This window comes from Magnolia sinica, chromosome 14 (assembly GCF_029962835.1).
Source record: "Magnolia sinica isolate HGM2019 chromosome 14, MsV1, whole genome shotgun sequence".
Taxonomy (NCBI): domain Eukaryota; kingdom Viridiplantae; phylum Streptophyta; class Magnoliopsida; order Magnoliales; family Magnoliaceae; genus Magnolia; species Magnolia sinica.
The window spans coordinates 82,269,398-82,413,576 of NC_080586.1; the positions used below are offsets into that span (position 1 = coordinate 82,269,398).

General features: G+C 40.2%; 8 protein-coding genes across 25 annotated transcripts; 3 read left to right on the forward strand and 5 right to left on the reverse strand.

Moving 5' to 3' along the window:
- Positions 1-673: 673 nt before the first annotated feature.
- Positions 674-4,258, forward strand: LOC131224748 (receptor-like protein EIX2). 2 transcript variants are annotated; one of them, XM_058220075.1, is made up of 4 exons: positions 674-958; positions 998-3,183; positions 3,279-3,761; positions 3,924-4,258. In XM_058220075.1, the coding sequence occupies exons 1-4, from the start codon at positions 702-704 to the stop codon at positions 4,163-4,165; spliced, it is 3,168 nt and encodes a 1,055-aa protein (XP_058076058.1). In that variant the 5' UTR covers positions 674-701; the 3' UTR covers positions 4,166-4,258. The 2 variants fall into 2 exon arrangements, with proteins under 2 accessions (XP_058076058.1, XP_058076057.1); XM_058220074.1 differs by having other exon boundaries at positions 3,279-4,258.
- Positions 4,259-5,899: 1,641 nt separating this feature from the next.
- LOC131224754 (mitogen-activated protein kinase kinase kinase YODA-like) lies at positions 5,900-19,009 on the reverse strand. Of its 6 annotated transcripts, none has more exons than XM_058220096.1 (3): positions 8,468-9,108; positions 7,912-8,043; positions 5,900-6,318 (listed from the first exon to the last, which is right to left on the reverse strand). In XM_058220096.1, the coding sequence occupies exons 1-3, from the start codon at positions 8,656-8,658 to the stop codon at positions 6,300-6,302; spliced, it is 342 nt and encodes a 113-aa protein (XP_058076079.1). In that variant the 5' UTR covers positions 8,659-9,108; the 3' UTR covers positions 5,900-6,299. The 6 variants fall into 6 exon arrangements, with proteins under 6 accessions (XP_058076079.1, XP_058076078.1, XP_058076077.1 ...); XM_058220095.1 differs by having other exon boundaries at positions 8,429-9,108; XM_058220094.1 differs by lacking the exons at positions 5,900-6,318; positions 7,912-8,043 and adding an exon at positions 18,921-19,009 and having other exon boundaries at positions 8,059-8,647.
- LOC131224750 (mitogen-activated protein kinase kinase kinase YODA-like) lies at positions 5,900-104,055 on the reverse strand. 9 transcript variants are annotated; one of them, XM_058220082.1, is made up of 14 exons: positions 103,653-104,053; positions 98,210-98,967; positions 96,970-97,701; positions 95,461-95,548; positions 95,221-95,283; positions 92,171-92,331; positions 91,963-92,038; positions 80,479-80,538; positions 80,285-80,392; positions 79,812-80,051; positions 69,675-69,802; positions 68,152-68,906; positions 67,355-67,545; positions 5,900-6,968 (listed from the first exon to the last, which is right to left on the reverse strand). In XM_058220082.1, exons 2-12 carry the CDS (start codon positions 98,764-98,766, stop codon positions 68,378-68,380), a joined length of 2,742 nt encoding a protein of 913 aa, XP_058076065.1. In that variant the 5' UTR covers positions 98,767-98,967; positions 103,653-104,053; the 3' UTR covers positions 5,900-6,968; positions 67,355-67,545; positions 68,152-68,377. The 9 variants fall into 9 exon arrangements, with proteins under 9 accessions (XP_058076065.1, XP_058076067.1, XP_058076066.1 ...); XM_058220084.1 differs by lacking the exons at positions 5,900-6,968; positions 67,355-67,545 and adding exons at positions 66,251-66,713; positions 67,276-67,318; XM_058220083.1 differs by lacking the exons at positions 5,900-6,968; positions 67,355-67,545 and adding exons at positions 66,251-66,713; positions 67,215-67,318.
- LOC131225091 (uncharacterized) lies at positions 10,598-11,120 on the reverse strand. Its single transcript, XM_058220511.1, has 2 exons — positions 10,991-11,120; positions 10,598-10,908 (listed from the first exon to the last, which is right to left on the reverse strand). Exons 1-2 carry the CDS (start codon positions 11,118-11,120, stop codon positions 10,598-10,600), a joined length of 441 nt encoding a protein of 146 aa, XP_058076494.1.
- On the reverse strand, positions 12,105-13,043 carry LOC131225092 (uncharacterized). Its single transcript, XM_058220512.1, has 2 exons — positions 12,726-13,043; positions 12,105-12,641 (listed from the first exon to the last, which is right to left on the reverse strand). The coding sequence occupies exons 1-2, from the start codon at positions 13,041-13,043 to the stop codon at positions 12,105-12,107; spliced, it is 855 nt and encodes a 284-aa protein (XP_058076495.1).
- Positions 60,794-61,946, forward strand: LOC131225093 (receptor-like protein EIX1). The gene is made up of 2 exons (XM_058220514.1): positions 60,794-61,116; positions 61,150-61,946. Exons 1-2 carry the CDS (start codon positions 60,858-60,860, stop codon positions 61,944-61,946), a joined length of 1,056 nt encoding a protein of 351 aa, XP_058076497.1. The 5' UTR covers positions 60,794-60,857.
- On the forward strand, positions 61,946-64,267 carry LOC131224751 (receptor-like protein EIX2). The gene has a single exon (XM_058220087.1). The coding sequence runs from the start codon at positions 61,954-61,956 to the stop codon at positions 64,207-64,209; it is 2,256 nt and encodes a 751-aa protein (XP_058076070.1). The 5' UTR covers positions 61,946-61,953; the 3' UTR covers positions 64,210-64,267.
- Positions 104,056-136,669: 32,614 nt separating the features above from the next.
- Positions 136,670-139,936, reverse strand: LOC131224760 (cytochrome P450 86A8-like). Of its 4 annotated transcripts, none has more exons than XM_058220102.1 (2): positions 139,684-139,936; positions 136,670-138,579 (listed from the first exon to the last, which is right to left on the reverse strand). In XM_058220102.1, the coding sequence occupies exon 2, from the start codon at positions 138,493-138,495 to the stop codon at positions 136,843-136,845; it is 1,653 nt and encodes a 550-aa protein (XP_058076085.1). In that variant the 5' UTR covers positions 138,496-138,579; positions 139,684-139,936; the 3' UTR covers positions 136,670-136,842. The 4 variants fall into 4 exon arrangements, with proteins under 4 accessions (XP_058076085.1, XP_058076083.1, XP_058076084.1 ...); XM_058220100.1 differs by having other exon boundaries at positions 136,670-138,574; positions 139,678-139,936; XM_058220101.1 differs by having other exon boundaries at positions 139,678-139,936.
- Positions 139,937-144,179: the final 4,243 nt, after the last annotated feature.

The following is a 144,179-nucleotide window of genomic DNA, read 5'->3' on the forward strand; positions in this document are numbered from 1 at the left end:
GTATTACCATATCAACACCGTTCATTCAATTTTCGAGATCATTTTAGCTAGGGATCCAAAAAATGAATCATATCAACAGCTAAAATGACCACACCACTAATAGCAGCAGGATAGTGATTTTCACCGTTAAAACATTCGTAGGCCCACCATAACGTTTATTTTCCATCCAATCTGTTCATGAGTTCAAAAAAACCTGGATGAATAGGAAAAACAAAAATTATATTGATCCAAAATTTCTGTTACCCCAAAAGGGTTTCAATGGTAGACGTTCAATCCCCAACTGCTTTTTGCAGTGTGATCCACTTGATACTTAAATTTATCTTATTTTTATTGTAAATCCTTAAGAAGACCTCGAAAATTAGATGGACGGTTTGGATATAACACATACCTCATGATGGGACCCGTAGAACTCTCTGACGTCAATACATCAGCTATATCGCTGGTGTGGGGTAAACCAGCCAATCCGCTTCCGGCATCCGGAAAAGCTATACACTCCTTTGATGGTTCACCACCATTAAAACTATTCAACCATTTGAAGTGGATGGTTAGGATTGCTTGATCAGCGTTTGGAGAAATGGTGGTTAACTAGCATGATGGGTGGATTTGGGCTTCGCAGCTTATAAATCAAGGACGGCAGAGAAAGATATGAGCAAAGAAGTTATTTTACTTCCATTTCTACATCAGAGAAAGAGAGAAAAGGAATGGAGAGAAGAGGCTTTCTTTTTTACCTCTTTCTTTTAAATATTGTAATATATTGCGGAAGATATTGGGAGGTGAGTGGTTGCTTGGACAGGGAGAGAAAAGCTCTCACCACTTTTCGAAAGGCTCTCAACGATCCTTTCAATATTCTCTCTTCATGGGATGATGAAGCCTCAGACTGCTGCAAATGGAGAGGAATTACCTGCCACAACATAACTGGGTATGTTCTTAAACTCGACCTCAACACTTACAATGACAGGTATTGGGTTGACGGAGGCCGATTACATCCAGCTTTGAGTCTAAGTGGCAGAATTGATCCAGCTTTGGTTGAACTGAAGCATCTTCAGTTGTTGGACTTGAGCGACAATGCTTTTCATGGTATCCCAATTCCACAGTTTTTGGGCTCCATGAAAGAGTTGAGGCATTTGAACTTGTCAGAAGCAGGGTTCAGTGGGAGAATCCCTCATCAGCTTGGAAACCTCTCTAAACTCATTTCCTTGCAGCTTTCTTCATATCCCTTCTCCGACTCCCTGAGTGCCAAAAACCTGTGGTGGTTGACAAACCTAACTTCTCTAAAGTACCTCGAATTGTCTTATGTGAACCTTTCCATGGCAAGCCATGATTGGGTCCACGTAATGAACAAGTGTCCTTCCCTCGTTGAGCTACGCTTATTCGAATGTCATCTTTCATATATTTCTCCAACTCTTGCTTCTGTTAATTTCACATCTCTCCGTGTCCTTGATCTCACTTTAAACCACTTCAACTCTACAATTCCAAAGTGGATAGCTAACATCAGCAGCCTTGTGTCTTTATATCTCTCATTTAGTAATTTTGATGGTCCAGTTCCTTACCAATTTTCACAACTTCCCAACTTGGAAGAGTTGCAGCTGGGAGGATCTCTCTGTCCTAATTGTTCACGACTCCCTGAAGGCAGTTGGAGTAAACTGAAGATACTTCATCTATATTTCAGTGAGCTGCATGGAGGAATCCCCAATTCTGTTTGGAATATGACATCACTGAAGTCTCTCTCTTTCTCATTCCGTGAGAATATAAGAGGTTGCATTCCAAGAGCTATAACTAAGCTTGTCAATTTAGAGAGCCTGTCTTTGTATGGAGGCCAAATGAATGCGCCCATTCCTGAATGGTTCAATGAACTAAAAAATCTAAAGAACCTTTTTCTCAAAGGTTGCATGCTGGGCCCAATCCCTGCATCTCTTGGAAGATTGTCTTCCTTGCAATCTTTAGATCTCAGTTGGAATCAGTTGAATGGGAGTATCCCTGCAGCTCTTGGAGGATTGTCTTCATTGCAATCTTTAGATCTCTCACGGAATCAGTTGAATGGGAATATTCCAGCAGCTCTTGGAGGATTGTCTTCCTTGCAATCTATAGATCTCTCACGGATTCAGTTGAATGGGAATATTCCAGCAGCTCTTGGAAGATTGTCTTCCTTGCAATCTTTAGATTTCAGTGGCAATCAGTTGATTGGGAGTATCCCTGCAGCCCTTGGAGGATTGTCCTCCTTGCAATTTTTTGATCTCAGTGGTAATCAGTTGAATGGGAGTATCCCTCCAGCTGTTGGAGGATTGTCTTCCTTGCAATTTTTAGATCTCAATGGAAATCAGTTGAATGAGAATATCCCAACAACTTTAGGACAACTTTCTACCTTGTCTTTGCTTGACCTCTCTAACAACTCCTTGACAGGAAACGTGTCTGAAACTCATTTTGAATACCTCAAAAAGTTGGACTACTTGGATTTGTCTTTCAATTGTTTGGTTTTTGATATACACTCTGATTGGGTCCCTCCATTTCAGCTTTCTAGAATTTCACTAAGATCATCTTGTTTAGGTCTTCCTCCCTGGATACGAACACAAAAATACATACAGGAGTTGAATCTCTATAACACAACCATCTCTGGCGTCATCCCCACCTGGTTTTGGGATTTTACAACCCAACTTTCTTCACTGGACCTTTCAAATAACCAGATTTCTGGCCAATTGCCCAACCCATTAAAAATGCTGCCTGCTAACTACATTGATTTGAGTTTGAACAATTTCAGTGGTCCCATACCTTGCATATTGAATGGAGTTGTAGTACTTGATCTCTCCAACAATCACTTTTCCGGGCCAATCCCACCCAATTTTACATCCACAATGTACAATTTACAAGTTTTTTCTGCCAGAGGTAACCAAATCAGTGGCATAATTCCCTCATCCATAGGCAAAATGAAGTCTCTTCTTATCCTTGATCTTTCCCAGAACAATATAAGTGGCACCATCCCACTAAGATTGGGTGACTGTGTAGACCTCCGGGCACTTGATTTGAGCAAGAACCGTTTATCAGGAAGAATTCCCACATCTTTGGGTCTGTTACATCAACTTCAATCAATGCACTTGAGCGACAATAGCCTTTCAGGAAAAGTCCTTTCATCTTTGAAGAATTGTACTCTTTTGGAGACTCTTGACCTTGGACAGAACAATTTTTCAGGTCATATTCCCACTTGGATTGGCAAAAGTTTTCTGGTTTTAAGAATTTTGAGTTTATGATCCAATATGTTTATTGGTAACATTTTTTTTTCTCAGGTCATATTCCCACTTGGATTGGCAAAAGTTTTCTGGTTTTAAGAATTTTGAGTTTACGATCCAATATGTTTACTGGTAACATACCACCACAATTGTTAAACATAACTTCGCTTCAGGTCCTTGATGTGGGACAAAATTGTTTATCCGGTTCAATTCCTCAAACTCTTCAAAATCTCACGGCCATGAAGATTGAGCAGAATACTGACCACTTTCCTGTGAATGGAACAAAATCTTACTATGAGGAAAACTTGGTTGTGTCGATGAAGGGGCTAATGCTTGAATACACTAGAACACTTTCACTGGTTACATGCATGGACCTTTCAAGTAATAACTTATCTGGAGAGGTCCCTGAAGAACTCACAAGTCTTTTTGGATTGCGTGTCTTGAACTTATCTGGTAACCATTTGACCGGAAAGATCCCAGACAAGATCGGTAATTTGGCATTGCTAGAGTCTCTTGATTTCTCCAAAAATCAGCTTTCAGGTATAATTCCTACAAGCATGTCAAGATTAACTTTTCTAAGTTACTTGAACTTGTCGAATAACAACTTGTCGGGGAAAATTCCATCGGGAAATCAGCTCCAGACACTTCAAGATCCTTCTATTTATATGGGCAACAATGATCTCTGTGGACCTCCTCTTTCAGATAAGTGTGATACTGATGAGACTTCTCAAAGACCAATGCCGGTTGGTGGTGATGTAAAAAAAGATGATGGAGCGCATGAAATGGTTTGGTTTTACTCTGCATTGACACCAGGATTTGCAGTGGGATTTTCGGCCTTCTGTGGCGTTTTAGTGCTAAAGAGAGCTTGGAGGATTGCCTATTACCATTTCATTGATGAGATGAAAGAAAGACTTCTTTACAGCTGTCGCTTTGCAAGATGTTAGATTGAAGAAGTTACTTGCAAACGAAGGTCATGAATAATGAATAATTGTTTGCTACCTAGTTATGAAAGCTTTACAGTGGTGATCTTTTTTTTCTTTTTTTTTTTTGGTTAGTACTTTTTATAAGAGTTGTAATAGAAAGTTTAGTAACTAGAATTTAGGGAGGGAATTAGCCAGTATTTTCCCCTTTTATGTATATAATTGTCAAGTATCAATAAAATTATAGGTGGTGTGCTCCCACCTTTCTGCAAAAATATAATAACAATAATAATAAATATTTCTATTTTATACGTGTTAGCTGCTCTACTCATTAATCAGAACACACGCCTGTCAAAAAAAACATATGATTAGTAAGATCGGTCGATGGTCTATATTCAATTTAAGAAACCACCTAATGAGTGACGGTCCATATTCAATGTACGGAAGTGACCCACCTAAAAATTCCGTTGGCTTAATTTTTTGGGCAAAGCCAATCTATGCGACGCTTCCCAACGTTTGGCAAGTTGAACTATTATTTGTAGAGTTGCATATCTGAATTCAGTTGAATACTGCACCAAACTATATTTCATGACAGGGCCCACCTTTTCCACGGCTAAAATGATGAGAATCATCCTGAAGATCTCTTTGTCAATCCACTCATCCGGTGGAGTCACACCTGGTGTGTGAGATTGTTGGCCACCCATTGCTTTAAGTGGTCCTGCACACCTGCATTTGGCTTGAATTTTGAGCCAGATAACATTTCATGATGGGCCCACTTTGGCACTTGTTTAGTGGACTGACTTGATTGTCAAATAATCTGTAACGAAACCCACCTATACATGTGTCCATCACCTTATGACTGTAAGGGCCTGATCAAGACCCCTGACTCGTTCGGTCTTGATTTTAGCAGAAACTGGCAGTGTCAGGGGTCCATTGACATGGCTTGAGGGTGAGTCGGTACTTGGTAGGGTGGGTTGGGTTGGGGTATCAAATGGATTGAGTCTTTATTTGGATCGACCCAGGAGAGACTAAAAACCTTTTAGTTATGATAGCGTACGTTGCCACCTTACCATATTACCGTGTGGTGGCGGGTTTCCCCTCAGGGGGTGCATCCTTCAAAAGATTTGAACTATTGATCTCAGACCTACACACCACGATGGCCGTGTGATGTATGGTGGTGCACCCATGTGCAATTAACAAACCCTTCAACAAAAGATCTTCAATTTTATGTGTGCCACAAATTATTATTATTTTTTTAAAAAATAAAGTGGCTAATCAAACACAATTGAAGCCAAACAAGCCTAAGTACAAGTGGTCCTGGTTTAAGGACCCTTCGACAGATCCAGACTGCTCATTAGGTCCACTGCACATTTCATGGTTTACAATGCAAGCATCACACTTATTCAACAAATATAACAATTTGATCAGTAGCTTCAGTATGGATAGTCAAAGACCATTCACACGAAAAATGGGTCTAGTAACCAACTTGATGCATCTATTTGCTAGGATCATATGATCAAACCAATTACAGATTTGATCATATGATCAATGAGATTTTTGCATTGGAATGTGTTCTGGCCTAGATGGAAAGTTCAGATCAATCGATCAGACTGCCCAAGTAAACCGATGCAACTAGGAGCACAGGAGCATTCTGAAACAAACATAAAAATTAAATAAAAATGAGGATAATATAGAAAGCTGAAACAACCGGTTTTATTCTCAATCAAATGAATAAATTAGCAGAAGAGGTGGTGAAGATGAGGAAGAAAAAGAAACTGTAATTGGATTTTTCTTCAAATTGATGCAGATGTGATTGATGTTGCATACGACAACATATTAGGTAGAAGAACAGCCAGTAACAGCAGCTAAAACCTAGGCCGAACGCAGCAGCCTCAACCAGCCCACCTTAGAAATATCCCCGCAGTGCGAAATCTGGACCCTTAAATGCAATTCCCCAGCATCTGTACAGTGGCCATAGCCCAAAAAAAAAAAGGGTACTCCAAATTCCCTATTTAAGACTCTCTTTTTTCTTTTCTTTTTTCCTTTTTTTTTCATTTTCCTCTGTGATGATTGATGAATATAACAATATACAGTTCTTTCCCAATGGTGTTGAAACTTCATTGCTGTTAGGAACTGCTGAATCTGATCCTGATACACATCATTGGAAGCTATCCCTCCTGCAGAATATCATAATTTCAAAAATACCAACATCAGTTGCTGTGTCGGAGGATGATTAAAAGCTCCCGATGAAACTAAAGCTACAAACATAACAGTAAAATGCAAGTCGTCTTTCAACTCCATGGAGTCCAACTTCAACTAATGCCACATCATAAATCAGTCAATGGGGTGGAGTAGGACACTCATCAAAGCTTGGATTCAGATGAAAATCCCAAATTCTTTAGAGATTGCCACGGACCGACCCCAAATCATTACTAGGATAGCAGACGGCAGATGCAAAGTTATGAAACTTGGGAGTGGTTCTTTCGTCACAATGCTCAGGAAGAACACAAAATTGCACCCTTGCAATCTTGGGGCATGTGTACGGTATAGGAAGCAGTCGAGAAATGCACCACCATCGGCAACCAGCTAAAATTCAGCCTATTTTGACAACTTTTCCAATGGACAAACAGAAGTTAAAAACAGATGGCCATCCAGCAGGGGAAAGTCCTCTGATTGAGCTGTTATGATCATTCGAACAGTGCAAGCTTTTTAGTCACAGCCGATCCATGATGGGCCCACCTCTTGACCAATTCCAATTGTCGGTCATGACCTGACCAACTTCCTAAATGCAGATACCAACACAAGTACCATTCAAAACAATGCAATGCTGAAACCAAACAGAAAAAAATGGTGGAAAATATTCACAATCTGACTCAACTCACGCAGAAATGGAAAAGTTTATCAGTAATCTTGAGGTCTGTTGTTCGAATGCTGGCATAGCGCAACAATACATAAGCATGCACAAAGCCACCATAAACATAACATGTGTACCACAGTACACTTTGTAGTTCCTAAAATGGATGTAGCACAGTATAAAAGTAAGGCTGAACTTATCGTCCTGTCTGATTCACGGCCATCAAAGGATGGTTAAAATGAACATTGGCAAATGGTGAAAACCCAACAAACAAGTGTCCATCAATCAGGGAAAAGAATCATTCCATCATTCTGAAGTTCGGCCTTGGCCCCATCTGACATGGATTGCTGTTCTCGACCAGCATATATCTTTCCCCGCTTTTGATTGGAATAGAATCCTCAACAACACCTGTTTTATACAGTGCGTGCAACAATCTTAAGTCCTCTGGCTCACCATGATGTCATCCATCAGGAACACTCCATGATGCCAGGCCTCAGGCCAAAAATCAGCCAGATACACAACCCAGGTGGGCCAAACTATCAGAAGAGGAGATGCCAACCATAGGTCTATGTGGTGCCACCATGGTGTTTATCTTTCATCAAAACACATTCATCAGGAGTAAATCACAAGGACAATGTGAATATACAAAAACCAATCTGATCCAAAACTCATGAGGGCCACTTTGCATGAACTTAGGAGTTTTAGGCAGAGTGTTTGTGGTGAAAATAAGCGCCCTAACCTAATGCTCAGCAAGGACTTCACATATACACCATGGTTGGTCCCAAAAAGCTTGGGTGTTTTACATGCTGTATAAAACAGGTGTTGTAGACGACTCTGGTCCCTTTGATTGACTACCAATTCTAGTCATTGACATGGTCTATAGGGAAATGAGCAATGAAAGAAATAGCAAGCTTACCATAAGGAGGACGTGAATGCCCTCCTCAGCCTCAGATGAGAACCGTGTGCCTCCATTGCTTCCAACAATCTTATTCTCCACACGCTTCCAATTGGATCCCTTATCTTTGCTGCTGTTATGATGATAAACCAACTGTGCCAGAATCCAAAAATAAAAAATAAAAATCCAAGATGATCAATACAGGCATGCTCTGATCATCTGCCCATGTCAAATCAGATGCCATTGGCTCAGCCAAGCATTGGCAACGTTGGACTGATGAGGTCCAAGTGCAGGGTTTGACTTCGCATGATCCCTCACGTGCTACTGAGGCACATGATCAGTCAACACTGGCTGCTCATCATACAGTTCCCAGGGATCACCACCACGGGCCGGCCTTCCAAATGGCTTTCCAAGGATGTCATTTTCAGAGGCAATTAGTTCCCGGAAGGCATGAGGGCCACCCAGTTGCATTGCTCGGAAGAAGTCGGGCTTTGGGTCATGATAGGTGGAGCCATTAGGGTACAAGCTGTTCAGAGACCTCAGCGTGCTTCCAAAGCCATCATGATAGAAGGCGTACTGCTGGAGGTGATGAAAGGGGACGGCACCGTTGCTGAGAGGCGTCAACAACCCAGAAGTAGTTCTAGGACTGGATATGGAAGAAGAGGACATCTTTCCATTCATATGCTGAGGAGATCTTGGGAGGAGGAGAGGGCTTCCAATGGGAGATATTGGACATGTCCTCGGCATACGGCTATCACTGAAAACCATAACCGTGGAATTAGAATGATATTCAATTCAGGAAACTTAATGTACAGCAAAGGTAAAACTCAACTTGAAGACTGTAGAGGCTTTGTAAGACTGAACTCGGTAAACTAGCTGTTTAGATATTAAAGAAACAAGAAATGCTCCAGTGCTCCCAAAGCACTAAAAATTATAGTGCTCCTAGTTGCAACGGTTCAGTTAGACAATCCAATAGATTGTTTTGAATTTCCATCAAGTCCAGAACACATTCTCTCAAGCTACCATATAAATATCATACTGATCCGACAATGCAATCCATCCTTTATTTTTCCTTATTCTCTATAGCCATCTTATTCCTATAATTGCCACAAAAGTGGTTCTTTAGAATCAGAAGCAATCTAGCAAATAAATGGATCAAAACTTCCAGAAGCGCTATGTGATGGACTGCTGAGATACTTCTGAGGTTTCTGAGAGAGTTCAGAGAGAGAGAGAGAGAGAGAGCATTGATTGGGTCCGTTGATATCACAGATAAGCCATAGCCCAAAAAATTTAGACACCCTTGACAATCCAGTTGGTGTGAATATGTACTGTCACTCTGTTTTGAGACGCCCATTCCTTTTTTAGACAACTGATTGAATAGCTACCACAGTCCAAACCCATTGCTTTGGGGATATGTGCTATCCACATGATACCAGTAACCAGATCAACAGTCCTAATCACCATATATGCATGCCATGTTACCATAAGGGTGCAGTTGTATAGAATTGTGATTCAAGCCACGAAATAACATTTTTTAACCCTACATGTATGAGAATCTTTATGGTGCATACGTCTCCTAATCATATTGATGGTAGAGCTTCCAGTATCTACTAAATACCAGCACAAACAACTAAATGCCATGCAAGACCTTTCTCTGCAAGTTTGAAACAAGTCTGCTCAGTACAAAGGTGGCATCATTGCAGTCACATGACACACTGTTGCTATTGAGTTGCTTGGACAAAAGGAAAATAATGCTCTTAGATCTTTAATTATGCCCTTCCATGGAGAAATCATGATGAAAACAACTCGTGCAAACACATAACTTCCATGAGAACTCCCACAGGGCTGTGCAAAACCCTCTTTTTCTTTTTTTCTTTTTTCTTTTTCTTCTCCTTTTTTTTTCCTTCTTCTTGTGAAAGGGTAATGAGATTCATTAAAAGTAAAGGATGGTAAGGGAATTCCCAATACAAAGAAAGGGGTGCAAAGCCCCTCTAATGGCAAGCTCGACCACCAAAGGGTCAGATACGATGACTGAGGGGTTCCCATGGTCAGGAATGTAATCTCTTTATGAATACAATCCAGAATCCTGAGGAAAAGGCCCATCCCCCCTTGACCCCAGAAGAAATCTCCCTGCAAGGTACCTCCACCATCATGCGGAGATTAAGTCTAGAATTCACAGCTTGATTTTTATCCATGAAGCCAAGAAAATTCACTTAGGCCCCGTTTGTTAAATCTGAAGTCTAAAGCCTGAATCTGAAATCTGAAGCCTGAATCTGAAATCTGAAGTCAAAAAACTTGTTTGATAACTATGGCTGAAGTCTGAAAATTAAGTACTGAATTTGAAACAATCTGTTTGTTAACAAACATCTGAAATGTCTGAAATATGTTAATTTGACACATTTACCCCTATCTATCTCCTGTTTTGAAGTACTTTATATTATAAAGAAATTATTTTTTATTAAATGAAAATAAAATTATTCTATTGAATTCAAATAAACTATAAAGTACTTAATAGAAAATTAAAATATCATTATTCATAAAAACAGATAAAAAATTAATGATTTGCATGTATAAGTGTGGCGGCAATTTCTTCTCGCATATTGGACATAATAGTTTGTTCAAAGTTTCCAAATACTCCTTCCACTTCAGGCATATCATTCTCTGATTCGATATTCATCTCTGAAAGAACATTTTCATCATTGTATTGTTAGAAGAGTGGATCGGAGATGGATTCTTTTCTGATGTAGTTGTGTAGTGTCATGCATGCAATAACTATGTCTCTTTGCGTCGGGAAGGAATATGGTGTCATCCGCTTCAAAATTGCAAAACGCGCCTTCAACACGCCAAAAGACCTTTCGATTACATTCTGTAACTTTGCATGCATATGATTAAAAACTTCTTCTTTACTAGTAGGCCGCCCAGCACTACGAAAGTCACCCAACCAATACCGAACATTACGGTATGGTGCCATAAATCCTCTTGTGTGAGTATAAGCAGCATCAACAAGATAATATTTATCTACATAAAAACAAATGACAGTTTAGCAAAATTTCAAGTTATAATTTTACCAAGTTATATGAAAAAGTATATTAAATATTACCAGGAGGGGGCAACGGAAATTTCTTTGTTGGATCAAGTACAGCATCCATAAGTACCCTTGAATCATGTGCCACCCCTTCCCATCCAGCTATGACATATGTAAAAATCATATTAAAGTCACAAATGGCCATAACGTTCTAAGCACATTCACCCCTTCCTCTTCATCTGTAAGGTATTTGTTTATCTATCGGGATACATGCAGGAATGAGGGTTCCATCTAACACACCAACGGCACCCTAAACATTAAAGGTAAATTGTTAACCCTTAAGTAGGATGATTCAATTATAAGTAAATATATTTATATTTTTTTATATGAAGTTTTACCTTAAATATTTGCCGAAGATGTCTGTATGTTCTGATTTCTTGGACATTTTGATCAAATGATGGAGTGACAATCATTTCTTTGGCAAATTTTAGCATAGCAAATAATACCTTATGAAAGTACTTATGCACCATTTGTGTTGAATGTACAAATTGATTTCTTACCAATCTATTCCGAAGGTTATGACTAATTGTCATTATAAACATGGCAATCTTTTCCTCGAGTGATACATATCTACTATCAAATAACCACCTTCGAATGTGAAACAAGTTACACAAAATATTGAATGTATCTTTCTCCATTCTAAATAATTCGTAGCAAACTGAAGATGGACCATCTAGCAATTCTTTCACAAAATATGATCCAGGTAATGCAGGAGAACTTGATTGTATTCTGTTGGTAAACGTCTCTAAATAATTAGATAGCAGCTTTAATATAACAATCTTCAATAATTTCTTCTGTTCATTTGTTAATGCCATAATTCTGTCAACATCGAAAGTAAAGACTTCAATTAGATGTTTAAACAATTAACTAGTTAAGATTAACAAATCTCTTAAATATCTTATATCGATAAAAATCGATATGCTCTATATAATAATCTTCAGCATATCGATAAATCAAGAGTTACAGTGGAATTAAAGACATGTGAAAGAAATAAAACTATTAAACTAATATTAAAATTATTCAAACTGAACAGTATACTAATATAAAGTCTATAAGCAAAGCTAATGTCAAAACATTAAAGAAAAAGAAATAAAACTAATGTAAAAAATGTGAAAAAATAAACCACACACTAATCTAAAGTCTCTATCCAAAGCTTCATATCCTCTTCTTCTTCTAGAAGCATCCACACTTCTCTGTTCTCCTTCTTCTGGGTAAACGATTTTAGAGCTTTAAAGTATAATGGATCTGGTCTTCTTGTTGATAACATGCTGTTTAATTTCATTAAACATTCTTTGATAGTGGGTCCTTCTGCATCTGTCTTTTCCAACTGATATATGAGTGCATCTACGCTGCTTTGGATATCATTCTTCCTATTTGATTTGTGCCGTTTGCGTTGATGAGCTTCTAAATCGACAAGCGGTGCCTGTTGGCATTCTTTAGTAGCTGAATTTATGTTAACATCGAGACTGCCTAAATTGATTTCATTTTCACTCATAGGTGTATTTGAAGGTATTTGAGATGACGACCCAAAATACTCCTCGGGAAGATTGTCGCTATGTGTTGTGTAGGCTTCAGCACCAGTTGCAACAAAACCTTCAAATAAGGCCCTCAATTCGTTCTCAAATGCTAGTGGTCTATTTCGGAATTGAGCTGCATTCTTATTTGCCTACAAAAAAAAATCATAAAATCATGTCTTAATTTGATGAAAGGCAAATTCTTATTTAACTATATAACAAAATTTCATAATTACCTTTATGTACTCATCCCATCTTTCTTCAAGCCAATCGAATTGGCCCGTCAATGCATTGTACCCATGTCCCGTAATGCTTATCAATTTTATCCACGCAGTATATTGTACTTTCAGATAATCCCATAAATTCTTCAATTGCTTTTGGTTAAATTCTTTTCCTGTACGCTTTTTCAACTCAATTATTAATTTGTTCCATGCTTGTTTGGTCAAGCTTGAACCTGACCTACCACCCTTATGTGCTTCTTCAAGACAACAATTAATAAATATTTTTTTCTCCAAATTACTCCATCTTGCCCTGCCACTATCCCTTGAAGTCATCGCTACAATAGTCTACTATAAACTGAGAATTGTTTAACGAAGAACAATTGAGTAAAAATCTTTTAATAAATTTACTTGATTAAAATAAATAGAAAAGACAAAAACTCATGAAAATCAAGTCAATTTTGAAAGATAAAGAGACTGTAATACCTGTCGAAGAGAAATATTTATAATCCTGTTGTATTTTAGAAAAAAATAAACGTGAATTAGTACTACACCAGATTATTTCCCGCCAACTTTGATCTCCTTAAAACTGTTTGTACAACTTGAGCTCGATGAGCCCCATATAGGCTTCCAATGCAGGAACTTCATGCGAAGAGGAGCAGACGCGGATTTCCTGCTAAAGCCTTTCGTAGGAACTTTGTGCTCTGTTAGCCCCTCCATGATGTATATGTTTCATCCATTCCGTTCATCCATTTTTACAAATCATTCTAGTGCATCACCCCAAAAATTAGAGGGATATAAATCTCAGGTGGACCACACCATAGGAAAATAATAATAATTGGATAAGCATCATTAAAATCCTCCTAAGGCCCACTGTACTATTTATTTGACATCCAATCTTTTAATTAGGTCATATAGGCCCAGATGAAGGGAAAAAACAAAGATCAGCTTGATCCAAAGCTTTTATGGTCCCCAAAAGTTTTTTCATGGTCGACGCTATTCAACACTGTTTCCTGTAATGTGGCCCACTTGAGATTTTGATATACCTAATTTTTTGTCCCATTCCACGAAATGATCTGAAAAAATAGATGAATGGCATGGATGCAACACATACATCATGGTAGGGCCCACAGAGCACCGACCATCAGCCACTGGCCGGTGGCAGTGGAGTAACCAGTCCGTTCCCATCTTCGAGCTGGACGGGGATTTCTTTCCCAGGAAGTTCCCACGTTGGGATGCATGGTGGGGGCCACCTTGATGTTTATATTCCATCCAAGCCGTTTAAAAGGTCATTTTCACTGGGATGAAGTGAAAATACCAAAAATTAGACCCCTTCGTGGCCATATAAATGTTTCAATGGTGGTCACTAAATCTCCACTGTTTCCTCTCGTGTGGTCGATTCAAGTTTTGAATATACCTTATTTTTGGCTGCATAACCTAAAATGATCTGTAAAATCGGATGGACGGTGTGGCTTTCACACAAACATCTCAGTGGGGCCCACCCAGATTCCATGCGCTGGAACTTCCTGCGTAAGGCTTTTGAGGGAAATCTGCGTCCCTTTTTAAGGAGGACACGGATTGCGTACTAACCCCGCCCGTCCCTGGCTCCGAACGGGCAGTTCTGTGGACGGGCCCACCGTGATGTATATGTACATCCAAACCGTCAATCCCCTTTCTCAGATTATTTTAAGGCACGGATGCATAAATGAGGCAGATCCAGCGCTCAAGTGGACCACACCAAATAATAATTTTGGTTGCATTAAAATGCACCGGTTGCATTAAATGCAAGAGTCATCTGTGATGTGGTCCATTTGATTGTTGGATCTAACTCATTTTTTCCTTGATGCCTTAAAATAATATGAGAAAAGGGATAGAAGGTTTGGATGTACAGATACATAACGGTGGGCCTGCCCACAGAACAGCCCGTTCAGAGCTAGGGACGGGCGGGGGTAGTACGCGTGATAATGACATCCACCATTAAAACCTTTCTAAGAGCCACTGTGATTTTTTTTACCATCCAACCTATTCATTAGGTCATGTAGACGTGGATGAAGTGAAAACACAAAGATCAGCTTGATCTGAAACTTCTCAAGCTCTCAAGAAGTTTTTAACGGTGGACGTTCAATCCCCACCTTATAGTCCAATTAATCATTGGACTTGTTTCTTTTATTGGATCACACCTTAAATTATCTAAAAAGATTGATGGACGATGTGGATCAAACACATAAATCATGGTGAGGCATAAAGAAATTCTGCAGGTCAAAGGTTGATTTTGTATTGCGCAAGCAATTGAAAAGAAAAACTTTCCGTAATAACTTGAAAAGGGGTACTTTTGGAAGCAAAAAATTTTTGTTTAATGAAAAATCACAGAGCGCATTCTGCGTTCACCATTAAGCCAGACTCCTATCACTGAAAAAATTTAGTGAAAAACCACTTAGCGCTTTCCATCTTTCGCGTTAACAACGCATTAACAAACACCACTAAACACGGAAAATTTTCCACATTCCGCGTTAAGTGCAAAAATTCAGCGTTAACAAACACGGCCTTAGTAGAAGAATGAGATCTAGCCCAATTGATGTAAGTACCAAAAGTGCAAGGATTTCTGTGATGAGTGCTAGCATCAACATTATGCATTTATGTAACTCAAATGCCTAAGGGAGTCTTATAATATAAATGGACATTCAGAAAAAAAAAATCAGAGAGAAATGTTGAGATTAAATTCTTAACTTGCAGCTTGATTTTATCCATGAAGCCAAGAAAAATCACTTAGTGGAAGAAGCAAAACTAACTGAGTTAATGTAAGTACAAAAAAGACATGAATTTTTGTGTTAAGTTCTAGCATCTACATTATGCATTTACAAAAGCCAAATGCCTAAGAGAAACTTATCAGAAAAGAATAAATGGATATTCGAAAAAAAAAAATTACATTTCCAACAAATATTTCAATAAATATTTTAGGAATCATTAGCCACAGGGTTGGTTTACCACTGTCAGAGTAGCACTTCATCAATGAAGCACTAACTCTAACAGAAGCATCTTTTTTGTTTGATTGGTAATAAAAGCATGCTAACATCATCAACAGAATTATTCAAAAGCATTGTCAACAAAATTTTCAAATGGCAAAGCACTTCATCAATGCATCACTAACTCTAACTAAGCTTCTTTGTGTTTGATTGGTAATAAAAGGATGCTAACATCATGACCAGAATTATTCAAAGCCTATGCAGCAAAAATTCAAATAGCAAAAGATTAAAGAAGAAATTAATAATTTTATAAAAATTCAAGAATAATCATAAGGAGAATACAAAAATATACAAAAGGCTACAGCCATCTACAAAAGAAAAACTCAGTGATTCTCATAAACCAGCACAACTATGCATACTGTGTCTGACCCATAATATTACACTATATTTTGATGCCTCGAGCAACTCAAGAGAGCTATTTCCTATCAGAACAAGCAGAGTAGAATAATAAAACTTATCAAAAAATGAAAATAAAAAATTGCATATGTAAGTAATAAAGAAGTCAAAGTAGAAGAAGTTGCAAAGGTGAGAATATCACACAACTTGAACTGTAAGCTTCGGATGACAAGTTCCAAATAATTCTGTTAGAAAAAGAACTTACCCGCATCAATTGCTTTGCACTTTCTTTTGACTTGGCATCATAAGAGAAGAGTGTAACCTTCTTCATTGCACATATTTTCCCACTTTCACTAAAACCAAAACAACAGAATAAGAAAAGAAATACACAACATAGCAACAACTTTAGGAGCATAGGCAATAGCACTCAAGGACAACATGGTTTCTTGACTTTATTCTACTCCCACATGGGAAATACTTGAATAATTTGGAAATGGCTTCTCTGAAGATAAATTATTTAGCATGGACACAGACATTGTCTAGGCCTTGGATGCAGATATGGGGCCAAATCTAAGGCGGCATTGAAAATTAAGACTCCCCAGCTCGACTGCAAAATATTTGGATAATAATATTATTTTTATTTATATGTAAAGATTACAAGTGAAGAATAGCGTGATAATAACCCAAAAGATCAATTGTCGATAGATGAAAAAGGAAACCAAAATGAAACGTGTTAAACAATTAAAAAGAAGAAAAAAATCATATTTATATGAGCTGTATACAGGATTGTTGGGTGCACATAAATGGACAAGCATTCTGCAGCAAAATTTAAAGAAGTGAAGTCCCCTGTTACATAGGAAAAACCATAAATGAGCAGATCCAATCATAACAGTCATAACTGAGCACATGACTTCTCCTCAGCCAAGCTTTCAGGAAATAAAGGTAAAGAGACCACACACATCGGCTAAATCTCCACATTGATGGTGAGATTATATATATATATATATATGACCGGCAATTGAAAGTATTTGACAGGGTTAAACATTTAGGGCATGCCTAGATGCATTATCAAATTGAATAACCACTATAAGTCTAATAAATTGGGAATGTACAAAAACAAAATTTATTAGTAATAACCAAATTGTAATATTATTTTTTTTTATCAGTGCCAAGTTGTAATTTAACAGCAACAAAAAACGAATTATAATTTCCTTTACCAGCCAATTTGAGTGTCCCAATTCCAAATTGCAATAACATTAATTGGGATGTGAAAAAAGGGAGGAAAAAAATAAATTCAGAGTTGCTTGCCTTATTGTGAATGCTATGAAACCTCCATATATTTTCTCGATTCCTCTTGCTTAAACTTGATGTTTGCAACTCAATCGCTTGTACAGCCAAACGCCATGTTTGGAAACCATGGATTCCATGCCTAACAATGGAAAAGGAAAAGGGTCCGTGACAATTTGTGTTGATTGGATGGAAAAGAAAATGACGGACCCCACCAAACAATCATTACAATTTTCCATATTTTGGATTATTGGCAAAAGAAATTAGGTGAATCATGTTAGAATAATATGAGATTTCTACTTACTATCCAAACAAGAACTCAAATTAGATTCTATCTTTCAATAGTTCTCATGTAAATCATCATTGCATAATTATTATTTTTCCTTTCTTTTCCCTTGGATTCCATATATCAAAACATGCCCAAAGTACAATCAAGTAGCACTGTTCTGCATGTTGCTTTTTTGTGGTTTAAAAAAATAATTAAAAAATGAAAATTCAAAATTTTCAAAATTTCAGGATTTTCCCGCCAAAATACATTTTTGAATTTTTTAAATTAAAAAGTGCGGTGTGTGTGCTTTGTCTCACATCGGAAATATAGAGAAAAGTTTTGTGGTTTATATGAGATGTTGAGAAGGGTATTCTTACTAGGAGCTTTTTTGGAAGAGATGAAACACGGGTTACGTATTCCAGTGCGAGCACGCACGCGCGCGCTCGCACTCGGGCTCGGGCACCGGCGTGGGCAGTGAGGCTGTAGTGGCGCTAGATGACGCACTTTGCACTTCGCACGTGCGCATCGTGTCACAGAGTGGTCGCTCCCTCGCGACCTTACGCGAACTCGGTGTGATGGGTCTGGTCAGAGCCTTAGGGCGGTGTGGATCTGAAATGTTGGAAATGAGCCTGGATTTTATAGGTGACTGAGAACGGTCGGATCTTAAATCCGAAACGTCCAGCCGTTTCTTAAATGGATAGCTACCTTAAAAGCCACAACGGTCCGAAAACGGACAGGCCAGGATGATCCAACGGTCAGATTTACAGATCTAATTACTAGAAACGTCTGCGATTAATGGACAACAGCCAGAAACGTTTTTCAAACGTTCTAGACCATTGAATACCACATAGCAACGGGTCTACACCTGAGGCCTATATAAACTGGACCATTCCAGTCCGATTTCATCATCTCAACACACCATCTCCCCATCAAATTAAATACAGTCCATAGCTTCATATTAGAATACTTTGTCATCTCTATAGTCTAAGTCTACCAGAATAAATCTACTGCGTTAAAATTGTTCCATAGTGGACCTATGGTGATTGCTGCACGCTGGATCCAGATAAGGCTTATCTTATCCTGGAAGCAATTCGCCTGTAACCCATCAGCAGTTGATAAGGGGGCGAATCACGCTTTAAGGACAGCGTATTTTATACATGATTCAGCCTGGTGATAATTTTATTTTATTATTTATTTTTCGGTGTATCCAAAATTAGTTTCTATAACACTGCAATGCTGACATGAGATTTATTTTGCATGCATCAAATGCCTTAAATGAGATACAAGGTTGAGACGCACCTGTTAAAACCAACCTAAACATGCCCGAATGTACCCCTGCCTATGAGCTTTCCCTTCATCTTCAGCGAACGAGGGCTAGTGGGACTCTCTACCCTTACAGGAATACGTGAAATTTGATGGAGAAAAAGGAGCGGAATTGCAGATTGTTAAAAGGGGGAAGCAGCTACCGGTGGTTTTGTTGTTTCCCATCAACGGGCCACCTTGTGAAATATTCTGGAGCTGCCCCTCTGGCCCTGGATTGGAAGCGGATTGGCTGGTGTACCACACACCACCGATGTGGCTGTGTTGACGTCACCAAATTCTGTGGGTCCCATCATGAGGTATGACCGTATGAGTTATATCCGAACCGCCTGTACACTTGTTGAGCTCGTCATGAGGCTTGAACCGAAAAATAAAACAGATCCAAAATTTAAGTGGACCACACTGTAAAAATAAAAAATAAAATAAAATAAAGCAATGAAGGATTGAAAGCCTGCCATCCAAACCCTTTTGGGGTCAAAGAAATTTTTGGATCATGTGATATTTATTTTTTCTTTTCATCTAAATATGTGTGACCTTAAGAACAGAGTGGATGGAAAGTAAACGTTATGACGGGTCCTCCAAATGTTTTAACGGTGAGAATCATTGTCACCACTGCTATTTGGTGGTGTGGTCCACTTGGTGATGGGTCCCACTGCTATATATATATATATATATATATATATATATATATATATATATATATATATATATATATATATATAGGGAAAAGGTACTATGCGCTGGGCCTCACGAGTCTGTCCCATGAGGTCAAGCTGTGTGGGCCCCACCGCGATGCATTTTGAACATCTTAGGGTTGTAAACAGGTTATGCCCAACTCTACCGAAAGGTGGAAGCCTGCACAACGTGTGGATGTGGGTTAATGGTCTCTAACCCAAGCAGATGGACGATCATCTCATCTGATACATCCATACATCATTTGCATTAAATCATTATGCATACTCTATTTCTATTATATCTTAATTTTAATAAGCATGAACCATGCTGAATTTTCTCACTAAGCCTGGACAACTAACATTTTTATTGATGGAAAAATCATATAAATGAGCAATTAACTGATGATTTAGCGCAAAAACAAGAAGTTGTGACTGAACTGATGCATGACACACATGCAACGTGACTGTATCTATCAGAAGAGGAACTGGCTGCATTTAGACCATTCCTAATTATTTAATTAGAATTTTATTTGTTAAAATAATTTGATTTATATATAATGAATGATTGTATTAGTTATAAGATTTTCAGCATTTGATTGGTTTTATTTTATTGAATTGTTTTAGGTATGTAGCAAGTATTCATTAGTAAACTGTATTGACTGATGAATAATGACTAATTTACGTTGATTGAATGTTGAGAATGGATGGATATTGGTGCTTAAATCATTTTATGGGAATAATTGTGAATGGAACTAGTTAGAATATAAAAATGAATATTACTTTTGATTCTAAATAATTATATAATAGAATGAAGTTAGTATACTTTGTGTATGAGTCACGATTTGAAACACGGTCTGAGGGCACCCACTCTATATTTAAAATTTGGAGCACGACACAAACATTATGATGGGCCCAACAGAGCTTGGTTTACAGGGGATTCATGTGATTGAGCTAGGTGGGCCTACAAAGACACCCATCACATCCACTCTCCATTAGTTTCTCAAGCTCACATTAGGACAAAAGCCAAAAAAAAAAAAAAAAAAAGGTAGATCCAAAACTTAGACCGACAATGTCGCACCGTCTCGACAGGGAGCGGATGCCTATTACCACAATATGACAGGGTTGTAAAAATTAGGCAGATCCAAAACTCAGGTGGGCCATACCATGTAAAACAATGAGAATAAAAATATCTGCCCTTGAAACCTATTTGGAGGTGAACATAATATTTATTTGTTATCCAAACCATTGGTAAAATTATTACCACTGTCATAAACGGCAGAAACAAATATCATTACAAAACTTTTGTCACCACCAAGCGTTCAATCTCCATTGTTTAGTGTGATATAACCCACATGAGTTTGGATCTTCTATATTTGTAAAATTCTATCTTGCTGTGGTCTTTGAAAGTATCTGGGTGGAGTGAATTTGTCACTGACATCTATTTGTACACTTGCGGCTCTGGGTATATAGATATTTATATGTGTTCTTGTTCAAAGCAATCCGCTACCATCTCAATAAGCCTATGAACGGTTTAGATGTGCACTTTATTGTGTGACACGGATTGAGTACTGCCTTCACCTGTACCAAACTTGGTACAGGCACGACATAAAAACCATGTATCAGGATCAATATGATTTTGTAACCACATATATGCGCTTGGCATCTCATCCTTACTATTCCCTTTGGTGTGCCTACATGAGTATTAAATCAATCTCTATTTCTTTTTTATGATCTGGAATAAGGATATAATAAAATGGATGGAGAGGATTTTACATATAATGGTGGGTCCCATAGATATTGGGTGTCAGGTGTTACATAGAATTCTAGTCGGCACCCTAACAAGCAGTTTTTCTTCATGGACAACACCACCGGCGCTCCTCCTACCGCACAGACGCAGATTAGATAGTGACAAGTTAAGCAGCGAGACTTGCTACTGAAGTGACGTCACCAAGTTCCGTGGACCCCACTATGATGTATGTGTTGTATCCACAATGTCCATTCATTTGGAGATATTATTTGAAGGCATGACCCAGAGAATGAGGCATATCCAAATCTTTAGTGGACCCTGCCACAGTGGGAAGATTGATACCCACCGTTGAAACCTTCCTAAGGCCCACCATGATGTTTTTTTGAAATCCAACCAGTTCAAAAGTCAAAAAAGACATTAAAGAAGGGAAAACACAAATATCAGCTTGATCGAAAACTTTTGTGCCCTTTAGAAGTTTTTAATGGTGGTGTCACTCTCCCCACTGTTTTCTTTGGTGGGATCCACTGGAGCTTTGGATAGGACTCAGTCTGTGGATTTTACCCTAAAATGATGTCTCCAGATGAATGGATGGCGTGGATACAAAACATACATAATGGTGGGGCCCACGGAACTTGGTGACGTCACTTCAGTGGCGGTCTCGCTACTTAACTTGTCAGTAGCTAGAGCTGGGCATCGGTCTGAGTCGGATCGGATTGGGACCAATCCGATCTGATCCGAAATTTGAATACCATGACCCGAATTCGATCCGATCCGGGACCGAGTCCGGGTCACCTGACCCAGACCGATCCGAACTTTACATTGCATGATCCGATTCGAGTTCAACTCGGTCAAGGAAACTGAGTCGGATTGGATTTGGCCCAGTTCGGATCGGTCCAGATTTAATTTTTAATTTTTCAAAAAACATATGAAGGGAGTGGATTTGTCACAAATATCATGGTGGGCTCCACCTAAGGTGGGCACCATGGCAAGGGCCGCACCATCTTGGGTGAGCCCAAGGCCTAACCTAATCCCCTCCCTGGTGGATCACATTCCCAGGTCAGAGAAGAGAAACTGGAAGGTGTTGATATGTAGAACTTTTGTGGGACGTATCATGGTATATGTATTAGATCCACAACATCCATTCATTTTTCCGTACCATTTCAGGGATGATACATAAATGGAGGCTGATCTGATGCTCATGTAAGCTAGGGGGGAATGAACGTTCACTGTTGAAAACTTCTCAGGGCTACATCTGAGGCACTGTTTTCATCTGATTTCTTCAAATCTGAAGATTACAGATGATGATCATGGGTGGCCGGACCACCAGCGGGCAGAGGCCATGGCTGGCCAGCGATCCTGGGTAGCCGGACCACCAACGGGCAGCCGCTATGGCTGGCCAACGAGCGAGCCATCTCTTACAAAAAAATAAATAAATAAACAGTGGCCGAGTGATGTAGAGCGGGTCGCAGACAGTTTCATGGCCAAGATGGATCAGAAAAGGCCCGGTCGACGACAGAAGTGATCCGGACCATCGGACCTTAGATCGGGCGTATCTCTCAATCCGGAAGGAGTTAGCTGACGTAAAATATATGATTTTGGGGTAGAACGAGCTACTTTAGCCAACCAACCCCGCTACGCCGGGTTGCGCCGCCCGGAATTGCGAAAAACCCCTTGATTGACGGTCGTTTCCCTGTTTTAATTTCGTTTTTACTATAAATAGTAAGTTTTAGTTTGATTGTAACTCTTCATCCGTTGGGCTTTAGGAGTTGCGCCCAACGTGAAAAGAGCTTAGAATAATTAGGGGAACGGTTTGGTGAAGCCAAATAGGACACTTACTATTTTTGGCCGAAAACCTTGCGCACTAGTAGACATCACGACCGTCTATAAATAGTAAGTTTACTATTTATAGTAAGTCGCGGATTCTAGGAGTTTGAGTTGTAGTTTGATTATGATTTCTTTCCCATTGCTTGATACCCTTATTTAAAGGGTTGTAAACTCGATTTTAATCATTCATCAATCAATTTCGAATTTATTAGAATTTATTTCTATTTTCTGCTTTCTTTCCTCGTGGATTCGAGAAGTCTCTATGAGGAGTCCAGAAAAGTTTCGTGGATTCGGAATAGTTATCCTCTTGAGGAAGACGGTGCTCGACCTCACGTCCTCCCCTGCGTCAGTTTGGTATCAAAGCGAGGTTTCTCCTCGGATTGATGGCTTCTAACGACGGGTCGGGCAACAATCCCATGGGCGGTGCTCCAGGGAATTTACCTTTAACGGCGGCAGCTTTCGAAGTAGCGCAACGAGAGAATCAGCAAGCCATGCAAGGGCTGCAGGCTTCCATCGACCGCATAGCGGATCTCTTGGCGGAAAACCTAAGGCAACTCCGTGTTCTTGGTGGCAATCCTCCACCCCCAATTAATCGCCCTGATCGCAGGATAGTACCGGCAGTGCATCCAAGGGTCATTCCTGAGGAAGGGGGCTCCAGTGAGGAGGAAATCGACGACATAATCTTCCAACACCCCAGACATGGCGGCGATCGAGTAGATCGAACGGATCGAGAATTCAAGATGAGGGTTGATATTCCTAGCTTCAATGGCCAACTACACATTGAGGATTTCCTCGATTGGCTTTCTGAAGTTGAGCGATTTTTTGACTACATGGACATCCCTGAAGTAAAGAAGGTCAAGCTTGTGGCCTACAAGTTGAAAGGAGGAGCTTCGGCTTGGTGGGAACAACTGCAACTCGCGCGAACCAGGCAGACGAAAGCACCAATCCGCACCTGGCAGCGGATGAAGCAGCTACTACGTGCCCGATTCCTCCCTAGCGATTACGATCAGGTATTATTCCAACAATACCAAAATTGTCGACAGGGTAGTCGGTCGGTGAGAGAATACGCAGAAGAATTTTACCGCCTGGCGGCGCGTAACGATTTGGTCGAGACTGAATCACAGCAAGTCGCCCGATTCAACGGTGGATTGCGTATGGCTATCCAGGATCGGGTCCAGATGCAGTCCGTCTGGACGATGAATGATGCGATCAAGTTGGCTACTCGGGCAGAAATGCAACTTGAACGTCCTAACACACGGACCTATCCTACTGCAAGGATTCCTGTGGCAGGGCTGCCCCAGGGAACTGCACAGCCTAAGGGGAAGGAGCCCGTAGGAGCACGCACTCAACCTCCTACGTTTGAGAACCGAGATCAGGGAAGTGGGCAAGCTAGACCCCAAAGGGGCGTATCGACTGCTGCTGGTCCAAGTAGAATCCCGAACCCCTATGCTTGGCCAAGGCCCGACAACTGCTATCGTTGTGGCCAACCGGGTCATCTATTCAGCGAAAAGTGGCAAACCTCGCCATCAATGATGGTAGTGCTGATAACGCTTATGAAGATCCAGATATTGAAGAACAGGAGCATACCACCGAGGACGAGGTAGATGATTCAGGTTGGGTTCAGCGAGATCACGGCGAGTCGTTCGTCGTGAGGCGAATATTATATGCACCAAGAAAACAAGTGCATTCACAGCGGCATAACATCTTCTGCACTAGGTGTACTGTGAATTGAAAGGTTTGTAACGTGATCATTGACAGTGGAAGAGCGAAAATATCGTCTCCAAAGTCATGGTGGAAAAATTGTAATTGAAAATGGAGCGTCATCCCTCTCCATATACAATCGGTTGGATCAAGAAGGTTAGCGAAACAAAGGTAACTAAATGGTGCACCATATCATTTTCAATTAGCAAACATTATAAGGATGAAGTAGTATGCGATGTGGTTGACATGAAAGCATGTCACATACTACTCAGTCGACCCTGGCAATCTGACCGTGACGCCACTCATAAAGGGTGAGATAACATATATATCTTCATCGAGGACGGCCGTAAGACCATATTGGCCCCTATGGATCCAGAGGGACCACCTGAAACTTCTAAAGTGGAGGGCCGTTTTCTCTTAACCATACGGGACTTCGTGGAAGAATCAAAGGAAACAGGACAGACTTATGCATTAATTGTAAAAGGGGAAGAACTCGAGCCTACCAACATCCCTGAAATACTAAGGCCCCTGCTACATGAATTCAAAGAAATCTGGCCCGATGACCTTCCCGATGGGTTACCCCCCATGCGGGATATCCAACACCATATCGACTTTGTCCCTGGGTCCAGTTTACCGAATCGTCCCCATTATCGAATGAGTCTGAATGAGTGCGAGATTCTGCAGGGACAAGTAGAGGAGTTGATCCGTAAGGGTCTTATTCGGGAGAGCATGAGTCCATGTGCTGTACCAGCTCTATTAACTCCAAAGAAAGATGGGAGTTGGCGCATGTGTGTTGACAGCCGAGCCATCAATAAAATCACCATAAAATACAGGTTTCCTATACCACGGTTGGACGATATGCTGGACATGCTAGAGGGTGCAAAAATATTCTCTAAATTGGACCTAAGGAGCGGCTACCATCAGATTCGAATACGGTCGGGTGATGAGTGGAAAACAGCCTTTAAGACCAAGGAAAGATTATACGAATGGATGGTCATGCCCTTCGGGCTTTCGAATGCGCCTAGCACATTTATGAGATTGATGAACCAAGTTCTGAAACCTTTCATTGGGCGGTTCGTTGTGGTTTACTTCGATGATATTTTGATATACAGTCAAAATGAAACCACTCATATGGAACACCTCAAGAAGGTCCTTGAAGTGCTCACTAAAAATAAAGTGTACCTCAATTTAAAAAAGTGCAGCTTCATGACTGATAGCCTATTGTTTCTGTGTTTTGTCGTCACATCCACGGGCATTCGGGTGGATGAGGAAAAGGTGAAGGCAATCAGAGAATGGCCGGTTCCTACAAATATTCACGAAGTGCGAAGTTTTCATGGACTGGCGACATTATATCGTCGGTTCGTGAAAAATTTCAGTACCATTGTGTCACCAATCACAGATTGCATGAAGAAAGGGCAGTTTTAGTGGACTAATGAAGCCGACAGGAGCTTTGCCGAAATCAAGTGCAGACTATCCACGACCCCGGTTCTTGTACTTCCCAACTTCGACAAACTGTTTGAAGTCGAATGTGATGCCTCATATGTCGGAATTGGGAGAGTTTTGTCTCAAGAAGGTAGGCCAGTAGCCTTCTACAGCGAGAAACTTAGCGATGCACGTAAGAAGTGGTCTACATATGAGATCGAGTTATACGCGGTGGTCCAGGCACTGCAGCACTGGCGACATTATTTGATTCAAAGGGAATTCATACTTTACACGGACCATCAAGCTCTCAAATTCATTAATAGTCAAGCTAACATTAACCGTGTGCATGCTAGATGGATCTCGTTTTTGCAGGAATTTACGTTCGTACTAAAATATAAGTCAGGGCAACAGAACAAGGTAGCTGATGCACTGAGTCACTGTGCAACTTTGTTAGTCACTATGAGCAATGAGGTTGTCGGGTTCGAGCGCCTCAAAGACATATATGCCGATGATGACGACTTCAAGGACGCATGGGTTAGATGCCAAGAAGGTCACCCCGATGACTTACATATGCAAGACGGGTTCCTTTTCAAGGGAAATCGATTGTGCATCCCAAACAGTTCGCTAAGGGAACAGATAATCCAAGAGCTACATGGAGGTGGCCTCAGTGGACACCTTGGGCGAGACAAGACGCGAGCTCTTGTGGAAGAACGGTATTACTGGCCGCAATTGGTACGTGATGTGGGAAAGACAGTCCAACGTTGTTATATTTGTCAGACCTCTAAGGGGCAATCTCATAATACAGGCCTTTACACTCCGTTACCCGTGCCTGACGGCCCTTGGGAGGATTTATCTATGGACTTCGTGCTTGGTCTCCCACGAACACAACGTGGCATGGATTCGGTGTTCGTGGTAGTAGATCGTTTCTCCAAGATGGCGCACTTTATTCCATGCAAGAAGACTCTCGATGCAACACACGTGGCGAACCTATTCTTCAGAGAAATTGTGCGGCTACATGGGGTTCACAGGACTATTACTTTCGACCGTGACACGAAGTTCATAAGCCACTTTTGGCGGACTTTGTGGACTCGATTCGATACACGACTTGATTCGGCGGCGCTACCACCTGGTGGCGGTGGCGAGGTTGTGAATCGCACGTTGGGAAACCTCCTTCGATGTATTTCGGGAGAAAAAGCAATGGGATTTGGCTTTGTCTCAGCGGAGTTTGCATTCAACAACATGGTGAACCGCTCGGCAGGGAGAATTCCCGTTCCAAGTTATTTATGGGACGAGTCCCTCGCCACACACTAGACTTGGTCCCTCCGCCCAAGCTCCCAGGCATGAGCATTGCGGCGGAACATATGGTGACAAGATCATGGGCATTCATGTGGAAGTACAAACCAAGTTACATGCCTCGAACGAAAAATACAAGGAGCAAGCCGACAAGCATCGGCGACAAAAAGTGTTCGAAGTGGGTGACCAAGTAATGGTCCATCTGCGCAAAGAACGATTTCCGACCGGAACGTACAACAAGTTGAAGAATAAAAAGATTGGACCGGTACCAATCATCCGAAAGATCAATGACAACGCTTATGTTGTTGATCTTCCAGATGACATGGCGATCTCACGGACTTTTAACGTCGCGGACTTGTTCGAGTATCATGAACCAGCGCATGATGAGAACTCGAGGACGAGTTCTTTTGAAGTAGAGGGGACTGATGTAGAGCGGGTCGCGGACAGTTTCATGGCCAAGATGGATCAGAAAAGGCCCGGTCGACGACAGAAGTGATCCGGACCATCAAACCTTAGATCGGGTGTATCTCACAATCCGGAATAAGTTATGTGAAGTAAAATATATGATTTTGGGGTAGAACGAGCTACTTTAGCCAACCAACCCGCTACGCCGGGTTACGCAACCCGAAATTGCGAAAAACCCCTGGATCGACGGTCGTTTTCCTGTTTTAATTTCGTTTTTACTATAAATAGTAAGTTTTAGTTTGATTGTAACTCTTCATCCGTTGGGCTTTAGGAGTTGCGCCCAACGTGAAAAGAGCTTAGAATAATTAGGGGAACGGTTTGGTGAAGCCAAATAGGACACTTACTATTTTTGGCCGAAAACCTTGCGCACTAGTAGACATCACGACCGTCTATAAATAGTAAGTTTACTATTTATAGTAAGTCGCGGATTCTAGGAGTTTGAGTTGTAGTTTGATTATGATTTCTTTCCCATTGCTTGATACCCTTATTTAAAGGGTTGTAAGCTCGATTTTAATCATTCATCAATCAATTTCGAATTTATTAGAATTTATTTCTATTTTCTGCTTTCTTTCCTCGTGGATTCGAGAAGTCTCTGTGAGGAGTCCAGAGAAGTTCCGTGGATTCGGAATAGTTATCCTCTTGAGGAAGACGGTGCTCGACCTCACGTCCTCCCCTGCGTCACCGAGTGGGTCCACCTACCTAATGAACGATTGTGAATGGCCGGATGAGGATTGTGAGTCGACGACGTTCGAGTAAGGATGATTGATATATATATATATATATATATATATATATATAATGATCTGTCCAAATGGATGAACAGTAGAAATTTAATAATTGCTTCATTGTAGGCACATGTAACTTTGACACTTTGAATGGTTCGTGCAACTCAGAGCTGGTCCGCTGCCGGAATGTGGAGGAAAACGGATTGGCTACTCCCCCTGCCACCGGCCCCTCAGCTGGTGGTCGGTGCTTTGTGGGCTCCACCATGATGTATGTGTTTCATCAATTTCGTTCATCCATTTTTACAGTTAATTTTGGGGCTTGATCACAAAAATGAGAGGATATAAATCTCAGGTTAACCACACCACAGAAAAACAATATTGATTGGATATCCATCATTAAAATCCTCATATGGCCCAATGTACTGTTTAGTTGACATCTAATCTGTTGATTAGCTCATACAGGCCTAGATGATGGGAAAAAACAAAAATCAGCTAGATCCAAAACTTTTACGGCCCCCAAAAGGTTTTTAATGGTCGACGCTCATTCAACACTTTTATGTGGTCCACTTGAGTTTGGGATACATCTCGTTTTTTACTTTAGATCATAAAATGATCTGAAAAAATAGATGGACAGCATGGATGAAACACATACATCATGCTGGAGCCCATAGATCACCGACCACCAGCCCCTCAGCTGGAGGTCGGTGCTCTGTGGGCTCCACCATGATGTATGTGTTTCATCAATTCCGTTCATCCATTTTTACAGTTCATTTTAGCGCTTGACCACAAAAATGAGAGGGATATAAATCTCAGGTTAACCACACCACATAAAAACAATATCAATTGGATATCCATCATTAAAATCCTCATATGGCCCACTGTACTGTTTAGTTGACATATAATCTGTTGATTAGCTCATACAGGCCTAGATGATGGGAAAAAACAAAAATCAGCTTGATCCAAAACTTTTATGGCCCCCAAAAGGTTTTTAATGGTCGACACTCATTTAACAATTTTCCTATAATGTGGTCCACTTGAGATTGGGATACACCACATTTTTTACTTTAGATCATAAAATGATCTGAAAAAATAGATGGACAGCATGGATGAAACACATACATCATGGTGGGGCCCATAGATCACCAACCACCAGCCATTGGCTGTGACAGGGGGAGTAGCCAATCCGTTATGTGAAGGAGTGACTGAAATCGGACTATGCACTGAGTTAATAGGCTTTTATGGTATTGAGTAAACTCTGGTAGACCTTAGGCCCACCGTGAATGTATGTGTTTCATCCAAGCTGTCCATCTGTTTTTCCATGTCTTTTGAGGGTTGAAGTCAAAATTGAAGTAAATTCAAAGTTCAAGTGGACTGCACACATCACGGTGTGGCCCACAGAACTTGTAGACGTCACTTCATAAGGTTGGGCGTGCGTCCGAAAAAACAGCCGTGGCGAGTCTTCTCCACGGAGAGTCTCCTGCTGCACGGCTGCTTCATCCCACCAAATATAATCGGTAGATCACTCGACCAAAATCTCAGTTGGAGAACAATCAGGCAGGAGGACTCTATATATATATATATATATATATATATATATATATATATATATATATATATATATATATATATAGAGAGAGAGAGAGAGAGAGAGAGAGTCATGCTCCCCTGCGCACCTATGCACGTGCGCACCTTTGTACACATGTCATGGGTGTCTAATCAGAACGGTCCATGTGATGCGGAATCCCATGAAAACCCCTGTGACAAATTTTCACCTGATCTAAAATTCTGGTGGGCCATAGCAAAGAGAAATGCGAATCAAGGGAGGAAACGATTTTCATTTTTCATGGCCCATCAAAGTTTTAGATCAAAGAAAAACTTGGTCCCAAGGGATTTCACGAGGTGCTGCTTCACATGAACGGTTCAGATTTTGGATTCACATCACATATGATGGGTTCTCAAAAAAGTTTATATGCAGTATGTACGAACTGGATCGCAGGTGAGCGTTTCTGTGTGTGTGTGTGTGTGTGTATATATATATATATATATATATATATATATATATATATATATATATATAGGGAAAAGGTACTATGCGCACGACCTCATGAGTCTGTCTGATGAGGTCAAGCTGTGTGGGTCGCACCGCGATGCATTTCAAACATCTACCCCATCAGTCAGATGCACCATTCCATCGTGGGCCTAGGTCTCAAAAATCAAGTCAATCCATGACTTGTGTAGGCCACACCACATACAGAAGTGGAGACGGGCCGTGCACCATTAAAATATTCATAATCATTTTTTGTGCCCACCGAGATGTGGTTTGCAAATCCAGCCCATCCATTATGTGTGTCCCACTTGGATGAGGGCTCAGACCAAGTTTCAGATGCATGAAAATTTCAGGTTGGCCCCACCAAGTGCTTTTATATGTTTTAATGATGTCTTCACATGATTTTAGATGGTATGACCCACCTGAGTTCCGTATACAGCTGATTTTTGGGATATCCCATAATTTAAAGGGGACCCATCAAATGCACGGTGTTGATGGTCGACACGCATCACAGTGGGGCCCACACAGCTCGACCTCATGGGAGCTTATGGTGAGGTCGTGCGCATAGTACCTTTTCCCATATATATATATGTGTGTGTGTGTGTGTGTGTGTGTGTGTGTGTGTGTGCTCCCGTGAGGTCGAGCTGTGTGGGCCCCATCGTGATGCGTGTCGACCATCAACACCGTGCATTTGATGGGTCCCCTTTAAATTATCTACGGAACTCAGGTGGGCCATACCATCTAAAATCATGTGAAGACACTGTTAAAACATATAAAAGCACTTGGTGGGGCCCACTTGAGTTTTGAATGCTGCTGAAACTTGGTCCGAACCTTCATTCAAGTGGGACACACATAATGGATGGGCTAGATTTGCAAACCACATCTCGGTGGGCCCAAAAAATGATTATGAATGTTTTAATGGTGCACAGCCCCTCCCCACGTCTGTATGTGGTGTGGCCCACCCAAGTCACGGATTGACTTGATTTTTGAGACCTAGGCCCACAATGGAATGGTCATATGCACGATGTTGATGGTCTACACGCATCACGATGGGGCACACAAAGTTTGACCTCACGGGAGCTTATCGTGAGGCTGAGCGCATTGTACCTTTTCCATATATATATATATATATATATATATATATATATATATATATATATATATATATATATATATGTGTGTGTGTGTGTGTGTGTGTGTGTGTGTGTGTGTGTCCAAATGGATGAACAGTAAAAATTTAATAATTGCTTCATTGTAGGCCCATGTAACTTTGACACTTTGAATGGTTCGTGCAACTCAGAGCTGGTCCGCTTCCGGAATGTGGAGGAAAACGGATTGGCTACTCCCCCTGCCACCGGCCCCTCGGCTGGTGGTCGGTGCTTTGTGGGCTCCACCATGATATATGTGTTTCATCAATTTCGTTCATCCATTTATACAGTTCATTTTGGGGCTTGATCACAAAAATGAGAGGATATAAATCTCAGGTTAACCACACCACAGAAAAACAATATTGATTGGATATCCATCATTAAAATCCTCATATGGCCCAATGTACTGTTTAGTTGACATCTAATCTGTTGATTAGCTCATACAGGACTAGATTATGGGAAAAAACAAAAGTCAGCTAGATCCAAAACTTTTACGGCCCCCAAAAGGTTTTTAATGGTCGACGCTCATTCAACACTTTTCTTGTAATGTGGTCGACTTGAGTTTGGGATACATCTCATTTTTTACTTTAGATCATAAAATGATCTGAAAAAATAGATGGACAGCATGGATGAAACACATACATCATGGTGGAGCCCACAGAGCACCGACCGAGGTCGGTGCTCTGTGGGCTCCACCATGATGTATGTGTTTCATCAATTCCGTTCATCCATTTTTACAGTTCATTTTATGGTTTGACCACAAAAATGAGAGGGATATAAATCTCCGGTTAACCACACCACATAAAAACAATATCAATTGGATATCCATCATTAAAATCCTCATATGGCCCACTGTACTGTTTCGTTGACATCTAATCTGTTGATTAGCTCATACAGGTCTAGATGATGGCAAAAAACAAAAATCAGCTTGATCCAAAACTTTTATGGCCCCCAAAAGGTTTTTAATGGTCGACACTCATTCAACACTTTTCATACTATGTGGTCCACTTGAGATTGGGATACACCTCGTTTTTTACTGTAGATCATAAAATGATCTGAAAAAATAAATGGACAGCATGGATGAAACACATACATCATGGTGGGGCCCACAGATCACCAACCATCAGCCATTGGCTGGTGGCAGGGGGAGTAGCCAATCCGTTATGTGAAGGAGTGACTGAAATCGGACTATGTACTAAGTTAATAGGCTTGGTATTGAGTAAACTCTGGTAGACCTTAGGCCCACCGTGAATGTATGTGTTTCATCCAAGCTGTCCATCTGTTTTAACATGTCTTTTGAGCGTTGAAGTCAAAATTGAAGTAAATTCAAAGTTCAAGTGGACCGCATGCAGGAAACAAACAGTGAGAATGATGATATCCGATACTTTCCTATGACCAACAGACCAAAAAAATGAGGAAAATTCAAGTGGACCACACAACGGGATTGAACACTTATCTTTAAAAGAATATTAGGAGGCACACAAGTTTTAAATCAAGCTAAAATTTATGTTTATCAGTCTTTCATGTCTATGTGACCTTATGAAGAGGTTGGATGGTAAATAAAAATTACAGTCCTCCATCAACAAGTTACATCCGTGGGCATCAATTCACTGTTACTTCTTGTGGTGTGGTCTACTTGAGCTTGACTCTACCTTGAAAATTAGATGAATGATGTAAATAAAATTCATACATCATGGTGGGTCCATGGGTTCCTACCTGGACCAATTTCCAATCCAGATGGGGCAGGACCCAATTCCATTTGGCAGAGGAGAAGACTAAAGAGTTACCCTGCTGTGCTATAAAAAGTCTTGAGCATTGGCCAGATCCGAGTAGTGCAACATCTGATATTAGTAATATATAATACATTATAACTTGAATATCTCACTATTAGAATTTAGAAAACATGCAGTCGTCCTTTCAATTAGAGAAACACTTGCGTTGGTAACTAATCGGCCCAATCAAGAAGAAGTTGGGCCCAATCAAGAAGAAACACTTGAATATCTCTTCTGGCAACTCTTGTTGCAGTCCTCTTTGGATAGTACTAATTTTTGTTGGAAAATATTGAAACCAAAAGAGAAAACTAAAATTAACACTAAGGTAAATCATGTATGTAACACGCTTTCTTTAAAGCTTAATTGATCACCCCATTTTCGGTTGAATTGAGATTGCTAATGAGTTACAGGTGAATTACATTCAGTATAAGACAAGCTTTTTTTCTTAAGGTCCTACATGCAACAATCACGAAGGGACTTGGGGATTTGGTTAATGCAATTTGGAACTTTGCAGATTTGTTGAGTGGTCAAACTAAGTGACTCAAACAACATTTGAGTCACTTGGTAAATTCTTAAATAAACTAAAAAGCTAAACTATTTATAGAGATCATATCGGATTCTGATTGAATCGGTTGGACTTGGATCATTCTGGACATGGAGGGTCCAGTTTATATAGCATTTAGGATATGGACTGTTGCTAGGTAGTTATTAATGGTTCAGAACATTTGTAAAACGTTTCTAACCGTTGGCACTAAATTACAAATGTTTTTTATTGTTAGACCAATGATTTGACCATTGGATCATTAAGGGTTGTCCATTTTCAGACTGTTAGAGCCCAAGCGCATTGCGTTCTAGTGCAAACCGAATATCTCTCTATTTCTCTAAGTAAGAATACTCCATACTTAAAAACTTATCAACTAAAAGTTTTCTCCTACTTTATCTAATGTGGAACTAAAGAAAACCCATTTTTTCTTTAGTTTTTACAAAAATGTTTTAGGGGAAAACAAAATTTTCAAACTTCTATTTTTAAACCAAAATTTCAACAATTTTATCATCTGGATAATCATGTTGTAGGTAGAGATAAAGAGGTCGGTTCCTCCACAAGTCCTTGTAGAATAAGTTTATTCTACAAGTTATTCACATGGTTGAAAACATTATTCACCTGCTTGTAAATGCTATTTACCTTATTATAACTTACCTATTTATTTGTTTTTCACCTGGTCATACACTATCGCTTATGAAGGTTCCACAATCACTTGTTATTGTTTGATCTGATTGTTAGATTAGCTCTGAACTTCACACGGTGTGTGTGTGTTTTATGATCTTTGATTTGATGTACATTATGGAGCAGATATTCAGGTGGACAGTACTAACATAGTTTACATGATCTAGTCGCTGGTTTGGCCGCATGACAAATGTAAACTTCAGAGCATCCTTTTGAGAATTCAAATTTAGGTGTTGACATATTAGATAATAATCTGGGATGATTCAAATCTTCTACAGTCTTAATAGCATATATAATTATTTTTGAATTTTTAAGCACCAACACATACTTAGGTGGGGTCACATTTTTTAAAATCTTAATCTAGACCAAAAAATCGAGAACCCACCCCATTGTCATTAGTACTAATTTCTACTATATATACATAACCTGAGTAGCCAGGGGCAACATTTCCTCTCCCTCTCCCTCTCCCACTCGCTCTCTTTTGCAGAAAGGTAGGAGCACATAACCTGTATTTTTGTATCTTATGTGAGTAGGTTTTTTTGGAAACTATTTTGAGCCCTGTTTCGGGCCCTGTTTCACTGCTTGCAATTCCTTCTTTCTTTAATTAGGTGGGGTCCTTGGATTCCAATCTAGTGAGATGTAAATAGTTTGCCCCTACGTTAATAAAATTATAGGTGGTGTGATCCTACCTTTAATGACATAATAATAAGAACAATAATAATAAAGTTTAGACTATCAAAATCATGCAACCCCATTAAGATAAGTTATAAAGTTAGAATGAACTGGATCATTTAAATCTCAGATTTATTAGAATGGAACTATCTATTATTTTTTACTTTTACCGTCCATTAGATGTCTATTGATCCAATATTTAAAGAATTATTTTAGTCCAACTTTTTTTCATAAGCCATGTGGGGCCACAATCTTCTTTGTTTAACTAATGTATATGCCACATGTATTATTCCATGTACCTGCATTTCATCAAGTAGCACATATGCTACGCATATGATTATGAATGCCTGCAGTTCATTCATCATACTAAAATATCAATGTTCTTCTAATTCTTGATTATAATCCATCTACGTTGGAACTCACTATATATATCTACATTTAGATTCGATGTACATACCATGCCTACAGCAGGGAGTCTATTGTTTGTATCGGGTCCCACTGTGCTGTCCGCGTGAAATCCACTCCGTCCATTAATTACGCCTTCTCATGTTCATTTCACAGCCCAAAAATCAGCTCGAATCAAAGGTCAGGTGGGCCAGGGCATGTGGCCATATGTGTGCAAAGAGTTTGTATTGTTGGTTTTATGCTCGTGTTGCCTGATTAGGCCCCATTTTTTATGCATAGCATGTATAAAAACCTGCACTGAGAAGATAATATTACCCATATGATTTTTCCCTTCCAACGTAGACCACTCACTGATTTGTTTTTTAAACATCCATTTGATTACCATTAATTGAACAGGTAGGATCGCCTGATCGCTGTGATTTTAGATATATGTCCTACTTACAATCTGACCCACAAATTAGATGGTCTAGATGGCTTCACATCAGTAAATCATCTGAGGGAAGATGAGGCACATCCATTTTTTAAACCATGTAAAACTAGCATGGGAATCTGTGGTAGAACTAATCAAACATGCCTATGACAGAACCATCTCCCCATAGTGTCTTTGGTATGCTGATGTATCAATCTGAGCCAGGAATTTCATAGAGCCATCTCTCGGTGGCATACTTGGCAGGGTGGTGTATATAAGTGGTCCATGTTTGATAACGTCATAGATGGGCCATGTTTCTGAAATTGCTCTAACTAGTGGATATGGCCCATGCACTGCACTCGTAGAGAGGAAGTGGTTTGAATACATTAAGGGACATGGTCGTGGCATGTGCAACACACATTAGGACATCAACGGTTGGATCTGGGTCCATTGCAATGACCAGAACTGGCTTTGCTGTATTGTATTGGAAAGATCATAGTAAACAGAAAAAACTTCAATACTCTGTGCATAGTCCTTTCAAGAATAACCAATGTGGAGAGAGATTCCTTGAGAACCAAGGTCGAAACTAGGCTGGGCTAACCTGGCCCATCCCAAAACAAGCTCGTATTAATTTCTTGCTGGAACTCAAGGTCAGTGTATTATATCCAGGCCTAACCAGGAGAAGCAGCCCAAGTGAAATAATTTTATATTTTTGGGCTGAGTATATCACTTGAAAGCCCAGCCGGGCCACAGAGAAATTACTGTTCAGCTCACCGACTGGGCTAGAGTATATAGTACGTGGATATGGGCTGGAACCTTCACCTAGCCCACTCCATTTTCAGGTTGAATGGCTTGGAAATGCCTACTCTCATTTCTTCAATTGGAGAGAAATCTTATGTTTCAACGGTATGTGCAACATGTGGGATGAATGGTGTAAGATAATAGTAACAATGATAATTGCACTAGCTCAAGTGCAGTTTGAATGTGCAGTCACCTCTCTAGTTGAAAATGAGGTACATGAGTCCGTGTGAGAATCAGGATATTAATCAGGCAGGCCCATGCGGTGAACATTGATTAGCACACGATCTATTCACTCCACTCGTTCGATGGGCCAATAGGAACAGATTAAGATACAAGTAAAATAAAAGTAGGATTACCAACAGTTCACATTGATGGCAGATTTGTAGTCTCTATAGCCAGTCCACTCACATGATCGTCGGTCCTAGATCTTGCAAATATTTATCCGTGGTACACATAGGAGACTGCGATTCGGTAGTGACCCCTCAAGTATATGCCTCAGAGCTGATTGGTGCTAGAAAAAGCTCTATGAGCGTCACCATGATATATGTATTTTATCCGTGCCTTCCATTAATTTTGCCAGCTTATTTTAGGGTATGATCCAAAAAATGAGGCTGACGCAAATCTTAAGTGGACCACACCATAAGAAACAGTGGTGATCGAACGCACACCCTAAAAATTTCTTAGGGCCACAAAAGTTTTGTATCAAGCAATATTTGTAGTGTTTTCCCTTTATACCGATATGTGTGACCTAATCTGTTGATTGTATTAAAAATATTACACATTACAGCGTTTGATGTGGAGTGGGTTGCTGATAATTTCATGGCCAAGATGGACCAGAAACGGTTCAATCAGAGACGGAGATGATCCGGACCATCAGAACTTAAAATGGATATATCTCGCAAACTAGAATGAGTTGTTGGACATGTCATATATGATTTTAGGGGAGGACGAGCTATACTTTAGCCACCCAACCCTGCTACGCAAGGTTGCCTATACCAAATTTGCGAGATTCCATTATATTGATGGTCGAAAACCCTGTTTATTTTCATTTTTACTATTTTTAGTAAGTTTTTATTTGATTATAACTCTTCCTAGGTTTGGGCTTTAGAAGTTGTGTCCAACACGAAAATTACTTAGGGCCCGTTTGGCCGGGCGGAATGGAAGGGATTGGATGGTATTGAAAGGGATTGAAAGTTAAATCCCGGGATTGGCCGGGCGTGCCAAACAAACTAGGTGATCTGATCCCAATCCCATGGATCTTAAGACAATCCACTGACAACACCATCATTACCTTTAAATCCCATCCAATCCATCCTAATCCGTTCAAATTTGCCTGGGACGTGTTTGGTTTGAGGGATTGGAAGGGATGGGAAGGTTTAATCCTGGGATTGGGCAGGCGTGCCAAACAAACTAGGTGATCTGATCCCAATCCCATGGATCTTAAGACAATCCACTGACAACACCATCATTACCTTTAAATCCCATCCAATCCATCCTAATCCGTTCAAATTTGCCTGGGACGTGTTTGGTTTGAGGGATTGGAAGGGATGGGAAGGTTTAATCCCGGGATTGGCCGGGCGTGCCAAACAGACGCGATATAGCAATCCCATGGATCTTAAGACAATCCACTAACAACACCGTCATTACCTAGAAATCCATGCCATCCACCCTAATACCATTCAATTCCTTCCAATCTACCTGGCCAAACGGGCCCTTAGAAAAATTAGGGAATGTCTTGGTTCAGCCAAATAGGACACTATTTTTAGCTGAAAACCATGCGCACTAGTAGGAATCACGACAGTGTATAAATAGTAAGTTTAATTTCCAGGAGTTTTTGACGTAAGGAAGGACGTGAGGTCGAGCACCGTCTTCCTCAAGGGAATAATTGTTCCAAATCCACGGAACTTCTCTGAACTCCTCACAGAGACTTCTCGAATCTACAAGAAAGAAAACAAGCAAAATAAAAAATAAATTCTATAAAATTCAAAATTGATTGATGAATGAAATATACGAGTTCACAACCCTTTAAATAGGGATACCGAGCAATGAGAGAGAAATCAGAAGCAAACTGACTGCGTATCGTACCATACAGCGCCAATGGACTACCGTGTGCTGCCTACGAAAAGCTCATAGACCCCGCTATGATGCATGTGTTTTATCTATGCTGTTCATTTATTTTGCCTGTGGGCATGAACCTAGATATGAGGCAGATCCAAACCTAAGGTGCACCACACCATTGGTAAAAGTGCTGATTGAATGCCCACCATTAACTTCTAATGACCAACTGCAATGTTATTTGCCATCCAACCTGGTGATTAGGTCACGCAAACTAGCATCAATGAAAACACATGTTATTTGCCATGAACCGTGGATCCGAACCTAGAAATGAACCTAAAACTAAACCAAGAACTGGACTTAAGTTTACCCAACCCAACCCTGCTATGTGCGGCTCTCTCTCTCTCTCTCTCTCTCTCTCTCTCTCTCTCTCTCTCTCTCTCTCTCTCTCTCTCTCTCACTGCACCTCTATCTCTCAATGGGTGGTGTTAGTAGCTGTTGGAATTCATACCAATTGGGTTGGATTTTAAAAAGCCTAGAACCGTGGAACCGGTTTTTATAGTCTGGTTCCGGTTCGGTTCTAGGGTGCTAACGGTTCAATTTCGGTTCCGAAATTCCTAAAACTATATGGAACAGTTCGGTTCCGATTTCACCCCATAACTGAACCGAACCGACCAGTGTACACCCCTAAAAATTAGAATTTTTTATTATATATATACCTGAATTTGACTCAAGTCGGTTTCAATTCAAGTCGAGATTGATTGGATTGAGTTTCGAGTCGAGTCGGGTCGAGTTATTGGGTAACTCGAACTCGACAGTAACTCGAACCGACTCAGTTTAAGTTCGGATTAGGCAAAGCCTACTCGGTTCAGACCCACTCACCCATTTGATCGGATCGAGTCGGGTCCAAATGAGCCGGATGAGTCGAGTCGTCCCAGCTCTACTTTTAATTAGTCAATCTTACTTAGTCATGACGTCAGAAATATATATGCAGGTTGACTTTGGTCACATACGTATTTTTCACGTTTGGTGCATGCCCCTGCTTTTTATCCCTGGCCTGCGATTGCATGGCATGGGAGGAGCCACCGACAGCTCTTGACGCAACGACGGACCCGACCCATTTAATCCTGTGTTAAGATGGTGGACCCGACCCAAAGATGGAATCTCAACCAAGCAAGGGGAAGCTCATAATTTCAGTCCGACCGCGACATGTATTGCCGTGTGAGAGGAGTTACTAACTTGACTGGACTCGAGTAGGCTCAAGTGGCCGTGTGAGTGGAGTCATTGACTTGACCGTACTCGAGTAGCCTCGAATGGCCGTGTGAGCGAGGTCATTGGCTTTACTGGACTCGAGTAGACTTGAGTGGCTGTATGGGTGAAGCCATTGAAAGCCGAATTCGTCCTACCCTGCCCCTCTATTGCCTGGAATGTGCAGATGTGTGGGAGCCCACCATGATGTATGGATTTATCTACATTCTCTACTCCTTTTCTCATGCAACCAGAAATATATTAAGAAAATATGGGATTTATAACCATTTGGGTGGGCCCCAACAAAAAGGATTTGGGCCTTATTTCTAGGTTCATATCTTAAAAATGATTCTAGATAAGGGATGGCTTGGCTAGCTAAACATATTTATCATGGTGGGCTCCACACAAATCTGACCTTCCCAACTAGAGACAGGCAGGGGTAGCGCGCAATCCGCCCTTCTAAAGTCATTGGCTTTACTTGATTGGTGGGTTAGGTGTTATCGGGTAATACTTTATCGGGTTTTACCCTGTAAGTGGGACTCACCTTGATATATATGTTGTATATTCACACCATCCATCACTTTTCCAGCTCATAATTATGAAGCATGATATAAGCCTGATCCAAAATCTTCAGTAAGCTCAGAAAGGTTTTAATGGTGGGTGTCCCCATCCTCGTGGGTCTCTTTGGTGGGGCACACGTGAGTTTAAGATTGGTATGGTTTTTGTCCCAGCAAAAATGGTGGATGGCGTGGATGTCACAAAAACATAACAATGGTCTTATAGAGCTCGTTGTGTGCTCCATTACCGTGTCAATTATTATAGTCTGGCCACATAACAGTGGGCTGCTTCTGCTGGCCATGCATCATTTATAAGTGGTGGTGACTTTTCCAATAGCGTTTGGGTCGCACAGAGTAGAACGAATGAAAACACAAACGTTATTTGCCGTCCAGCATGGTATTTTCATCACACGGATCAGCATGAATAGAAACACAAATATCAACTTGATTTATAACTCTCGTAGCAATCAATAAGATTTTAATGATGAGCATTCAATCACTACTGCTTCTTGTAGGGTTGTCCATTAGGCTTATTTTTGGAGTCACATGCTCTAAAATGAACTGCCGAAATGAATGGATGGTATGTATAAAACACATTGACAACGGTCCACAAATGAATAGATAAAATAAGCTGAAGAATCGTTTCCATGTCTTATAAGTCTTTGTTATCTCAAACTTGACTTGGAATAATTATAGTCCCTTCTACGGTCCACTTAAAAATTTTCTACATATACAAGATTTATCTCAAGAATAGGTAGCCAACTAAAGAAATGTGCTGATAAATATTTCCACTCTACTTTTCTACCTCCACTCAATAGCCATCCAACGACTAGTTCGATTTTCTTTTCTTTCTCAGCTTAATTCTAAAGTTGTGCTTTTATAAACTATGAGGCTTACAAATGCAATTGGGTAAAATACATCAATGCGCCATGTGGTATCACGAGGGCAGTTAGTTGAAACTCTATATTCAATGAAAAAGACAATTAAATTCGTTACTCCAATTGATGGGTTTCATCATTAGGTACTCACCACCAAAGATGAGGGTCATCTTGTGATGCAGGGGAGGACATGTTGACGTAGAGCACTGTCTTCCTCATAGGTATAATTGTTCCTAATCTATGGAACTTTTCTAAACTCCTCACAGAGAAACCTCAAATCTACAAGGAAAAGAAAATAGAAATAATTCTAAAAACTTTGAAAATAATTTGATTGATCGTCTGATATCTATGTATCCATGTTACACCATTAATATAAAAAGAAAAAAAAAAATCAAACTTTGTAACTACCAAAAATAGCAAAATCCTAACTCTAATAAAAATCCTAGTTTTAATAAAACTCTTCCAAAGCCTAATTTTTCTAAAAATAAAATTTTCAAATAAACTTTTGTAAGAAGAGTTCTAACATGATTTACAAGTTATTCCTAACAAAAAAAAATATATAAATTAAACTCTAAAAATAAAAAATATTAAAATATTCAAAATTACTAAAAATAGTAATTTTTCCTTAAAATTTTATTTTTGAGCTGAAAGCGCGCGTTTCCTGATGAAACGGATAGGTTGACCCACTTTGTGGTCAATTCACTTTCAATGGCCCGTTTCAATAAAGATTGATAGATTGTGCATCTCGTGATACCCAGATCAAAAGTTATAATCAATTTACGGTTCACCTTCTTTTGGCCCAACCATGCTAGGAATGTATCCAAGACATGTTCTGCATCATTTTGTAAATGATTTTGAATCAGCTTCCACATATCCAATTATGATGTCAGGATTTATTCTAGCAGACCCCCTGTTGCCTAAGTCACACTCCAAATCACGGGATATACATGCCTATGTTAAGAATTTGCATAGGATCCTCAAGTATTATGTAATCCTCAAGAATTTAAGAATGTGTATAAGATATGCTTCTATTTGTTTTTTTAAACAAAAGATTTCATTCCATGTATAACTTGTACAGAAACCTGGACAATTCGGGCTTTCCTGAGCAAGACTACCTCGGGAAAACCTATCATAAAGCCTAAACTAACACAGCCTATACACGACTCGAACAATTTGAAGCCTTCCTGACTTCCCTGACGGCGCACAACCCCACTTTATCTAGGAAGATGGAGCCCCTAATCTTAGCCGGGAGGTCCAAGACGCACCTGAAGAGGGAAAAAGATTGATTCTCACTACCCAGCCGGGCCAACCCATCTGCCGGAGAGTTCCCTTCTCTGAAGACGTGGCCAACAGAGAACTGCTCTCGTTGCTTTAGCTTAGCAATTTTGTTTATCCAGTGTCTCCAACACCAGGCCAGATGAGCTTTCTCATTGATTAGGTCCACCACTATTTTCAAATCTATCTCCACCTCTACCATGTTCAGCCCTTGACTTAGACACAGAGCAAGGCCATCCCAAAACAAGTAATAAGTCCCACAGTTAAAAGTTAGGCAGGCTCGCAGAATAGGTTGGCACATGCATATATATAGAAGACATGAAATCTTAAGAAGGATTGATCAAAGGCCCACTACTAACTCATCTATTCTCCATGACTTCTGGAGCATGGACCATCTTTTTCAGTTTGTACAAGAAGGGCCCATTTTTCAATGGTCTTTTGGATTGCACCATGTTCCCATGTGCAACCAACTGCAACATTCAACATGGATTTTATTAGTACCTGTATATGTTGTTGATGTCACACCCATATCCATACCTCAAGTGGTAGACTGAGTGAAAGATACCTCGTTTCAGCAATGAGGTCTTGGTATCGATTCCCTAGGGGTGGCTAATAGTGAAGTATGAACTGACAATGGGTGTACTAACAAGCCAACAGAAAAGAAAAAAATATATATGTTGTTGATGTCTTAAATCTTTCTGCAATAGGATCTGTCGATGTCATCAACAAACCATTCGATGCCATTAATAGTTATTTGATGCCATCAAAAAAATTCAGAAATTCTATGTTGGTTGTTGGACACTTTGTAGTGTTCCGCTCGATGACATTGAAGGAGTTCGATGCCATCGAAGCCCCATAAAAAAATGCCATCGGAAAAATTCAGAATATTCATGTTTTGTCGCTGAAATGATTCGGTGTTTCCTTGATGCCATTGAAGGAGGTTGCCATCGAATTGTCATTGAATGTGTCATCGAGCACACGTGTAGAACTGCATAAGTGTGGGATTTGTTTTCGATTTCGATTGCGATTCTTGTAAATGGTATACATATATAAGTGTAATCGGGATTTGGGAATATATAATTGTCTCTTTGTGACATGGTTTTTTCCTGTAACAGTTTTTCCATGTTAAATTCGGAGTCTTTATGATTGGGCTTGAAAGTATGATTGGAATACTTTGTGACTTGAGTTGGGACTCACCGAGTTAGGGCTGATTCGACTAGACTCGCCTGAGTCAGTGATGACGTAGGGTGAGGTGTGGGATCAAACCAATCCAACGCTACTAAATCCATGTCGACTGGGATGAGTCACAAAGGACTCATCCAAGTGTAACGAATGAGTTGCGGGATCAAACCAATCAAACTCTACTGAATCCATGTCGAGATGAGTCACATCAGACTCATCCAAGTCTAAGAATTGTGACAAGGCATGATGTATTATTCTCCACGCATGGAAGGACTTCCCTATTATTTAAGTGGAGAAGATACCAAATGGGGTTTTTCACATCTTATTACCATTTTCTACTTTACTTTTCCAAGATGCAGTAGTTTGCATTTTTTTTTCGTGAGTTTAATTATTGGATTGTGCCTTTTCACTATGGTGGCATCTTGACTTATGACTTAAATCATAGTCGTCTGGCCAACGTGACTTGTAAGATACGCTGATGTTAACATGGATTTATTTATTATGATTTGTAGTGACCTCTACACTAGCTGAGAAATTTCATAAGATCTGATTTTCCATTATGTGCAGCATCTAAATGGTCCAGTTTGCAAAAGTGGGCCCATAATAAAGGTGAACATTGATACTAGCGTAATGGACTCAGGAATACTATGGATGCCTCCCATCTAAGCCCACCATACCTTGAAAGGCATGTACAGCATATGTCCTTCTTGTTACTTTGGTGGCAGACTCATAAAAGTTTCAAGACAAGGTCATGGGTTCGAATCCCCTTTGTAGTGAAATTCCATGAAACTGGAGGAACCACACTACCGGAAGAAGTCAGGTTGAATTCCTGCCAATAAAAACATTTTATGGCGCACTGTAATTTTTATACGACATCTAACCTATTAATAATTAGGTCACACATACTTGCATCCAAGGAAGACTCAAATATCAGCTTCATTAGTGTGATCCACTTGAGATTTAGATATGCCTCCTTTTCATTTTTTCCCACCCCTATACATAGGCTGTAGTGGGATTTAGATCTGCCTCGTTTTTGGCCTTATGCCCTAAAATGAGTTGAAAAAGATGAATGGACAGGGGAGATAAAACACATCCATCATGGTGGACCACCTGATAGAGATCAGCCTAAGTGCCAAGTTGGAGCCCATTACCAACGGAGAGTGGATTAGGTACGCCCCTGGCCTCACCCACGAAGGTGTGGCCCTTGCCATAGGGCCAACCTTGATGTGTGTATTCTAAATCTATGCCATCAATCCGTTTTTCCAAGTCATTTTTGAGCTTATTTCCTAAAATGAAGTTGATCCAAAACTTAGGTGGACCATACCATAAGAAACACTAGTAATTAAAGACCCTACCATTAAAAACTTATAGGACCCTTGGTAATGTTTTCGTAATGTTTATTTGCCACCCAACATGTTGATAAGATATCATGAACATAGATGAAGGGACAGAATAAATATCAGCTCAATCCAAAACTTTAATGACCCATTAATGGACAATCACCACGTAATCCTAAGGTATAGTCCATTAATGTTTTGGATATAGATGATATTTGTGTTTTCTCTCCATCAGCTCTGTTTGACCTTATAAACATGATGGATAGGAAATAAACATTGTGATAGCTAGGCGCATCATTCTCCCAAGTGCTTTATGAGGTCTGGTCAACTTTAGCTTTGGATCTACTTCATTTTGGGCCCATAGAACTTTGCTGAGTCAACACCTCAACACACCACAAGGCCACGCAATCTGTCCAACTAACAACGCTAGCTGCTGCCCGGGAACCAGATGGGTGAGACTCTGGCCGTAGGGCCCACCTTGATGCATGCATGCATTATATATCGATGCCATCCATCTGTTTGCCATAATATTTTAGGGCTGGACCTGAAAATGAAGCCAATACAAATTTAAGGTGGACCACATCTCATGAAACAGTGGTTATTAACCATTAAAAATCTGTTTAATGCCAAAAAAAGGTTTTAGACCAAGATGATATTTGGCTTTTTTCCTTTCATCTAAGGTCGGTGGAACTTTTCTATTGGATGGTCAACAACCATTGCCCACTACGAAGAAGTTTTTAATAACGATAATTCAACAACTGCTATTTCCTGTGGTTTTGTCCATATGAAGTTTTTATTTTCTTCATTTTCCAGCCATGCCATAAAAGTTGTCAAAACAGACGGACCTGCCCATATACAATAAATGCATCAAAGTGGGCCCTACAGTCAGGTTATCACCACATCGCTGGTTTGCCTAGCTCAGAACAGGCTGGGATCTAAGGGGCCCATCATGATGTATGGGTTTTACCCACACGGTCCATCCATTTTTCCACATTATTTTAGGGAGTAGGCCAAAAACTTAGCCGGATCCAAGGCTCAAGTAAACCACACAATAGAAAGTGTAGGTTATAATGATGGCAACCATAGAAACCTTCCTAAGGCCCACCAAGATATTTATTTACCATACAACACAGACCTGCATGAAGGCAAAATGCAAACATCAGCTTGAACCAAAACTTCCATAGCCCTTAAGACATTTTCAACTGTATGCGTTTAATTTCCACCGTGTTTTTCACAAGAGCATTGGATCTATCTCATTTTTAGGCTTATACCTTAAAATAATAGGGTTAAATGGATGAGCAGTGATGATAAAACCCATACATTGCAATGGCCTATCAAAAAATGGCCACCCCATACTGATCAGCCTAGGTGCCTAGGTGGAGACCGTTACCAACCAAGAGCAGATTAGGTATGCCCCCACCCTCACCAACGAAAGTGTGACCCTTGCCGTGAGGCCTACCTTGATGTGTGTATTCTAAATATATCCATGCCATCAATCTGTTTTTCCAGGTCATTTTTGGGCCCATTCCCTAAAATGAAGTGGATCCAAAACTAAAGTGTACCATGCCATAGAAAACACTAGTTATTAAAGACCCTCCCATTAAAAACTTATCAAACCCTTTGTAATGTTTTCATAATGTTTATTTGCCATCCAACCTGTTGATAAGGTATCACGAACATGGATAAAGGGAAAAAAGTAAATATCAGCTCAATCCAAAACTTTAATTGCCCCTTTGTAGACAATCACCACGGTTTCCCTAAGGTATGGTCCACCTTAAAACTAGATCTACTTCATTTTTAGTTCATGCTAGAAAATAATCTTTTAAAAAAAACAAATGAACGGTGCGGATATAGTTACATACATCAAGGTGGGCCCATAGTAAGGCCCGCACTGACTTGGCGAGTCGGATTGCTCCCGTTGTCAACTTTTACGGATGCGGATTGCCTTGATGGCACACTCATGATGTGCTGACGTGGCAACCTTCTGTGGGCCCTACTATAGTGTATGTGTTATATCCACACAATACATCTAATTCGCCCTACCATTTTAGGGCATGAACTCAAAAATGACTGGATCCAAAGTTCCAGGGAACCATACTATGAAAAGCACTGGGGATTGAATGCCTACCATTAAAAGCTTTTTGGGGGCCATTTATGTTTCGGATCAAGATGATATTTGTGCTTTCTCTTCATCAGCTCTGTTTGACCTTATCAACAGAATGGATAGCAAATAAACATTAATGTGGGGCCCATCTTCATGTGTGTATTATATATCTACACCGTTATGATAATCGAATCTGTATTATTTTTCGGATCAAGCCTTGCAACGAGCTGTTCAAATGGAGGGATGGTTTGGAAACGGATTGGCTAGTGTACCACACACCAACTATGTAGATGCTGTAGGTACGTGTCGTGCGAAGACGAGCACTGACGTTCCGCGAGCTCCGAGTTGTACGAACGGTTCAAAGGAGATCAAAGTTATATGGGACCCACAGTGATGTATTTATTATATATATCTACACCGTTCATCTATTTTTAGAGATCATTTTAGAGCATTATCCAAAAAATGAATCATATTCAAAGATCATCTGGACCACACCACAGATAGAAACGGAGATAATGATTTTCACCATTAAAAAATTTATAGAGCCCACCGTAACATTTACTTTCCATCTAATCTGTTCATAAGGTCACAAGGACCTGAGTGAAGAGGAAAAACAAATTTCATATTGATACATGCATGTAAAAGAAATGAAAGCTTAAGATGATTTCACCGAGGGTCCACTAATAGGGCTACTTTAATTTGCATGATTTTTGGAGCAAAGGCCTTTGGATTTTCAGTTTACACGGGCAGAGCCCATTGTTCTATGGTCTAAACCAATGAGATTGCACAGTATTCCCATGCGCAACTGAAACGTGGATTTTATCATATAAGGTGCATAACTAATAATAGAGCATTGTATCAAGTACCATCTATACAAAAATTTCCACCACATATGGTAGAAAAAATTATAATTTATTATTTGTATCACATACTTTATGCGAATGGATGCTTATGAACCATCAAAATTTATTAATATAATTGGTTGTCCATATTTTTCATAATAGTACTAGGATTGAGTCACAACGACTCATTCATTGGACCACCATTCTTTCACTAAAATCTCAACTCATACACAAGGTTCATCTGAACTAGGCATGCATCTTACTTTTTAAGCATTCTTGTAATGGCTAATAAGTGAACGGTCATCATTTGTTTTTTAGTGTGATTGTAGGATATGCCGCTCCATAATTAACTAGTAATTTAGATAGCTTATTACTTGTTACAGTCCCATTCCTTAATTGACAAAATCAATTTGATTTCAGTGCCATTTACACAACCATCTTAGTCACATCCCACCATTGATGTACGTATTGACCAGACTTCATATTTTGCCGTAAAATTTATAGGGTGCAATGTAGACGATCATTTCTGTCACATCCCTCCATTGAGAGACTAACCATGACTTCAGTCTCTGCCATGATGCTTATGAGATATGCCAGTTGGTGGATTTTTATTGGACGGTTTAAAATGAAAAAGAAAAAAAAAAGCCAAATGGTCCAAATCTAATCCTAAAACAAGTGTTCAAAAATCAAAGGTCAGGACTGTTCAAACAATCTGATTTTGGAATTATAATTTTGCCACAGTGGGCTGCAGAATTTAGTCCATTTAATTTGAATTAATGTCTGCTGCATGTACATTTTCTGATCTGTCAGAACTGATGACAGGCATATCGTCTCTCCCCCTAACAGCCACTTGTGCAGGAAATCGATGTAATAGAGATAGTGTGGACTCAAGAGTTGGACGTTTGGATAGTCTTATATGATGACTAAGTGCTTGAAGAAAATGATGGTTAGTATTATGGTAAAATACAAAAAACACTGGGATTTCTTATAAAATCTTTTAGAGAATTTCGTGTGTCTTCGTTTGGAAATGGCGAGGCGATGACAATGATAGCACTAAAGTATTATTGCGTCATTTGGGGCCATGACAATAATAGTGCTAAAGTATTATTGGGCTCATTCAAATGTTGACTGCTTGACTTTGACTTGAAGCACAGCCATTCACGCATCGTGGCTTGTAAGATACACAGTTTTTACTAATATAGACTAGTTTACAAAGATATGTATAAAATTCATACACTCCACAAGAGTAGTGATAAGGTTCTGATGTGTCATGATTTGCATGTCCTAGTGCCCAAGCATGTAAAAATGAGCCCACAGCAGGGATAGATATTGATGCTAGAACAAGGGATCCACTAAGAGTAAATGTTGCCCTATTAGTCCAGTGTAGCTTGACATGCATATATAGTCATTCCCACAGGACTAATCATGGGCATCATTTTAGAGCAGGGTTCAAATTTACTCTAATCATATGATTCTCTCAATGGTTTTAGAATAGGAAGATAATATATAGTTGAGTTGTTGAGATTCAATTGGGTGGATAGGATTATTAAACATTCACCTAAGATTTGTGGCTTGGATATTCTGATGTGGGATATCTAAGGAAGGGGGCATCCAAAGGATATCGACCATACCTATGGCCTAAATCATACAAACCACTATTTAGAACAAAATCACTAGCCTACTAAACAACTGTCTTTAACATTCTGATGTAGAGCGGGTCGCGGACAGTTACATGGCCAAGATGGATCAGAAAAGGCCCGGTCGACGACAGAAGTGATCCAGACCATCGAACCTTAAATCGAGCGTATCTTGCAATCCGGAATGAGTTACCTTACGTAAAATATATGATTTTGGGGTAGAACGAGCTACTGAAGCCAACCAACCCAGCTACGTCAGGTTGCATAGCCTGAAATTACGAAAAACCCCTGGATCGACGGTCGTTTTCCTGTTTTAATTTCGTTTTTACTATAAATAGTAAGTTTTAGTTTGATTATAACTCTTCATCCGTCGGGCTTTAGGAGTTGTGCTCAATGTGAAAAGAGCTTAGAATAATTAGGAGAACGGTTTGGTGAAGCCAAATAGGACACTTACTATTTTTGGCCGAAAACCTCGCGCACTAGTAGACATCACGACCGTCCATAAATAGTAAGTTTACTATTTATAATAAGTCGCAGATTCTAGGAGTTTGAGTTGTAGTTTGATTCTGATTTCTTTCCCATTGCTTGGTACCCCTATTTAAAGGGTTGTGAACTCGTTTTTATGGAGGAATTAATCAATTTCGAATTTATTAGAATTTATTTCTATTTTCTACTTTCTTTCCTCGTGGATTCGAGAAGTCTCTGTGAGGAGTCCAGAGAAGCTCCGTGGATTCGGAGTAGTTATCCTCATCACGTTCATCCCTGTGTCACATTCTCCGTTCCATTTCAATTATAACAGCTGTGGGTATATGGTTAACAAGCTTAGTGACTTGGATTAACCCGTTTGTTCTTGAGTTGAGTTGAGACTCGCTAAGTCAGGGCTGAATCGACTTGACTCACTTAAGTCGGTGGTGACTAGGGGTGTACACGAACCGAGCTAGCTCGGTTAGCTCGCTCGCCTCAACTCGAAAAAGCTCTTTTCAACTCGGTTCGAAGCTGAGTTCGAGCCGAGTCGAGCTGATTTTTTGAACTCGAAAATGAGTTCGAGCCAAGTTCGAGTCGGCCCCAGCTCGACTCGACTTGGATCGAATCCAGCTCAAATCGAACTCGAATCAAACCAGTTCGGTGACTCGGTTACTTTGTCATTGATTTTGCTCACCAAGTGTTTGATCAAATGACTCAATGAAGTGTTCGAGTCGAGTACTTAGGTTGGGCTGCATCTAATGGAATGTTGTGTTCGAGTCGAGTACCTGGGTTGGGATGCATATCATCTGAGAATGGTTTTTACAATGGTGGCCCACCTGTGATGATGGTGGGTGTGGATTAATCAAGCTATTCAGATTCTTCAAACTCTGAAATCTCCATATATACCTGTTGTAATCTCATATATACCTAAAATCTCTATATATACCTGCTGTAATCTCATTTTTTGCATTGAAATGAAAGTGGAGAAGTTGAGTATTGTTGTTTTTTGTTGTGTTCAAGAGCTCTGTTGTAGCAACTTTGTTTTTTGCATTGTTTAGAAGGTGTAGTCCAGGTATTTTGAAGGTGCAGTACTGTAGGTGTTTGAGGAAATGCCTCAATGGCGAACTCGGCTCGATCTTGGCTCGAACTACGCCCAAGCTGGCCCGAGCTGCTAACCAAACCAAGCCAAGTTGGCCAGTCAGGCTTGAGGACCAAGCCGAGCCGAGTTTGAGCTGAGGTCAGCCAGTGGTCGAGCTGAGGCCAGCTCAACTCGGTTTGACTCAATGTCTAGTAGTGACTCAGGGAGTGAGATGTGGGATCAAACCAATCAAACACTACCGAATCCATGTCGACTAGGATAATCGAAGTCTGAGAACCGTAATGAGGCATGATGTATTATTCTCTAAGCATGGAAAGACTTCCCCATGATTAGGAAGTGGAGAAGATACCAAATGGGGATTTCAAATCTAATGACCATTCTCCATGGTACAGTGGTTTGCATTTTTTTTTTCCTAGGTTTGATTATTAGATTGTGCATTATCCACTGTGGGGCCTACAAGTAATTCCATCCACGTTAGGGTGGAATACAAGCTTTCAACTTATTAAAGTGTATGCTATAAGTCTTGGTTTATGCCAAATGGTAGGACCGTCTACAAGATCACAATAAATGGACATGGGCCATTCAAATGGAGGCATCTTGACTTATGACTTAAATCACAATAGTCTGACAACGTAACTTGTAAGATACACTGATGTTACTGATATGGACTCATTCATAAGGTCTGATTTTCCATTACCTGCAATATCTAAATAGTCCAGTCTACATTTACTACGTCATTCCATGTGTCATAAGGTGGTACACTGATTGCCTGCACTTGGGCTTGGGCTGACACTGAGTTTAGGCCTATTTGTAAGTGTGGTTAGGCTCGAGCTGACCCTGACCTAACCCAAAACCAGCTCACTTTTATACTAACAGTAGTCAACTAGACATCTCTGCTGAGGCAAGCCCATTGGACTACTTAGCCTGTTAATTAACACCCCTACAGTGCTCATACCCAAGTTTACAATAATGACTTTCTTTTACACTTCATTAGATGCCCACCAATCCACCAGTTAGGATTCATGTATTTTATTAATGGCAAAACACATTGGAATATCAACGGTTGGATTTGGGTCCTTTGCAATGACCAGAAATTGCTTTGCTGTATTTTATTAGAAAGATCACAGTAAACAGAAAAACTTCAATACTCTGTGCTTGTACCTTTTGAGAAATAACCAACGTGCAGAGATTCCTTGAGAACTAGCGTGGCAACAGGCCCAGGCGCCCATCAAAAATCACATGAGTGTGAAATCGGAGCTATCCACAACTTGGATGCCAGGCCTATGAGCTCTATCCAATAGGCTAGCCGTAAAAATGATAATAATAATAATAATAATAATAATAATAAATGATTAAGAGATTGAAAATTTTATAGATTTATATTATGTCATGTGCTGCCCACCTAGTGAAAATATTTGCCTGATTTTATATGTATGGAATTGATCATATCTTAAACAAGTGTCATAAATGTATAAATATGTCATATGTTTGTGAGAATATGGATATCTGAATTATTGCACACAACATATATAATATCTAAGTGCCCGTGTACAAAGCATCATAGGCAGCCTGAGTATCATATAATTCCACAGTTCATGGATGGGCCACACCTGGCCGAAGAACTTTGGAAGCTATATCTGAACCATAGGTAAATTCGTTCCAACAACTCTATGCTCTTCAAGCTAAATCTTGGATGCGACCTCCGCCTCACCCAACAGGAAATGGATTGGCTTCTCACCCTGCCACCTGCCAATTGCTGATGGTCGGTGTTCTGTGGGCCCCACCATGATGTATGTGTTTCATCTATGCCGTTCATATATTGTTTCAGATCATTTTATGATATGAGACCAAAAACGAGGTATATCCAAATCTCAAGTGGACCACATTACAGGAAATAGTGTTGAATGAAAGTCGACCATTAAAAACTTTTTGGGGCCATGAAAGTTTTGGATCAAGCTGATCTTTGTTTTTCCCTTCATCTCGGTCTGTATGACCTATTCAACAGATTGGATTACAGTAGGCCTTAGGAGTATTTTAATGGTGGATATCCAATCACTATTGTTTTCCTGTGGTGTGGTCCCCCTGAGATTTATATTCCTCTCTTTTTTTTTTAAGTCCTAAAATGATCCGTAAAAATGGAAGAACAGAATGGATGAAACATATACATCATGGTGGGCACACAGAGCACCGACCACCGGCCACCGGGCTGATGCCAGGGTGCGTAGACAATCTGTTTCCCGCCCAACAAGGTGAGGCCCCAGCCACGGCAGCGGATTGGCTGGTGTACTACGGACGGGGATTTCCTGCGAAAGGCTTTCGCAGGAAGTTCCTGCGCTGGGATGCTAAGTGGGGTCCACCGTGATGTTTGTGATAAATCCATCCCGTCCATTCGTTTTAGGAGATCATTATAGGTCATTATATCAAAAATTACATGGATTTAAAACTCAACTGCTGGATTTATCACAAACATCACGGTGGACCCCACTTAACATCCCAGCGCAGGAACTTCCTGCGAAAGCCTTTCGCAGGAAATCCGCGTCCGTGTACTACACACCACCAACCTACCTGTTGTGGGCACGTGTCTTGCGAAAGACAGACTAGCGCTGATGCTAGCTCCTCGAGCTTCGAGTTGCACTAACGGTTAAAAGGAGATCAAAGTTACATGCGCCACAGTGATCTATTTATCGTATCTACACCGTTCATCAATTTTTCGAGATCATCATAGTTCTTCCTTAGAACATGATTCATTTCAAAGGCTCAAGTGCACCACAAATAGTAGTGGATACAATGGCTCTTGCCGCACCATAACGTTTATTTTTCATTCAATTGTTCATGAGGTCACACATGTCTGGATGAAGGTGGAAAACAAATTTCATATTGATCCAAAGTTTCTATGACACCCAAAAAGGTTTCAATGGTAGGCATTCAATCCCCGCTGCTTTTTACAGTGTGGTTCAATTGATTTTTGGATCTATCTTATTTTTTGGATCAAGCCTTACAATGAACTCAAAAATTGGGCAAACAGTTTGGATATAACTCATATCTCATGATGGGACCCACAGAACTTGGTGACGTCAACAAACCAGGTGGTATGTGGTACACCAGCCCATTGGCTTCCCCCAACCACCGAGCCCATTTTGATGCATTTATTGTATACCCACACCATTCATCCGTTTTGATAGGCCATTTTGGACATGAGCCCAAAAATTTTAAAAAAAAAGGTCCAAATCTAGGGTGGGCCATGCCATTGAAAACAACGGTGATTAACCATTAAAAGCTTCCTGTGCATGGACTCAAAAGTTCTGTATCTAGCTGATATTTGTTCTTCTTTCATCAATTTATATGTGACCTTATCAGCAGGTTGGATGGCAAATAAATATTGTGAAAATATTATGGTAAGCCCTGGGGCTTTTTACTTATGGGCATTCAATCACCACACACAATGAGCTGGAAAATGGATGAACCATGTGGATAGACAGTGCATTAATCAAGTTGGGCCCGCATCCACGGGTTGGTTGAGACTTGTGCATCTATTCCCTGCAAGTAGGATTGTTTCGGGGAATCTTCATGCATTACCTTTTTCATTAAGATCAGCGGCTTGGATCATGAAGGCATGCCCCCTAAGTTGTACAGACATGAGGCTTGAGGAGACTGTATGTCTTGGGCCTGAGGACCAGACCGGGATAGCCCATGACTTTTCTAGTCTACATTTACTACGTCATTCCACGCGTCATAAGGTGGTACACTGATTGCTTGATTCCCCAAAATTTGGAGTTCGGATAGTTAATTTTATGTGACTTCTAAGTACTTCAAGAAAATGGTGGTTGCTTAGTATTATGGTAAAATACAAAAGAAAAAACACTGATCAGTTTCCATTGGCTGAAACCAATGGTCTATCTTTAAGGGGAAAAAAAAAGATATAAAGTACAATTTAAGTACTTGGTAGTCCAAATGATAAGTTTCATGATTAGGTATTTACCCAGTCACGCCCCAAATCTGAATAGTATTGAGATTGAGTTACAACAACTCATTCACTGGACCAACATTCTTTAGCTAAAATCTTAACAAGTACGCAAGGTTCCTCTGAACTAGGCATGCATGGATTGCTCTTGCTTACTTTTTAAGCATTAGTCTAATGGCTAATAAACAAACGGTCGTCCTTTGTTTTTTTGGTGTGATTGTGTGATATGCTGCTCCATGATTAGCCAGTAATTTAGACAGCTTATTACTAATTACAGTCCTATCCCTTAATTGACACAACGATTTTGAGTTCAGTGCCATTTACACAGCCATCTTAGTCACATCACCCTCCACTGACGTATTGAGCAGACTTCATTTTTTACTGTGAAGTTCACGGAGTGCAATGTAGACCGTCATTTCAGTAACATCCCTCCTTTAACAAATTGACAATGACTTCAATACCTGCCGTGACGCTTACGATATACACTAGTGTGTAAATTGGCATTGAAGAAAAAATTAAGCTGATTAGATCATCGGATAGTGGATTTTTATTAGACGATTTAAAATGAAAAAAAAAAAAAAAAAAAAAGCCAAAGTGGTCGAAATCTAATCATAAAACAAGTGTTCAGAAATCAACAGTTAGGATTGTCCAAAAAATCTGATTTTAAGATTATAATTTTGCCACGGTGGGCTGCAGAATTTAGTCCGTTTAATTTGAATTAATGTCTGTTTTGTGTACATTTTCTGATGTGTCAGAACTAATGACAAGCATATTGTCTCTCCCTCTAACAGCCACTTGTGCAGGACATCAATGTAAGGGAGACAGTATGGACCCAAGATTTAAACTTTTGGATAGTCTTGTATGATGAGTAAGTGCTTAGAGAAAATGAAAGTTAACTAGTATTATGGTAAAATACAAAAAACACCGGGATCTCATGGAGAATTTCGTGTGTCTTCGTTTGGAAAGGGCATGACCATGACAATGATAACACTAAAGTATTATTGGGTGATTCGGGGCCATGAAAATGATAGTCATTGTCACTAAAGTATTATTGGGCCCATTCAAATGTTGACTGCTTGACTTTTACTTGAATCACAGTCGTTCACACATCGTGGCTTGTAAGATACAGTTTTTACTAATATAGACTATTTTACAAATATATGTATAAAATTCATACACTCTGCAAGAATAGTGATAGGGTCCTGATATGCCACGATTTGCATGTTCTACTGTCCAAGCATGTAAAAATGGGCCCACAGCAGGGATGGGTATTGATGCTAGAACAAGGGATCCACCAAGACTAAATGTTATCCTATTAGTCTAGTATAACTTGACATGCATCTATAGCCATTCCCACAGGACAGATCATGGGCATCATTTTAGAACAGGGATCAAATTTACTTTAATCATATAATTCTCTCAATAGTTTTAAAATAGGAAGATAATAGTTAAGTTGATGAGATTCAATTAGGTGGCTAGGATTATTGAACATTCAGTTAAGATTTGTGGCTTGGATCTTCTGATGAGATATCTAGAAAAATGGGCATCTAAAGGATGCCCACCATACCCATGGCCTAAATCATACCAGCCACTTGGAACAAAATCACTGGCCCTACTAAACAATTGTCTTTAATATTTTCTTTTCCATTTCAATTGTAACATCAGTGGGTATATGGTTAACAAATTTAGGGAATTGGATTAACTCATTTGTTCTTGAGTTGAGTTGGGACTCGCTGAGTTAAGGCTGAATCGACTCGACTCACCTGAGTCGGTGGTGACTCAGGGGATGAGTTGTGAAATTAAACCAATCAAATGCTACTGAATCCATGTCGACTCAGATGAGTCACATCGGAGTCATCCAAGTCTGAGAACCGTCATGAGGCATGATGTATTATTCTCTGTACACGAAAGGACTTCCCTGTGATTAGGGACTTTACTTTTCCACGATGCAGTGGTTTGCATTTTTCCTGGGTTTAATTATTGGATTGTGCCTTATCCACTGTGGGGCCTACAGGGTTTGATTATTGGATTGTGCCTTATCTATTGTAGGACATACAGGATTTGATTATTGGATTGCGCCTTATCAACTGTGGGGCCTACAGGGTTTGATTATTTGATTGTGCCTTATCCAGTGTATAGGGCCTACAAGTAACACCACCGACGTTATAGTGCAATATAAACTTTGAGCTTATTAAAGAGTATGATAATAAGTCTGGGTTTATGCTAAATGGTATGACCGTCTATAAGATCACAATAAATGGGCATAGCCCCATCCAAATGGTGGCATCTTGACTTATGACTTAAATGATAAATCACAGTCGTCTAGACAACTTGGCTTGTAAGATGAGCTGATGTTACTGATGTAGACTCATCTACTATGATTTGTAATAACCTCCTACACAAGCCAAGAAATTTCATAAGGTTTGATTTTCCATTATGTGTAATATCTAAATGGTCCAGTCTGCAAAAGTGGGCCCATAATAAAAGTGGATGTTGAACCAACGGTGGGCATCGAGTCGAGTCGGACTGAGTTAGTTCCAACTTGACTCGACCCGGTATTGTCAAAACCCTGACCCAAACTTGATCCGACTCGAGACCGAGTCCAGCGGGCTTGACTCGATTTGAACCAAATCTTAGTTGGACTGACCCGAACCAAGTCTAACTTGATCAGAGATATCGAGTCGGATCGAGTCAGCCTTTTTTCGGATAGGGTCAAAAACCGTTGAAATTTTTTTGGGCCCCATAGTCTATTCCAACTCGAATCGATGTCCATGGGCCATTTCTCAAACTATTAGGATTTAGGCTGCCAACTAAACGACTCGGATCACCCACACAAAACGCACCAACAGCGGCAGCCAAATGCCAACTCATGTTCCTGCGGTGTACCATACTTTGATGGGGGTAGAGTAGGGCTATTAATTATGAACAATCACCACGGTTTCCCTAAGGTATGGTCCACCTGAGAACTAGATCTACTACATTTTTTAGTTCGTACTAAAAAAAAATAATCTTAAACAACACAAATGAACGGTATGGATATAGTATACATACATCAAGGTGGGCCCATGCTAAGGCCCGCACACTCATGATGTGTTGACGTGGCAACGTTCTGTGGGCCCCACTATAGTGTATGTGTTATATCCACACTGTACATTTAATTTGCCAGATCATTTTAGGGCATGAACACAAAAATGATTGGTTCATAATATGAAAAGCACTGGGAATTGAACACCCACCGTTGAAAGCTTGTTGGGGGTTTGGATCAAGATGATATTTGTATTTTCTCCTCGTCTGTTCGATCTTATAAATAGGATGGATAGGAAATAAACATTAGGTGGGCACATCACTGTCCCAACGGCTTTCTGAGGTCTGGTCTGCTTTAGCTTTGGATCTGCTTCATTTTCAAACTAATTCAGATAAATGATCTTAAAAAATGGATGGACGGTGTGAATATGATACATACATCATGTAGGGTTACAGAACTTTGCTACGTTAACACCTCAACACACCATGAGACCACGGAATCCGTCCAACCCATGAACCAGCTGTGTGGGTGAGACCCTGACCGTAGGGCCACCTTGACGCATGCATGCATTATATATCCACGCCATCCGTTGTTTGCCAGATTATTTTAGAGCCTGAACCTGAAAATGAAGCAGATACAAATTTCTGGTGGACCACACCACATGAATCAGTGGTTACTAACCATTAAAATCTTTTTCAGGCCAAAAAAAAGTTTATATAAAACGGAGATGATATTTATTTTTTAAAAGTTTATATAAAACGGAGATGATATTTATTTTTTCTTTCATCTCTAATGTCAGTGGAACTTTTTAATAGATTGGATGGTAAATTTTTTAATAACGAGCATTCAACCGTAGGAATTAACCTACACACATTTTCCTAACGTACGGCCCACCTGAGTTTTGTATTTAGATCATTTTTGAGCCGATAAAGCTGATGTGGGTACGTGTCGTGCGAAAACGAGCGCTACACTCCTCGTGCTCCGAGTTGTACGAACGGCTCAAAGGAGATCAAAGTTACGTGGGCTCCACAATAATGCATTTACCATATCAACACCGTTCATTCATTTTTCGAGATCATTTTAGATGAGTGCTTAAAAAATGAATTATATCAACAGTTCAAATGGACCACACCACTAATAGCAGTGGGATAGTGATTTTCACCGTCAAAACAATTCATTCATAAGGTCACGAAAACCTAGATGAAGAAGAAAAACAAATATTATATTGATCCAAAATTTCAGTTACCCCAAGAAGGTTTCAATTATAGACATTTAATCCCTTTTGTAAGTGTGATCCACTTGATACTTACATCTATCTTACTTTTCGAATGAAGCCTGAAGAAGACATCTCCAATTATATGGACGGTTTGGATATAACACATAACTCATGATGGACTCACAGAACTTGCTGACGTCAATACACCAGTGGTGTGTGGTACACCAGCCAATCCGCTTCCGGCATTCGCACTCCGTACCTAATACTATAGGCAACACTCATTTGATGGATCACCACCATTATGACTTTTCAACCTTTTAAAATTGGGCCGCACCTAATTGAGCCCCGAGAAAATGGTGGTGAACTCTCATATCATAGTGGTGCAGTATAGCCTCGGATTCCATGGTGACCCGTGGGCCACGTGTCCTGGTTCCGGTTGTGGACGTCACAATCCTATAAATGAAGGATGAGAAGGGAGAAATTAGCAAAGAAGCGAACTTTCATCTGATGGTTCACCACCATTATGACTTTTCAACGATTTGAAGTGGATGGTTAGGATTGCTTGATTAGTGTTTGGAGAAAATGGTGGTTAACTAGCATGATGGGTGGATAGGGTCTTCAAAGCTTATAAATCAAGGAGAGCAGAGAAAGAAGTGAGCAAGGAAGCTAATTTTCATTCCTTTTTCTGCAGCTGAGAGAGAAGGAATGGAGAGAAGTGGGTTTCTTATTTTCCTCTTTCTTTTAAATATGCTGATATACTGTGGAGGATATTGGAAGGTGAGCGGTAGTTGCTTGGATTCCGAGAGAAAAGCTCTTATCACTTTTCGGAAGGCTCTCAACGACCGCCACAATATTCTCTCTTCTTGGGATGATGAAGCCTCAGACTGCTGCAAATGGAGAGGAATTACCTGCCACAACATAACTGGGTTTGTTCTTAAACTCGACCTCCACACTTATAACAACAGTTATTTGGATAATGGAGGTTTTATGGATCCAGCTTTGAGTCTAAGTGGCAGAATTGATCCAGCTGTGGTTGAACTGAAGCATCTTCAGTTGTTGGACTTGAGCTACAATGCTTTTTATGGTATCCCAATTCCAGAGTTTTTGGGTTCCATGAAGGAGTTGAGGCATTTGAACTTGTCATATGCAGGGTTCAGTGGGAGAATCCCTCATCAGCTTGGAAACCTCTCTCACCTCATTTCCTTGAAGCTTTCTTCATATAAGTACCCCGACTACCTACTGAGTGCCAAAAACCTGTGGTGGTTGACAAACCTAACATCTCTCAAGTATCTCGACATGCCTGATGTGAACCTTTCCATGGCAAGCCATGATTGGGTGCACGTAATGAACAAGTGTCCTTCCCTCGTTGAGCTACGCTTACAATTTTGTGGTCTTTCATATATTTCTCCAACTCTTGCTTCTGTTAATTTCACATCTCTCCGTGTCCTTCATCTCTCTTGGAATGACTTCAACTCTAGAATTCCAAAGTGGATAGGTAACATTAGTGCTCTTGTGTCTTTAAATCTCTCATCTAACAATTTTGATGGTCCAGTTCCTTACCAATTTTCACAACTTCCCAACTTGGAAGAGTTGCAGCTGGGAGGATATCTCTGTCCTAACTGTTCACAACTCCCTGAAGGCAGTTGGAGTAAACTGAAGCTACTTGATCTATATTTGAGTGAGCTGCATGGAGGAATCTCCAATTCTATTTGGAATATCACATCACTCAAGTCTCTCTCTTTCTCATTCAATGAGAATATAAGAGGTTGCATTCCAAGAGCCATAACTAAATGAATACCAAATGAATGCGCCCATTCCTGAATGGTTCAATGAACTAAAAAATCTAAAGAACCTTTTACTCAAAGGTTGCATGCTGGGACCAATCCCTGTAGCTCTTGGAGGATTGTCTTCCTTGCAATCTTTAGATCTCAGTGGCAATCAGTTGAATGGGAGTATCCCTGCAGCTCTTGGAGGATTGTCTTCCTTGCAATCTTTAGATCTCAGTGAGAATCAGTTGAATGGGAGTATCCCTGCAGCTCTTGGAGGATTGTCTTCCTTGCAATATTTATATCTCAGTGGCAATCAGTTGAATGGGAGTATCCCTGCAGCTCTTGGAGGATTGTCTTCCTTGCAATCTTTAGATCTCAGTGGCAATCAGTTGAATGGGAGTATCCCTGCAGCTCTTGGAGGATTGTCTTCCTTGCAAGTTCTAGATCTCAATAGCAATCAGTTGAATGGGAATATCCCAACAACTTTAGGACAACTTTCTAACTTGTCTAGTCTTGACCTCTCTTACAACTCCTTGACAGGAAACGTGTCTGAAACTCATTTTGAAAACCTCAAAAAGTTGGACGAGTTAGATTTGTCTTTTAATTCTTTGGCTTTCAATCTACACCCTCATTGGGTCCCTCCATTTCAGCTTTCTATCATTTTTCTACAATCTTGTCATTTAGGTCCTCAATTTCCTCCCTGGCTACAATCACAAAAACATATAGTGCGCTTGGATCTCTCTAACACATCCATCTCTGGCATCATCCCCACCTGGTTTTGGGATTTAACACCCCAACTTTCTTCACTAAACCTCTCAAATAACGAGATTTCTGGCCAATTGCCCAACCCTCTAAAAATGATATTTGATCCCCGCATTGATTTGAATTCGAATCATTTCAGTGGTCCCATACCTTGCATATTGAATGGAGCTGACGTACTTGATCTCTCCAACAATCAATTTTCTGAGCCAATCCCACCCAATTTTACATCCACAATGCACTATTTACAAGTCTTTTCTGCCAGAGGTAACCAAATCAGTGGCATAATTCCCTCATCCATAGGCAAAATGATGTTTCTTTCTATCCTTGATCTTTCCCATAACAAAATAAGTGGCATAATTCCGTCATCCATAGGCAAATTGAAGTCTCTTGTTGTCCTTGATCTTTCCCAAAACAAAATAAGTAGCACCATCCCATTAAGATTGGGTGATTGTGTGGACCTCCAGGTACTTGATTTGAGCAAGAACCATTTATCAGGAAGAATTCCCACATCTTTGGGTCTGCTATATCAACTTCAAACAATGCACTTGAGCAACAATAGCCTATCAGGAAAAGTTCCTTCAACTTTGAAGAATTGTACTCTTTTGGAGACTCTCGACCTCGGACAGAACAATTTCTCAGGTCATATTCCCACTTGGATTGGCAAAAGCTTCCCGATTTTAAGAATTCTGAATTTACGATCCAATATGTTTACTGGCAACATCCCACCACAATTGTTAAACATAACTTCTCTTCAGGTCCTTGATTTGGGACAAAATTGTTTATCTGGTTCAATTCCTCAAAGTCTTCAGAATCTCGCGGCCATGAAGAATGAGCAGAAGACAAACAACTTTCCATTAAATGGAACAGAATCTTATTACGAGGAACACTTGGTTGTGTCGACAAAGGGGCAAACGCTTGAATACACAAGAATAATTTCACTGGTTACATGCATGGACCTTTCAAGCAATAACTTATCTGGAGAGATTCCTGAAGGACTCACAAGTCTTTTGGGACTGCGTTTCTTAAACTTATCTGGAAACCACTTGACCGGAAAGATCCCAGACAAGATTGGTAAATTGGCATTGCTAGAGTCTCTTGATTTATCCAAAAATCAGCTTTCATGTACAATTCCTCCGAGCATGTCAAATTTAACTTTTCTAAGTTACTTGAACTTGTCGAATAACAACTTGTCGGGAAAAATTCCATCCGGAAATCAGCTCCAAACATTTCAAGATCCTTCTATTTATATGGGCAACAACAATCTCTGTGGACCTCCTCTTCCAGATAAGTGTGATAGTGATGAGACATCTCAAAGTCCAATGCCTGTTGGTGGTGATGTAAAAAAAGATGATGGAGCGCATGAAATGGTTTGGTTTTACTCTGCGTTGGGACCAGGATTTGCTGTGGGGTTTTGGGCCTTCTGTGGCGTTTTAGTGCTCAAGAGAGCTTGGAGGATTGCCTATTACTGTTTCGTTGATGAGATGAAAGAAAGACTTCTCGACAGCTGTCGCTTTGCAAGATGTTAGATTGAAGAAGTTACTTGGAAACGAAGGTCATGAATAATGAATAATTGTTTGCTACCTAGTTCTGAAAGCTTTACAGTGGTGGTCCTTTTTTTTTCTTTTTTCTTTTTTTTGTTAGTACTTTTTATAAGAATTGTAATAGAATGCTTAGTAATTAGAATTTAGGGAGGGGATTGGCCAGTATTTTCCCCTCTTATGTATATAATTTTCAAGTATCAATAAAATTACAGGTGGTGTGCTCCCACCTTTCTGCAAAAATATAATAATAATAAATATTTTTATTTTATACGTGTTAGCTGCTCTACTCATTGATCAGAACACACCTGTAAGAAAAACATTTGATTACTAAGATTAGTCGATGGTCTATATTCAATGTAAGAAACCACCTAATGAGTGATGGTCCATATTCAATGTATGGAAGTGACTGATGTAGAGCGGGTCGCGAACACTTTCATGTCCAAGATGGACCAAAGAAGGCCCAATCAGAGGCGGAAGTCATCAAGACCATAAGAACCCTAAAACAGTCATATCTCGCAAACTAGAATGAGTTACTCAATGTACCACATAAGATTTTTGGGTAGGACAATCTACTTTAGCCAACTTACCCAACGGTCATCCCTGCATCAGTGACCCACCTAATAATTCCGTTGGCTTAATTTTTTGGGCAAAGCCACATAGAGAGTGGGACACTTCCCAAAGTTTGGCAAGTTGGAACTATACATTATTATTTGTAGAGTTTGGTTTGCGAGATTGTTCGCCACCCATTACTAATTTTAAGTGGTCTTGCATATCTGAATTCAGTTTATACGACACCAAACGATATTTCATGACGGGGCCCACCTTTTCCACGGCTCAAATGATGAGAACCATCCTGAAGATCTCTTTGTCAATCCACTCATTTGGTGGAGTCACACCTGGTGTGTGAGATTGTTGGCCACCCATCGCTTTAAGTAGTCCTGCACACCTGCATTTGGCTTGAATTTTGAGCCAGATAACATTTCATGGTGGGCCCACTCTGGCACTTGATTAGTGGACTGACTTGATTGTCCAATAATCTGTAACGAGACCCACCTATACATGTGTGGCCATCACCTTATGACTGTTAAGTACCAAATTTTGGCCATAGAATTTAAACCACAAGCTATTTTACTTTCAACGGCCCTTTTCAGAACCACCAAATGGGTTGCGATTGGTTTGTCACAGTGGTTTGCAAGAAATGCTCCATAAAAAATGCGTCCCTATATATGGTCAAAATGTTGGTTGAACCATGGCTCGAGTGTAGACTCCCTACACGGTTCACCATCATTAAGAAGTTAGAATACTTATATGATAGCCCAAGCCCTTTTTGCCAAGTTTGTATTTAGGAAAGATTCTCCATTACTACCAATCTATGGGCTTCTATTAGAGTTTTAAGGCCAACTACTGGGACCAACTGGTTCGGTTTTGATTTTAGCCGAAACTGGCTCGAGTCAGGGGTCCATTGACACGGCTTGGCGGGTTTCCCCTCAGGGGTTGCATCCTTCAAAAGATTTGAACCATTGATCTCAGACCCACACACCACAATGGCCATGTGATGTATGGTAGTGCACCCATGTGCAATTAACAAACCATTCAACAAGAGATCTTCAATTTTTTGTGTGCCACAAATTATTATTATTATTTTAAAAAAATAAATAAAGTGGCTAATCAAACACAATTGAAGCCAAACAAGCCTAAGTACAAGTGGTCCTGGTTTAAGGACCCCCTTCGACAGTCTTAACCCATTCATACAGACTGCTCATTAGGTCCACTGCACATTTCATGGTTTACCATGCAAACATCACACTTATTCAGTAAATATACCCATTTGAACAGTAGCTTCAGTATAGATAGTCAAAGACCATTCACACAAACAATGGGTCCAGTAACCAATTTGATGCATCTATTTGCTAGGATCATATGATCAAACCAATGACAGATTTGATCATATGATCAATGAGATCTTTGCATTGGAATGTGTTCTGAAACAAACATAAAAATAAAATAAAAACAAGGATAATATAGATAGGTGAAACAACCGGTTTTATTCTCAATCAAATGAATAAATTAGCAGAAGAGGTGGTGAAGATGAGGAAGAAAAAGAAACTGTAATTAGATTTTTCTTCAAATTGCTGCAGATGTGATTGATGTTACATACAACAACAGATTAGGTAGAAGAACAGCCAGTAACAGCAGCTAAAACCTAGGCCAAACGCAGCAGCCTCAGCCATCCCACCCCGCAGTGCCAAATCTGTACCCTTAAATGCAATTCCCGAGCATCTGTACAGTGGCCATAGCCCAAAAAAATAGGGGTACTCCAAATTCCCGATTTAAGCTTTTTTTTTTTCTTTTTTTTCTTTTTTTCATTTTCCTCTGTGACTATTGATGAATATAACAATATACAGTTCTTTCCCAATGGTGTTGAAACTTCATTGCTGTTAGGAACTGCTGAATCTGATCTTGATACACATCATTGGAAGCTATCCCTCCTGCAGAAAATCATAATTTCAAAAATACCAACATCAGTTGCCGTGTCGGAGGATGATTAAAAGCTCCCGATGAAACTAAAGCTACAAACATTACAGTAAAATGTAAGTGGTCTTCCAACTCCATGGAGTCCAACTTCAACTAACGCCACATCCGAAATCAGTCAATGGGGTGGAGTAGGACACTTGTCAAAGCTTGGATTCAGATGAAAATCCCAAATTCTTTAGAGATTGCCATGGACTGACCCAAAATCATAATTAGGATAGCAGACGGCAGATGCAAAGTTATGGAACTTTGGTGTGGTTCTTTCGTCACAATGCTCAGGAAGAACACAAAATTGCACCCTTGCAATCTTGGGGCATGTATACAGTATAGGAAGCAGTCAAGAAATGCACCACCATCAGCAACAGGCTAAAATTCGGCCTATTTCGACAACTTTCCCAATGGACAAACAGAAGTTTAAAACAGATGACCATCCAGCAGAGGAAAATCCTCTAATTGACCTGTTATGATCATTCAAACAGTGCAAGCTTTTTAGTCACAGCCGATCCATGATGGGCCGACCTCTTGACCCATTCCAATTGTCGGTCATGACCTCGACAACTTCCTAAATGCAGATACCAACACAAGTACCATTTGAAACAATGCAATGCTGAAACCAAACAGAAAAAATGGTGAAAATATTCACAATCTGACTTAACTCACACGGAAATGGAAAAGTTCCTCAGTTATCTTGAGGTATATTGTTCAAATGCTGGCATAGCATGACAATCCATAAGCATGCACAAAGCCACCATAAACATGGCATGTGTACCACAGTACACTTGGTACTTCCTAAAATGAATGTGGCACAGTATAAAAGTATGGCTCACATAGTTGCTCTCAACCAGCATATCATTCCCCCCTTTTGATTGGAGCAGAATCATCAACAACACCTGCTTTTTTACAGCACGTGCAACAATCTAAGTCCTCTGGCTCACCATGATGTCATCCATCAGGAATATTCACCGATGCCAAGACTCAGGCCAAAAATCAGCCAGATACACAACCCTGGTGGGCCAAACTATCAGAAGAGGAGATGCCAACCATAGGCCTATGTGGTGCCACCATGGTGTTTATCTTTCATCAAACCCATTCATCAGGAGTAAATCACAAGGACGGTGAATATACGAAAACCAGCCTGATCCAAAACTCATGAGGGCCACTCTGCATGAACTTCAGGAGTTTTAGGCACAGTGTTTATGATGAAAATAAGCACCCTAACCTAATGCTCAGCAAGGACTTCACATATGAACCATGGTGGGTCCCAAAAAGCTTGGGTGTTTTACATGCTGTATTAAACAGGTTGTAGACGATTCTGGTCCCTTCGATTAACTACCAATTCTAGCCATTGAGGTGGGAATATAGGGAAATGAGCAATGATATCAATAGCACACTTACCATAAGGAGGATGGGAATGCCCTCCTCCGCCTCGGATGAGAACTGTATGCCTCCACTGCTTCCTACAATCTTATTCTCCACAGGCTTCCATGTTGGATCCCTTACTGTACAAATGAGTCTTCTTTACTGCTGTTACGATGATAAACCAACCGCGCCAGAATCAAGAAAAGAAAATTAACTCAAGATGATCAATACATGCATGCTCTGATAGTCTGCCCATGTCAAATCAGATGCCATTGGATCGGCCAAGCATTGGCAAGGCTGGACTGGTAAGATCAAGTGCAGGGTTCGACTTCACATGATCCCTCAAGAGCTGCTGCGACACACGATCGGCCAACACTGGCTGCCCATCATACAGTTCCAGGGGATCGCTGCCATGCGCCGGCCTTCCGAATGGCTTTCCAAGGATGTCATTTTCAGAAGCAATCAGTTCCCGGAAGGCATGAGGGCCACCAGGCTGCATTGCTCGGAAGAAGTCGGGCTTGGGATCATGATAGGTGGAGCCATTAGGGTACAGGCTGTTCGGAGACCTTGGCGTGCTTCCAAAGCCATCATGGTGGAAGGCGGACTGCTGGAGATGATGAAAGGGGATGGCGCCATTGCCACCGGTGAGAGGCGTCGACGACCCAGAGGTGGTTCTAGGACTGGATATGGGAGAAGGGGACATCCTTCCATTCATATGTTGAGGAGATCTTGGGTGGAGGAGAGGGCTTCCAATGGGAGATACTGGACATGTCCTCGGCATAGGACTATCACTGAAAATCATAACCGCATAATTAGAATGATATTCAATTAAGGGGGAAAAAAAATTTTGAAGGATCACGAGAATTTTATTGAAAAAAGAGAAAAACAGAGGGACGGCCGCCTATGCACCTAAGAAAAGAAGATTACAACCCTTAAGAGAATCTACATTAACGGCCCATTCAATTCAGGAAATTTAATGTCCAGCAGAGGTGAAACTCAACTTGAAGACTATGTAAAGTCTTTGTAAGATGCAAAGTAAAATAGCTGTTTAGATACTAAAGAAATGAGAAATGCTCCAGTGCTTCCAGAGCACTATAAGTTATAGTGCTCCTAGTTGCAAAAGTTAAGTTAGACAATCCAATAGATTGTTCTGAACTCCCATCAAGTCCAGAACACATTCTCTCAGGCTACCATTATAAATAAAATTAAAAAATAAAAAATAAAAATAAAAATAAAAATCGTACTGATCAGACAATCCAATCCAACCTTCATTTTGCCTTATTCTCTATAGCAAACCTATTTCTACAATTGCCATAAAAACGATTCTTTGGAATCATAAGCAATCCATGATGGGCTCTAGCAAATAAACGGATCAAAACTTCCAGAGGCGCTATGTGATGGACTGTTACATAGGTTGATCAGAAGCGCTATGTGATACTCCATTACATAGGTTGATTACAATCAACGAGTTCTGTGCTCACACGAACTCAGAACCTCATTACAACAGGAAATAAGCCACCCCAAACTAACATATGAACATGAGAGACAGAGAGAGAAACCTGGTTGATGAATGAGTTCTTGCCCCTCGAAGCTGATGGATTGCCAGCCCATCCATATCCAAAGACAGCTGATGGAGAGCTAGCCCTTCCATATCCAAAGATGAATGATTTCTCGCGTGCCCGGTACCCTGAGAAGGATTGCAGCAACAGATCCACAATCAAGACAACCAAATACAGCAAATAAAGCTGTCATGTGATGGCATTTTTGTACAATTCCATACAACCTTAAATATCGAATGAACAGACAATTACAAACCAAATGGGCCACCACTAGATTGTCAGCCAATTGTTTAGTACTTAATAAAACACATCCAATTGGGAAATACATGAAAGCATGATTTTGGATTTATTTGAGTCTAGAGAAAATCTACAGCTTTCTTACTTTTGCAGTGGTACGTTGGGGTTGGTAGAATACTGTTTCTCAAATGAAAATGAGTACAACACAAAAACTTCATGAAATAAGCAACTGAAACACCAAGGGGTTTGCCATTCAAATTGAAAAGATCTTGGATAGAAATGCCATGATTGGCTTTCCAATGTGAAAGAAGCTTCCCAATTAGCAAACAGAAAGGAATCTCAGCAATGGTGGGGTAAATGCACTTAGTTTGCATTTGGATGTCACTATGTTTACTTTAAATTATGGTTCATTTACTCAAATCACCACCGATTTACTTCCGGGGAAGAAATCATTTTCATTCGATTGCAGAACTCGGAGATTTATTTCTTCCAAGATTTTTTCTATTGCTTCATTCACTTCATCTATCTTCTTGGAAGATCCATCTTCTTGAAAGGCCCTTCCACCCAGGCTGCATCAACTGCCCTACTTGATCAAAAGTTGGATTAACCTCAAGTGATTCATCCATCACCAAACAGCAAATCAGATTATAACTCTACAACAGATTCACAAATAGCCTCTTTCCTTTGATTCTCTCGTCATTGTCTAAAATAATATCAATTTAGTACTTTTCCTTGCATTGGCTACATCCTGGAAGAACTTCGTTTCTTTTTTTCTTTTTCGCCCCTTCTTTTAGACAAACTTCCTGAATCATTAACACTACTTGATTTCTTCATTTGCATTATTTTTTAAATAGAACTTCAGCAAGCATACTGACCTTTCAGCTTTCGTAATTAGGCATCCTCCTCTATACTAAATAGCTTATAATACGCGAGCTTTTGTTTCTTCCAGTGATCCTCCTTCCACTCCGCAATTCTTACATTTAAGCAACTTAAGCTTTATCACAAGCCTACGACCCGCCTAGACCTCAGCTCTAAAGGAAGACCACCATCCTTCAACATTAGGGATGAAATCATCACCTTCAAGCCACAATAGTTCAAACCAAAATGGTTTGGAGTCCCAACATAGTAACTCAAGACTCCAATCGGAAACCAGATGAGTCATGTTAATCTGATATCCAGAAAGTTTTCCCATTATACCAAAACCAATAATCCAGTGATCCTTGCATTGCTAGTCTTTCTTGTTGATTGGACCATGCGAACTTAGCTCCAATCAATGGAAAATCAATAAGATCATACCTCTACACACCCAATCAGAAAAATCACACATGCTCCTCGTAATTTGTTACCATTCATGAGGAAACCGTCCAACAAGAAAGTCACCTCCAATGCACCATGGAGCGTTCCACCTGCTTTAATTCCAGCTAATTCTGCCCAAATATCTGTTCAGTAGCTAGCATCATTCAGCCCATAGACTGATAGAAAACTGTCAATGATCATTGCTTACATTCTTCAACAGCACCAGCACTTAAATTTGTGCATCAATCCTCGTTTACCAATGGATTGTATTCCCATATCACCACTATGCCACTTGACCACCAACAGCATTCACAGAAACCCAATTGCAATGCTTCCCAAATAGAAGAAATAATTATCCTATCATAACCGAATTTTCATCCCTTTCGAAGGCAGCCAATTGCACATTTTGATTTTTACAAAAATGCATTATTTGGATTATTTTATTCAGGCAACCAATCCTCTTAAATTCCATGATACCATCCTCATTTGGAATTCCTATTATTTTCCTTGCCCTGGTTTTGAACTTTACTTAAAGAACCAGTGAGGAAAAGAAAATTCAGCTGGTCCTGTAACAGCTGATACGAAGTTGTATCAACCAATTGTTTTCCAACGATTTGAAAAGAAAATTAAAAAACCAAAAAAATGTCATTCTTTCTTTTTCTTTTTTAAAAAAGAAGACAATGAAATTTTATTTATATATATATATATATATATATATATATATATATATATATATATATATATATATATATATATATATATATATATATATCTGACGATACAAATGAAAATGGAAAAAAGAAAATCCATTAAAGCAATTGATCAAGTCCCCGATAAGGAAATGGTGTTTTTTCTATAATGTTCAATGGTGCCTCAGACCATTCTATTATAAGAATGTTGTTTGTCAAACTGGTGTGCTAACCTTGTTTGATGTATCGAGAATATATCAGCCGCTATTTTCAGTATTACAGGTCAGCAAATACTAAACCATCTGGGAACACAAAAATTCCAATGTATCAACGATAAGTTGACATATGTTGATGTATCGCAATTTTTGTAATATTTGGCCGACATATCATCAATATTTGGGTGATGTGTGAAATTTCAACTGAAACCAGTGTGAATCAGAAAAAATCAGGGGAAAATATTTTGGGGTTTTCCCCCAAAAAAGGAAAAAAAACCGTTGTCCCAAAAAAAAAAATTCTGGACTCTTTATGTTTGTGTTTTAACAACTCAACCTTGTTTACATCAAAATATGAATTTAGTGGAGAAATCAAGATCAAAACAGGATTCCAGAGCATAGTTGACTTACAGCTTTTTTAAGGTAATGGATATTTATTAAGAACAGTTAATGCAAGGAAGGCTAAAAGAATTACAATTTTAAGAAAGCAAAAACTTCACAAGTGTCCACAGACTTAAAGCCGGACGTCCAACCCACTACATCAATCTTGATTCTCCTCGCAACCACGCTAACTCAACTACGGAGGTTGCAAAAACAACGATTGTTCCTTTTCTCCCAAATAGCCCAAATCGAAGCCATAAAAACTAGCCACCACACAATCTTGCCTTCTTTCCCCACTCCTTCCCCATGCCAACCCCAAAAGAAGTCTTCTATGGACTTTGGCATCACCCACCATGTACCGAATAAAGAAAGGAAGGTAGCCGATAACTCCTTGGCAAAGGCGCAATGAATGACAAAGTGGTTAATTGACTCAACATCTTCCATGCAAATGCAACATATATTGGTGAGCTTCATGGATCTTTTTTTGAAATTGTTAATGGTTAACACTTTCTTCATTCCCACCAGCCAAACAAACACCACAACCTTGGGGGAGCTTCATAGATTCAGGAGAAGGAAGTTGTGGGATGTTGCGCTTGGGATACCGGAATCTTCATTAGCTTATAAATGAATTTGACAAGAACCAACCCAAGGGACCCTAATTCCACACAATCAAGTTTTCCTCTCCCAAAGAAGGATGATAATGCTGCAACTAGCACAAGAGTTGCAAGAGGCCTTCTAATTCTTCCTCCGAGGGATCGCATGGAGGAGACCAAATTGTGGTAGCTCCTTGCTTCAACACGCTGCAAGAAGCGGAAGTGCCCCTTGCTGCAGATAGTAGGATAAATCTTATAAAGAAAACTTGAAGACGTACATCCCCCTTCAATCCTTCCAAAACCAAATGTCATTCCCATCCCCGCACCAAGGTACTTAAATAAAAAGGAACACCTCACAACTGAAAACATTTGCAAACCTCTTCACCTCCGTAACCATCCAAATATCTAACACCTTGCTTTTTCGAAGATTAACCTTTAGCGCAAAAACTGCTTCGAAACACTTGATAATCTTCTGGGCGTTTTCCACTTCTATGTCATCCACTTCACCAAAAAAAAAAAGAAAAAAAAGATGGTATTGTCGGCAAACTAAAGATGGAATTTAGGAATATGCCCATTTGCAAGCTCAAAACCGTGAATTAGGCCCACCTCCCGGCCTTTGGCCAACATCCTACTAAGAGACTCCACCATTATAATAAGCAAAACCGGAGAGAGGAGGTTGCTCGGCCTTCGACCCATCGAGGCCTTAAAAAAGCATTGGGGGATCCATCAACCAGAACTGAGATGGATGCTAAACTAGCACATTCTCTCATCCACCCTCACCATTTTTTCCCAAAGCCCAACTTGCCCAATATATAGTCCAAATCCCGTTCCACGTGATCATAAGCTTTTCCCAAGTCTAACTTACTGAGTAGCCCTTTTCTAACCTTCCCAATGTCAAGAGAAAATGCATTCATGAGCCATTAATGCACCATCTGAAATCTATCTACCCACCACGAACGCACAATTTTCGCTAGGATCTTACAAGGACTACCAAGAGGCTTATTCTAAAATCTTTCAAGTTATAAACACCTTTAATTTTTGAAATGATGATTCATCATTTCAAAGGTGGCTCCAAGCTCCAAAGACAAGTGGCCCCTGTGAAAGAATTTTGAAATGAAAGCCACCTTGTACCCCTTCCACTTTCAAAATTTTCTTCCACTTTCAAAATTTTCTATTAAAAAAAAAAGGCAATTGGAAAACCAACTAGACCTGGAGCTTTATCTCTTCCTGGGGAATCAAGGGCCTGCTTGATTTCTTCCTCAAAAGGAGGATCCCTCAAGATGTGATGCCTCTCTACACTAGATTCGGGGGAGAGCTAAAATTGTCCGACCTAAAATGCCTCCATCCTTCTCTAGGAAGCAAATTCATATAGAACTAGACTAATAGAATTACACACTAGATCCTTCAACTCCACCCTTTGATTGTCCACCATTAAGCTTGCAAACTCGTTAATCCTATTCCCTGCGATGGTAATGTAGAAGAAGCAAGTATTTTTATCGCCTTCCTTTAACCAAATTGTCCTCGATCACTGCCTCAATCTCTTCTCCCTTGCAAAGTATTCCACCAACAGCTTAACCCTAGTGAGCTTCTCCTCGGATGGCTCAACTCCTTGATATCATGGGCTTGAATGCTTTTAGGGATTTGCTCAATTTCAGCTTCTCGATTGCCAAGCATCTCCCATTTCCATTAACTAATATTGCTTAACAAGACTCCCACCATTGCTTAATCAAGTCCTTGAATCCTTCCATTTCCAACCACATAAGTACAAATATACAAGCTTGCGAGCTTCAGTTTTTCTCCTCAACATCAAGCAGAATGGGATGGTGATCTAGAGCTGGCCTGGGAAGGCAGATTTGATGCACCAAGGGAAAATTATTAATCCACCCAAGAGAGAAAAGGAACCTATCAAAACGAGACTTGACAAATTTCCTTCCATTTCAAACCACTTAAGTTCAAATCTAAAAGCTTTCAAAGCCCAGTTTTTCTCCTCCCCATCTAAAAGAACAAGATGGCGATATGGAGTTGGCCTAGGAAGGCATATTTGATGCAGCAAGGGAAAATTAATGATCCACTTAAGAGAGAAACGAGACAATAAAATTCCCTTGCTCATTTGTCCACATAAATTTGCATCCTACCAACTAAAGATCAATTGAGCAATTAGTAAAGATCCAAGTAACAAAATTCTACATACTCCAAGTTAAAGACCACTTTGACTTTTCATACAAACATATGACTATGTTGAAATTGCCTCAAACACACTATGGCAGCTTCCATCTTACCCTAGCAAAATTTAACTCTCCCCAGAAGGTACATCTCCTCTCTAGCCGACAAGCCCATCCATAGCAGTAAGCATCCATCTAAATCCAAATGCCATATCCCGTAAAACTACTAAAACAAACAAACAAAAAAAAAAAGAACCAAACCACCAATCATCGAAGGACCAAATACCACCATCCATACCACAAGAATGTCCACTTATTGTACCATTTGCATCCATACCACAATAATGTCCACCTATTGTACCATTTGCATCAAAAGTCACCCTTCCCTCGCATTTTAGGCCCCTAGATTGAGGCCATCAATTTCCTATCCATATGCTAGAGCCGAGGATTGCATGAACCTTCACCTTACAACACATCTTTTATCGTAATCCCTTTCTCCTAACTCCCTAGGCCTCAAACATTCCAACTAAGGAAATTCATTGGGCAACCTATCTAACCACTCTTCCCATATTCGAGATATCGGATTTGGACCTAGAATTGTAATTGATCGACAACTCCACACCTACTAGCTCCCTCCAGCCTCTAGGGGATCTCCTTGGCTTTCTACGAGATTCTTTATGCATCTTCAACTTTCCTTTCTCCTTGATGAATCTCATCAAAGCGATGACATCCTCATCACTTTCGCCAAGAGTTACTCCCAAGATCTTCCCAATCGGACCAATCACTTCCTTTATACCTCTCAAATCAAAGGGGAGAGGAGGTAAGGCCCTTCCTTTCTTCTAAGGACTCCTTCCCGGCATAGAACAAGGGACCAAGGGCAACCAACCTCTAAAGGAATACCTTTAGAAGCTTGAATTGGCGTTAAATCCAGCATCTCTAAAGAGGATAACTTCTTAGCGTAGCTACCAATGAGAAGAGTCACCACCCTACATTACTCTATATCCAACACATGAAGTGCTTCTAGCCTTCCACCAACACATTATTAGTAATAGTAATAACAGTGTTGGTTGACGAGGTGCTACCCAACTAAAGGTCATGTGAAGGATGAACTACTAAAGAGTAAAGCCTCAATGAGGCTATCATCGTTGCTCAGCTCATCAAGAGGAGGCTCGATCAATGACCAAACTTCCCCTTCGCCTTCTTCACTAACTGGCACCTCAATAATAGAAAACTGAGCGACAAAGCTTGAGCACGCCTCAAAAGAAATGAGAGAGCCCACGCATGAGAGAGATCGCACCAGTAGAGCATTTGCAAAGGAGAGTGCCGGCGAAGACACCCGAATTAAGGGAGAGCCTCGAAGGCCATCTCCAACACATGTCATCATCGAGGAGTTGTGGCAATCAACTGTCGAGATAGGTTCTATCTTGGGAGCAGACATGTTGCCCAACGGAAGCTTGGGAGAACTAGTCCTGCCATCAGGGCCACATATCACCTCAACCTCAAACCATGGTACACCTATATTGCCCTTGATCATTAGCTTCCATGCACCCTAAACGTCTGCAACCTCTCCGTCAAGGCAACCTACCCCCAGGCCGAGCGTCCCCTTAGCCGTCACATTGCCTACAAGAACATCAAATGCCTAACACTCTACGCTGCCCTTTCCACGTTCAACGTCATATTTTTGCAAAACTCATGACGTGTCACTTCCAATGGCTCCAGAGAACCACCTACCCCCTAACAACCAATCAATTGTCACCACCGATGTTGAGTGCTTTGACGAAGTACCGTGACCTTGAGGCAACCTACCCCTAGGCCACAAACCCCCTCAACTGTCACATTGCCTACAAGAACGTCAGACGCCTAACACCCATACATCGCCCTTAGCACCGCCAACACCACATTTTCCCAAGACTCATGGTGTCACTTCCAATGGCTCCAAAGAGCCACCTACACCCTGACAACCAATCTAGTATTGCACCCCTGTCCAGTGCTCTACCGAAGCACCCTGATCATACTCCATCATCTACACTCTCCCTATCTGTGCACCTTCTAGTTAGAACTCCAACAACCCTGTACCTCCAATCTTCCCCCCATCTTCTTGGAAAACCCTAGCAAACCTCCCTCTCTACCCATATCAACAAATGGGTCCCCAACGACAATGGGAATGGAATGTTAATCCTTCACCTCTTTCTTCTTCCGCAAACAGATTCGAGCTACGCTAACCTCCTCCACCCTTCAAACTATGGATCCACTACTACCACTAAGAACGAGCCTAGCCCAAGAAAGGTTCCATGAATCACACCTCCACAAGCACCCCCCGTGACAAGAAGCACACCTCTTCTATGCCAAAGATGGAGTTCTCTTCCCACCTGCAGACTATCAATGAACAGGAGATAGTCATTAGCACTTGGTCTAAAGGGATTTATGGCCTTAAGGAAGATCCAAACTACGCTCTTTCCCCAGGGTTTTGGAACAAAACCCTCCCTCTTCAGCTCGCAATAGGCATCCATCCATACCGAGATCTCCTTCAAAGATGCCTTATCTCATAAGAGCAAGCAAAGACCACTGCAAAACCTCCAAGGAGTTCTCTTCTACTCAAGGGTCTACCTTCGCTGCAGGCCCCAAGTTCGATTCCTCCTTCTAGACCCACTTCATTCCAACCAATTAAATCTCTTCTTCCAACTTTGAGATCTCATCACTAAGCCATGTATTGTATCCAAGTCCTTCCCCAAGACAGCATCTTTAGAGGATCTGCTCCCATCACTGAGTCTCCCTTTCTCGAACTCTTCCTTTTTGGTTCGGTACCTCCCACTCACAACTTCTTCACAACTCTCCTTCATAGATAAATCGTTCTCCTTTGCTGAAAACTTGCTAATCACTTACGGTCCCTCCCTCGATTTCTGGACAAAGAGCTTCCTCCTAAGCCCTTTCCATTTAGCTCCACCACCACACAAGTTTCATCCCCCGCCAATGTCATTTGAACAAAAGCAAAGACCTGATAACCCAAAGATTTTAGATCTCAAGGGAACCTCCTTCACCTCCCCTACTGCTTGAAACACCCTAGAGAAATGGAGGTCGTTTTAGTCCTCTGGAAAGTTCTCTATAAACAAAGTGGGGTACTCCAAAAAAGGGTTAGCCCTTTGCACATAGCTATCTTTCTAAAACAGTGTCTTTTTCATCTCTACCTTAATCCATGGCCCACCTCCTTCCCTTCCCGCCATTGCGCCCTTCTTATGACTTCCCCATCCCTCTCAGACGAATCCCTCTTCTCCCTCACCTCCTTGTCCTTCCAACTTCCCTCTCCCCTAGCTCCTCCTTGCTCCTATTCACTTCTCCTCAACCTATCCCTCCTAGCCCCTTTTCTACTTCATTCCCTCTCCCAATATCTCCCTGTTACCTCCCTCTCCCCTCTGCTCCTTCCTCTCACCCCTTCCTCCCCTGTGCCTAAATCTCCCTCTCCTTACCTCATTTTGATCCAGCTTCCATTCCCCTTCTGCTTGATTCCCTAACCTCAAAGATCCTTCGTCGTCCGTGATTCACCACTAGTTGCCAGAGGATTTTCCCATGCACCTATAGCCTTCCGATCACCCCTACCATTTTATTTTGGTTTGACAACATTGCCTCCTAAACAATGGAAAAACTATCACACAGTTTTTTTGGAAAAAAAAATCAAGTTCAAAGCTTTGTCCATTTCAACTTTATTGAATTGAATTATAAGCATATCCAAGTACAGCATTAAGTATTTGAAAGCTCTAAATTTTCAAGCAAGCGACCCTACTTGGCCTCAATCACCTGTTTGAAATTTCAACTGTAAATAACAAGAAAATTGTCTTCTCTCACAGACTAGTGGATACCTAACTAAAGTTAGCAATATAACTGCATGCTAGCTGTAATAAATGTGCATTCAAGTATAAGAGATGCCGAGAGAGAGAGAGAGAGAGAGAGAGAGAGAGAGAGAGTAGATATTTTCCTGGAATCATTACATACGAATCTAGTTTACATTGTTCCAGCAAGCAGGAAGTAGATATTTTCCTGGAATCATTACATACGAATCTAGTTTACATTGTTCCAGCAAGCAGCAACACCCCATCCACATGCCCATGCACAACCACATAATCAATCCATGCACAGACAAATATCAGAAGGGGGGGAAAAGCATAAAAAGACATAATAAACAAAATAATAAATTAAGACAGCCAATATTTCTAGTGCAAATATCTCCAACTGCTTCATAACCCTTGTGGTCACACATACAGAATTAACAGTATATTTTTCCAATAATTAATCACATCCAGTGCAGCTCATGAAAATGATATATCTTTCAGATGATGATATATTCAAATCCCAATTAACATCTCTTGTAGAGACTCTATAAACAGAATCAGCAAGCCAAGTATGGCTACTTCAAAGCAGCTAATGAAAATGGATTTCAAAATAGCAATCACCAAAAACATCGGACAAATATATACAGCTTACTATAGCAACAAGCTAATGAGCTTGCCAGGTGCCACCTTTTCCATTAAGTTGGAATAGATAGGATGGATGATGAGAAGAGATTTTTCCATACCGTGGATCTCATTATGCCATTTGCAACTCCAGTAGGTGGTTCTAACAGCTGACTGATGATGGGTTTTTCCACAGTTGCTGCATTTTTTACAAAGCGATGCTCCAAAAGCTTAGCCGCTGTAGGACGATGTAGTGGATTACGTTGCAAACACTGCTTTACAAAGTCCTTGCCATCATCTGAGAGATGATCAGGAATTGCGGGAAGTTCCTTACTGTTCCCAATCTTAAACATGGCAGCAACCTTCAGATCAGAACATTCAGAAATCAGTATAAGCTAGGAAAAAGAAAGATCAAGAAATTTACTTCAACTACACAAGCACTCAAGCTGAGATACATGCTTGTGTCTGTGTGCTGTTGCTTAGGCAAGTTTATGAATTTCAGTTATGTGAGGAACAACTCAATTTCAAGTCAATCTATGATACGGTACAGACTTTCTATAATAATAATAATAATAATAATACACAAATAACCGACCCCTTCATACTGGCTCCAAGGTGGTTTCGTTGTAGCCATCTCCAAAACAGTACATCCAAGACTCCATATATCCACCGCAAGATTGCAGCCATTTGAATTTTTTATAACCTGAATAAAATGCACGAGTGAGAAATGCAATTGAGAAGTATGTCATGAACAGAAATGGAAGGGTTTGGCAAGAAAAACAACCCAACCTCGGGGGCCATCCAGTAAGGGCTTCCCTTCAACGATAAAGGACATGATTGACCAGTAATCTGAAAATAAGGAAATGAGTGTTGAGACATGGAATGATCCCAGCCATGGAAATATGGAAAAAGAAGGTCAGGAATCACACATCATGAATGTGGTTATTTAATCAGCACACGACCCAGAAATATCTGTATCTACAGATAGCATGATCAGCAATTTAGCATAGCCACATTATTAATTAGCAAACATCAGTATTTACAGTCATTCACTAAGATTTACATCAATGTCAGCATCTAGCTCACAGCCTCACAGTATTCAAATCATATTTGTAATGAAAATCACTGCTACATGATATGCAAACTTTATTGTCAATCATTTGGCGATGATGAGCTCTCCCACTTCAATTTTTTATTTTTTTTTTTTTTGGCTCTTTGTGAAGTTCCACTGATCTTAGCATTCATTTGGATGCTCAAGGAATTGATTCACAAGAAGAAATGACAAAAACTAATGATGTTTCCTAGCATGCATAATGAAGAAATGGACAAGTTGCACTTACTTTCACTTTGTCTGCAAACAAATATAAAAAAGAAAGATAACACAAAAAAAAAGAGAAGAAGAGAAGGAAGAAGAGAAGAGGAGAGAAAAAGAGGGGTGACGGCTGTTGCATGGAGCCTCCTCACATCCCACCTCGTAAATGCCCCACTTAAGACGCAAGCTATACATTCTAAGCATCACAACCAATCTTTTATCAATGACAAAACAAAGTACAAAGAATGCGTGCGTGTGTGCAAGGGGGGGGGGGGGAGAGCATTCATATTGAGAGACTGGACTAAGATAATAGCAATTTGATTAATTGCAACTCGATCTAACAGTGCAACCAAACACAACCTTAGTAAGGTGTATTCGTGCATGTTAGTGCTTTCTCTGTATTCACAAAAAGCTCATTCATGTCAGAAATCTCAAATCAAGCAAACCATTAGAATTTATTGCAAAAAAAAACAAAAAAACAAAAAAACAAAACAAAACGAAAAAACAAAACGAAACAAAAAAACAAAATCTACATAGATGTTGACGCCTAGTATGCAGCCCGGACCTGGTACATAGCATGGAAAGGAGTTGGGGAATGTTGAAACTATGAAACTAGTGCAATACAGACCCAGAACTGGTGGCATGAATCCAAACTGCAGCCCCCACCAACACCCAAATCATGTAACCTGTTACCCACGGCTGTAATAACACACACAGGAATAAATGCGTTCCCATTCTGGGTTTTTTTTTCAAACTTTTTATTTCTGACAAAAACTTTTTACTGATAATGAAAAATTATTCAAAAAAGGAAAGGAATGAAGGAAGCCATTTGTCAAGGACAGACAAGCAACTAAATCAGAGTCAAATACTAGCCCGAAAAAAGTGTGTATCAAACGTGTTCCTTTGCGAGACAGTCTATCAGTTCATTAGCCTCTCTCCATATATTGTCTAAATGAGATATTTAAGAAAGAAGATGACTGATGATTTCCCTAAAGAAGACGAGGAAGAAGCTCATAGGGTTGGGATGTAAAAAAATAAAGAAAGACAAGGGATAAATAAAGAAAACATAAAAATAAAGATAAAACAGAATAAAGGTTAACACACAAGGCCCAGGTGTATGGGTTGGGATGTAAAAAATAAAAAATAAAAAATAAAGAAAGACAAGGGATAAATAAAGAAAACATAAAAATAAATATAAAACCATGGTGTGCCGTAAAGGCCATTACAGGGCCGTAAAGGCCGTTACGTAAAGGTAACGGTGGCAACCGTTACACATTACGGTTCGTAAAGGCCGTAACAGCCGTTATGGAAAAAAATGACCCGTATTTGCCGTTAACAACACGTTACGTCCCCTATAAAGGCCATAACAACCCTGTAATTGTCTGTTATGGGGAATATACAGGTTTTCCACACTTTTTAATCAACATTGCGGAGCAGATACAGGTTTTTGGGATTTCTTTTCAATTAAAGGTAACGGTGGTGGTCGTTACGGCCACCGTTACCGTTACAGAACACCTTGGATAAAACGGAATAAAGGTTAACACATAAAGCCCAGGTGTATGTAACCTGTGGACGCAATCATAGGCCCACACACATACATGTACAAGATGTAAAGTGGAAAACTTGTATGGTGAAGTAATTAAGGCTACCGCTTGGTGGGAATGCGAATGTTGCATACTTTTGGGATCCTATAGTGGAAAGAATAAAAAAGTTTGGGAAGATGGAAAGTTTCTTACTTATCTTTGGGGGGAAAGAATAATCCTCGGTATATTTCTTATCCTTGTTTAATATGTTAGTGGGTGTACATAATTAAAAAGCTCTAAAGGGATTTCTTGTGTGGGGGTTAGGGAGGACACCCATAAGTTTCACGTTATAGATTGGAAAGAGGTCCAAAAGCTAAAAGCATAAAGTGTCATTGGGATTGGAAGAGTGAAGGATATGAATAGGGCCTTGCTTGGTAAGTGGTGGTCGAGGTATGGGGAGGAACTGGAAGCCTTGTGGAGGGAGGTGATTGCTAGGAAGTACGGCGAAGGGCCATAAGAGGGTTGGCTCCCAAAGAGATGTTCCTCTACTAACAGGATCTTGAAAGCCTGGAAGGCTAGCCAAATTGGAACAGAAGTTTGGTGGAGGGGAGGGACACAGTTCCAGGCAAAGTTGGAAGCTTGACCGAGGAGGGGACTCATTTTGTGGTGAGCACTGGCGAGAGAGTTCGCTTTTGGTAAGATATCTAGATTGGGGATCTTGCATTGGTAAGATCATTCCCTTCTTTTCTCTCACTATAAACAAGGAGGCAACGGTGACGGTGTGGTGCAATGTTATGATGTGGAGTAGGAGAGCCCATTGTTTGGAATATTATTTTCTAGAGAAACCTTTCCAACAAAGAGGTGACAAATTTGTGGCCCTTCAAAGTATGAATTAAGTGTTGAGTAAGATAAACATTGACATGGGGGATAATGATAGAAAAATATGGAAGTGGTGAGCGAATGGATTGTTTACATCCAAATCCCTCGTTGCGAAGATGAGAAATTGGGGCAATCCTTGTTTTTAAGGTGCAAATGTGTAGAAGCTCCATTTCCTCCCAAGGGTCCTAGCTTTTGTCTGGACATCTGCATTAAACAAAATCTTCACAGTTGATACACCTTAAGAAGAGAAATATGTCAAACATGTGTGCCATGTGCAGGTAGGATGGGGAACCTGTTAAACGTGTATTCTTCTATGTGGGGCAGCATGCGGGATTTGGCCTCATTTCTTCAGTTTTTCAAAGTCAGCTAGGTCATAGGTTGTTCAGTGCTTCAAGGGCCGATGGATAGGGAAGCTAGTTCTCAAAGCCACTCATGTAGAAGGCAAAAGTGGGGAATTTTCCAAAACGAGCAAAAACCTGACGGAGCAAGGACGTGCAGCAAGTGCTTATGCCAGTTGATCCCTTATGCTAATTTACAGGATATTTGGAGAAAAGGAATGATAGGATCTTTGAAGCTCAAAATCTTTCTTCTTTTTCTTTTTTTGAAGAGTAGCAAAATTATATTAAAAAGAGAGAGAGAGAGAGAGAGAGAGAGAGAAGGGTGGGGCCGCTGAGGAAGCGAACCAACTAAGCTCCAAGGAAAATAAAATTACAACCCTTATGGTTATCTACATTAGCAGCCCATTCTAATATTAACTGTTTTGCTCTACGCACTAAAGACTCCACCGATTTTGAATCGTTTCTAAAACATCTTCCATTTCTTTCTTCCCAAACAGCCAGAAGGACTATTCTCCAAATTGGAGTTCTTCGCTTTCCTAGGCTGAAACCGTGCCACACCTTTAATAGCCAACATGTTGTGTCGGGAGACCACCATTTGATTCTGAAGGGGCTTAATATTTCTAGCCAAATCTGATTAATATATGAACAATGAACGAACAAATGATCATTCGTCTCTTCTTCAGCAATGCAGCATAGACACACATTAGTAAGGATCATCCCCCTCTTCCTCAAATTGTCGACTGTAAGCACCTTATTCTTTCCAACCAGCCACCCGAAAAAAGCTATCGTAGGAGGAACTAAGTAGTACAAAACTGGTTTGTCAGTGTTTGTTCATCGGGGAAGGGATTGCTATCCAGAGTTTTGTACAAAGACTTAACCGAAAATAAATCAGATTTATCAGCCCTCCATGTTAGCTTATCTTCAAACAAAAGATCTGGCTTACTTTTTGAAATTCGATCAAGGAGGGTCGCATACTCTGCAATCTCCCAGTCCTGTAAATTTCTTCTGCATTCCAGATTCCATTCCAAATTCCCACCAAATAAAGAAAGACACTTTGCTACTGATATGACTTAGTTTGGAGAAATGCGGAATACGTTTGGAAAGTCCACTTTAAGAGCTACTTCTCCCACCCATATATCTTCCCAAAAAGGAACGTTTTCTCCGTTTCCAAAGTCGAAACCGATGCCTTTGAGGACCTCCTTTTTCATGGCTAGGACACCCCTCCAAAGGGACGAGGCCCTATAAGAAGAAGAGTCCTTGGTCCACCACCCTCCCGTTGAGTTACCATACTTGCTTTTCATTAACTTGTTCCATAGACTCCCCTTTTCAGTCCCTAGCCTGCAAACCCGCTTGCCTAAAAGAGCCCTGTTCATTGTCTTGAGAACTTTTATCCCAGCTCCTCCTTGGATGTGCTCGCACACCCCTCCAAATGGACGAGGCCCTCTAAGAAGAAGAGTCCTTGGTCCACCACCCTCCCGTTGAGTTACCATACTTGCTTTTGATTAACTTGTTCCATAGACTCCCCTTTTCAGTCCCTAGCCTCCAAACCCACTTGCCTAAAAGAGCCCTGTTCATTGTCTTGAGAACTTTTATCACAGCTCCTCCTTCTTGGATGTGCTTGCACACCTCCTTCCATTCTACCAAGTGGAATTTCTTTTTCTCCTCTTTCCCATGCCAAAGAAAGTTGTGTGTAGATTTTTCCAGGATAGCCAAGACCGAGGCAGGACATCTGAACAAGGACATAAAGTATAGCGGGAGATTCGATAAAGCTAACTTAATTAGGGTGACACGCCCCCCAAAAGATAGATATCTGCATTTCCATCTAGAAATGTATTTGTCGAATCTGTCTATGACCTTGTCCCAGAGGAATTTTGGAGGCTTTCCAATGCACAACGGAAGGCCCACGAAGGAGGTCAGGAAGCTGCCTGTGGAACAGTTAAAGAACTCTCTGAAAGAACTGATCTCTTCCTGTTCCATGTTCACCCCAAACATCTCAGTTTTTGCCATGTTAACTCTCAAACCGGAAACCGCCTCAAAACATCTGATCGTTGTGGGCAGATTATTCACCCTCTCCTGATTTGCTTCACTGAATAGTAACGTGTCGTCCACGAATTGGATATGAGAGATCGGATTGTCCATACCCTTCACTCTGATACCACTAAGAATATCTTCTTCCTGACCTTTGGTTAACATTCTGGATAGAGCCTCCCTGACTATAAGGAAAAGGAAAGGCGATAACGGGTCCCCTTGTCGTAACCCCTTGGAACTTTTGAAAAAACCTTTTGGGGAGCCGTTTAGAAGAACAGAGAAGTGTGCTAACCCCACGCACTCCCCTATCCACCCTTTCCATTTCTCACCAAAACCCATACGAGATAACATATACTGAAGGAACCCCTAATCCACATGGTTGTATGCCTTCTCAAGGTCAAGCTTGCATAGGATACCCTTTGATCTAGATCTGTGGCTGGAATCTAAACATTCATATGCTATTAAGGCATTGTCGATGATTTGTCTACTCGGAATGAAAGCGCTCTAGTTTCCAGATATCACATTCCCTACCACCTTCTTTAAGCGAGATGTCATAACTTTAGCAAGGATCTTGTATGGTCCTCCAATTAGACTTATCGGTCTAAAGTCTTTGAAGCAAGCCGCACCCAAAATTTTGGGGATTAATGCAATGAAAGAGGCTCCAAGCCCTTTAGAGAGACGCCCTCTTTCGTAGAATTCACTGAAGAATTTGATAACATCACTCTGAAGTTCTTCCCAGAACATCTAAAAGAAAAGGATTGAGAAGCCATCAGGCCCAGGAGCCTTATCTCCTCCCAAGTCGTCCACTGCTGCCTTGACTTCTTCCGACAACAAGGGGACCTCGAGATTTTTTACATCAGCTTTCGGTAACCTGTCTACCTGCAGGAAATCTAGACCAGGCCTATTCCAGTCTTCTCCCTGGAGATCTGAATGAAGTGAGTCCAAATTCTCCTCACAACCGCACATTAAATATAGATATGCTCCCTCATTTCTTTAGCCTCTTCGCACATAAAACATGCTAGGTAATTTGTGCCCAAGCTTCTTCAATTTATCAACCATTGGCCCTGCAACAGTGCAACTCCCATCCAATAGAAGGCCTCCACATATGGAGGCACTCCCTACACTTTGCCAAAAGGAAAAATATCATCAAGCACCATCATAGTCGTACGTTTTGTGGAAGTTTTTGAAGTTGTCAATAGAGCATCTGTCCAAACCAAGGTATTCCATAACGGTAACGGTGGTCGCAACGGTCACCACTGTTACCTTTATGATACAGGGCGTAACAACCGTAACGGGGGAGTCGTTACACTCCGTATTGACCCCGTAATGGACCCTTTTTTTTTTCTTTTTCTTTTTTTGGGGGGGGGGATGGGCCATTATTGGGGTTGTAAGGACCTTTACGGGCCATTTTTTCCATAACAGCCATTACGACCTTTATGACCCCGTAACGTGTAATGGTTGCTACAGTTACCTTTACGTAACGGCCTTTACAGCCCCGTAATAGCCTTTACGGCACACCATGGTCCAAACCTTCCTACCTCCCCTTAGACATGTATGCTTCCAACCCATATATGTTATTTAACTCTTCTATTTAGTTATCCTTCATATCTTGCTAGATTTATTTTTTTGATTCTTGTTTTTTTCCCTTTTTTAATAGATAAGATGGGCTCAAACCTAAGAACACAATGTTGAAACACTGGCTAGCTACCACTGCATCAAAATTTGACATTCCTAACCAATTTACTTGCCAAGAATTCCTAACAATCCTTTACGAGGCTTTTTTTCATGTGTAATGCTACAAAGATTCTCTCGTGCAATTCATCCAAGCAATTCGCCATCTACTTAAGACACATGTCCCTCAAGCATTACGAGGGCACTAAACAAAAAGCTATGGACCCAAAAGGGATGTAGGGCTTATGGGTGACATTCACTCTATCTATCATTTGCAAAGGATCATGTTGGGATGTGAGTTCAAAAGTCATGTTGATCCAAAACTCAAGTGAGACAAAGAACAAAGAACCTAGAGGATTTAGACACACACCATTGAAACCTTTAGACACACACCATTGAAACCTTCCTAAGCCATAGTGTGTCGTAACAGCCGTTACAAGGCTATAAATGTCGTTACATAAAGGTAACAGTGGCAACCGTTACACGTTACGAGGTCGTAAAGGCCGTAATAGTCATTATGAAAAAAATAACGGCTAAAGGTTGTTACAGCCCCTGTAACGGCCCGTTACGTCCCTTGTAATAGCCGCAACGACCCCGTAACGGTCAATTACGAAGCCGATACAGGTTTTTCATTTTTTAATTTTATTTTTTTGAAAAAATACAAAGAGAGACCGTAACAGTCATTACAACCCGTATCGTGAAGGTAACGATGGTGGTCGTTACAACCACCGTTACCATTACGGAATACCATGACCTAGGCCCACCGACATTTCGATCAAGTTGATAGTTGGTTTTAACATTAATCTTTTGTTTTATTCTATGAACATCTCGGATGCCATATAAGCATAACGGTGGGCCCCAGAAAGATTTCAATGGTGGACACTCTCATTCCTACTATTCCTTGTGGTTTAGCATGATTGAATTTTGTATCAACCTGATTTTTGTGATGACATCCTAAAATGGAATGGTGCAACCAATGGAGTGGATGTCACATAAACATCACGGTGGGCCCCAACAAAGCCTTTGGTTGTATAAGAGAATCTCTGTGGCATTATTCGGATTTACAGGAATAGCACCAAAATCTCGCTTACAATTCTCAGACGACAACTTAATATTTTTCTATGCAAATCCAAATATGGTGGACCGGCTTCACATGGTCATCACATGCTAGAAGACAATGCTGAGGTTAAAGGTTAACTTAGCCAAGAGTGAAATGTTAGGAATCAAGATGCAGAATGAGGAGTTGGAACCGCTAACAGGAGTGTTTGGTTGTAAGATGAGATTGTTTCCCTCGACATATTTGGGCTTTGCCTTTGTGTATCGATAGACCTCCTAAGCATTTGTGAGACAAAGTTGTCGAAAGATTTGAAAGGAACCTATTGAGGTGGAAAAGTTTATATTTGTCGTTGGGAGGCTGGATAACACTTGTTAAATCTGTGTTATCTAATATGCCCTTATACTTCATATCCCTTTAAAAATGTCCAAAATCAGTTCTAGCTTAGTTGGAGAGACTTAGAAGGGACTTTCTATAGCAAAGCTCGAAAGGCAAGGTTAAGTTTCATCTTTTGGTTTGGGAGGAGGTGTGCATGCTTAGTGTGCGTGTTCATGAATACAAGGATGGAGATGGGTGGATTAGAGACTCCTCTTTATAGAGCGTCTGGTTTGTGGCGAGGGGTGTTTGGTGTGAAAGCGAAACTAAGGACATAAGCTTCGTATTTGGTAACAAAGATCATATCAGGTCCTAGAAGGATGATTGGTCGATGGAGGTCCCCTTGATGGTTGAATTCCCAAGTTTGGCGAGGCTAGCAATAGATGTGGACATATCAGTTGTGAATTATTGGGTAGCTAGTGGATCCTGGGGGATGTGGTCGCCTCCGCGTCGACGTAATTTGTCAAACGATGAGTATGAAGATTTTGTTTCTCCCCTTCAAAGAATTCACTTCTTTAGCCCGTCGAGTGGGTAACGAGATAGGATGGTGTGGCGTAAGGAAAGCTCAAGTTGTTTTATGGTTAGCTCCTTCTATAAGTTGCTCTGTAACCATTCAAGCAAGGGTTTTGAGTCCCAACAGCTATATTATGGCATTATCAGGCCCATCCAAAAGTAGCGTTCTTTCCATGGTTAATTGTAAGGAAAAGGGTATTGACCATCAACAATCTGCACAAAAGGAGAATGATGATCCCAAACATCTGCATTGTATGTACGCGTGAGCAACGCAGAGTCAATTGATCACTTGGTCATTGTCCTTTCAATAGGGGGGTTTGAGATTGTATCCTCTCTTCTTTCAAGGTGGAGTGGTTCATATCTACATCAACGTCTTAGTGAAGAAGTTTTTTGGAGGTGGGTCATGGGGTGTCTATTCGGAATCAAGCTCAAAGGGAATGGGGGGGTCTATTAGGAATCAAGCTCAAAGGGAATTGAAGTTGGTGCTCCTTGCAGCTCTATGATCTATGTGCGAATGGAAAGGAAAATGCATCAACAACAATAGTAATGATGTTTCTGTTGTTATGCGACGGGCAAAATCTCTTGTAGGCGAGTGGCTTCTTGTATTTCCAGTTTGAAATATTGCGTCTTGCTTTTTGCTTGTTAAGGTTGTAAGCTTCTGGGCACCAGCTCGACCGCATCTGAATTAAATTCCCTTTATCTTTCAAAAAAAAACTCTTTTTTTCCTAGGTCGTGAATATAAAGAACTAGGAAAGTAGATGTCAAATAATCTAAAACCCCCCAAGTGTCTTCCCAAAGGCGAATCCCATCTCTCCCTAAACAATCTTTCATGCCCCTTTTTCTATCTAGATTACATTATCAATTCAAGCAAGACTGAACTAGCACACTAGCAGGACTCACGCCCAGTTGATTTGACACCCTTTCTTAAAGTTCTTCTAGGATATATTTGTTTTCATCTCATCAAGATCATCATCATCTAAGCCTTCCTAACTAATCGGGGTCAACAACAACATTTTTTAAAAGGAAAAAACAACATAATTTTTTCGTCTCCCACCCACAAATCCACTATTAGTTGGGGTAAGGCTTTGATGATGGTGACGGTCTCTCACCCAAAAATGCTTTCTCTAAACTAGGAAAACATTTCCTTGATTGGCCCTCCCAAATCCCCCCTACAAAGGATAGCATGCACTTTGTGATAATAACTTTTCTCCACAATGTTTCAATGTTAAAAGCCACCACCATTTCCCATGCAATCTAAGCCCCCTTTCCATTTAGGCTTTTGGAAGTGATTTCGTCTACCACAATTACTTTCCAAAAGAAAATAGCTTTGAAGTTCCTCCAACTTTTTTTTTTCAAAATCTAACTCAAAATTATGAAGAGGCACATAAAGTAAATTAGAATGGGTTTGAGAAGGTAGATTTAATTAGAGTTCTAAATCCACTTCCACTTTGCAATTCCTTTAGATTCTTTTCACCATTGGATCCCAAAAAGAAAAGAATGCATTTAAGCACGTAGAAGAGCAAGATAGTCAAAAGGGAAAAACCACATTTGCACCCCATGTCAGCTGCAAGCTGGACAAGGACATCTTCCTCAAATACCAATACCAATTCCATGGAACTTATCCTAAGATTTGACTTTAGGCCTGAGAATGCTTCAAAGCACTATAAAACATCATGAAAATTACCAACTTGTTTATTCCTCCTTGGCATCACAAAAGGCAAGTGTTTTATCCACAAATTGAAGGTGCGAAATATGAATACCCGAATTTCTCACATTGAACTGCATGAAAACAATCTAGTAAGCCTTCTGCAACAATAGTAAAGAAAGGGGGAGAAAGAGGGTCACCAAGCTGAATTTCTCCAGACCTCTTGGAAAAAACCAACCGGCCTCCCATTTCACGAAGCCAAGAAAGGCGCCATGGTAATACATAACATCACCCCTCATATCTACCTTTCACCAAAGCCCATCCAATGAAACACGGTAAACCTTACATGGTATCCTAGTGGTAAATCCACAATAGATCTGAATCTGACCGAGTTTGTGAGACCACGAACCTATGACAAACTTTTTTATGTTCCAAGACTGGTATCAAGAAAGAGATTGTGAATCCCTAGCGTTGCTCCATCACAATTTCAGTGTTGGCTTTTTTACTGACAAATTTTTTCCCTTTTCGCTTCCAATTCCTCCACCCCGATTCCATCTTATCCAAATCCTAGATCAACAAACACATCATGGGTTTGTCCACTCCAAACCTATTTCCATTGCAACACTCAAGTGAATCAATGTTGCATATTTTAGCACTCAAAAAAACAGGCAACCTAACTACAGTTGCTTTAAGTCATACAATGTTTTTCTTTAAGAATGCAAGATATATTCCGTTGGGAAGGGGGAAAAAAAAAGACAAGAAAAAAGTTGTGCCATAAAGCATGTGTGCAAAAGCAGAACACCAAAACAAGTATAACTAATGACTTGGTATCAGCATCAAATTCTCTCATAAAAGCAGTAGTAACTGCAGCAGGACATCAAAAAGAATAGAATGTCCAAGTATCACAATCATGCGGCATTTTGGGAGAAGCTTACATGCTTTGCCATCCCAAAATCAGCCAGCTTAACACGCCCATTTGGGTCCACAAGAATGTTTGCACCTTTAATGTCCCTGTACAAGAAGTGAAGATTAACTAATACGCACTAGAATATAGGAGCAATAACAAGAGAATATTAACGATGAGCCTCACGTTACCAAATCAAGCCTACTAATTTGAAATGGAAACTTAGTAAGTATATCCACCTATGGACAGTATTCTTGGCATGCAAGTATGCAAGGCCTGAAAGGATTTGTTGGGTATAGCTCCGAATTGCCAGTTCTCCAAACTGCCCATACTCTTGAAGAAGCTTATGAATGGAACCACCAGATACATACTCCAGGTAGATATACAATTTGTCGTCTATCTGTTTGAGGATACAAATTCAATAAGAAGTCCATGAAAAGAAAATCAAAACAGATGTAAGCATCATCTTTCGAAAATAAAAAAAACAGGTGTAAGCATATATTATCATTCATTGACAATCATATCATCGCAATTCACATCATGTTACAGAAAATGAGAAATTTAATCATAAACGTTTTGCTTTTAAATCGAGCTGCCAGCAATGATAAACATTAATTCAACCCATATCAATATCCATTTGAATAGAGAGAGAGAGAGAGAGAGAGAGAGAGAGAGAGATCATCTGGAGTCTAATATGGATTTCTGGAGGTAGGGTGTTTAACTGCATACTCATGAACATGGCATCTTCTTCAGGCTCTTAAAAAAGATTGGGCAAGATTTATAGACACAAGGAAAAGGCAAACTATACGAGAGAGGAGTCTCAAACCACAAGAGATTGCAGACAAGCCAATTTTAGCAAGATCATCTGCCACAACATTCATGCCCCCACAGACATGAGAGGAGTCCAATATGGTCCTCTTCAGCTCTACTCTCCTCCACCCAGCACAAAAGACACCAGTGAATTGCTTCAGTTAAACTCGCCCATCTGATACCATTAGCCAAATCTCCTTCAATTTGAAGATGGGAAAACCCCATCTTCGAACTAACAGCCTATCATTCCAGAAGCTAACAGGTCACACCCAAATGTAACAAATCCATTGCGCCCCTTATAATGCCAGAGTCTGCAGTACTGCAAACCCTACATGAATGCTATCATGCAGCTTGTGGGCAAAGTCTTCTGCAGCATCCTGCTTACCGTACACATGGCAGACATGAGCAATGATCGGGACCATTGATGTCACAGATAAGCTGTAAGCCAAAGATCTTGGACACTCCTGACCATCCAATTGGAGTGAATTTTCTGGTTGAGTACGGACTGTTGCTCTATTTTGAGATATCCATTCCTTTTTCAGACAACTAATTGACAGCTACCACAGTCCAATCCCATTGCTTTGGGGATATGTGCCATCCACATGGTACCGGTAACCAGATCAACGGTCTAAATCACCACATATGCATGCCATGTTGCCACAAGGATGCAGCTGCAAGAACTGCGATTCAGGCAGCGAAGGCTCCCTGCTCACAGTATACATGGCAGACAGGAGCATTTGATCGGACCATTGATCTCATAGATGAGCTGTAGGCCAAAAATCTTGGACACTCTTGACCATCCAGTTGATGCAAACTTTCTGGTTAAATATGGACTGTCGCCACCCGTTCCTTTTTTAGACAACTGATTGAATAGCTACCACAGTCCAATCCCATTGCTTTGGGGATATGTGCTATCCACATGGTACTGGTAACCAGATAAACAGTCCTAATCACCACATATGCATGCCATGTAACCATAAGGATGCAGCTGTAAAGAACTGTGATTCAAACTGTGAAATAGCATTTATTAACCCTAATATATGAGAATCTTTTATGCTCAATACATCTCCTTATCATATTGATGGTAGAGCTTCCAGTATCTACTATATAGCAGCACAAACAACTAAATGTCATGCAAGACCTTTCCCTGAAAGTTTGAAACAATCTGATCTGTACAAAGGTGACATCATTGCAGTCACATAACACAGTGTTTCTATTGAGCTGCTTGGCCATGAGGAAAATAATGTTCGTAGATCTTTAATTATGCCCTTCCATGAAGAAATCATGATGAAAACAAGTCATAACTCCCAAAGGACTGTGCCAAACCCTCTCTTTTTTTTTCCTTCTTTCTTCTTCTTTTTTTCTTTTTTTTTTTTTTTTTGGGTGAAAGGATAATGAGAATCATTAAAAGTAGAGGATGGGAAGGGAATTCCCAATACAAAGAAAGGGGCACAAAGCCCCTCTAACAGCAAGCTCAACCACCAAAGGGTCAGATATGCTGATAGAGGGGTTCCCACAGTCAGGAATCTAATCTCTTTATGAATACAGTCCAAATCCCAATGGCCCATCCCCCTTGACCCGAGAAGAAATCTCCCTGCAAGGCATCTCCACCACCATGCAGAGATTGAGTCTAGAATTCATCGCTTGATTTTATCCATGAAGCCAAGAAAAATCACTCAGTGGAAGAATGAGATCTAGCCCAATTGATGTAAGTACAAAAAGTGCATGGATTTCTACATTATGCATTTACACAAGTCAAATGCCTAAGGGAGTCTTAACAGAAAAAATATAAATGAACATTCAAAAAATAAAAAAAATTTAAGATCAGAGAGAAATTTTGAGATTAAAGTCTAAGAACTTGCAGCTTGATTTTATCAATGAGGCCAAGAAAAATCACTAAGTGGAAGAAGTAGAACTAACCCAGTTAATATCAGTACAAAATATACATAAATTTCTGTGTTAAGTGCTAGCATCTACATTATGCATTTACAAAAGCCAAATGCCTAAGAGAATCTTATCAGAAAAGAATAAATGGATATTCAAGAAAAAACATACATTTCCAATAAATATTTTACAAATCATTAGCGACAGGGTTGGTTTACCATTGTCAGAGTAGCACTTCATCAATGCAGCACTAACTCTAACAGAAGCATCTTTTAGTTTGCTTGGCAATAAAAGCATGCTAACATCATCAACAGAATTATTCACAAGCCTAATCAACAAAATTTTCAATTTGCGAAGCACTTCATCAGTGCAGAACTAACTCTAACAAAAGCTTCTTTTGTTTGATTGGTAATAAAAGCATGGTAACATCATGGCAGCAAAATTTCAAATGGCAAAAGATAAAAGAAGAATTTTTTTTTTATTTTATAAAAATTCAAGAATAATCATAGGGAGAATACAATAATATACAAAAGGCAACAGCAATCTACAAAAGAAAAACTCATCGATTCTCATAAATCAGCACAACTATGCATACCGTCTCCGACCCATAATATTGCACTATATTTTGATGCCTCAAGCGACTCAAGAGAGCTATTTCCTGTCAGAACAAGCAGAGTAGAATAATAAAACTTATCAAAAAATGAAAATCAGAAATTGCATATTGAAGTAATAAAGAAGCCACAGTAAAAGAAGTTGCAAAGATATCAATATCACACTACCAGGACCATAAGCTTCGGATGAAAAGTTCAGAATAATTCTGTTAGAAAAGGAGTACCTGCATCAATTGCTTTGCACTTTCTTTTGACTTGGCATCATCAGAGAAGAGTGTAACCTCCTTCATTGCACACATTTCGCCACTTTCACTAAAACCAAAACAACAAAATAAGAAAAGAAATACACAACATGGCAACACCTTTAGGAGCATAGGCAATAGCACTCATGGACAACATGGTTTCTTGGCTTTATTATACTCCCATGTGGGAAATACTTGAATATTTTGGAAATGGCTTCTCCAAAGAAACTTTATATAGCATGGACAGAGAGTCAGAGACATTGTCTAGGCCTTTGATGCAGATATGGGGCCAAATACATGGCAGCATTGAAAATTAAGACTCCCCAACCCGACTGCAAAATATTTGGATAATAATATTATTTTTATTCACATATCATAATCATTTATATGTAAAGATTATAAGTGAAGAATAGTGTGATAATAACCCAAAAGACCAATTGTCTATGGATGAAAAGGGTAACCAAAATGAAACGTGTTAAACAATTAGGGGAAAAAATTCATCTTTGTATGAGCTGTATACGGGATTGTTGGGTGCACAGATATGGACAACCATTGGAGCAGCAAAATTTAAAGAAGTGCAGTCCCATGTTACATAGGAAAAACCAGAAATGAGCAGATCCAATCATAACAGCCATAACTGAGCACAGGACCTCTCCTCGGCCAAGGATTCGGAAAATAAAGGTAACGAGACCGCACACATCAGCTAAATCTCCAAATTGATGGTGAGAGACAAAAAAAGACAAATATGACCGGCAATCACAAGTATTTGACAAGGGTAACGTTTAAGGTATGTCTAGATGCATTATCAAATTGAATAGCCTTTATTAGTCTAATAAAGTGGCAATGTCCAAAAACAAAATTTATTAGTAATAACCAAATTGTAATATTTTTGTCAGTGCCAAATTGTAATTTAACAACAACAACAACAACACAAAAAACAAAAAACAAAAAAAAAAAAAGAATGATAATTCCCTACCTTTACCAGCCAATTTGAGAGTCTCAATTCCAAATTGAAATTACATTAATTGGGATGTGGAAAGGGGGCGGAAATGTTTGCAACTCAATCACTTATACATCTAAACACCATGTTTGGAAACCATGGATTCCATGCCAAACAATGGAAAAGGAAAAGGGTTTGTGACAATTTGTGTTAATTGAATGGCAAAGAAAAAGGTGAACTCCACCAAGAAATCATTACAATTTTCCATATTTTCGATTACTAGCACAAGAAACTAGGTGAATCATGTTAGAAGAATCTGAGATTTCCACTTGCTATCCAAACAAAAACTCAATATTGGATTCCATGTTTCAATAGTTCTCAAGAAAATCATCATTGCATAATGATTATTTTTCCTTTCTTTCCCCTTGGATTCCATGTATACAAACATGCCCTAAAGTGCAATCAAGAAGCAGTATTCTACAATGCTGACACCAAAAGATTTGTTTTGCATGCATCAAACTCCTCAAATGAGCTACAAGGTTGAGACGCACCTGTTAAAACCAACATAAACATGCCCGAATGTCCCCCTTCCTATGAGCTTTCCCTTCTTCCAGCGCGAACCAGGGCTTGTGGGATTCTCTGCCCTTCCAGGACTACGTGGAACTGAGGATGAGCTCGTCACCCCAGAATTTGATGGAGAAAAGGGAGAGGTATTACAGATTGTTAAGGGGGGAAGCGGCAACCGGTGGCTTTGTTGTTTCCCATCATCGGCCCAGCTTGTGGGGGATTCCGGCGTTGCCCCTCCAGCCCGTGGATGTAAAGGAGTGACAGCACCACTTTGTATTCTAGAGCTAGGTCCAGGACTTGTCATTCTAGGGCTAGGTATAGGAGAACACTCTGGGCTACCCCTGCTGTGCTGCCAAAATAACTGTCCTGACATATCCCCTCCCATTGAATTATGTCCAGAGTTATGGCCTGAACCTGGACTAGAGCATTGACCAGATCCGAGCAGCGCAACATCTGGGTAAGGCTTTGAGGCCCAAAAAGCAGAGCTCGCAATTTGCTCAGGGCAAACTGCCCTCATAGGACTTCTAGAAGGACTAGACATGGAACTGTCAGGAGCACTTCCTATTCCAAAAGCACCATACTGAGGAAGATTGGAAGTATGACCCCGTTTGGGGGATGAAGAGAGACTTTGGTTATTGAACAACAAATTAGCTGGCTTCAGAATCTCTCCTGAGTTCTTTCGGGTGATGTTAGGATATTGATCCTTATGCAGCACGCTACAACACAGAAAGGAAAAAAAAATTCTGTTAGGGCTGAGTCAAAAACTCAAAAAATTAACATGCAAAAAATAAAAATGTAATGATTTAAGATAACCGTATTGTGACCCCCTACAAGCAGCAACGTAGGAGAAATGATGGTGTCTCAATGCATCAGGTCATGCACAGTGTGATGAAGCACTAAATTCCATACATGCGGGTCATGTGATCAAGTGACCCAAACCTTTGATCTGATGTGGCCCACCATGCATGGGGATGCACCAAAAGTCTCCCAGACTGGAAGATCCCAGCCCTTTGATGTCTAGCCTATAAATAGACAGTTGAGAAAAAATACAACTGGTTACTGGTCAAAGGGAGCCAAAGGATGTCACTCCAAATCTGGAAGATAACTGAAGCAACTCCCATGATCAAAAGTGGGGTCATCAGATGTGAAATAGAACATTAGGACTATTCACAACCTAATGCATTGAAACCCAATAACTGTATAATACGCAAAGTCACAGCTCACCTAGAATGACTGTTTGCAACAGTTCTCCCAATTTCGTAGTCATTCCCCTGGGTACTAACAAGACGAGGATCAACTGGATCATCACTATCATTGGAGCAGTCACTAGAAAGAGAAGCAGTAGCCAAATCCCCATCAATGTCCGTAGCATCTGGCCTGTTCAAGCTATGATCTCGTTTTGGAAGGGGCAAAAACAATGTCGGTTTGACGCGTTTCTCCAGTGCAGGTCTTGAAATGCTAATTCCAGAGGCTGTGCGTGCAATGTTTGCAGGGTGCGCCCCAGGAAGCGGAAGCGGTTGAGCATGTGGCCTCTCTGCAAAACTTAGACAGCGTGATACCTGCTTAGATGGTGATGACGACCTTGACTCGGCTCGGGATAGAGAACCCTTCTCTGAGGCTACACCTATGTCATTACTATGTCTCCGAGACCCTCCTGGTCTCACACTTCCCTTCTCTTCAGATGGAGATTTGAATTTACGGTGTAATGTATCAATGAAATTCTCCTTGCTCGTCTTCTTTTTTACTTCTTTCGACGAAGACTTCCCCCACCATGAAGGCATGTTTCAAATGTAAACAAATTACAGAAAATGATGGCCGAATTATTCCAACTTTATTTCATGCCCACTTCATATGTTTCACTGACTTAATGGTTGCCACCTCGACAAAAAAAGGGAACCTCCATGTGGCAATGGCTAGTGTTGTGGAACATAATCAAGCAGTTCATGCAAGTCCATTCAGAATACAGTGCTTGATACAAGAACCTGAACAAATAGCTGTGTCACACATTTTTTAACCACTATCAAAATAAAACACTAGCCAACCCCAACTTGATGAGAGAAAGCCTAAGATGATGATAATAGCATGATCTCCCTCACTAAAAAATAGCTTAGGCCAGCATAAATCTGGAGCTGGAACTTGAAACTGGCATGCATATCTTAAATTTTGCAAGTCATCAAGTATAAACAGTGTGGTAGTGACAATTATTCATAAAAAAGAAATTAAAAAGAACTCAATCCAAGTAGAACAAATATTAGGAACATTGAGATACCTGTGATTTTCAAATTAAACGGGCTTTATAATATTCTTTAAGCTTTCCAAAGCAGACCGAAACAGCAAATGAGGGTCTTGTATCAAAAAATTCAACAGTTATTTTACATTACATCAGGGTTGTAAGCACCACAAAGCTGGAGTATTTTGCATTATGAGCAAGAGATTGTTTGATCAGTCAATTCAATAACATATGCATCCAGTAATAATCATCTAGGAAATATTCAAAAATAAACTAACTATATACTGCAGTGAATACTCAAACCATGCAGTCCAACCCACATGACCCCTCTTTTACATGCGTACCATTCAAGGATCCACCACACCTGAAATCCAATTTGTGTGTAACCAATAACTGGTAAAAATGAAAATCAAGCCATAAATTGTACACAGTGAGGTAAAATGGTAACTTGGCAGTATGCCATATCAACTACTTATCCCTCAATCATTTTCAGCTAGGGTTAATATTATTATGTTTTGAAAGATGAGAAGATTGCATTAAGAAAAGAGAGAGAAAAAAAAACCAAAAACAACAAAAAACAAACAAAAAACAATAGCGGCTGCTGAGAAAGCAGCCCACAGGCTACACGCCCAAAAAATAGAAATCCGGACCCGACAAATCTTTAACATTCAGAGCCCATTCAATGATAAGACGCTTAGCAAAAGACGCGACGAGACCAGCCGAATTGGAAAGGTTTCTAAAGCATCTGTTGTTTCTTTCCCTCCACACAGACCACCACACTGCGAGAACCGTCATTCTCCAGATAGTTGATTTCATTTTTCCTAAATACGTCCCATGCCACGCAAGAAGGAACTGATTTGCCTCTTCCGGAAAGCACCAGCAAATGTTAAAAGCTTTCATAAACTCAGCCCAGATGGAGTAGACAAACTGACAGTGCAGCAGAAGATGATCCACTGACTCTTCCGATTGCATGCAGCATAAGCATATATTCGGGATTATCATACCTTTCTTCTTGAGGTTGTCGATAGTCAGAATTTTCTTTTTCCCCACCAGCCATCCAAACGCAAGGATTTTGGGAGGGGCCTCATAAGCAATTTTCTTTTTCCCCGCCAGCACCAGCTAGGGTTAATATAGTATGTCATATGACAAAAATACTTTCTCATGAATTAAAAGGACACTCTATAGAAATGTAATGAACTCAAATGATGAAGAGTAAGAGAGCACATGCACAAAGGAACTCAGGACACTTCATGAAGGCCATCAAGGTGGAAGACACAAGTCATGGAAAGCAGATCCAATGGTAAAAATCACCAAGAAATCTAAGAGCTATGGAGGGGTTTTTTTTTTTTTCTTTAGTTACTCCAATGAGTTACCAACACAAGTGCACAGTTCTACGGGTTGAAAGGATGGTGTGCCTTCTAAATTCTAATAGTGAGACATTCAAGCTCCTAATGCATTATAATTAACTAATATTAACATAAAAACATACAGCGTGGTTACTTGCTACATGTACTGATGTGCATGAGTATATCCATCTTTTGTCCCATTTCAAAGGAACATAAATCATGGTTACCTAATATTGCTGACAAAGAAAACTCAATCTCAGTACACGCAATGAACCAAATGCACAGTATACCTCTCCAACCATTTATCCAGACTTGTAGATCTTTTATTCTTCTTTATGGTATCTTCTCAAGTTAATTCTTATGCACTCAATTTTCGATCATTTGCTGAGTCCACAGGTTCTCAAAACACATGAATTTACAAACATTCCATGGTCAAATCAACAGATAACACCATCATAATTCCATTTCACATACGAATAGCATCAAACAAAAGATATATGACATAACACCACATAAGATTCATGATATGACTTCTGCAAAAGTTGTGGATTATATAAAGACCTCGTATGATGCCCAACCCAACAAAACACCATTTTTCTTTTCAACCAACTAACATGACATTCTTCTTCCTGTTTTTGAAGATTCAGGTAACATGACATTCATGGCCCACCTTCTGATAATCGAAGCTGTTCGTCTAGCAGAAATGTCATGAGGAGAGCCATGCTTCAGTACCTTCTCCATCAGAGCTAATCCTTGTATCCAATCGGCAGCTTGCAAAATGGATTTTTTTTTTTTTTGAGGGATAATGGAATTTTATTAAAGGCCCGCCAGAAAATGGAACGGGAAATGAATGCAAAAGGTTGTAAGCAAGCATGGGGTAGTTGTGCCCAATCAGAAGGATCATCTGGTTTGGGGAGGTTTTCTGGGCATCCACCATCCATGATGGGACCCATCACATGAACCGTAACCAAAATGTGGGCCAACATGTATCGTTGATGTCCCAATCAAATTACTCGTCAAGTATTCCATATCCCCTTTTAAATAGATTAGTGAGTGCAACGCACATGGGAGAGAGGCAGTCGTTTGCAAGATCCAAGAGATAGCTTAAGGTTGTAAAAGGCAGTTACTCAATACTCAGGCAAATTGTAAGGGTTGATGCTCGGGCACTCTAGAATTGTACACATGGTATGCATTAGCTCGATCAAACCATTCAAGTTGTTAAATGAAATTAGACAGGTTAGTCTCCAAATTTTAGATTAATTTAATGCAGTAAGAAATTATTTGTTGAAGCTAAACCATAGATTATTTTCATTTGACCAGTCATTAAATATCCAACAATCAGCCCATTAGAATATAAAATCAATATATTTTTTAATCAAAATCCATCTGAATCTAGAGCCAAGATTTCAGGGTTAAACTTCATTTTCTTGTCTTCAAAGTGTATAATTTTTAGTGCCTGTGTATCATCAATTACTTACTCTACCAAACTATCAAACTTTTTTCTCCTCGTAAAAAGGTGAGAGAATAGTTGAACCCAAGGTCGGTCTAACTGAACCTTCTTTATACCCCTAAATACCCTTCTGTTTGCTTTAAAAAATAATAATAATAATAACCTTTATCCCTTAAATAAAGCAAAGCTTTATCTCATCCAAAAATTAATTCTGTAGGCAAAATTTTCCATAGACACTCGCATTTTGTATAGCAGAGACTACAATGGCAATTATAACCTCAATGGCCCCAAACCAAATTGTTACACCATAAAACTCTATAACATCGGTATATAGTGGCCATTTTTCTCTAGGACCCATTTGAGTAGGGGACCTAAAAAAATCAGCTTTAAGTGCCAGGCCCGTGTAAGGTAGGGGCATTTTCACACCGAGCTCGAGTGGGGATGCCTGTGGGATGCAAGGGCACACTCGGGGTGGGCGGCCCATGTGAGGTGGGTGGCTCGTGTGTGGCAGGTGGCTCGTGTGAGTCGGCACCCATGTGATTTGGGGCCCACGAGGGGGGTTCGGCCGAGGTCCTAACCCATGCAATGTGGGGCCTGGGCTATGAGATAAAGGGATTAATTCGTCGTTCATTTTCAGTTCGAGCTTTTAGAGCAAGTGGTTAATTGTCCTGCATCAAATTGGTATCAGAGCGGGAGGTCTCGCGTTCAAAACTCCTCATCGGAGGTGACTCCAAATCCCAACCCGTCTGACTTGAGCATCCCTCTTGGGTTTATCAGAAATTCAGAAATTGAACAGAAACTAACTTGCAATCATTTCAGCACCCACTTCTTCATCTTCACGAGCAAGGCATTCCATATATTACACATTACTCAATTTTTGACATAGTTAATTAAACAGATTAAAGAAGACCAACCATCAACATAAAAGAGTCCTTGGATCCTTCTAGGTGTTTTATTTATTTATTTGGGGGGGGGAGGCAACACCAGTTCAATTCCTATCCAAGTAGCAGGCACAGGTTCTAGTGTGGCACAATGCAAGATCTGAGCCATTCATCAACAAGGCCCCACCGTGTATGTGCACTGGCCCAAAAGTAGGCCAGTCTGTTCACTGCGTGCTCAATGCATGCATGGAAAGCACGGGCAGCTAAAAAAAATTATCTACCGTACACAGGTGACGCCCTGATGATAGGAATGGCCTATTATCTACCATGGACCTACAAGATCCAGGTCATTCGTCAGCTGGACCTCAGTGCGTGCACTCTTAGCATGAAAACCAAACCGCTTCCTCTTTATCAGGTGGGCAGCAACTGCACATTAAAAAAAAAAAAATAAATGCCCGTTTGGATGGGGAATGACGGACTGTTCAAATTCAATGTAAAAGAGCAGCCCATCCAATGAATGGACGGCACTGGTATTCAACCCAAGGCACAAGCACAGCAGGGCCCAGCTGAGGAACTGCCCAGATCTCACACGCTCGCACATATCCACACGAGCACGACTCCACTCCTACCCGCATCCCTCAACCAAAAATTCCAATCTCTCATCACAGATCTACGCATTAATGAGCAATCCACCCAACAAAAAAATCACCAAAAATCAGAAGAAAAAAATGATGAACGAACAAAATCAAATCAAACTCACCTCAGAATCTCCGAACCTTAAGCGAGGAACTCTGGGCAACGACGGGCGGCAAACCGCAATTTCCCGCAAACCAGAGCACCAGGCGACGCCGTCTTCTACAAAAGCCCCCCGGCAGTGTGCGTGCCGTCCGTACGGCCGGGAGTTGGGGATCTGTACGGGTCTTGCGAGCTCGTGAATGAGAAAGAGGCAGAAACCCTAGAAAAAGAAAGGGAGGGGAGAAATGGAGAAGAGACAGAGAGTGAGAAGAGGAGATGGGATTTGCAGGGAATTTTGAGAATTGTGTAGGGTTAGTTTTGGAACGAAGGAGAGGAGAAAAGGGATTGAAGAAACAAGAAAAAGGAAGAAGAAGAGAGAGAGAGTGGAGTGTTTGTTTTGTCTGTGCTTGAAAGAAATGGAGTCGTCTGAGTGTGGATTTTAATATTTATCTAATATAATATATAGAGAAATGCTCTAGTACTTTGCGAGATGACTGAAGTTACAGTGCTCCTAGTTGCATTGGAGCACTTAAAGAGTCCGATTCATTGATATGGGCTGTTCATTAGGTTCATTTCACATTTCATAGGATATCCATCTGATAATCTCATCCATCTGATCAATTGCATTTAATATTTACGGTCAGGATTGTTTACATGAAATAGGTCCAATCAGCGATTTGTTAGGGACCATAGCGACTTGCTTATGACCGTAAAGGCGAAGTACTTCCCATCCAATTCATTGCTTTGAAAAGGGCTGATTGAAAAAACCACAAAAAAAAAAAAAAAAAATAATAGACCACATTGAGGGCGACTTCGGTCAAGTAGAAAGGGGCAGATGGGGTTCAACCCCGCTAAGACCTAGCTAAAGTCAGACGGTCATGTCAGGGGCTAAGGCCCCACCATGATGTATATCCAAGCCTTTTATTTACTTTGAAAGATCATGTTAAGGCACTAGCCAAAAAAGTAGGTGGTTCAAAGGCTCAAGTAGACCACACCATACGAAGCAGCATCAATTGAACTCCTATTGAAAAATGAAAACTTAACAGGACTCACGGTTTTGTTTATATGCCATCTAACTTGCTCATAAAATCCCGTAAACTTATCAAAAGCCAAAATATAAATATCAACTTGATTCAAAACTTTCTTCTATGGTCTTAAAGAAGTTTTCAAGCATTCAATCCCAACTGCTTCTCTTAGTATGGTGGACTTCAACCATCAGACCATGTCTTAAAATAATTTACCAAAATAGATGGATAGCATGGGTACAACTTTTACAGCATTTTAAGCTCCGTAGGGCCTTTGATATGATTGTTCATCTCTAACTAGGTCTGGTGAAGATAGAACCCAATCCACACCCTTGGGTGAATAATACTAAGCTCTACTTCTATCAATCTATGACGCAGTACCATTTCATTGGTGCACGAGGAGCTTGACAAAGTGCCCACCAACATTCAAAAGGTAGTCAAAGAAAATCTGTAATAGACTATGTCTAATGAACTAATGAAATGATGCCACATCATAGTTAGATAGAAAACTGGTACTACCCTGACTTAGATCGATTCTACTCCACATTTTGAGTCTTTGACATGGTTACTCATGAAATGTATTACCGACTTGATGGCAGTTTGGGTCAATGAATTTGACTGTCCAAGTGACCCAATTCTACTAAGTGCATTATAAGTTCAGTGCTCAAGGTGTACCAGATGCTTGGACAACCTAATCTATCCAAACTTCCGTTGACCTAACATAGAATTGATACCTAACATAGAATTGATAGAATACCATGCATGTATTACACCAATCGACTACCCTAGTAATTTTATCATTATCCGATGATGGAATGCAGGGATCATTTGCTTGAAAATAAGACCCATCAACAATTTGATCCATCTACTTGCTGGGACCGTTACAGATTGCCTTTTTTTTTTTTCTGTGAATAGCTCTTTTTGTTAGGCAATCCTAACAAAGGAACGGCAAGTTAAGGATGTATTTTTTATTATTATTATTATTATTTTCATCCAGTGAGTGTGATTTTTTATCCGCAGCCATAAAATGTGTTATGCGCTGGGTGGACAGCTCAGGTAAATGGATTTAATTTCTTAAGTGAACAGACATAGCTAGAAGGACGCAGATTTTCTATGAAAGCCTTTCGCATGAAGTTCTTGCACGATGATTAGGTGGGGCCCATTGTGATGGTTTTGTGAAATCTACCCCATCAATCTGGATTTCGAGCTTATTTTAGAAAATAAGACCAAAAGTGATGTGGATCCATAACTCAAGTGGGTCACACGAGGGGGGAAATTGGAAAAGGAAATTCCTACTATTGAAACCTTCTTGGGCTCCACCTTGATGCTTATATGCCATCCAAACTGCTTATAAGGCCAATACCACTGGGATGAAGTGAAAACACAAGAAAAAAAAGCCTGGTACGAAACTTTTATGGTCATAAGATTGTTTCAACGGTGCTCACCGAATGCCCACTATTTCCTCTCGTGTGGCCCACTTGAGTTTTTGATACACCTCTTGCGTGTACTAAAATGAGTTTGAAAAATGGATTGACAGGTGGATTTCTCACAAACATCAGTAGGCCCCACCCCGTATCCTTGTGCAAGAACTTCAAACACCACAACTCCAATAATAGTCACTGGAGCTTTTGTCGAGCCATTCCCCAATGCTCTAAAGAGCATTTTTCAGTTATATGACAATGGTTGCATGAGGTTAACTTGGACAGTCTAAATTGATTTGAAATGTCAGTTCCACACATTTCAAAAGCTACCATACAAGGATAAGATTGAGTGGATGATCAGATCCATCCCTGATGTGGCCTTTCTTACTGTAGGCATCCTGTTTTCAACCGGTAGACAGGATTGATGGTATGGCATGACAAAAGTGATACTTCAAAATCAAAATCAATCCATGATGGCAACCATCAAACGGATGGACCGTGTTGTTGATTCAATCTATTTTTACACAAATTATCTTGACCGTCTATATTAGAGGACATTGGTCTGGTGGTTCAAATCGTCACATCAAAACACCATTATGTACTGTAAAAAAAGGCCGACACCATTGCATGCTACTAAGTTGTAGCAGTCCATTAGCTGCCCAATACGACATTTTCTAAAAACCAAGGCCCACTGCACCTTGGTTAAGATTGTCACAATGGTCTATAAAAACTTAAATGCAACTGAGAGCAGTATAGCTTATAATTGTCTTGGGAGTTAGAGCTGGGCATGGGATGATTCGACTTGGCAAACTCAACTCGCTCGACTTGCTCAAACCCAACTTGATCTAAACTAAGTGGGCGAGTCAATTCAAATCAAGTAGACTTTGCTGAATCAAGTAGACTTTGCTCAATCCGATTTTAAGCCGAGTCGAATTCAGGTCACCTAGTAAATCAACTGGATAAATCCAGTTCGATACTGAGTCAACTTAATTCAAAGCCCGACTTGTATATATATATGGGAAAAGGTTTTATAAGGTTGAGCTCATGGGAACTCTCCATGAGGGCGAGTTGTGTTGGGCCCACCACGATGTATGTTGAATATCTACCCCATCAGTCAAATGCACCATTCGTATAGACGGTCACACACACACACACACACACACACACACACACACACACACACACACTCTCAGATTTAACGTTTCATATCAAGATGCCATGAGGCTGATAAAGAGGCTGCAATTCTAACAGGTGCGCCTAGTTTTTGAGTTGTGATTTTAGCCTGTAGGTACCTGCCGCATATGACCCGACTCGATATCTATGATTGGGTCAGACTCGGTCCGAGGTAGTTAAGGCCAAACTCGGACTCGGATTTGGTCAGGGATGCCCAGGTCAAGTCTATTTCGAAAATGAGTCAAGTAAGGTCAGCCCGAACACGGTCCGGCTCCACTCGATGCACATCTCCAAACAAAACGGGAGCATTAGTAGGATGTAATGTTAGTATGTACGAAAAATGATACTCTTCGCGACTGGAGCACAGCCAGTTATACTGCTCTTAGCCGCGCTGGGATACTCAAACAGTCCAATTTACCGATCATGGCTGTCCATTGGGTCCATAAGATATTAAATGGGCTACCTTGTAAAAATCACCTTAATAGGATTATACTAGCCATACATTCTCTGATCTTTGAAATGGACTGCTAGGATCGTTTGCAGAGAAACTAAGCATTGACATCCATTCACTGGAATTATTTTGAGTTGCTTTTTTTCAACGGTATCTTTGGGTTGCTCATGTGATTCCAAATAGTCGCATTTTTTTATAGAAAATGCTTGAAAAATGAATAGCCGTGGAAACGAAGGCCAGCGTATGGACTGCTTGAATCATCTGATCAAGTTTCATGTTGTGGCCATCAAGGAACAGTCCATATGGGTCGAATGAACTGTCCAATGTCAAGATGGTTATAGTAATCCTGGTTGACACCATTCCAGGTTGGCACATGCACCAAATCCACACCGTCTATAAGGTACACAACCCATTTTTGTCGGTAAATCCAAAAATCAAGTTGATTCAACGCTCAGGTTGGCCACCCAAAAAATAATCTAAGTCCCCTGAATTCAAGTGGTATGGCCCACATGGCTTCTAGAATGTTGTGATTTTTGGTTAATTATTTCATCCTGATGAAGCACATTAGCTGTATGGATTGGATGGCATATAAACAGTGCAGTGGGCCTTGCACGTGACTAACGGTAGGCATCCCATTCCAACTGTTTCCTATGGTGTGTCCCATTTGAGAGTTGGGTCATCATGATTTTTGAGATATAAGGTAAACACAGGACAACGAACCTGATGGACGGGGCAGATTTTATGAAAATTTCACCCTTGTGGCCCACAGTTACTCATCTTAGTTTTAAAAAGAGGTGCAGTGGGCCTACGTGCACATGTTGCTCAATCCAATCAATTGACCAGACAGTCCATTAGGTGCAGCACACGTCTCATAGGTTACCTAACAAAGATTGCACCAATACGAGAATGGCTTATGAAATGTCTATTCATTCTCCATGCCATGGATGGACAGGATGCTTCCATGGTCCAATGGGAGTGATTCTTTTAAAAAAACGACAAATAATCCTCATTGGCGATGCCGACCATCCATTTTACAAATCAGATGCTTAGAATTGTCTTATTGGCTTGAATCTTAAGTAGCATCCCTTGAAATGTATGTGCCACCCTATGGATAGAGACGATTGTACCATCCAACGAGTTCATCTCAACTCATTTGTGAGTTAGGATTGATCGCTGGTTGCCAATTACTGACCGTCCGATTAAATAGGCAATTTGAGATTAATTAGCTTTAGCAATTGCTACAACCGTCTATGACAAAAACAAAAATACAAATAAATAAATAATATTGAGAAATGTTCCATGTTCTATCAAAGAATGAAAGTTATATATAGTGCTCCCAGCAGTCTATTAGATTGATCCAAACCGTTCATTATTTGTAGAACACATTTCAATGGCTAACTTGTAAATATGAGGCTAATCTGATTATTAAATCCATGGTAGGTTATATCTTATTTTTGTAGCCATCCTTTTTTCACCAATGGATAGGATCGATGGTTAGGATTGTCTAATAGAAGTGGATATCTAGAATAATAGGAAATCCATGGTGGGAGCTACTAGATAGAGGGATTGAACGCTGGTTAGACCTATTTTATTACAAATGATCTTAACCATCCATTTTTGAAGCCACTGAACAAATAATTAAGAGCAGCATACGTGTGATATTTGCATGGTAGTGCATGCAACATATGCTGGACCTAACGGGCAGTCCAGATCAATCAACCCAGTTGTTTAAGTCTCAAAATTAAACTGCAGCAATATAACTTATGGTGAAGCTCTATGTGCCTGCCACAGTCTCCGTTGGAATTCTCCTTCATCACCTTACGGCCTGTTTGGGAGCGTGGATTTGTAACCTGTCGATTCGGAACCTCCAGGATTAGAAAGTCCCCTCGATTTGCAATCTTCTCAATGTGTTTGGTGCGCTGGAGTGTGAATCAACTTTAATCCAAAAGTACCTATCCATGGTATATTTACAGGGATTTGAATTTAATTACTCAATCAACTTTAATATTTTTAATTAATGAGATATGTTATTTTTGATACAATGATTGTGATAAGCCCGCCAAAATATATGCTTTGTCCGAAAATGATGAAATTCCAAGTCTCGACTAGGCCACAAGCACAAGATAATGTCTGAGTGACTAACCAACGATTTTTAATCGTTAATTTACATGGACAATGTTTGGACGGTGCTGGACAATATTTGGACGGTGTTAATTTACATAGACAATGTTTAGATGGTGTTGATCATCATTAGTGGGCCATGTGCCTAATAGAATAATAGTGTATAGTGACACAGATATTACACTTGCAACTATTGAAATGATTTTAGGTGTGATCCAAGCTTTCATTGTGCATTGCAAACCCCCTCAAAGAGGGGATTGGAAACTTCCTAAATTTGAAACCCCTAGTTACTTTATATTGCCAAACAACTGGGGATTTGAAACCCCTAGTTACTTTATGTTGCCAAACAACTGGGGATTTGAAACCCCCTCAAATCCCCTCCATTCCACAATGTCAAACGAGCCCTCAGGCTCGGGAGCAACAAAAATTTGAGCTAGTTCCAAAACTCAAAACTCAATGGGCTAAAGAATAGAAAACAGTAGTGATGGGAATATTAGTTGTTCAAACAATGTTTGAGTCCATGTGATATTCATATGCCAACCAACCTTGCTTTTTGTCATTAGAATAAACTAAAAACATAAATACTAGCATGATCTAAAACTTATGTGGCCTAATAGAGGTTTCAATTGTGGGTGTTTAATTCTCACACCATTTTTGGATTAACGAGCTAGCAAAACTGATGGACAGAGTGTTAAATTTCTATAACGTAGGTCTTATTGGTCAATAGTCAGAATTTCCATAAGAATTAGATAATGTGATCGAGAATACCAATGGACCCACAAAGTTGTGATTTCATCTAATATCATGTAAGATGGTGCGCTACAACTGTCACACACACATTATTCTAATGAACTCAGATCATCAAATTCATGTAGGGCTTAAAAAAGAAGAGTTTTGATGGATTTTAAACTCTTCAATTCTCCAAAGACTAGGAATTAAATCTATCATGAGGGTGTCCATGCCAAACACGAATTTAGTTCTATTTTATCGATTCCCATCTCTAATGCATTGTACGGTCCTTCAATTTCGCAAATATTAGCTTTACATAAAAAGAATGCCACATGGTTGGTGAAAGATACCCGCCTTGGTGACCCCATGCATGAAACCCATGGTTAGCATCCTCTCCTCACTGCTCCCCTTAGAAAGAACCACATGAGTTGTGATTGTAACTAATTTATATACTCAGGGCCCATAGCCAAACATAAAACCTAATGGGTGGAGTGGATTTAACATACAAAACTGGTGAGCACCACAGAACATGGATTTTTAGTGTTTCCACTATGGGCCCAACATATTCTACATCTAAAATAGTTGGGCTATCATTTTGTTATATGTAAAATCAACTCCATCCATTAGGTGAGAACCCTTACTTTCATAGTACCGTTAAAAGTGCTAGCCCGATGACAGACTTAAATAGGTCATACGAGGCCATACCAATGGAAACAACTAAAAGGTGCACCTAAAATTTATATATTCTAAAGGTGTGGCTCATTTGAGTTTTGAGTTAGGTTGATTTTTGTATTTTCTTTTTCATGGGAGTTGATGAAAGACATAACACAATGATAGCCACTCACATAAAAATACGCGTGTCAACCCATTTTCATTGTTTCTAGTAGTGTGGCCTACTTGAACGGTGAATCTAGCAGTTTTTTTTTTTTTTTTTACACCGGTATACTATCCAAAAAACCACCCAATGAAAGGAGAGGATGTCACAAATACCACATTTTTTATATATAAGTTGTTTCCATTGGTGTGGCCCATCTATGTTGGCCATGGGGCTAGTGCTTTAGAAGTACAGTAAAAGTAAGGGTTCTCACTTATCACCTAATGAAAACATACCTCAAGATGGACCCATAAAGATTTACTGTTGCATGCATGTTTAAAAGATGCGTTCTAAAAGAAACATGAATGAGAGGGGAAGTTGCCATAGAAAAGAGTGTGAGATTTTTTTAATAAAGAAAATAAAAAAAGAAATCTTTAATTTATTTATTTGTTACTTTTTTACTTTTTATCCCAAATTACTTCTTTAATCCAACGGCTAGTGATGGGTGACTGAAGCTTGAGCCTCAGTCGCAACTGAGGTGAAACAACCTCCTGTCCAAGTATCCCAAGGCAACTAAGAAAAGGAATATTGAAGGATGATGAATGTTTTTGTAGTTCTCAAGAGTAGTTAAACATGTAATCCGCAGCAACATCACAGCCCACCATTGGCACCAGAGCCATTCGACTACGGTGGCAAGACACGGATAATATGTTGTGTGAGACGTGGGCCATACAATCATGTAGCTAGCACATGACTACATGTGATATGGGGACCTTGTAATTGGGTGGTGCTCCTGTAATTGTGCCCCAACACTGACATAGAATATAGAATATAGTGTAAGAACTTTATAAGGTGGGCCTTATTGATCAATAGTCTGAATTATCTTATGGGTTGGACTGTATGTTTGGGTAAACCAGTGGACCCTACTTCAGTGTGATTTGCACAATGTGTTTGTGCAAGTATGCTTATGAGGTGGAATGCTATAACTACAATACACGGTGGTTGTTTGAAGACTACTAGGATGCCAACATGTGGAGCTGTGGGGAGAGAGTTGTGATGGGATTCAAACTCTTTGTACCTCAACTAATCTATAAAAGAAAGCTAAGTCTCCGATCCTATACCATAAGACATAAGTAAAAGTCTCATCGATTCTTTTTCTTCTTCTAGCAGTATATCTTTGGTATCAGACAGGTGTATCTTATTTCTCCTCTTGATCATCATGTTCAATGCACAGCTAAGTTCATGGGCCAATTCTGCATATTAGATTAGTCCCATATATAGAGCTCAATTTTAAATTTTTTTAATAATAAAAGAAAGAAAATTAAAATTATTACAATTTTATATTATAAAAGCTACATCATTTGTGGTAATTTATGGAAAATTACATTGACATCAATATAAAATTATAGAGGTAAGTGATCATTATCCATTTGTAGGACGACTGGAATTTAAAAAACAAATGAACCCAAAACTATTTACGTACTTTAATGGTACGTGTGCCTTGGTTCACCTATTTATCGGACCAGATTTTAGATATGAATGTCAGCGTGGCATACGCGCCATGGTTCGGCTAATCAATGATTCCTCATCCAAGGTGGCATTCCTCTTACAATTTCTTTGAAAAGGACCTCAAAAGCATATGAAAATGACCTACTTTGGACTAAGATTGGTGGACCTTTTTTTCTCAGCTTAACGTGGACCGTTGTTGATGTTCCATGTCATGTTTGATGTTTGATAGAATATATATCCGAACATATTGCAATATGATTGAATATGGTTTATCTTCAAATTATCTAGACTGTTTATATGATGGGTCCCACTTTGTATGGTGGATGCCAATTAGTGAAGGCTCCTGAGTTGGATCATTTCAACCCATTGATAATTGGCTTCTCTGGGTTTAAATATGGAAGGCTATCATAACCTTTTTTAATAATCAAATGAATAAAATATTCAGTCCAAGGGTTTTATTTTTATTTTTAATCCATCCATTCAATAGAAGCCCTATCATATAAATAGTCTAGGTCATCAAAGAGAATCAACATCCATTGGCTAATGTCTTGACGTTTTGTAATGTGACACTCGGGCTGTATTCTAGCAAACCTCTTCATGTTATCTAGCATGTGATGAATCAGGTGGATTAATGCATGCACCAACCAACCTGACCCGATTAGAAGATGGGTTTGAACAAGTTTTTAGGTTTCAAGTTGGGGTTCGGCAAGAAAATGTGGGTTCAGCTTGCTTGACCCACTGATCAATGATGTATCTCAAATGGGTTTACAATTTCTAATGACTATGAGCTTGCTTTTGAAGTAGGGGACCATAACTAATCGGGTCATGCTTAGCCGACCTTGACCCATGCTGAGCCCATTTGAAGGGCTCCATTTGATGGGCCTATGGATGCTCGAACCCTTGATCGAGTGTTGAAACTCCCGAGTGTCTACTACCACCGAAGCAAGAGTAAAGATCCTGCTTGGCCGACCTTGACCCATGCTGAGCCCATTTGAAGGGCTCCATTTGATGGGCACTTAAAAAAATAAGTTCATCTTATTTTAGTTAACAGTAATTAAGTATGAAGAATTATGGGTGTCATGGGAAAACTGAACTGACCTGCTACATTAGAGACATGTATTATGAGAGGAGATTAGGTTCATGTTGGCAAATAATCATCTGAACAGATTCCTCGAACCGCCAACGTATCGACCACATAGATGAGTCGAGTTGAGCTTTGATAGGAAACCCCAAAAAGTGAGTATGTATTATGAGAGGAGATTAGGTTCATGTTGGCAAATAATCATTTGAGCAGATTCCTCAAACCGCCAACGTATCAACCACATAGATGAGTCGAGTTGAGCTTCGATAGGAAACCCTAGAAAGTGAGCTCTAAGGAGAGACTCACCTGCCGAACTGAACTGCTCAAATTCAGAGCTTGATGATAAAACTTACAAGCTGAGCTTATCAAGTTGATTCCAACCTCGGACGAAGGATATCTGGAAATAATCTTGCATTATACAGTGCAAAGATAAATCTAAAGAGATCCTAATCGAAAATCACGTCGATTGAGATGGGATCAGGATCAGAGACATTCTCTAGAGAAGATCTCTACTCAAATTCGAATCCTCCAACATATCTAACGAGTCCCACTAAAATATACAAACAGCTTAAGCATCCTATAAATACAATCTAACTTGAGAGGAAGATATGCACAAAAACTTCAACTCAGGTCTTATTCTTATTATTAACCTACCCACTTAAATTAGGCATCAGAGAGTCTATGGCCAACACCAACACCTCGTGATCATTTACCTTTTTACTAGTGCAAGTATCAGAAGTGCCTACAAGTGCAGCCACAAACTTGTCAATGTTTGGATGATAACAATGGGTGTTGGCTGTTAAGATTATTTGTAACCCTCACAAAAAAATATATATAATCTCTAATATATACTTAGAGTTAATTAAAATACAATTCACTCATTTTTAAAAGTCTACCAAACAGACACTAAGATTACGTTATCTAAATCATCCGCAAACTTCACCTTTTGAATAAAATCTACTTTAAAAATCAAACCAATTGAATGCCGCTAAACATTTAATCTAAAGACATTACCCTGCCCTTCTCGAGGATTAAAAATTGGGCAATAGATTAGATAGCTATGATGATTCAATGTTTCCAACATATGTGCTCTATTATCACATGAAGAAATGGACTACAATTTTTTATTTTTTTTTAAATCAGCTCTTTTCTTGAACCATGAATCCATTGCATTGTACATAGAATAATCCAGGCATGCCGTCGTCAATCCTGACCATTTACACATTATGGTCAACACATTTCCTGCTTTTGAGATGCGGCCACCTTTCACAAAAGATATCAAAATGACAACCTTAAATTGCGGAACATAAAAAATATATTTTTATGGTTGCTACTAAAAGGCTAAGTTTTCCAAAGAGAGCTTCCTTGCTTTATATCTAATCTTTATACGTGGGGGCATGGTTGGTTTATTCAGTCCATTGATTTGATGGCTCTCAAACCTCACAAATTCAAATATCTTTATCTATCAAATCTGACATTTTCGCCGTTGAACATGAATTTTTAAATGCGTTTCTTCTTCTGAATTGTATTTATACGCCAACACGAAAAAAGTTAAAAAGTGATCAAATGAAGTGAATGGTTGGGCACGATTCATCCATAATGGGGCATCCAATCAATGGACACAGATTGCATGGTGACCTGTAGATGGGCACCACCTGATGCATGTGTTTTATTGATGCAGTCCATTCATTTTATCAGTTTATTTTAGGCCATGAGCCCAAAATTGAAGCATATTCAGAACTAAGGTGGACCACACCACCGGCAACAGCGGAGATCATGACTTTATATCATTTTGATCCAAAATTTTTGTGGCCCTTATAACCATTTCAACGGTGAGGATTCAATCCCCACTTTTTCCTCGGGGGAGGTCGACTTAAGTTATGGATATTCTTCAATTTTGGGCCTATGCCTAAAATGAGTTGAAAAATGGATGAAGGGCATGGATAAAACATATACATCATGGTGGACCCCACAGAGTCGGTGGTTGCAGATAAACCTAAAAGGGGCCCACCTGTACAGATTGGGTACCAAAGGAGGGTACTTGATCTCCACTAATAAATATTTTAAAAAGGCAATAAATGGATGGTTAGGATCACCTGTTTTAATGTATATGTATATGTCATGTAAGTGACCTACTAGTTGCAAAGTTGACACGTAAGATGCATGGGATATGCCATGGTCCAAAATCATACGAATTGAACGGTCTGGATCACGTGGACCTTGATATTTCCAGTAATCTTGACTTTTGGTTGAGGTGATCCCATCGTGGGTGGACCATGCCCCAATAATGTACGAGATCAGAAGATCCAACGATTCATATTTGGAGTTTTTGAAGGTTGAATAGGGACCGTTGCTGTATACTTTAAGGGTCTCCATGGGCAACAAAACGAAAGGTTGAGATTGTCTCATTCGGACATTCCATCCAATCTGTTGCAAAATACCCAATGGTCAAGATTACTAGTTTGGTCAAGATTACTAGTTTGTGGGTCCCACTCGTCAGAATTTGTAAAAAAAAAAAAAATGGACTGCCTAAATGCGTGCAATGACGCAAACAGCATATAGCATAATCTCCCAATCACGAAATTGAGTGGACTTTGTTTCGTTGAATGTGGACCGTTGCTGTCATTTACACGTCAAAGTCCAATGGTTAGGATTGACCCTTTTTGCATGGTCGCTCTCCAGCCAAAATGGGTCCCATTGATGAATGGTAAGATCCTTGTATGACATCACGAGATAATAAGTGGGGGCCATGTAATCTACTGTATCCCACCGTGGATGGACCATGCGCCATCAATCTCGTAAATTGGAAGATCCAACCATTAAGATTGGGATCATTGTTGTGGAAACAAAAACGAACGGTTCGGATCGTGTTGTCCAAGATATTTTCAGAAGACAGTTCTTCCACGGTCTGATTCAATGTACAAAGGGTCAAGATGACCGTACCGTGGACCGAACTTCTCAGAGTTGAAACCTGCGTGTAACCTTAATCAAGTTGAAGTCTAGCGGCTAAGATTGCCTAAACGAACGGTTCGGATTGTGTGAACTTTGGGCTCCTCTCATCCAAGTGGGCCACAACAAATAAATGGCAAGGTCACTCACGGTATATTTAATGGCACGTGTCCGGATGTCGTGCGTGTTTGTGATAAGTAGCGTAGTGCGCACGTTAGATGTCCGATTAAAGTAATCGGCGATATATAATTATACTGAGAAGGTCTCAATTCAACTGGTTGGACCATAATTTACTGTCCAACTAAATTGTAACTTCTAATTTATTTCGTTTGTTAAAATCCAACCCTTCCAATGTATTGAAGCTACTATAAGTCTCATATTTTTTTAAAAAATCAATGGCTATTCAATGATGATATTGGCCATATCCATTTAGGAAATCGACACCCATTGGTAAATAATAAATTATAAATGTCGTCCACATGATGGGTAGTATGGATGAAAGATTTTAAACATGATCCTCAGATGTTCTAGTCAATTAGATGGGTTGGATTTCGCATGAACATGATATATTGAAAGTTATTCACTAGATGGACGGTATCAGACGGTCCAAACGGTTGGACTTTGGACCTTCTCAATGATATGCCGAGACCTACTCAAAATGCGCTCGTGTGTCTCTACGCAATTGCATTAATTAATTAGGGAATGATAAATAACCCGCATGACACCCTAAATTGTAGTCTACGCGCAATTACCAGTCATCATACGTGGGGCCCACCCATTTTGATCAGATATGCCTATCCGGATGTACCCGCTATTGATGGATCAGGGCTTAAAATTTGGCAACAATGGAAGGTTCTGGTGGGCCACTTACTTGGATGAAGATCCATTACTTGGATGGTTATAGTTGGCTAATTGGTGAAATTTATTTAGTAGCAGTCGGAATGAACGGTTCTGATCATAGTTCTGACCATTAAAAGGGGCCCACACGACCTACAATTTCAGGTAGCCCAACTCCCTACCAAAAAACCGGTCCCTTTTTTGGCATCCTTCCCAAGCTACAAAAACTAGGTAATGGTTTCCTCCGTCTCCTTTGAAGTTGAGTGTTGCAGTGAAATGACCATTTTGCCATTCATAAAAAGCGGTGATTTAAATATCTATGAAAATAACGTTTTCTAAGCGGGACGTGGATTGTGTCCTACCCCGCCGGTCATTAGCCACGAACCGTCAGCTGTGTGGGCGGGCCTGCTTAATGTAACCGTTTATCCACGCCGTCCATCCTTTCTATCATATCATTTTAAGATATATACATAAAAATAACGTAGATCCAACGCTAAATTGAACCAATGTAACTTGCATTTAATGCTTTGTGTATTTAATACAACCCAAGCTTATCATTTAGTGTGGTCCACTTGAACGTTGGATATGACTCGTTTTTATGCAAATACCTTTAAATGATATGAGAGAAGGGATGGACGGCGTGGATAGACAAATACATCATGTTGGGCCCAACCACAGAACTGACCGTTCGTGGGTAGAGACGGACAGCGGTAGGACGTAATCCGCGTCCGCTACGCGTCTTCGCTGTCCTCGGCATATGCTTACATGGAAAAGGAGTGCCCCCGTCTGTCCCAAGCTCGGTACAGCTGGGGTTTATGAGGATTATCGTGATGTATGAGATCTATCCATACCATCCAACCATTTTTTCATACAATTTTGGATTACAAGCCTAAAAATGAACCAGAACTAAGGCTTAAGTGGACCGCATAGTGGGGATTAAAGGCATACCCCTGAAAGCTTCTTTGGGCCACAGGAGTTTTGGATTAAGCTGATATTTGTGTTTTCCCATCGTCCATGCCTTTATGAAATTATGAATAGGTTGGATGACAAATAAACATCACAATGAGATCTACTTAAGCCCTTAATCCGACTATTTTTTGACTCGTAATCTAAAATAATACGGCGAAATGGATGTACGGTGTGGATAAAAGCTATACATCATGGTGGCCCATCAAAGCCCCAGCCTATCCTGAGCTTGCAACAAGTGGGGCAGTACACACTTCCATTCAGTTTGTATGAGGCTGCCTCTTATGATTTCTCACGTGAAGTCTAATTTGGTTAGTACTTTGCATGTGCTGTTTCTTACCAGTGTTGCCTATATGAGAATCGGAAGAGGTATTTCGGTTTTAGAGCATTTCTATCATTGCATGGAAGAAAAGTGGGAGAGGTAAGTTTTGTATTTATATTTGTATTTATTTTTTTAAAAAGTAAAAAGTAAAAGTTTGCGTTGCTGCTCACCACGTGGACATAATTACACTAGAGAAATGTGTAAATTTTGTGCCATGCCTTTTTTTTTAAAAAAATTTAGTTTTAAACCTTTTGTATTGGCTCTTTTATTTGTCGCTTTATTTGTTTTTTGCATTACCTGCATTGATTGTGTGACATATGGACATTGCTTAAGGACACAAATTGCATTGTAGCTTTGCCATTGCCAAATTTTGTAGTGGCAATCAAAAGTAAGGCCCATTGTAATGTATATGTTTTATGTTGGTTCCAATAAAGAAATATAATAGAAAATAGAAAAGTATTTGAGGTAAAGAATAAAGAGAAATTGAATTGAAGAGTATAGGTAAATTATTGTCATTGTTTTAAAGGCAAATTTATCATCACAAAGTAGATTCAGTGCATCACTAGGCCTTAACAACTCCGTATTTGGGAAACAACAACTCTCTCCAATAATAGATAGCTAAGATCAAGTGCATGCATGATCATAACCAAACAAGCATGGGTTAACTCTTTTAATTTACCTACAAGAATGGTAGTAGAGAAGACGAAGAAACTAGGAGAATAGAGAAAAGAGATGAAGTTTTTGTACTTTAGGAATGGGAAACGAAAAACCCTTTTAAAGAGAGAAGGGGAGACAACCTGAATGCACGCACACCCATTGACACGTTAACGCATGAGAAGTAGCACATTTAATGATATTTCGATGCATGATAGCTCATTGACGCGTGGCAAACACCTATTCACATGTGGCACATGCATGTATGAGACGGTGTCTAGGTAGAGAAAAACAAAAAGTGCTCGAGTCAAAGACATCACACCACACCGCGCCGCACCTAATCTCACGTCACCATAATTACAATTGCATCTTGTACATGTGCGAAGCTCCCAAGAGTACTCTTGATTTCAAATACAAGCAACAAGGAAATAAAACTAATATAAAAACTTTCTAGCATTGCTTTCAATCCAATGCACAAAACCCCCACTAGAAACAAAATAGGATCATCAACTTTACAGGACAAAACAGGAAAAAGGCTAATGGGGAAATTTTATTTTATTTTTCTCCTTATTTTCATATACAAAAATTTCTAACATTTTATTCATGCCATTCATTCATTTTGCCAACTCAATTTAGAGCATGAGTTGGCAAAATTGAAGCATATCTAGGGCTCAAGAAGACTACGTAAGAAACCATAGGGATAATGATGTCCACCATTAAAAACTTACTAAGGCCCATGAAAATGTTTTATTTGTCATCCGACCTGTTCATAAGGTCACGTAAACTTTAATGAAGGGAAAACACATGTATCAACTCGATCCAAAAATCCTATGGCCCTTAAGAAATTCTCAACCGTTGTCAACTTAAGCTTTAAATATGCTTCAATTTTGGGATCATGGCTTTAAATGAGCTGCCAAAATAGATGGATAACATGAATAGAACACATACATAATGGTGGGGCCCACAAAGTCCTGCCACCACGGTGATCGGTGGTGCAAGGATCACCACACAATCTGCATCCCAGCTTAAGTGCTGTTTGGACACACCTCAGAAGGAGCGGCTTAGGCCTAAATCTTGTTTTGATTAAAAAATGTTATTAAATTTTTTTTTTTTTCGTTTAGATGCAGTTTGCATACTTCCATCCATCTCTTACTCAACAAAATAGGCATCACAATGCTTTCGACCAAAAAACTAGTCCAATTGATTTTTGCGAAGTCAATTAAAAAAGCAAGCTCGATCAAAAACCCCCTTGGGAAAAAGTGTGTCCAAACAAGCCCTAAGCTTTCAAGTGATCCAGTCTCTAATGCACGCACGCAGGATTTTTTTTTTTCTTCCAATAGAATGTTTGGTTAAAGACAAACATGACTCATAGCTACTGCATAGGGCTGTTAGGCTCCTGCATTAGTTTTACACTATATTTTTGTGACCCTTCAACCTTGCACAGGAAGTAATTATATGATAATCCTGTCCAACTAGACCACTGACCCAACTTTGGATGAAGCGCCAAAAAAAAGAAAAAAAAGAAAAAAAAAGAAGATTTAGAAGGTGATATTAACCATGTAATTTTCCCTTAAATTTGGCCCATTTGCTATTTTACTTCTAACATTCCATTTGATGGTCATCACTTGGTTGGTTAAGATTGCTTGGTCAGTGTTTTTAAGGTCTTTACCATTAGTGGTGTCAATGGGCTGGGCTCAGGCCTGAAAATTCAAATAGGCCAGCCCGATGGCCCAGACCCAAACCTACCTTGGACCCGACCCATTGACAGCCCTGTATGCCATATCTATAATGGGACTCAATCTTTTGAATGATTTGGATAGTCGTACATCAACACGTACGTGATGAGTATAAGTGACCACCCTTATTAAAATGGTGATAGACTATGACTCCAACTCAACAATAGAGGTGGCAATGGGCTAGGATAAGGCCCTGCTGGTGTTGGCCCTAACCAAGCCCTAATTTCACAAGCCATGGCCTTGGCCCTAATTGGGCTAAAAATGGCTCTGCTCCATCCAAAATGAATCCCACCATGTAAACGGTTTGACCATAAGAACATAAGCTCGAATCTAAAATTACTTTAAGCAACAAGCATACATTGAATGAGACCACTTACAAGCATATTCAATCATTCCATTCTTTTACATGACAGTGACCCACTTGATGCTTGGACTAGACCAACATGCCAAGTCGGACTATTCATCATTTACCTTGGCTGGACCCAGCTTGAACACCGGGGCAAGATTTCAAGCCTGGGCCTGGCCCCTAGGTCCAAGTTTAGGGCCCCAAGCCCTAGCCGTACAAGACTGTCCAACTTGGCCCACTGCCTCTCCTACTGGTTCTAGCCTGCCCCAGGCTGCCTTGGCCCTTACCCCAAGCACAGTTCCAATGGGTTGGGCAGGACCAAGGTTAGCCCTACAAGGAAAATATTTAGGTGACCAAGGTTTTTAGTAGGCCTGATTGATTTTTTTACGTGACCCAACATCTAATATTGCATGTTTAAACTATATATGAACATTGACTGTGAGCCATCAATAAGTGTCTTTAAACCATTACAATGGTGGCATACTCCACAATTAGCTCAGGCCATTTATCATTAACCTTAGTGTAGCTCACCCCTAGCATTGAGCCTAGATTTTATGCTCGGGCTTGACCCTTGGGCCAAGTTCAAGGGTCTAAACCCTGGCCTTACAGGGCCAGGTTATTAGGGCATCGTTGGGCAATTTAGCCCGTTGCCACCCCTACTAATTAATAATTAGTATTTAATACTTTATCCTTGACAAGGTGTTGAGACTCACTGTCAAACCTAATTTAATTATGATACTTAGTTATCAAGCAAGTTTTAGCTGGGTCGAATTAGGTAAATGTTTAGTTGGAAAATTTTCTTCTCTATATATACGGTGTTGTTAGCATCCTAAAATCAGGAGTTCTCTTTTATATAAAATTTAGCTACTACATATACAATATACGGAAAGGCTTATTCTTTCTTATAATTTTCATTCTTATTAATTTTTATCTACATTTTCTTAGTTTATTTTTTTTCTTTCTTTTTCTCAATGGATACTCAGATCCTCGTATTATTTTCTATGTGAGCCAACATATCGCATTGATGATATTAGAGTGAGGAGAACCAAAATATGCAAGGTGACTAAGGAAGCATGGTAGGCGCGAGGTATCAATCAATTCCACCCATATATTAGTGCCAGAGCAGATGACTTAAGTTTCAAAAAAATAAAATCCATGAGATCCGAATCTCAGGTGGACCACGCCATGTAGTGGTGATGGAACGACCACCATTAAAAACTTCGTAGGGTTCACTGTAAGCTTTATTTGCCATCAAACCTGTTGATTAGGTTGTACAAATGAAGTGAAAACACAAATATTAGCTTGACTCAAAACTTAACTTTTGTGGCCTTAAAAAGTTTTTAATAGTGTACGATTCAATCATCACCTTTTGCTGTGTGGTCCACCTTAGATTTAGATCTGTCTCATTTTGGGCCAATGCCTTATCATGAGCTGACAAAATGGATGGATGGCAACCCTAGCCCAACCCAACCCAACTTTGGACGCCCAACCCAAGGTTCTTGTACCCCAACCCAACCCAACCCAACCCAACTTCGGGCTAGGAATTCTCGACCCAAGCCCAACCCAAGTGGGCTCGGGTTGATCGAATGGATACATGATAATATTTTCATTATTATATTAGTCTATTGTATTTTAATACATGTCTTATTTTTTGTATCTATAATTTTATTAATTATTTATGTAGTTATTTATATTATAGGACTTATTTTTCTAAATAAACAAGCTAATTTAAAAGTTATGTACTATAGCATGCAATTTATTTGGCTGAGATACATATCTTATTAGTTTAAGTCATTAGAAATGATGTGGACCAATGAGACCCAACAATACTTTTTTCAACACAAACGATCAACACTCAATTATAATTTATTAGGAACTTATATATTAATCAGGTACAGATTGGGTAGGGCAACACAAGGTCTCAACCCAAGCCTAACCCAAGCTTTATTGGGTTGGTTTTTCTATAGCTCAAGCTTGAGATCGGACTTGATACATCTTGGCCTAGCCCAACCCAATGCCGGGTCAGCCACGGGTCCGTCGGGTTGAACCCACCCAACTTTCAGCCCAAATCACTACCGAATCCAAGTCCCGCGGATACGGGTGCAAAGTCACGAAAACAAAGCGTGTGAGCGAGTTGACTCATCCCAGTATCGAGTCGACTCGCTATCGGAAACTGAGCCGAGTCTTCAGATCGATTTTCGTACGACCCTCGTTACCTCCGCCTTCCTTCACAAAGATGGAACGCCACGTGTCAAAACCTCATCCCTCCTTTTTGACACCGTATAAATTCCGCGTAACAGAGGATTTTCCCGCGTCTGCAAAAGCCCATCTCTTCAGCGAAGAGAGCGAGTGAGAGGAAATGCAGCTTCTTCTGCAATCTCAGAGCTCTCTTCACTTCTGAAATGGCAGAATCGGTGCAGATTTTCGCATGTATTGCTGCTTATTACCTTCTCCAGAGCTCGAACCGGACAGAAATGGCGGTCGGAGCCATGAATTTCGCTTCTTTTATCGTCTCAGGTCCCGTTTCTTCGATTCCTCAGCTCTACTTTTCTCTGATGTGAAATTCAGTACTGTTTGTGAGATTTTTGCTTGAAGAGCAGAAAGATTTTGTTGTTTTCCTTTGGAATTTGAGTGGGTTCTGTTGCTGCATTCTGCTTTTCTTCGGTGAATGTTGAGTCTGATGGAGCTAAATTTACAGAATGAATGTTGAATCGCAATCGTATTTGTAGTTTGTGTGCTGTTAATTCGTGGATGAGGAATTATCAGCTGTGCACACGCACTTCTGCTCAATCCAGACCATCCTGATTGCGGGCCCCACCATGGATGGTACGGAATCAAGAAATGACATTGATCGGATGATTGTAGTACTTTAATCTTGTACCGGACGGTTTGGATTTGGTTGTTTAGGATCGTGCCGTTGGTTTGATTTATGGTCACGCTTCATCTGCAGTACGCCCATGGTTTGGATTGAACCTCATTCACATACTGTTAATTTGTGGGTGAGGAATTAGCAGTCATGCACGCCCACTTCTGCTCAATCCAGATCATTGTGATTGTGGGCCCCGCCATGGATGGCATGGAATCTGGGAATGGCATTGGTTGGATGATTGTAGTAGTTTAGTCTTGTATTGGACGGTTTGGATTTGGTTGCTCAGGATTGTGCTATTGGTGTGAGTGGTTTATGGTTAAGCTCCATCTGGTTAAGCTCCATCTGCAGTAGGGCCCATGTTTTGGATTGAACTAGTTATGGGTCAGGAATTTGTATCCGCGGGTTGTTAATTTGTGGGTAAGGAATTAGCAGTTGTGCATGCATACTTCTGCTTAATCCAGACCATTGTGATTCAGGGCCCCGCTATGGATGGCATGGACTTCCGAAATGATCACATTGGCCTGTTGTAGTTTAGTCATGTGTTAGATGATTTGGATTTGATTGCTTAGGATCATGGTATCGTCGTGAGAAGAGATGTGAATAATTAAAGAGAGAGAGAGGAAGATGGACATCTAACCTATCTTTTCCCTTAATGCTTAGGGGGTGTTTAGATCGTAAGTTACTTAAGATAAGCTACTTATGTCTCAAGTAAATTATCTTAGTTTCCACTTATTGAGCTGAAGTGATTAAGTAAAAAGGTTGGGTCCTTGCTCTTGCCCCGGTGGTAGACTAACAAGAGTTTCAACACCCGGTCAAGGGTTCAAGTACTCATAGGTGGTGAAATCCCACTATGGCATGAGTGTGTGGGTGAGCATGCATGTGTAAAAAAAGAAGTAAAAAGGTTACTTATAATTGATGATAAACCAAACTTACTTATCTCAAATAAGTTGTCTACTGTTGTAAGCAGAAAAAGTAACTTATTTGGTGGTATCCAAATGGGCCGTTAGTGTCACATAATTGGAGCCCTCATAAGTTACAGATTGAAGTAAAAAATATTAACTGAAACTGTAAAACTGAAAGTAAACCATGACTTTTTTTTTTTTTTTTAGTACTCCCACTCAAGCTGATGCCTGCAAATGAGCAATGAGATCTTGCTTATGATATTGTCATGACACTCTTGAAAAAACCTAGGAAAATATGTTGGCTAGGTTCTCTCAAACATACATGGGCAGTATATATATTCCCATTTTCTACCTTTTTCTTGATGAAATTGTGCTAGATATCAATGTGTTTGGTTCAGTGTTTTAAATAGCTAGGCTAGGCAGCATGTAGCTTATGCTATGTAGCGTAGCTTAGCCTTAACGCTACGTGGCTCATAAAAATAGCTTAAGTCCCGTGTGGCCTATGCTACATGATAAGTTGCATATGCTACATACACGACATAGACTATGCTACATGTTACGTACCTCTCTTTACAATTTATTTTTTGTTACAACATTAAAATTAAATAATATTTTCAATGATTTGTTACATTTTTGTATTTTCAATATTTAATGCTTTTAGTAAAAATAATATAAGTAACAGTATTAAATCAGATTTGTTGCTCTTTCTTTACCTTTATACTTTAAGTTGTGTTTGTTTGCACCAAATATCATGAAAATTTTAATCAATCTAATTTGGTGAATATTGTGGAATTAGTGCAACCAAGCGCAAACTTGATTTAAAATCTAGAAGTAACGTGTAGTTTATGCTACACGCTTTAGAGGGGTGAATGCTACGCTACAAGCTATTCGCCATTTAAAACACTGGTTTGGTTAAAGTGTGTTATGGATTCCAGGAGAGATTCATTACACTCCAATTGTCATAGTGACACCCGTATGGTCCTACTGAAAACCAATATCTTCTAAGAAGTATTGAGCCATGTGATTTCAGCTATAGGAGATGCTATGGCCTGTGTTTTGCCTCTCCCTTTGAATGAGTAACAGTTTCATTACTTTTCACTGTTTCATGATGGCCTGTTTTCATTCAGTTGGTTAAAAAGGATTTGAATCCTTTTTTATACCCAACAGTGTCTGACAACATAGGGGCCAAGGCTCCATGTCATCATGCTTCTTGCTGTTTTGGGCCAAGAAATCCCATAATCAATGCATTTTGTTTTGGCCGGGTTTAGAAACAAAATACATTGAGTTGACTGCACTTCTTTGCACAAATCAAGAAAGGTTATGATCAAGGTTCTGTAAATTGGTTGTGGGTTGCATTGGCCAGGCCCAAAACTGAGACGGTATAGGCCATGCTGGTATAATTTTTTTAGCCAAAAAATTCAGAAAAATGTCACATTGGAAGGAAAGCCCCTACCCACCATATCCATGTCTATTCCCCTAGTTTTCTATTTCTTGAAAATTTTAAGTGAAACCCGAATTATGTGCAGGCTCATGGTTTTAACTGTGCGTTTATGCATTTTCATAGAACTGAAAATTGCCAACAAAAGCACTGGTTTCCAAGGAGCCTAACTGGTTTCTGCTGCTTTGGAAGCTGTTAATTCATAGAGGGAAATTGAAATTGCTCGGTTGAAGATGGCTGCTGCTGATTGTGTGCGTTTTGCTTCTTTTGCCAATCAGGAGCCATGAAATCATGCTACAGCGTTATGGCTCCTAGATCTTTGGATGGTCACGTAAGGTCCATAGAATGTTAAGTCATCTATACTATATATAAAGGCAATAGTTTTGTACATTTTTGACCTCACAATTAGTCTTAGGAACTTTGATTATTAGAGGGTAAAATTGTCATTAAAAATTTAACTGTTTCGTAATGATGGTTCGAATCTTACTACACAAGGCACCATGAACAACCTAGATGAAACCTACTTCATTTCACTTCATTTAATGTGTGTAGTTTGCACCGACCTCTCCCTTTATCTGCGTGTAGCCTGCACAAAGTACGTAATTGGGGGAGATTGTGCAACAATGGCTTTATGGGGTCCACCCTGATGACCATGTAACATCACCCTATACATCTATTACATTGGCTCATGTTAGGATGGTAGCATAAAAATTAGTTAGATTGGGGACTCGAGTGGGCCACAACAAAGGAAACAATGATGATGTGTCTTCCACCATTCCCTTCCCTTGTTCTTTCTCTTCGTAGCATGCACTTGCATGTTGCCCTCACCTTTCTCCTATCTCTTTCTTGCTCTCTCCCCTTTGAATCTCTCTCCCTTTTCTCTCTCTATTCCCTCCTCACTCCATGTGCATCACACGTGATAATTAGGCCAAGTTTCCTATTTGCAACGAACAAGGAATGTACCTTTATTCAGCAAGTTTGCACATAGGATCCAGGGTTGGTTTTGTTAGGTTTTTCGAAATGCAGTGGACTTTAAGAGTTTTTCAAGTGCTCAGATAATGTGATTAACCCCTATACATCCCCGTTTGGATATTATTAGGCTTCTAGAAAGAAACATAAAAGAACTCTTGGGAAGAAGTTACCTGATTTATATATAAGAAGGTGCTAGCGTTTTAGGTGAGATACCAGTTATAGTACTCCACCACATTACAGACTTTGGTATTAATTTGCCCCTTTGCATCAAAAGCTTGTGATCCTACCTTAACCATACACCCTAACTGACCGAATCCCTCTACTCACTGTAGCCAACATCCTCAGCCAATATCCTATGCTGGCCTATGGTATGGATTATCAGATCTTAACCATTGAATGTTCATCAGGTTCAGTTAAAAACAAATCAATGGCTGAAACTAAAAGTTAATGGTTGAAAACCTTTGATTAACCAATAGAAAACCCTTGATGTGATATAACCTTTAAAACACTTGATGAACGGTCCAAACCATAAGATCACCACAATGTCCCGGGTAACCAAGTGTATCCTTTGTTGAATCATGTGAGCTTCAACAAACTTTGGTGTATGTGCCCAGCTTCATTCGCTTTTAGTGGCCATAAGATGACCTCATAAAGTGAACCAAAGCATGTGTTATCAACATCTCTCGGCCCATATGTTGTTAGGTCTAGGGATTAGTTGAAGCTAGTGCATCCACAAGTCGATTTAGTCCAGGTATGATGCGTCTCCTGTTCTAGAGACTTGTCCTCGATCTTGCCAATGCAAGTACTCGATAGGTTCACCTAGTAGCCTATATCCATGGCACATTCACACTCCTATGTGGAGTGGGGCCAAGGAAAACCGACTCGTCGTCGTGCCCGATGGTGGAGACCTTCTATCCTGACTTTTAGGACGACCAATATAAGAATATTATAGGTTTGTCCTTAGCCAGTGGGTGTTGTGTTCCATCTCAAGTTGCCAAGTTGAACCAGAGGAATACCTCTCTTTAACCCATTCACATAATATGATTTCCATGTTCCACACACATCAATGAGGCTAGTGAATGAATGCACCGTAGAATAAACTGAGGTATAAAGAGTACACCATTGGTTTTTCAGGTCACAATCCCAATAGGTTTATCCAAGCCATTAACCCTATGGCCGCCATCTTGGATGGACCATTTCCAATAAACTTCATAAATTAGAAGATCCAAGCCGTCAAATCTTTAATTTCCTCCATTGAATGCGGACTGTTGGTGCATTTCTTCTTAATTGTGTATTTACATGCCAAAAATGGAAAGGTTAGAGTTGACCAAATGAAGAGATTCTTTAGGCATGGTTCATCTATAAGGGGGGCATCAGATCAATGGCTTCGATAAACCAACCATGGGCTCCACATATGCAGAGTTGTTTTGAACAGGGAAGTTCCCTGTTCGACACAAACAGAGAACTCAGCTTCTATAGCTATATATAGAACTTAATAAGATGCAAAGTGCTTTGCGAAGCCCACACGCGTAAAGCAGATCATCTACACACCAACACGCATGCCACATGAGAAGAATCTACACACTAGCAATTGTGCCACATAGGAAATGGGCACAAGCTCGAAGCCATCCATCTTCTTGCTTCCACTATTAAGATGACATGGACAAAAGATAAGGCTAGTCTATCAATCAAGTTGGATGCCTTTTATGAAAAAAATAGATGGCTTAAAGAAGTGCTGCACCTGATGATCAAACAAGCCGAAATTTAAGGTTGGATCACCTTCTGTACGGCCTGGATCTAGCACTTGCGTGCCACGACAGCACATGTGGTGTAATGTAGATGGGTTGTATTGTGTAGTGGAGTGAGGAAGGGATATAGAGAGATAAGGGGGAGAGATTTAGAGGGGAGAGAAAGAAAAGGGAGTGAGAGAGAAATGAGAAGGGAATGGTGGGGGCTACTCACATGTGCGCGCTACACAGAGAGAGAGAGAGAGAGAGAGAGAGAGAGAGAGAGAGAGAGAGAGAGAGAGAGAGAGAGAGAGAGAGAGAGAAGGGAATAGTGGCTGGATCATTCTCATTATTTCCCTTGTCGTGGCTCACTTGTGACTCTAATTTGTCTAATTTTGGGGTTGATGTCTAAGATGAGCCGATGAAAAAGATGTATGGAGTGGATGTTACACAGTCATCGGGGTGGGTCTCACAAAGCCTTTGTCACACAGTCTCCCTAATTAGACTCTTTGTGTGGGCTACATGCAGAGAAGAGGAGAAGTCTGTGTGGGTTACACGCATTAGAATAAGTGAAAGGAAGTGGGTTCAATCTAATCCATTCATGAGGCCTTGTGCAGTAAAATTTGAACCATTCTTGCCAAGCAACTGCATTTTTAATGATGGTTTTATCCTCTACTAAGCAAAATTCCTAAGACTAATTGCAATGGCAAAAATGTTGAAAACCATCGGCATGGTGTGTCCAAAGAGAAAAACATTGATAGCCTTTGTATTTATCACTCCCACCATGATCCAACACTCTAATTCCCAGATAATTCTTGATGTGTGGTCTTCATGTCATGGAAAACATAGACATCTAAATGCCCTAAGCATAAAAATTTCTTCTCAGTTTCTGTTATGGAGTTGTTGTGAATTGATGTTGGAAGCATGTTAACATGAATAGAATTGTGGAGTGCCTTGGTCCATAAGGGAGAAGCTACGGCCTATTAAACATCATTGAAAGACCTTCCATGATGTGCAAATGCTTAATTTCTGTTAGCCCATGTTGAGAATATGAACTCATCTTTTATTATGTGGTTTTGTTATATTCTTATAGTCTAGTGAATTTAGTCCCCCAACAGAATATTGTATGCATTTGGGAGTGGGTTGTAGCTTCTAGTTGTATAAAGGGACTCAAGTCATTTATTCTTGTGAGTGGAGTATGTAAGCAAAGAAGCACCTTGTGCACCAAGGGGCTCTAATCCAATATGAGTGACCTAACCCTTCTTTTATTATAAATCTATTGTGTTTTTCTCTTTGTTTGGTTTGTTTAACACCCCATTTTTTCCAGCATGTAGGGATAAAACCTTCCCACTGAATCCCATTATGTAAACATAAATCATAGAAGTTTTGAGATTTATCTTGTATTCATGATGTAGAACGTGTGTCTCAGATACATTCCTATCATGGTTGGGCCAAAAGAAGTTGGACCATAAATTGACCGTAACTTTTGATCCGGGTATTGTTATGGGGTGCACAACCTATCAATCTTTATTGAAATGGGCCATCTGAGGTGAATTGACCCACAAAGTGGGTCGCCTCAGTCCGTTTCGTCAGAAAACGTGTGCTTTCAGCTCGAAAACGAATTTTTAAGAGAATATTAATATTTTTAGTAATTCCGAATTTTTTAATATTTTCCTTTTTTTAGAGTTTTAGATTTTCCTCCTTTTTAGAAATAACTTGTAATTATGCTAGGAATCTTCTAGCAAAAGTTTATTAGGAATTTTTATTTTTAGAAATTAGGCTTTAGGAGAGTTTTAATAGAATTAGGAGTTTGCTATTTTTGGTAATTACGAATTTTGTATTTTTTGTTTTTTCTATATTAATGGTGTAATAGACGTATACACATTAGACAATTATCCATTAATGAAAATTTGATTTATAGAATTATTTCTAGTTCTTATTTTCCACGTGGATTCGAGGTATCTCTGTGAGGAGTCCAGAGAAGCTCTGTAGATTCGGAGTAGTTATCCTAGAGGAAGACGGTGCTCGACCTCTCCACGTCCTTCCCTGCGTCAATTCACCATCACCATCGTTTTGTAGGATATGCAAATTTCATACCGTTGTTACATGAAGGTTTTAAAGCGAGTAAAGAAGTTGAAAATGCTACATTCTGCTTGCAGGAAAAAAATGCACATAAAGCAGGTGAAGTCATCCACAAAAATTTAGAAATACTGGGGACCAATAAAAAAAGAAAAAAAAAAGAGGGAATAGGTAAGGAACCCCATACATCAGAATGCAGCAACCTTGAAAATAAAAGAACCTGTTAATATTAGAAATGGGAGTTCCTTGTGCTTTCCAACTTGGAAATTATGACAAATGATATCAGGCAGAGCTTTTATTAGTAGGCTACAAAATGGGCTGGCTTGAAATGAGACTTCAAAATGTATGATAATTAGAATGTTCTCGACAATAAGGCCTGTTTGGATGCTTGTAACTTTTCTAAAATGTTAGTAAGTCACATGTGACTTTGTTAGAGTTGGCGTTTGGGGGAGGAAAGTCACAGGTGACTTTCTCTCAACCTGTAACTAAGTTACAGGAGAAAGAGCTGAAAATCTTACAGGCGCTGGAGTCGTTTTTCAAGTTATCTGTAACTAAGTTACAGGTAACGGTAACTGAGTTGGGAAATGAAAATCGTTGGGAAGAATCGCACCTGCATCCGTTTCCCTCTCTCAAGTCCCCTTCTCCCTCTCTCAGTCTACTTCTCCCTCTCCCATCGAGCTTCCGCAAGGTACGAACCCCTTTTCTCTCTTTTGCGTTTTCCTTTCTTTCCTTTTTTTTTTTTTTCTGCGTTGACGGAGGTAGTTTGGTGAGGTGGCGTGGATAACGCAGATGATCTGTGGGGCCCACCATATTGTATTTGTTTTATCCATGCTGTCCATCCATTCTTTTGGATCGTTTTAGGGCTTGATTCCAAAAACGAGGGATATCTAAATCTCAGGTGGACCACACCACTGAAAACGATAATGATTAAAAGTCCACCATTAAAAAACTGCTAGGGCCCACCGTAATGTTTGTTTCACATCCAAGCTGTTGATTAGGTCATAAAAACCTGGATGAAGGGAACAAAACAAATATCAGTTTGATTGAAAAAATTGGTGGCCCACCAAAAGTTTTTAATGGTTGGTGTTCAATCAACATTGTTTCCAGTGATGTGGTCCACCCGAAATTTTAATGTACCTTATTTTTAGGTTGATGACTTAAAATTTTCTGGAATAATGGATAGATGGTATGGATGAAACAAATACGTCATAGTGGGCCCACATAACACGTCACATAGCCTTCATGACTTCTGTTGTTTTTTTATTTAATTGGTATTGATTTGAAGATCGGGTCTATTGATATTGTTGTAATGAATTTCTTTTTCATGTTTTTCTTTTCTTTTTCTTTTTAAAAATGAGGATCTATTTTTCAGTTTCCATTTGTGGGTTCTAATGATTTAAGATTGATGTTCTTGTTTCTTTCCATTTTTTGGGTAAGGAATTATAGGATTGCTTTTATTTGTTATTTGTTTTTGACTTTCTTTCCCTTACAGCATTGTAAACATATCTTGTGAAGAAAATGAAAATATTTGCTTGGATATGTTACCTCAAGTTTTTTGCCCACATTACTAGCATTTTGAAAACATGGGCCCACTTTTATGGCCCTCCTGTTGATTAGTTTAGCCTAAGAATCGGCCAAACTATTCATTTACATGGGCTTAATAAAATGGAATAATTTTATCCTGATCTTTTATTTGTGTCAATCTGAATTTTCAACGATTTTCTATTTCAACTCTATCTAGTGTGAATATCTAACTTATTACCCGTAACAAAGTTACGGGTTATCCAAACACAAAAACAAAGTTACCTGTAAGTAAGTTACAACTTACATCCAAACAGGATTACCTGTAACTTACTTACACCTGTAAGTAAGTTACATGTAACTTTCTTACAACTTAAAAAAGTTACAGGCATCCAAACAGGCCCTAATGCTAAACACCAATTTAAATGGACAGATGCTGTAATAGTAAGGACTTGAATATCTGGACTGGTGAAATTATGCACACATGGTAACAGATCAGATCCATTAATTCTCTGCCTTCTTTCCCTTCGAATCTGAAAGGTAAGGACAAAGTATCTTCAAAGTTCAAATATCTTTTTTCCTTTTCTTTTTGTATATGATAATAATACAGAAATTCAAGTGATAGGAAATATAGTAGGGCTGTCAATGGCCTGGGCAAAAGCAAAATTTTGAATAGGCCTGGCCTGTCAGGTCCTGCCTGAACAGTTCAAATCTGGGCCAGCCCATTGACAGGCCTAAAATATACTTCTTTAAGTGCTTTTTCCATTCAGTTATTATTATTCTCTTTGTTGAGTTTTTTAGCTCATAATATATTTAATTATTGAACTAACAATGGTAGTTTCTCTTAATAAACCCTCAAGCATCACTGATTTTTTTTTCCTCTTGAAATTTTCTGCATTCACACTTCCTGCTTCATCAATATACAATCTTCACTGCTCAAAGTTATTCCATTTTGTTACAGGGAGTTGCAATGCCTAGATACCACCGACTTTACAATGTCATTACCATCAAATAGCTACCCTGTGTTTTTGGGGAGGGCATTGGGGCCACTGTCGAGCTGAACTCCATGGAAAGATTCAAAACAGAATGATATGCTATATTCAACACTAAATAGAAATAAGAAAATTTCCATGTCTTAAGCGTGCCACTCCCATACCGACTGGGGGCACTAATTCATTTTATCCCAAAAGTATCATGTATCAAAACGATGGAAAATTTCACTCTAAATCAGCATACATGATTGCTCGACAATCGTGTGAAGGAGATGACCACTGGTATCTTCTTTCCCAAAGTTTGTGAGTGGCCTTCCTCTCTCTCTCTCTCTCTCTCTCTCTCTCTCTCTCTCTCTCTCACCACATGCACTACCAAATGGGATGGTTAAATTGCTTGAATGTGATTTGATTTGGGAACCAAGACTCTCTTTTAACGTATGCGTTAAGATTCCCATCCGAATTGAGGATGGAGCATCAGCCGATGACTGCCTTAAGAACATATTTGCTATCTGGTTTTTGCTTTCAATTTAGATCACTCACTATTTTACTTCAATAGTCCATTTGATAGTAATTAATTGTGTGGTTAGGATTGCTTGATTATTTCATTTTAGATATATGCTCCATTCAAATGGGGCCTCATATTTTGAATGGCCTGGATAGAACCCACATGCGTACAAGTTAGCTAATGCACCTGCTACTATCTATTCCAAAAAATAAGCTCCTTTGATTATGTTACTTACTATTGTTGGAAATTTATTGTACCTTTGAAATGAAAAAGATCCAATGAACCTATTTTTAGTAAACAAGTTGTCCACACATAGGGCTGCAACTTCGGTTCAGGTCAACCTGGACCCAATTGACCCAACCCGATTTCAGGTCAGTTGTTAAGATCGTTGGGTCGAGTTTGGGTTGGAAAGCGCCAACCCTATTAGAATTTGGGTTGGGTTCAGATTGAGCAAATTCATGTCGAGTTAGTTCTGATTCGGAATAATCACATGTATTTGGTTCGGGTCAGGTCAGGCTGAGTTGGGTTGGGTTGACTATGGAGAAATTCAGGTTTCGGCACCTTGGGTTGGAATTCAGGTCAGATTGGGTTGCAGGTTTGGTCCTCTTAGATTTATTCAACTGATCTTATTTTAGCGTTGCGACTTAGGGTGCGTTTGGTTGCCAGCTATAATCTAAGTGGTTTAAATTTAGTTAGTGCACAATTTCCAAGTGCCTAGCTGCCAAACATCGTTCATTGATTAATCAATCTAATTTGGTCCAAGCATCATGAAAATTTCATGGCATTTTGTGCAACCAAATGTCTAGTACTAATTATTTATGGTGGATTCTACAACGTAGGCTTTTTATGATTAGTTAATGTACAATTTCCGAGAGCCTAGGTATCAAGCATCATCTGCTGCCAGAGTAAAAAATATCTACCCTTTTTCAAGGACATTTGGGACACTACCAAACGGATGGAAGGTTGTATTAAGATTTTCGATCCTAGGCTACGCCAGGTCTGGAGAACATTGTACTGAATATGGAGTTGGGTGTAACTCCTTTATGGAAATTTCCACTTTACTGAAAATCAATTATTGCAATTCAATTAAAAAATGCATCCAAACACAACCTAAGAAATGTAATTTGTAATTGCCTCATTTTCAAGTTATTTTGTCTTGTGAAAGGAATCTAGTTTCTTTTCCTGGTGGATTCCATGTTTCCAAACACTACCTTCAAATAAGAACTGCACTAACCTGACTACTAAGTAGATAGATGGGGAACATACCTACTACCACATGGGTCATACTTTCGTTAGATCCAACCCGTTCATCAGTCAGGTAAGCTCCCTCTATGCTCAAAATAGAACTAATGATTATGAAATCATGACAATATAAAGAACTCAGGAACTAATGATTATGAAATCATGACAATATAAAGAACTCAGGTAGGCGACACCATACGAAAAGTTCGCATGTAATGCCCAAGGTTGGTTTTGTGTAGGGCCCACAGTACTATCTATATTAATCCAATCCATTCATTCATCTAACTTACCTTGTCAGGATAAAATCATTGCTCAAAACACCACACTATTCCAAAACTTGGTGGGCCATAACACATGGTGAACTTAGAGGTTCAGGTATAATTTCCTATGTGGTGGCCCACCTGAGTGTTGAATCAACCTGATTTTGGGATCAAGGGCAAATAAGGGGGTATCATATCTGATGGACGGATCTCATGCAAGTAAAGTTGGTGGGCTTGCTCTTGTGTACCTACTAGTAGTCATGGGAGAGTGTTCCTTACAAAAGTAAATCAACAATCCAAAATGATGGTGCATCCAAACACTACGACCAAAGTAAAAAATGACTCCAAAATCTCTCCATCCCTAATTGAAAACTGTGTGCAATGGGTGGACCAAACGTAGATAATTTAAACACTAATTCATATATGTTTCTCTTATGATTAAAAATAACACAATCATTACACACCTCACTCACTTATCCTCTCTTTTTATGAAAAAAACAAACCCCATATCCTCAACTCCTTCCCACATCATATATTCACAAACAAAATCAAATAAGACGGCCAAACGCTCCTCCTAAGCAACTCCGGCCACCATCTCAACACCATCGGGAATCATGCGACCCCCACCGTTCATCATGGCATCTGTATGGTTCACCACTTCATCGCGCTTGCAAAGGGCTGCGATGACGGGTGCCAAGTCCCGATGGTGCACGTTAACTTTGAGCCCATACTTCATGAACAATGTAAGCGACATCTTTTGCTCCACGCGATGGCCTGGAGCCAACGTGAGCTGGTGGCGCAGAAAGACCGCAGCGGCGATCGATTTCATCTGAAGGTAGGCCAAGTCCTTGCCCAAACAAATTCGCGGCCCACCATTGAATGCCACAAACTTGTATGAGTCATGCAGCTCGAATCGCAAGCCGTCGGCTGATAGCCAGCGCTCTGGCTTGAATTCCATGCAATCCTCACCCCAGATTGCCTTCATGCGGCCTGCTGAGTAGATTGAGTACGTGATTGCAGAGCCTGCTGGGACAAATGTCCCATTGGGCAGCATGTCATCACTGACGACGTGCTTAGAGTCCTCCGGCACTGAAGGGTAGAGCCGGAGGGTCTCTGAGAGCGCGGCTTTGAGGTAGACTAAGCAGTCTACCTCTTCAAAGCCAAGTGGCTCGTCAAGCCACTTGGCTGAATCCGCGCCTCGCGTCTTAATTAAGACCGTGCAAATCTCATGGACAATCTTAGCCTCGACGGTTGGATGTAAGGACACGAGCCAAAAGAACCAGCTCAGCGCAACAGATGACGTGTCACGGCCAGCTAGGATGAAATTAAGAGACACGTGTTGGAGGAAGGAGTCTGAGTAGGACTCCTTTTTCCTCATGAACCGGGACAGCAGGTCATCGTGAGCGGTCCCGCCCTGCTGCATAGTCATCAGCTCGACCTTTCTCGCTTCAATCACGCGCGAGAGGTAGTCGTCTATGTTCCTTAGGCTCCGGCCCAAGTCGACTTCCATGCCGAGCCCAAGCCACTTCTTGAGCTTCCACACGATCTCGGGCAATATGAACCGTTGGAGGGTGGCCTCCGTGGCGCGATCAAAGGCCATGGCGAACCCGTTCTCCGGCAGACCCGCGGACAGGGTCTCCGGGTCCTTGCCGAAAGCCAAGCCGCAGATGTTGTCGAACGTGAGCCGAAGTAGCAGGTCCTGGAGATCAACTGGCTTTGATTCGAGCTGAGCCGCCTTGAGGATGGGGCAAAAACGCAACTTAATGGCGCGGCTCACCCACCGTGACATGGCTTGGCGCAGCGTCCGCGTCGTGAACTCAAGCGCGGCCGTCTTTCTCTGGAAGAGCCACGTGTCACCATCCGAGTTGAAGATCCCTTCGCCGAGGAGGTCGTGGAAGACGGACTGCCACGTCGGACCTTTCGGGTAGTTGTCGAAGCGGGTCTTGAGAATGTGCTCCAGGTTGCGCGGGTCGCACGTGACAGTAACCAGACCCTGCTTGTGGGCCCGGAAGGGGATAGCCCAGATGCAGGTCTGGTACGTGCCACCGCACGTGCGGAGGTTCTCGGCGATCCAGTCGTGCATGCGGTCGCAGTTCTCTATGAGTCCCGGAAGGCTACCGACCAGCGGCCACACGCGCGGCCCGCGCAGCGTACGTGCCATGAACGTGAACCAGAGCAAATACGCTGAGATGGCAGCAAAAAGCAACAGTACGGTAGAGGTGTCCATGTGATTGTGTGGTCCACCAAAAGCTGAAAAAAGTAATCCTCTCCGTCAGCGTCCAGCGACCCGCTTTCCAGCTAATCAACTGCACTACAACCCGCTGAAGTTAAGATGGTGGGCCCACACCTACCCAAGATCAAGGACGACCGTCAGATTGGCCCATGGTTGTTGTTACAGGGGTGAAGCCACAGTGGTTGTTTCCTGAGGCCCACTTGATGTATGTGTTGTATATTCACACCGTCCATCAGTTTTTCTAGCTCATTTTAGGAGATGGTACTGAAAATGAAGCAGATTTAAATATCAAGTGGACCACATATAAGGATTGAATGTCCACCGTTTAAAAAACTTGTTGGGCCCACGAAAGTCTGGCGCCAAGCTGATTTGTGTTTTCACTTCATGATCCAGGTCTGTGTGACCTTATCAATAGGTTGGATGACAAATAAACATTACGGTGGGCCCTAGAAAGCTTTTAATGGTGGGCGTTTAATCACCACTGCTTCCTGTGGCGTGGTCCACTTGAGATTTGGATCTACTTTAGCTTTCGGTTCATGCCCTAAAATGAACTGAAAAAATGGAACAACAGCATGGATGGACAAGACATACATCAAGGTGGGCCCCACGGTCAGGAAAACACCCACCATAGTGTTACTATGGGTAACACTTGCACTCATGGTGTGATGACGTGGCGAGATTTGATTGGCCTTAGTACAGCGTGTGCGCCCCACGTACGGTGAGCCAATCTCACCACGCCATCACACCACCTCATCACACTACTGCAGGGGGTGGTGAGCAGCTCACCACCTAATCCGTCCATTGCTGTTTTAGCTATATGACCCCAAAAATGAATCCTATCCACTCATCACAACGGACACGATTGTGTATCTGGTTGCAGAAGGTGGGCCAGAGTATGATGAGAAGTACGTATGAAAACCAGCTCGATCCGCTGATTAGGTTGGCCATATCATGGATGATCAAGCAATCCACGTCATTAAAAACAATGGACAAAAAAAGAATGCATGGCTCATTGCACCACAGTGGCCCACCTAATGACTGGATGAGTTCTCATCATGGTATGGCCCACCTTCAACATGGAATGAAATGGGTGTACGTGAAAGTTCACCTACAGCCATTGCATGTGATTCTCTCTCATTTTCCAAACCCTAAAACAAAACTAATATGAATTCTCACCTGAACACCGAAACCCAACCTCGGATAACCGGGTTCGGGATTGAAAGGCTGTTGGGTCTCCTTCAAAGTGCTACGAGACGACGTCGGAGGTGTTGGAAAAGTGGCAAAACAGGCCGGAAAACCAGACTGGAATGGATGACTAGGGAAGAAGGTGCAGACATAGATGAGTGGGGCTGAAAAGGGAAGGAGAGATTTATAGATGGTCTGATGAGTCCATCTTCATTTGAGCATTTACTAACGTAGGACGGTTGTGTTCTTGAATTCTACCACGCTCTCTCTCTCTCTCCCTCTCTCTCTTCTCAATCTCTCTCTCTCTCTCTCTCTCTCTCTCTCCACATAAATCTACAAACCCATCTGAGAAACCACCATTAAATGCTGTCAGAGGTCGTTGGGAATTTAAGGAAAACTGCCACCCTCCATGAAAACCAGAAACCACTACACGTTATTGTAGCCATGAAGTCCTCACAAGTCTCTCCCTCCCTCTCTAGCTGTACGTATAGAGTGCGTGCTAAGTCCAACCGGTTGTACCACAAGTTACGGTCCATCCAGCAGATAAAAGATTTTATACTTTTGTGAACGTACGACATCCAATCCATACAATAGGTTGGGCCCACCAAGAGGACGGACTTCTTAAAGAATTGGCCACATCTATTTATTAAATGGACCACACTTGTGCTTGGCTTTCATTAATGGCCACTTTTCTATGGTGTGGCTCACCTAATGAGCTCATGGGCTGGTTCTTTTTGCAACAGGTGATCCTCCTAGTATGGCTAAGTTATTGGAAGGGTTTGATGTGGTTGCTTAATAGGTTAAAAGTTATTTTCTAGGTTGACCATAAATTATAGTCCCATTACTTTGGGATGCGGACTGTGTGTGAGAATTTGATTAAGCGATGTGCCGCTGATAAAGAGAGAGCCACCCATTAAATACTTATTCAACCTAACAACTTTTAAATATATATAGTTTATGTAACTTCATTTTTCACCGCAACCCGTTAAATACTTATTCAACCTAACAACTTTTAAATATATATAGTTTATGTAACTTCATCTTTTACCATGGCACGGAGCTCAATCAAATCATGCAACATTGGTCAATTCAATATTTGTTGATTTAATTGGACTTGGACGTAGTACAGACATACATAGGTACCTGAAAATCCCTCATATACATGACATATGAATTGAGATACCGTATTTGGGTAGCAGGGTGAAAATCCACCAGCTCCGGTAGAGCAGGCGTGGAGGAGATACGGTCAGTTGTGACAGACCCAGTCCCTGTGTTTATGTCACCAAATTACGTGGGCCCGACAATGATGTATGTCTTATATCCACACTGTTTATCCATTTTATGGGATGATTTTAGGGCATGAGAAAAAAATAAGGTATATATCTAAACCTCAAGTGGGCCATACCACATAAAGCAATAGAGATTTAATGTCTACCATTGAAAACTTCTCGGATGTTACAAAAGTTTTAGGTCAAACTGGTGTTTGTTTTTTCCATTCATCGAAGTCCGTGTGACCCCGTGAACAACTTAGACAACAAATAAAAATCATGATGGGCCCTAGGAGGGTTTCAACTGTCGGAATCATTGTCTTCGTTGCTTTATGTAGTGTGGTTCACTTGGTTTTTGGATCTATCTTATTTTTGGGTTCATAGCCTATTTTTGTAATAAAATTCTCATTGGATATTATATATATATATATATATATATATATATATATATATATATATATATATATATATATATATATATATATATAGAGTCATGCTCCCCTGCGCACCTACGCACGTGCGCACCTTTGCACACGTGCCATGGGTGTCTAATCTAAACGGTCCATGTGATGCGGAATCCCACAAAACCTCATGTGGAAAATTTTTACTCTGATCTAATATTCTGGTGGGGCATAGAAAAGAGAAATGCAAATCAAGGGAGGAAACTGTTTTTATTTTTCATGGCCCACCAAAGTTTCATATCAAAGTAAAACTTGGGCCTGGGGGGTTTCAGGAGGTTCTGATTCACATGAACGGTTCAGATTTTGGATCAACATCACGTATGATGGGTTCTCAAAAAAGTTCGTACGTAGTACGTACGAACTGATTCGCATGTGAGCGTTTCCGTGTGTGTGTGTGTATATATATATATATTCATGTTGGGCCCACAAAACTTGGTGACGAAAATACACTACCATGCAATTAGCTTCCTATTTTCTCTCCCTCTTAATTAAATCCATCCGGGGATTCCTTCCAGCAGTCATAAATCAAGTGGGATGGGGGAATTCAAATTTCTATCCTCTGTGGTTTCCAAAGCCTTAATCCAAGGTCAACAAAGGTAATACCCAAACAACAACTATGCATAAAAAAGTCATTATTCCATTTCAATCCCATCAAATACCATCTAATGCGGTGCACCAAACATGCATTTATAGTCCCTACCGTGATCGTCTATGACACCCACTTCAAACATATCATCTCTTGTTTTAACATGTTTCCAAAAATCATACCAACCCGTTCTTCACCACATGTGGTAAACACTCTATTTCAACACCAAGAACAGGATCAAGTGCTCATGTGGTGTGGATGTGTGGGTGAGTGCATGCGGCGAGGTGTGTTAAAAAAAAGAAGTAGACCAGACGACAGAGAAACAATTGAGGGAAAAAGCACACCCTTGATTTTGTTAAGGCCCACTTATCTTTTATATGACGTTTAACCCCATATGTGCATGAGTGTCTCTCTATCCAAGTACAGAGAAATGCTCCATTGCTCTGTAAGTCATACTGCTCCTAATTGCATTGGGATACTTAGTCTAATAGATGGATTTGGTGTATTCATTAGACCCAAAACACATTTTAGATGCTTCTTATCTAAACTTGCATCGGTTAGATGATCAAATCCATCTCAGTTCAATCTTATTTTCTGTTACGGTTCTTAGTTTCAAGCCATGAGTAGAAATTGTTACAACTGCCCAAGCGATTCTTTATAATTATGAGTAATGAGGCCAATAAATAGATGGATGAAATTGTTGATTGGACCTACTTTTATGTAGACAATTAATATTTGTTAAAATCACTGTGATGATTGCATGGTAGCCCATGCAATGTGCGCTGGATGTGATCAATGGTCAGATCACTGCATTGAATTTAAGTAACCCAATGCAACTGGAAGCACTGAAGCATTTATCTTGGTATGTATTTAGGGGAGTTATTTGATACTCTGGCTGTGTATGATGCTTAATATACAGGCACTCAAAAATGGTACATGTGATGTATATTAGATCAAATTAAACCAAATAAATCCTGGAATCCACTGTCACTATTGATAGCATGAAAGTAAGATTGGCTGCACAATCCTAACCTTTGATTCATGGACACTTGTTTCTTGAAAAAAGTTTTTTTGGGTTTCATCCAGCACACTCTCTGGCCGTGTATGCGTTTTGGATGGTTTACTTCAGGGATTTTGACCATACTAGCCCTGTTGTACGGTCAAAATATCCAGAAGGAAAAAGGTACAGAAATACGCCCGCCCACGTAGCCTCTTAACATGCTTTCAAAAACAATGAAAATGCCGCTGTCCTTAGATCAGGGGCTGTTGTATGTATTTTGAGTGAAGAATACTGTACGTAATTTCTAATCTTGAGAATGAGATATGGACAGAATTTGTTTTTGGGTCAACCGGAACTTAGATGTAATTCGTTCATTTTCTTTATGACTCTCTATTTATATAGAAAGATAACTTCTCATTGAAATGAAATCTATGTGGTCTACAAAACCTAATAACCTTTTAACAAAGTTTATTCAATATGAATTATTTTCTTGTGATGTGGTCCATATAATTGGCGGATGTTGATTATTCTTCTAACCATTGACTTCCACGAAATTCTGAAGTTAATGGATGAAGTGGATTCCACACGTAGGCGATGAAGAGCCCCATAGATGGTGTATGAACGCCTTTAGAAAAGGCCAACCATTGCATTTTTATACATTCTACACAGGTTTCTCTTCTTTTTTGAGAAACTGAACTTGTGGGACCCACTACCACTCTACCTTTGGCGTTTATCTCCGGCATTTCTTTTCTCTGGCGTGCATACAGTCGGCATTCTCCGGCGTTCATTTGAAAGCTCATTTTCTTTTAAGTCCGTTATTGATCTTTGTCATTTTTCTCCTTTAACGTCTATCTAGCATTCTTTAACATTCATTCCAAAACTTTTCTTCGTTCATTGAATCTTCATCCACACTTCCACAATCATGATCGTACAGTTCTCTAGTGTCCTTACTATCATAGTAAATTATAACTTTAGTCATTTTTAAGGTAAATAAAGCCTTAAATCTTTTTCTAATGGGTTAGGTTATGTTATCTTTTTGTAAGAGAGCAGATTATGATGTGTTTCAACATTATGAAATGTCATCCAATAAGGATTGATGTTATTATCTAATATGGGTTGAGGGTGACAATTAATGTGTAAGGGTTGAGATTGGCAGGTGTGAAGAGTCGAGGTTGACA

Coding starts and splice junctions, on each gene's coding strand:
- LOC131224760 (XM_058220102.1), bottom strand. CDS start 138,495: ATGGACACCTCTACCGTACTGTTGCTTTTTGCTGCCATCTCAGCGTAT.
- LOC131224750 (XM_058220082.1), bottom strand. CDS start 98,766: ATGCCTTCATGGTGGGGGAAGTCTTCGTCGAAAGAAGTAAAAAAGAAG. Junction 80,393..80,478: donor CTTACTGGATGGCCCCCGAG/GTTGGGTTGTTT, acceptor CATTTTATTCAG/GTTATAAAAAATTCAAATGG. Junction 69,803..79,811: donor ATGGCATAATGAGATCCACG/GTATGGAAAAAT, acceptor AATCCTTCTCAG/GGTACCGGGCACGCGAGAAA.
- LOC131225091 (XM_058220511.1), bottom strand. CDS start 11,120: ATGGCCATTTGTGACTTTAATATGATTTTTACATATGTCATAGCTGGA. Junction 10,909..10,990: donor ATTTCCGTTGCCCCCTCCTG/GTAATATTTAAT, acceptor GTTTTTATGTAG/ATAAATATTATCTTGTTGAT.
- LOC131224748 (XM_058220074.1), top strand. CDS start 702: ATGGAGAGAAGAGGCTTTCTTTTTTACCTCTTTCTTTTAAATATTGTA. Junction 959..997: donor CTCAACACTTACAATGACAG/GTATTGGGTTGA, acceptor TCCAGCTTTGAG/TCTAAGTGGCAGAATTGATC. Junction 3,184..3,278: donor TGGACAGAACAATTTTTCAG/GTCATATTCCCA, acceptor TTTTTTTCTCAG/GTCATATTCCCACTTGGATT.
- LOC131224751 (XM_058220087.1), top strand. CDS start 61,954: ATGAATGCGCCCATTCCTGAATGGTTCAATGAACTAAAAAATCTAAAG.
- LOC131225093 (XM_058220514.1), top strand. CDS start 60,858: ATGGAGAGAAGTGGGTTTCTTATTTTCCTCTTTCTTTTAAATATGCTG. Junction 61,117..61,149: donor CCTCCACACTTATAACAACA/GTTATTTGGATA, acceptor TTATGGATCCAG/CTTTGAGTCTAAGTGGCAGA.
- LOC131225092 (XM_058220512.1), bottom strand. CDS start 13,043: ATGACTTCAAGGGATAGTGGCAGGGCAAGATGGAGTAATTTGGAGAAA. Junction 12,642..12,725: donor GATGGGATGAGTACATAAAG/GTAATTATGAAA, acceptor TTTTTTTTGTAG/GCAAATAAGAATGCAGCTCA.
- LOC131224754 (XM_058220094.1), bottom strand. CDS start 8,637: ATGCCGAGGACATGTCCAATATCTCCCATTGGAAGCCCTCTCCTCCTC.